Source organism: Pithys albifrons, chromosome 8 (genome assembly GCF_047495875.1).
Source record: "Pithys albifrons albifrons isolate INPA30051 chromosome 8, PitAlb_v1, whole genome shotgun sequence".
NCBI classification, from domain to species: Eukaryota; Metazoa; Chordata; class Aves; order Passeriformes; family Thamnophilidae; genus Pithys; species Pithys albifrons.
In genome coordinates this window covers 7,029,386-7,156,125 of record NC_092465.1, presented here as the reverse complement: position 1 = coordinate 7,156,125, position 126,740 = coordinate 7,029,386, and the positions used below count along the sequence as shown (strand labels likewise).

The following is a 126,740-nucleotide window of genomic DNA, read 5'->3' as shown; positions in this document are numbered from 1 at the left end:
AAAATCCCAAAATAAAAAAAAAAAAACAAACAAAAACAAATGAAGACCAGCTCTTTATCTGTTTAAATGTTCATTTGTAGCATAATTGCCATAGACTTTAAAAAATATATATACTGGAGAGAAGCAACTGCTCACTTATTTCCAGCATTACCTTTTTTCAAGTTTGTTCTATGCTGTGGTTTTTTTTTAATGTGGCCACACATAACTGAATCAGAAGAGTATAGAAGTCAGGAACCATCAGCTTGAGATCCTTTGTATTGTCCCTGTCCAATTAATGACACACACACTTGTAAGCAATAGCAAAAATAAAAATGTCAAACTGAAATGCTTGCAGGCTGGGAGAAAGTTTCTGACTTGGGTCTGGATATCCTGTTGTCCAGTCTATTCACTGGCCAGAATTAGGGAGTTTAGTGCATTGTGGCTACTGATGGTGGTTTTCTGCTGTGTGGTGCTACTGCAAGAGCCTTTTATGGCTCTTTCAGTGAGGTGAAGTATGTGAATATCATTCACCAACCGCCCCTTTTTATGGATATTTCCTCAGCATACTTCACCTTGGACGAAATCGGGGGAAAATATTGTTGTTTCTGTGTTGCTATTCAACATACCACAATTCCCAAATGTTTCCTACCGTCAAAATGAGTTAGTGGAGGACACTGCTCATTCAGTCTCTTGTTCTGGTTATTTTTGGAAATGTTTTTCTTCCTGTTTCATTCCCCTAATTACTGTTCAGCTTTGACATTCTAAAGAGACATCTGTAAAATGGTGAGCAACTAGAGTCAGATGTGGGCTGTGTTGCAGTCACATAATGGAAAAAAAATCCATGAAAATTGGAACTTGGAATAAAAAATACACACAGCACGCAGCTGTACTGGAAAGATCATTTAGGGAAGCTTAAATACTGAATACTTCAACTCTCACACACTTAGACTGGGTTTAGTCAAACTCCAGCTGGTAAAGAGTCCACAGATGGAAACGTTTTGCTGGGACTTTGTGCTGCTCTCGAAACACCTCCCTCAGTATGCAAGTGCTGGAGGGCTGAAGCACCCAGTTTGCTGCCTCACACTCTCTTGTATTTGTGTTTATGCTCAGGACTTGCACATTTTATTTTACTCATTATGGAGGTTGCATTTAAGGAAAATCCATGCAGTAAATCTTTGTTGCCAAAAAACCTGTTTGCACCAGACTCCAGCTGTTCAGTCTGACTGTGTGTCGTGCTTTGCTTGTGGGACCTTGGCTCTGGTATCTTTGCTCCTGCAGGACCTCAGAGAATTGTCCAACTGAAGGCATCTCCCTCCTGCACCTTGGTGAGGAGGGAAACTTCAAAGCAAACCAGTGCTGGGCAAAAGTGCTGAAGCAGTAATAACAATCTCTAAAGAAAACCTACCAAGGTGTGAGCCTTTGGTGGCTCAGCAGGTAACAGCTGGTGCTTGCAATGTAAGCGATGGGTTCAGCAGATCTTGGAAGCTGCCAAATCCCTGGAGACCCCTCTTGGCTTTAATTTCCTCCCCACCTCCATAGGAGGGTGGAATGTATGAGATAAGCCCAAGGCTGTGCTGCAGGTTTGCGTTCCACTTCATTGGTCTGCCCAGTAAAAGGAGGTTGGCATTGCTTGTCACTTGGTCATTTTAAAAGAGGTGTTGCCTTCACTCCACTCCTTGCTCTGTGGTGAGGTGACAGGTGACAATAATCCTCTTTAGCCTGTGTCATTAAAAGGCAGGTTCAGAAGGGTTCTGGGTTTGGTGGCAACAGCAGTAGCTGACAAAATGGGATGTTTCCTAGTTACTTGCCAAACTATCTTAGAAGAAAATGCACTTTCAGCCTCCCTGCAGCTGAGTGTGCTGAGTGTTCATGCCAGTGTTAGTCCCTGTTCCCTGTGGGATCTGCACGCTGGGCTTCTCCTCTGTTCCCACAGCTCCTGGTGAGTGGGACATGGCACCGAGGCCACTGGAGCAGCCGTGCTCTCCACTACAGGCAATGGAACCCACTGAGCAGGGGAAATCCAAGAACTGTTCAGTGCTTCCTCCAATACCAATCCTGCGGCTCAAAGGAAAACAGCTCCCTAACGAGGGGGGAACAGGAGAGGGAAATATCCCTGACTTGTCTGTTACTCGCTTCAATCACGCTCTCACATTGCATAACCTGCCCCCCATGCCAAGCCGCAGGAATGTGTTTGTGTGTGCTGCTCCTGTGTAGTTCCCGGTCCTTCCTGGGCAAGCACAGCCAGAGACTGTCACAGATGGGCTGTCACAGCACCTCAGAGGGGCAGCACACCCAGCACAGACTGGCAGGGGTGACAAATGGCAGGTGCTGCGAGCACAGCAGAACACCTTCCTATGTGCAAACCCTAGATGACCTTGAGTATTGTGTTCAGTTCTGGGCCCCTCAGTTCAGAAAAGTTGTTAAGGTGCTGGAGTGGGTCCAGAGAAGAGCAACAAGGCTGGTGAAGGGACTTGACCACAAGTCCTATGAGGAGAGGTTTAGGGAGCTGGGGCTGTTTAGTCTGGAGAGGAAGAGGCTCGGGGGTGACCTCATCACTCTCTACAACTACCTGAAAGGAGATTGTAGCCAGGTGGGCATTGGTCTCTTCTCCCAGGCAACCAACAGTAGAACAAGAGGGCACGGGCTCAAGCTCTGCCAGGGGAGGTTTAGGTTGGATATTAGAAAGCAATTCTTTCCAGAGAGAGTAATCAGGCATTGGAATGTCCTGTCCAGAGAGGTGGGGGATTCACTGTCCCTGGAGGTTTTTGAGATGAGATTGGATGCGGCACTTAGGGCCATGATCTGGTAATCACAGTCGTGTTGGATCAAGGCTTGGACTTGATGATCTCAGAGGTCTCTTCCAACCCAGTTTATTCTGTGATTCTATAATTCTAGATGACCTTGGACTTGACGACCTTTAAAGGTCCCTTCCAACCCAAGCTATTCTATTTATCCTTGTCCAGTGACCCACTGTGCCCATGAGCTGGCCCACAAGAAAGAATGCCAGAAATGCCCACACTTTTACTCAAGCAACTGTGATTCCAGAAACACAAACTGTGTTAATAACAGTGAGCACCTCTGTGGTACAGCCCCAGAGGCAGGTGTACCTAGAGCTGAATTTGCCCAAGTCTGAGAAGCTTCCTGTCTGGAATCTTTGCTTCAGGTTCATTCCTGGAATGTAATCTTCAGTAAGGAGCTTTTTTGGAGGCTCTATTTTTCCACAATAGTTGGATGATGCTTATTTATGGTCTGCCTACTGCTGCTAGAAGTGAAATGGAATAAATCAGCAGCAGATGTTAGTCTGGTGATTTTTTTAATGACAATCAGGGCTCAAGAAATCTGACTTTTAGCTGTAAGTGGAACATTATAATTTCCTCTGCCTACCTGGGGTGTGTGGGTCATGGCTTGGGATTCAAGATCACAGCTGGTGTAATCCTGACAGAGTTTTTGAAAGCTCTGCAGAACAACATGGCCAAATTCAATGCATCTGCTCAGTGTCATAGTGACTTTCAGGGATTAATTTGCAATTCTGGGCTTGGCCAGACTTTAAAAAGTGTCAGTTTGCAGCCACTGCTGTTCCTTGTGAGAACACTGAGGCTCCTTCCTTGTGTCCTGTGCACAAAAAAGAGGCCTTGGCAGTGCTGAGTGGCTGCTGTGATCACCAACCAGGTTATTGTGTTGACCAGTGCCAAGTTTCAGGTGATTAGTCCAAGTGCTTTTGAGCTGTTTCAGCTTTTGAAAAGTTCACCTTCTCTTAGCCTAGCTGGAAGTACACTTGTTATCTCATAGTTGGAAACATCAACTGGCACAGAGATTTAATAGAGAAAAGCTCATATAGAAACTGTTTCCTCTGAGGGTGGCTGGCTAGAGCAGTGTCACAGTAGATGGAAGAGCAGTTATTTTCTCTGCCATTGTCACATACCACCCAAAGTCTCCCCAGTGAGAGCTGGCTTTATCAGCATGTGTGTGCTTTCATTTCTGAGAATCAGTATTTCTTGACCTTTTCCGAGTATCACAACTATTTCAGTCATTTTCTTGTATTTACCTGCTAATCTCAGAAATGCTTTGAAGCACCTGTGGTAACTGAAAAGTTTCTGCAATTAGTTTAGATTTATCTGGTAAGAAAAAGTACTATTAACTTGTTTAACCACATCTTTTCAAAGGCTACACAGCTGGAGTCTGTCCTTACAAATGCCCTCTGAGCATTCTCGAGTTCCAGAAGGAAGTGTAAAACTTCATTTACCCAGTGTTTAGCTTTCCTTCATGCACCAGCATGTCTGTGTGGCTCTGTGCTCTTGTTTACACTCAGCATTTTAGCAGAATTATTCAGTGTTTGACCTGGGTGTTGGTTTGAGTGTCCTACATACTTTCAGTGGTTTGGAACTGTGCTGTGGCAAAGGTTATATCAGGAGCTCAATATCTTGCCACAACCGTGTAACCTCCTGCTCACTTGCCTGTAGAAGCACATGGTGCTGGACAGGCTGCTGGACTGCATGGCCTTGTGGAGCAGCCCTTCCAGCAGCTCCCAAGTGTCAGTCTCACAACCAGCAGTGGGACTGGAGAAGGAATAAAGCCCTCAGAGATGTGGAAAAATGTAAATGGTACAAATCAAACCAGCAAACCAGTGAAATACAGCTAGGCTCAAGCTCTGAGTCTGTGATTCTGAGGCTGAAGATGCCTGACAAAAGCTGTTAATCATTGAGGAAATGTCCTGCTCATTTCATGGAACTATATGAGAGAGAAGAAATATAATGGGAAAATATCAGGACTAAGAAAAAGTATAACAAGTTAGGGTCTGGTGCAGGAAGGGTTTTGGGGTGTCATTTGATATTTTAAAATCTACATGTGATGAGCACAGTGGTCACTCCTGTACCCTCCAGTCCTCCTGAAGTCCTTGCTGAATGTCTTATGGAGTACTTCCTTTGTCATCTTACTGCTGAGTGACATGAGGAGCTCTAACATCACCCTGGGACATCAAGGCACGTGCGGAATGTGCACTGAGACCAGCAGTGTCATAGAGTTTGCAGACAAATACTTAGACAAACTTCATTGACCCAAAATACGTGAACACAAACTAAAGCAGCAGAACAGATTTCATTTTGCCACAAAGAATCCTGTATCAAGGAGTGTCATCTTTTCAATACTGTGCCCCTCATATGGGCACTGCCAGGTCAATGAAAGCACTGGGTGGTCTCTTCCTACATGGATCATGTGGAGTTGGCTTTTATTAGAGATCCTTAAGGATCTGGCTAAGTGACATATGGTGGGAAATACAGTTTTATCAACTTTATCATATCAGTGCAAAAATCAGTGTCTTCACTGTGCATCAATCATTGATCATTCTAATTGTGCACCTACTCTCATTTCTGTAGTCTATTATTTTGTAGTGGAAATGGATATTTCTAGCTACTTGGCTACTCACCATAGTCGTACTGCAAAACCTACAGTGGACTGTCTATTTTTTATTCACCTGTGCAGAAGCGACAGCACTGGTTCTCTGTTGTGAAAACCAACCTGGAATACATAGAAAAATGAGAAAATGGCTATAGCCAGAGAATCCAGTTTAATTGGCTGCTATACAGGAAGACTTTGTTCTATGATACATTCTGGAAATAGTTTTCAAATGTTACTTACAGATACTGTATAAAATAGATACCAGGGTTTTTTATTGATTATACATCAAGATTTTTTGATCATTTAACCCACTATTAAGTCATATATAAGATGTGTGATGGAAGGTGAGTAACACTTTACAGGACAATCTAAACCTAATAAATAGATCTGTATCTCACCACAAGATTGAGCCACTGCTGTGCCATCATCAGACTACAGAGCAACCACAACGTCACACACGCTGGTACAGCTGCATATGGCATAATAGGAGGTGAAAAATCCCATTCCTTGAGCAGCTCCTCTTCCCTGCACAACTTTTTGGCTTTGGTCTGTACAGTAATACTGTGTGTGCTTGTTTGGTCCATGCAAAGCTATGAACAGTGTCTTGTTAAGAAAAAATAGAATTTAAATTGAAGAGGTATAGTTTCAGTTAATTTGGGATTAAAATGCAGTTTTCTCTCTGACCACAGAAAGGGCTGTGCCTGCTCTTTCTGGGTGTCTATTTCAAGGGGAAGGGGGAAGTGTTTTAAGCAACACAGCTCTTGGTGTCCAGACTCTATGTAAGATAGTCTTAGTTGAAGAGGTTAGCAAGGATTGTACTCCTGTTCCAGCATGTGTCTGGGAAAATACAGGCCAGGGATAAAAAAAAAACAAAACCCAAATCTGAAACTGGCACTTCTTTACCCACAGGCTTACCACACCATTAAGAACACTTTCACTCTGGAATATACAACATGGCAGCTGGGTTCAAACTGCAAACTGCATGTTTTCTATTGTCACAGGAATCAATAGCATACTGGAAATAAAAAGACGCTGCTGTTTGGCTGAATCGCAAGCAGTGTGCACATATGCCAGATTTACAGAGAGATTTCCCATTAGAACAAACTTCAACAAAAACAGACCACGGGAAACAAACTGCATGTTCAGTAAAATACCATTGGCACCACTTGCCAAAAGGCAGGAGGCTGGAGTTTGACAGTCCGTCCAGAGCAGAAAGCGCGGCCATCACTCGAACATCTCGTAGTGGCGCGTTTGCCTCACCCGCGGCACCATGTCCATGAGCAGCCTGTGGAGCAAAGAGAGCCGTGAGGCAGCCCCAGCACACCGGGCTGCTCCCCTCACCTACTCATTTATTATAGAATAATAAATCCAACCTGATGCAGTAACAACCAGATGCAGTAAACCAACCCAGATGCAGTAACAGCCTCTACAGTTTTGCAGAACAGCTGGGTTTACAATGGAAACAGTGATTATAGTGACTTATTCAAGAATGGTGTTACCCATTAAAATGTTAGTTTAATTTTCCAAGTTTAAAAAGCCCCACACAGCTTCCAGCCAAGAGCTGACTGTGGCCTGGCCAAGGTCTGCTGCTCAATGGGTGCAATTCCAACTAAGATGCTCCATCTCCCCCTTTCTCTTAGTGGCAGAAAGGGGGGATAAAGCACAAAACTCCTGTTAGATTCCATGCAGTCAAGAGAAATTGTGGCAGTGATGAAGTACATGACAGAGCTTCATTTGATTTATTTTTTTAACTGGTGTCATGAATCAAGAAAGCATCTTCAAATTCAAGAGAAACAACATTTGAAACATGACCAGCAACCTGCAGTTCAAATGTTGCTATAAGGTGTGAGGCTAGGAGAGAAATCAACAGCAAGAAGCTTCTTTAGACTTGAGCATTTGTCCTTTAATCCAGACTTTCTTTGGAAAAGCAATGCTTAGAAATATGCCATAAAAGCAACGGGGGTTGATTTTATCCAAGATTTGTGGTTATTTTTCAAATATTTAAAAACTTGGTTTTCCAATTCAGGTATTTAAAAGACTTTTAAAATTATTCCAATTTCTTTTTAAGTCCTGGCTGCTCTCCAGCTGATGTGAGAACACCATCTTTTATAACCACTTCCACACACTCTGTTTCAGCAGTGGCAGTGAGTAATAAATTCCAGGGCCTGATTTCACTGCATTATATAAGCCTTGCAGAGCTGTGGCTGCCTCCCCCAGACAGCTGTACACCCTACACTACCTGCTCCAGCAGATACTCACTTGATTCCATAGGCAGATATTGTAAGTCCAATTAACACTCCTATACTGCCATCCAGGTACCAGACAGAAGAATTGTGTTTAAACACTTCTGCACTAAGAAGGATGGAAAATCCCATTATTCCACCTACAAGAGAGTTGAAACCTAGAAGGGGAAAGAAAAACTAATTAAAGGAAGAACCCAAGGAGCTTATGGAAAGGGAAATAATTTTTCAAGTTCAAAGACCTCTTTCAATAGACCTCCTCTTGAAGCTTTTTATCCCATTCCATGTATTTATTTATGTGTTTGGCACTATAGCTTAGAGGTGTATATATTGCTGAAAACACACAGGATAATCCTAGTAATATTTTACATTTATGCGTTAGACATTTCACAGAAGCTTCTTTTCTATTATTCACAATTTTTATGAACATTCTTTTAGATTCCTCTTTTTTCAGTCCTTCTCTTTTCATCCAAGACTGTCCCTTGAAATTTCTCCCAGAGCTTCTGCAATAACTATTTTTTTTCACTCAGCTCCTGTTTGATTAGTTATCGATTTGGGGTTTTTTTTAAAGTCCTTCCGTGTGTTCTTTTTTTTTAACACCAAAGTCCCTTCTTCTGATTTTTTTCCCCAATACCCCAAAAGATATCACTGTTGTTCTAAAAAAAAAAAGTCACTGATAATGCATTCATTTGGTAGATCCATACACTATTGAACATGGTTAAGAAGTGAAAAATCAAACTTGAAACATTCTATATTGCTTGGTGAGTCAGCTCTAGTCAGCTGCTGCTTCCAGCACTTACCCAGGTTTGTTCCAACTTCCTGTGAGTGCCAACAGGACACATATGACACTTTTTCTAGACCTCTCACCTCCAGTCCTTGTCTATTTATTAACTTACACTGCTAATGCATGCTGGTGAAATTATATATATATATAATGTATAATATAATATATAATTATATAAAAGCTAACTGCAAAGGAAATTGATTTTGCTTCCTGACTGTCATTCAGTCAAACCTTCCTTTGCTGGTGTGGCAGGAAATCATGTCATGGCTGCAGAATTAATGCAGACACTGCTCTGTGCAGAGGCCAGCACAGGAAAAACAGGTGGCTAAATCTGGGTAGGAAACAGGTATGTAAAACCTACAGGAAGGTTGGCTGACATCACCAACTGTCACGGATCTGTAGTTGTCCTCTAAGATGTTACAAAATTCAAGGCAGGAAATGGCTGTTTTTATTATCCAAGAGGCCATGATCTTTTGCTATAAACAAATTGTACAAATAACCTTTTGCCTCATTAGGATTAATATATCTAGGCTTTAAAGAGATACTGTTGTCAAGCCCTGTGCTAAAATAAAATTATGCTTAAAAATATTTTTAATAGAGTTTGATGACATGTATGAGAGAGAATTTGCTGTTCTGAAAATAAACCTATTTTTCAGGAAGAAAAATGTATGCTTTTGTTCCTCAAAACAGTTTGTTGGTCTAGAGCCAGGGATCACGGGAGGTAAATTAGCAGGAAACAGAAAACATTGAAAAAAGACATGCAAGGGAGTGCTAAATCTGTCTTAGCTGCTGAATCACATTGTCTCCTGATTGTTAATAAATCAAATATATATGTAAATAAGTCTTGAGAAAGAAGATATTTTACCACACAAGGTAAGATCAGCCTCCTACATTTTCTAAAGCAGTTCTAAGGAGAGAAGAGAGATAAAAGCCAGACTGAGGTAATTGTGTACTTTTCCCCTAATTTTTTAATCAAAGAATAAGCAATCTCCAGCTCTGAAGCAATATCATTAACATGAGGATGTAATTATGGGGGAAGCAATTCTGTGTCATACAGGAGAACAATTCAGAGCTGGAGTTATTTACGGTTTTCAGCTAATATTTTGTCTGAATAAACTGCTCTGTTTCAAAACTATTTTTTCTAAAGGGAGGGTTAATAATTTGCCTGCCTAGACACAGCTCTGAGACAGTCGACGTGTCCCACGTACACTCTGAGAGGGAAGGAAGTCAGACTCACTGGGCTGTAGTTCCCAGGATCCCTTCCAGAAACCTTTCTGCAGGCTGGAGATATTTTTGTTTCAAAATGTTTAAGGTGGCAGAGTCCATAGGAAAGAGTAAGATCTCTGAACTGCAGGTCTGTTGGGAGAGAATTCCAAATGCAGGGAGGCAGTAGCTTAGTTGTAACCCCCGCACTGCTGTTCTGATTCCTTTTTTGTTTCTATTTAAAATATAAATAGTCATGAAGAATTTATATAAGTAGGATGATAAAAGTACTCATAATCCATGTTATCACACATCACCAAGAAAAAATATAAGTATGTTTAATGTACTTCAAATAAAGCAATTGTCTGCATCCCCAGAGTAAGATGAAAATTGGATTTCCTTAAAGAGAAATCTTTAGCAGAGTAAAATAACTTATGTGCTATGATCTGTGAAACATCAACACCCTACCAAGTCTTTTTACAGAGTATTTCAAACTGCCCTGTGCTGCCAGATACAAACTGGGAGGGATTCACAGGGTGCTGTGAACCCTCTGCCATCACTGCGGCCTCAGTCGTTTGCAGGGCACATCCCCAGGGCTTTCTCAGGATTCACAAGCTTGAGCCCTGTCAGAAAGAGCCCTGTCATCTGCACTGAGTTTTAAAACATGCCTTTAAGCACACTTTTAAAACCAGAAAGAGAGAGGTGCTGCACACCTGGGCCAACATAGAGGTGGCAGTGAGTTGTTCAGACAGAATGGATGAGATTCACCCTGTGCCAAACCACGGCAGGGCCAGAGGAGGGCAGGGCAGGGAGCTGGCCAGGGCTTTATTTCACACCTGCCATGCTCCACCAGCTCCACTGAGTGGCAGGGAAGGCACCCTGGTGACAAATTACATCTGTGGGAGTATGTCTGAATGATGGTGGTGATTTCTGCTCAAAGCAGGCAGAGCTTCTTTGTTTAAACTTCAGGATTATACAGTTCACCAGGCACGGGCAGTGAGGAGAGAGGTGGCTTAACCAAAGCTCTGCAAACTGGTGTCATATCGCCCTGCTGCAGTCTAACCTCTGACTTAAATACACCCCATGTGTTACCTGCTCTATCTCTGTCTCTCAATTATTAATATTATTAGTATCCACACATTCACTGTTTGGCTCCCACCAGACATACTCATTTCAGCTGAGCTCTTTATCCAAGAGTCTCATGGTACCACAGCCTGTTCTAGTGCTGGGGTTTTTTTTCCATTTCCCAGTGGCTGCCTTATTTCAAAGCTCTTTCACAGCTCTCATTGTGCAGAGGTCACTCATATCCTCTGTGCCTACAACATTCCCTGGAAGACTCTATAAATGCAGCAGGATCAGCGTCACACTCACCATCAGTTATCAGTGCTCTGCTTGTAAGGACCTTTCCCAGCATAAATTTGATTACTGCCAAGACACTGCAAAGGATTCCACTTAAAACAGAGACACTATACAGAAAATCATCCTGAAAAATAAAAAAGAAAATGTCGTACATTAGTATGTTTTCTGGCCATGCCCCAGATATTAAATGATAAATAATACTAGTTACTGTGCAATTAGTTGTGCCACTGGAGTACACAACCTGAGGAAAAGAAATCCTGTGTTATTACTTCCATGACAGATGGTGCTTATTTTGCTTATATTGCCACCTGCAATTGCTTTTGCAACCATAATTAATGACAGTTCCAACCAACAAATTTTGAATTGACCCAAACTCCTCAGAACAGGGAGGTTATGCACCCGAGGGGCTGAACACAGACTGCCAAGTCATCTAATGCCTAATGCCAGCAGTGCTGAAGTGCCCACAGGCAGGGGGAAGGCTTGAGAATAGAATCTCACTTACCAGACCTTTGTTGATTGTTGGTGTAAGAAATAACCATTGATACTTTTACTGATTCTGCACTTGCTTTGGGGTTTTTTTGTTTCCTTCTTCTAATGTCTGGACTGAGCTACATCCAAAATCTTTTGATACTGATGTGCAAAGTAAGGCTTAGCTCTTAGAAAACAAATTTTAAGGTTTAGCTCTTAGGAAACATTTTTTCCCTGGGCTTACATTTCACAGAAATACCCACAGTGCTTAATTTTCATGTGTAACATGGGCTCCCTGAGCTCCCTCAAGAGAGAGCTCCATGTCTATGTAGGGCAAAGAAGGGTAATTAATTATTGTTTAACATACATTCTCTAAAAGTTTGTCTGGAGGCACCTACCCCTTCCTGCTGACTGTTTTGTGTTTGGTTGGGTGGAAGAAAACTCTCCTGGGTGCTGACACACTGCAATAAGGTGCCTAAAGGGAGTCCTTGTGCCTTCTTCCCCCCAAGGTACCTGAGCCCACGGGCTGCAGAAAAACCCAAGTGAGCTCTTTGCCTGCCTGCCGTGTAACCACAGAGCTCTGAAATAGATTCATTTATTACTCCTAACAGAAGATTTAATTTAAGCTGTTGCAACACCAGTGCAAATAAAGGAAATAGCAAGACCATATTTCTTTTGTATCTGCAGGTCTAAGTGGGCCAGTGCCATTGGGACCCTTTTCCTGATTAAAACACTCTGACAAAAATCCCCACTGACAGCAAATATTGTCATGATGATTCACCATCAGCTCCATCCATTTTCATTATTTTAGCAGAAATTCAAAACCCAAAGAAATCAAAAAATGGTTTTGAAAGCTGCTTAGGAAGATACTGGGAATTAGATTACTGGTATAATGTACTCATATCCCTAAATAAATCATTCAATATATTTTTACACAATTTTATATGTCATATAATTCCAAAGTCTACTTCACTCACTCTCAATCATGAGCTCATTCTCTCTAGACCTGGTACAATATTAAGAAAAAATGCACCGAGGGAAGGGAAGTAAAATAGAAGCAGTGAGAACACAGAATTCAAACACAGGGTAAATCTGGGATAAAAAGCATTTCTAAAATTATTTTAACAGAACAACTGGAAAATACCCAGGCATTTTAGAGTGCTAGGGAAGGACTAAGGAAGGACTGGGAATATTTGTTTGCTGTCAGTCTAGTAAGGAAAGTTGGGAGCTTTCAGAAGGTCTGAATTGACAGCAAAGCAGACATTGAAAAGTCTGGACAAGCCTTGAAAAAAAAAACCTCAAAATTTTAAATGTTTATCAAAATCATGCTTCTAAATTTTGTACACCTTTGTTAAAAATGTGTTTTTTCAGTACCTAAAGACTTCATTTTGATAGCCTGGCAAATTCTGATTTGTTCTGAGATTTTAATCTAATCTCATCTAATATTTTACCTAATATTAAATATGCAGCATGTGTATAAGGCTTCAGAATAACATGAAGCAGAATGCCACCCTCCACCACCACAGTCACCTCCATCCCAGCCTGCTGAGCTGGCATCTCAGTGCCATTCCCACACTGCCCTACAGACCAGGAGCTTTGCAATGATGTTGACAAAACCCAATACATGTTACTTTGAAATATTGATACAGATCCTCAAAAGTCCAGTTATTACTTCAAAATCTTGAAAATGTTATGCCTTATTCCCTGCTCTATTGTGCCAGGTTTCATGCTTTCCATGGCACATTATTTTGAGCTGGTTTGTTTTTTCTTTGTTACGGTGTATCAGAAATTTTTGGGGTGAATTCAGTTATTTTTTTCCCTGTGTGTGTCCCTGAATTCACAGTATGCAGAAACGCACCTTGCCATTTGTTCTGCTATACAGTCCTGACCAAAATGAGTTCAGCCACTCTGCTAGAATCCAAGAATGACCTAAACATGATTTCTGAATGAACTCATGAAGTGAATTCCTGAACAGGCTTTTTATAGAGAATATCTAGTCAGGATATAGAAATTCTTCGTGAGTTTACTGTTTTTCTTCGTTGAGCTACACAAAAAAAGCGCATTTTGTTGCTAATATTAATCCAATAACCTTTGATGGAGCAGAAGACCTGACTAAATCGAAGCTCTTTGTTATCACAGTGGACACAGAAAGGGAAGAAGTCAAAAAAATCTTGCTTTGAATGCAAACACCTCAACAGTTTCACACTTCAGACTGTGCCAAACACATTTTCAGAAAACAATAGTCTTTTATTTTTCATTTCTAAACCCTCAAATCTAAGCAGTATGCCAAGTTCCCCTCTCCAGTTGTGCGCAGCTTCCCGCAGGAGCCACAGGGCGGCGGCAGATCCCGCAGGAACCGAGGGCACGGAGCACGCAGACAGAAGGAAAACCCTTTTAAACTCACTTTCCTCTGTGCTTTCTGCATGTGCGGGCGCCAAAGAGCTGGAAAAAGAAGAGTGAGGCTACTTTGCACTAACAAGAAGGTTTTGCAGGTTTAATAGATCAGCCCAAATCAGGGGGCGATGCCCAGGAACATGAACAGCCTGGCAGTGCGTTGCCTGAGCAGATGAGGGGGCAGCAGCAGAGAAACAGCTCCAAATGCTGCTTTGGCACTTCTCTGAGGCAATGGTCAGAAACTGGAACCGGTTTAGAACAGCAGGACGGACAAATGACCTGCGGGAGGGCTGCTGTGGGCTACGCATCTGGGCTGGAGCTGGAGCGGCACCTGCAGAGGTGGCCGGATGGGACGCGATGACAGACCTGCTCAGTGCAGTGCTATGGGTGCTGAAGGGTTAAACACGCCACACCGCGGCTGTGAAATGAGTCCCATTAAACTAACTCATCCTTTGGAGAAATGAAGGAAAGAAAAGCCATAATGGAGATCTAAATTAATAAAATAAGCCCGGCCATCTGGCACCATCTCCCTCCGGATCTTCCCGCAGCCCTGCCCTCTCTGCAGCCCTCGCCGTCCCATCTGACAGTCATTAGGAGCATGAGGCACATCTAGCCAGGCTCACCGTGCGTGTCCTTGGTGCTATTTTAATTAAAGCAGCAGCAAATTGTGACAGATGATAAAAATTTAAATTCTGATCATTTCCACATGATAAAGGCTTCTCAGTGCAGTAAATAAAGCTCTTTCCTGTTCCATTTCTTTTCATCATACTTTCTCATTATTACTACACTGTACATGAGATCTTAATTAAAGGACACATATATTTGATTAGGTGGCTTCATATTTAATCCAGCACTGTACATAAAACAAGGTGCCCCTCCTGGATTGCCTTATCATTACACAGCACTCTAATAGCTACAATGTCCCCACTTCAGATTTATTTTATTCTCTGGTTTTATGCTTTGTTTCCCAAAAGAAAGCTTTTCTACAATTCTCTTTTATCATTCCTAGGAAAGGAATAATAGAAATCAGCAGGCAGCTTTCCTCCAATTCATCCAAACACATTGTCTCCATCAGTGCAGCTGAGAAGAGGAGGTTTCAAAAATGTGATAACAGTTCTGTCTCTGCTTTCAAGGATTTCACCAAAAGCAGCAGTAATCTTATGGCTTAAGGAAAAAAATCGTTGACTATGATGTTGTGACTTTGATCTTTTTCTGAATCTATTGTAGAAACTGGGGAAAAAAAAAGTCATGGGGGATTCTTCAGTGCTTAGTTTATTAGATGGGGATATTTTAATCCAATTCCCAGTCTGGTAACTAACTTTCAGCTGATCTGTGTCCGTAATCTTTTCCTAGAATGCATATTGCTGATTCTGATCCTAAAGCTTTGCCCAGACTTCATATATTATTTCTATCAACTCCTCTCTTCCCACTCTCATTTAGTTACAGTCCTTCCACTTCTGGGATTTAAAAATGTTCTCATTTCACCTGCATCGTACAGTGTTGAGCCAAAAATACTCATCAGTATGTTCAGTGTTCTTCCCCAATGGACACAACACACAAAATATTATTAAAATCTATGACTCTCCTCTCTGTCCTTGCTTGGTAGTCCATCCTAGTGCAATCCCAAAACAAGCTACTTCTCCCGCCTCCAGCAGCTGCAGGTTTCCTTCCACTCCTCTGCCCTCTCTGTAGCTTCCTTTGTGAACCAGCCAAAGGTTTGGTTCCTTCCTACTCCTGCAGGAGTACCACCTTTTTCATACCATTTTTTTCCCTCCCCAGAGAACCTGGTGTCTCACAGTGTGTTATCTCTCCTCTGCTGAGCCTCACTCATCTTGGCTGAGGAAGCAGGGACATGTTTCTGGAATGCTACAGATGCTGTTGGCAGGAGCAAAGTCATGGCTGGCCCAAACTGAGCAGTTTGTGTTGTTAAATATTAATTTTGCCCATCTCTGCAACTCACCATCTGTCTCACTGATCCCAGCAATGACCCTTCCTCAGTCTAGGTGACTGGTCACCGTGCTCCCCAGTTTTCATCAGGTTCTGCTCCCACCCTGCTACCCATCCCTACCTTCACGTGCTTCCCACTGCCTCCCTGTCCTCCAGGTCCCTCAGCAGCTGTCGTATCATCAGGGCACACTGGATGTAGGATCACTAAAACCCGTCTGCAGAATATCTTAGTCAAAGAGAATTGGCTTCCCTCCTCTTCTCATGAAGCTTTCTGTTGCTATACAGACAGTAACAGAGATGTTTCTAATACAAACACATTTTTAGTGGTTTTTTTTTAACAAGGTCCAAATCTCCATCACACTTTCCCCCAAGTAATCAATAGTTTATGCAATCAGTCTAAAGGGAGCTTCTGGGAAGCCAGAGGGTCTCTCTTGCTACAGAACTTCAAAAGGGGTAAGAGTTTTAATTGCACTTCACTGTCAGAAAACAAACCAACAGCCCGGGTTCTGACTCAAGCAGAAGACAGTCTCTTCACATGGAGATACAAAGATCTATTATTAGCACACAAAAAAAAGAAATCTTATGAATGTTTAAACTTGTTTCTTTGGTGTGACAAAGCAATTCCACTGCCCAGAATGCTTTCTCAAGAAACAGATAACAGAGGCAGGGTGTGCTGAGTGCCATGGGGTGGCACTGAGGCAGGAGCAGGGGGGCTGTGAGCCCCAGAGAGCCCTCAGAGGTGACCTCAGGGCTCCTGAAAAAGGGTCTGCTTGAAACTTCAACATCACTCATGCTTCTAGAATTCCTCTGCATTGCTTTAGCAGCAAATGGTTCTAAAACATAATTTAAAATGGTATTTGTTCACTTGGAAGAGTCTCCCTAGTGAGACTGACAGTTTTCTGATGAGGAGGGAGCTGAGACCAGCAGTACCTTCCACATCACCTCCCAAGTGCTAAGCAGTCACCAACACTTCTTTCTTATCACCGTGTGATAAAATCTGAAAACAAGGCTTTCCAAAATTCACCTGAACAAAGAGGGAAGTTGTTACGTTTTCCCTAACCCTGATTCACTCACTAGTTCAAGCATCCACAGCATTCTCCACAACCTGAAAGAAGCACATCTATTTTAGGCCCAGCTCCAAACCATACATAGCAGGTAACAGTTATAAAGCAGGATTCTACTGTATTATTAATACATATGGTCCTTCAATTTGAAATGGCAAGCAATAAATTATATATAAGGGATTAGAAATTCATAGGGAAGCATGTATAAGGATATATATGTATGTAGTCACAAATATGTTATATTGCCATTGACTTATAATTCAACTGTTGACATAAATAAATTTGTACATTGATGATATATTTATTTTAAATTATTAGATTAGTAAATAAATTAGAACTCACAAAGCTACACTGTGCCACCCCTACCTTCCCATTTCAGCTGTCATCAGTAATATATGACAGAACAACATATGGCCTAATTTTTCAACTGATTTCATTTATAAAAGCTTTGGAGGCACCAAGTCCAATGGGCTGCGTGTCTTTTGTACACAAACTGATTACATTTTTGCTTCTTTGTTCTGCAGGAAATGTCACAAATATGGCATGATGCTTGCTTACTCTTGCAAAAAAGTGTCCTTTGCCATACTAATGAGGACAAATGCCAAGCTGCATTGACATTACATGTGTTATACTATTACCCAGGGAAATGCAAGCAGTAACTGAATAGTAAATGGATATTGATTTACAACCCCAGGTGAAAGTAAAACAGCCATTCTCAGTGTGGCTGGGTTGGGCTTTTTGAGCCTTCCTTAAGAACAGAAAAAGGTCTGCAAATTCTTTGTGGCAATAGCCAAAATAAAACACATCATTCACACTTCCATTTTATTTTTACCATCCAAGAATATCTAGTAATTGACATGATAAAGGTAAAGAGGCAAATGATAAAGGAGTAGCAAATGCAAACACAAAACAATGCTCAAAATCTATGCCCAATTTGAGTTTTAGACTCCTTTCTCAATGTATTAACAAAATGTCGAAAAATCACTAAAATTTACAGAGAAATCCAAGTGTGAGATCAGCAGCAGTGTGCAATGTCACTATGCCTCCTTATTTGTAGTGAAATGTGTGCAAAGCAAATCCTCAGGGGCAGCATTGGCTGTGGATGTAGCTCTCAGAAACATCAATAAAGGAATGGTAATTCCTTTTCCTAGTGGGAATTATCTTATTACAGATAACATAGGTTAGAGAAAAAATGCTGTAAGCAACAATGGGGGAAATATTCTGAATGCAGAATAAAGCAAAACTGAGTAAATTATTTGAGTCAATAAGAAGTGGTTCTATTTTAGGTTCAACACTCAACACTGTAGGAAAAAAAATTTAAATTTCATGATCTCAGAAACATTGATTTAGAATTAACTGGAAGGGTAAACAGAAGGAAGGGTTTCTATTCCAATGTCAAATACTGATTATCTTTGCATGTTAGGTGGATTGAACAACAGCTAAAATTATGAGACATTTTAAGTCCAAACACACCAGAAAGAAGAGCAGCTGGCCTACTTATTTTAACACTTAATTCCAGCAAGTGTAAGAGGAACAAAGTTAAAGGTGGGGGGAGGACAAAGATCTGATCAGTGAAAAATATTTCCATGGAAATCAATTATATGAAACAAATTACTTCAGTACACTGAAGCAGACCCCTAAAAAATAAAGATTCCCAGCTATATAAAATAGAACAGAACACAGAAAGGAGTTGAATTTGGAACTGTAAGGTTTCCACACATTAATGGCACACCTTTCCCTCCTGTAATTTTCTTTGGATTTTGTGATCTTCCCACATTTTTCTTTTAGTTTTCCAGGTGTACAATAGCATGTTCACAGCTACTCCTCAGTGCAAGCACATGCACAGTGTACAGCATGTGCATATAAAGTCTGAAACACCATCACTTAAAAATCCTGGGAATGGCTTGGGGGCACTGCATGGGCTCTGTACAGCACATGTACACTGACCTTTTACAGGAAATCTTACCCAAATGCCTCAGCATCCCAGTGATGTGATAGGAATAGGAGGGAAACATGCTCCAAGACAAGAGGAAAATGCCATCACTCTAAATTCACAAAACCAGGAAGCTTTAATTCAAAGCATTTTTAGGTAAGTGAGGAGGGAGGTCAGAGCCTGATAAAATGTCTTGCATGTACCTGTTGATGTGGGGCAGAAACTGCCTCTATAAACACACCCACACACAAATTGCCATCAAAGGAAAATGAAACATATCTACAAATTCAAGGTGAGGTTATGTGACAGCCAAATCCCTTCTGGAAGTGACATGAAAACTTTATTCTCATCATTAACTTCTCTGTCCAAAAATCAGGGACTCATAATACATTTTTGATTCTCACACCAAGTAATGTCCAAATCTTCAAAACTGTTGAATCTTCAATTCTACTTCTCACTGACTATATTCAATATTGGCAGTTTCCAGACTTTCTGGACAAATAGATCCCCTTAGTTGCAATATTTCTCCTACATAGACCTTCTCATCAACACTGCAAATTAATTCATCTAAAACCATTCACGACTCTATGGATCATTGTTGGAGAAAAAATGCTCTGCATCACAAACAGTGAAAACACCAGCACAGGAGGTGTATTTTAAACCCTGAGGATTAATATATATCTCAATTACTTGAAAATGAACTTTTTCCCATGACAATAAGAAATATATAATTAGTACAAATACAGAATTATACACTATGTGTGTAATTAATTCGCTGGCCAACTCTCCTGACACAGAATGTCAGTTTTCAGGGCAGGCTTTTTTTTAATCATAATATAAAGTTCTGTGCACAAGGAAAACCCTAAGTTTACCTAATAATGGCAATTTCTAAACTTGCTGGTAACTGCAGGAGAAGGAATCTACTGTTAAAGATCTCTAAAAATATCAATTCATTGCTCAACAGTAATTTGCAAAAATGAACATACTGCATAAATCCCTGCTGACCCCTACACTTTGAATTCTGGGGACTCTTCAGGCTTCCTCATGTGAAATGGAGATAAAACTGAAAAGAGAGGTATGAAGAAAGTCAGAGAAGACCAGAGATGTGCCTGACACAGTAAGGCCACAGTAGCTGCTGCAGAAACCACACACAATCCCAGGAGTCAAACACTTATCATTAAACTTTCCCAAGTTCTTTTAAACCAAATAATCTGCCTAGTCATTCATATCCTGCCTTATGGGCTATGTCAAAGTTAACTGCAGGACCTACCATACCAAACAAGGGAACCAAAAGTAGAAATATACCATTTCTGTGTTTCCCAAGGTTTTCAAGTGTTCAAATGAATTACAAAAATCATTGCCTGCTCTGAAAGCTTGTGTTGTGACATAACACTTCCTATGGTTTATTTTCACGTAACACACAGAAAGAGGTAAAACAAACAAAGAGCAGACATGAAAGGCAGAAGCAGCACTGAGAAATGAAGAAAGTCAGGAGCTCTAACTGTCCTCTCTCCTCTGCCAGTGCAGATCAGGAGTATTGCCATTCACAGGGTTCAGCAAAATTACATTCAGCATGGGATAAAAAAGAATTCAAATATGTGACTGGAAAATGCCTGACTGAGCTAAACCTGAGCTCCTGTCCTGGAAATTAAGTAGTATCTCTCTGCAGTGTAACAACAATCTGTGGATATTCAAGCCCCTTCCAGGATGAGATAGTCAAGCTGGAAATGCCATTAATGTGTAGCAAACCTGTCATTCTCTTCTTGGTTCTCTGAATCCTGCTGAGGATCACCAGACCTGCAGCTGAAATCATCATGTGAAATGACAACAATACTGAAAACTCCTTTTTCTAAGTGTCTACATAAGTAAAAGAGTGTCTGTCCAAAACCTAAGGAAAAGTATTTCAAATTATTTCTTACTCGTGATTTTTTACATTCTTATTGCTACTATTTTCATGAAAGCAAATCTTCCAAGATCCACTCCAAGGACAACAAAATCTCTACATTAAAGAATTCCTAAATTCTTTCCAAGTATCCTTTTTACTACATGCATATTAAGGACTGACAGATGCAAACCCTGAATATCTCAGACACAAGAAATACAATGAACTTCCTCTAATTACTCAGAAGTGACTGACAAAACTTTTAGGATTTTAATCCTGGTTCCTTCCAATTAGTAAGCAGATACTTAATTGCTCAGTCTGTTTAATTGCTTAAACTTGTCCATATCATACTATTTTCTCCAAAACTAATGTAAAATTAAAATGAACTCAGAGAAATTATGGCAAAGTTGCTGAAGCTTACCACAAATTAAGATGCACAAAGGGTCTTTATAGTTCTGGGAATGATGCAGCCACTCCTGTTGCTCTGCATTGTTATCATTAGGTTACTCTGGACTCCCCCAGAGCAATGCATTCCAAAGCAGCTCCATCTGCAAGGCTGACAGTACAAGCTTTGTCTGCAGCATCTGAACACCATTTTCCAGTTGGGTTTTAGCCACGTTATCTCCCTAAAGGTTGAAGTCACACAGCTAAACTTTCACAAGATGCTTTAAGAAGTACCCACATCTTCAGTGACCTTTGCTTCACGGAGTGCAATAAAGATGGAAACTGCACCAAAAAATCATGCGACTATGACTCACATGGGAAGCCTGTGTTGAAGTAGACATCCTCTTAATCTAGTGCAGAGCTCTTCCCCTAGTTTTATACCACTTTGGGACACCAGTGGAGTCACACTACCTTTCCTTGGTCTTGTCCTGTTCTTGCTCACACCACCAGGATTCTTCCCTGGTCTCAGAATAGCATATTAATATGAAATCCCAGTAACACAGAAATCACCATCAGAAAATATCTCAGGTCACTGTTTGGATGCAGAACTGGTTACTTCACTGCCATACAAAAAAAGCTATTAGCAGAAAAAAACTATTCTATTATTTATCCATATATGTCCATACATTAAAGCCAAATTGCGTGGTAAGATATGACAGAAATTAATATCATTAGCAATTAGCTCATCAGTGGTCCATGAAGTAGAAGACAACACCTTAGATAAAGGAGCAGAGGCAGAAAGGTTTCCCTCTTACTGCTTTATTTTGAGCAGATCTGCACTCTGCTCAGATGCTCATGGTACTGCCTGGGCAGCTGCAGATAAACTGAGAATACACTCCAAACAACTGGGCAGAATGACCATTTCAGCTGAGACACAGAGCAGAGAAGGAACCACAGTGCAACCAGAAAACAGGACACAATTTAGGCACAGTCACGGGAAAGGTTTCTATGAAACAATATCCATTTCCCCCAACTGATTTTAATGTTAGCAACCCTTAGGCCTTCTGCCCCACTGGGCATGACTTGCAGTGATGCTGTTCTCTCAGTTTTCCCATTTTTCAGTGCTATTCTTAGTTTACACAGTAATATTTCACCTGTCACACAACCCCTACTGAAACAGTTTCCCGTGGTGAGATGTACTGAAAGACTTTGAATTTAAAATATTTGCCATGTAATTTAAGAGACATTGCACAATAGTACCATCTCTTTTCATCCTATGCTCCAACCTACTTTCCAGGCAGAATTGCAACATAGGAAAACCCTTTATGTGGCTTTTACCCTGCTCTAGTCATCCACAGTGTCTGCCTTGCCAGATATATCTTTCACACTGTTGATTATACTGGAGTGCCTAAATGAGCAAGAGCAGTCACAGAACAGAATTCTCCACCAGTTTCCTGATACTGTTTCAAATGGAAGCAGTATCCTCCCTAACTTTTACCGATGGATTTAGCTCACCAAACTGAACCCAAGGCAATCTGTGACAAAAGGCATCTGTACAAATTCTTCTTACAGGACACTGAAAATGTAATGAGATGTTCACTTTGGGGTATCTTTCCATAGCTCTGATAGTTTTTTCCCTACTGTAACTGCATTTAATGGAGCCCTCCTCACCTGTAGGCAACATCTGTAATGATGGAAAAGTGAGATATAGATGACACAACTTTTAAACTTTTGTTCCTACTGTTGGAATTCTTAGGGCATTTGCCCACAATGAATTAGACTGAGAATTCCAAATTAATCTGATCTATGCTACCGTAAATTCACCAAATGGGTGTTTCAGTGATCATTCCAGCCTCCCTTTTCCCTTCTGCTTCACGGAGTCAGGACTATATATTACATATCCTCACTTAACAGTATTCAAACTGTAGCCAGATGCACTGTTTGGCTACAGACAGGAAGTTGCCCTTTAGCTGGTCATCACAGGAGGGTCTGCCCTCACCTCACCTGCCTCTCCTTCAGCCTCACTGGCACAATTGCACCCAGACACATTCCCTAACCCAGTTCTGTCAAAATGTTTTGGTTGAGTTTAAGATCTGCTTACTAAAAGTGTTTAAGCTAACCCAGATCATTTTGACAGAAACAGGCTTGTGAACTACATGTGCTGCTGTCCTGGCAAAGCTGAGAAGGCAGTAAATTATGAAAACTGGAAAAGAGGGAGAGCCAAATGCAAAGAGAACATGAATTAGCTGCAGTCAATCGATGCACGTGGCTCCAGTTCAGTAATGTGTAACAGATTTTGCCCAAATTTCACTAAACTACTGAAAATAATTTTCTGTACTTGCCAAGCTTCTTGGAAGTTTCCAGGAGAGTACAGGATCCATTAGGTCATCTGCACTGCTAACAGTGGTAACAAGATGGAATTCCATTTTGGCTTTTTTATTTTTCCAGCTCTGCCTCCACCTCTGGGTTGAAAGGAAGGAGTTCAGGTTTCTGCCTCGTGCTGTGTTGAGAATGGCACTTGGCAGGCTGAACCCCAAATACAAAAACACTGCACACACAACTGGGCCAAACTTCAGGAAGGCTGAATACAAAAGGGGATCTACCATAAGGGTATCTACCGTAACTGAACTGAAGCCTCACTTTTTTTAAGCATACAAGCAAGAATCCTGTAGGAGTTGGAACCATTGCCAGGTGGCTTTCCCATTGAGCAGCTGGTTTGGATGGGTAGAGCTCAGGGAAGTTAATACCCAGTACTGAAAGGAAGCAAACAGGACAGAGGGAGAGCTGTTCTATAAGCCAGGTAAGGACTGGCTTTCACAATCAAAGGAAAGCAGAGAGCAGGAGAAAAGCCCTTTGTAGTGCTCCATGGTGAGCCAGTCAAAACACCAGCTCCTTCACCCAGCGTGCTCCCCTCATCTGTTTCATTCCTGCTACTCATACATGGTTCTGGAATTGGAGGCAAGAGCTGGAAAACAAAAAAATATAATCCAAAAGTACATTTTTTCCACATTGAAAATGAAATACTGAAGTCATTGGAGTAGTAAACCACAGAAACATTCTCCTCATAAAATTCTACCACATTTATAAAGCACAGAGATGCCTCCTCTCTGCAAGTGAACTCCCACAGTCCTGTGTAAAAGCTTTAGTGGTTCCACTGAGAAAGATTTGGGGTCAAGCCTGTAAAAACTCATAAAGACTAGACTCCATCTCATAAGGAAAAAGCACTGCTTGAATCCTAGGACCAATATGTTCAGCCAGGCAGGACACACACCTGCTAGAGCTTCACAGAGGTCAGTGGGGCTGTGGAGAGGAGGTCTGGCATTTCTCACTCTCACTGGCAGGGCAGGGAATAAAGAGAGCATTTGAAAGAACATGAATCACCTTACCACTTCTGGAAGCACCTTCTTCGCCAGATCGTGGATGGCTTTGATCACAATACATATAGATGACAGGAGGAATATGACACCCAAAATAACACAAGCTCTGGGGAAAAATAGACAAAAATAAACAGAAATGTTAAGAAGGTATTTGAAGTTGCCAACTCTCCCACTGCTGAGTGTAACAGACTATTAATAATAAAAAAGTCTTCAGGAGCTAAAGATAGAGATTTAAATTAAAGAACAGAATGAAATGTCCAGTTCCTCTCCAGTTCTTAAAACCTGGATTATGTATCAGAAGACAGAGAATACCAGATGATGTTTCAGGGCATACCAGATGATGTTTCTTTCTCTCTGAGGTTTCAGAAAGAAAGACCTGCCACTTCTGCTCTTGATGATTTATCATAGAGTCCTCTAGAGATCTGCTTATCTTTGTTTGTGTGTTTTGCTATGATCTCCCATTAGAAATAATCAAGGGAACTTCATTCTTTTTGCCGAACCAGGACATATGTTTGGTAAATCTGGTCAGTAGCACAGCAGACCCTGAAACACCTGTTTCCTCCCTCAGTCTCTAAGAAATAATACTTTAAGTGCACATATTAAAAAAAAAAACAGGTGCCTCACTTTGTAGCCTGTCCAAGTGTCTCCCAAAACCTAAATAAGGCTCAGTTTCATCAGATTAGGGGCTGTGCAGAATTAAGAGTTTCTCCTCCTGCTCTGCAGGCTTACAACTCAGTCTTACAAAAAACCCACAAACAAATGCTTAATGAAGAGAGCATAAAGTAACAGAGAATATTTCGCAGAGAATAACAAAGTTCTGTGTAGGTCAGACACAATGAGACTTACAAAGCACATAACACATAACCGAACTTCACAGTAAAAAAGAAAACCCTGGCTTTTGTTCAAACATACAGACCGGTTGTACCCTGAGATGGTGTTCCTTTTGCTGTGAAATACATATAAGGCTTTGGTTTCCTCTACATAAACAATAATAGCCAGTCTATTACAATATTGCTATATCCATAACTGCATGTTACTAGTAGTTCTTAGTATAAAATTTACTACAACAGAGCAATTTTAATATTTAAAGCATGAAATAGTTAAGTGATATCTATATATGCAATTTTTTATTCAAGAGCTGTATTTCCTTTGTTATTCATCTGTTGGTACCTGTCTGTTGGCTCAGACAGCTGATGCTATAATTATTCCAGCACCACAGTGCTATTTTCCCCTGCTCAGCCCTCAGGGCCATCTGGGGGTTGGCACCAGGTGTCCCATTCCCAGCACGCTCCATGCCAGGGCTGCAGTGGCACTGGCATTGCCCTGCCTGGCTCAGCGGATGCACAGAGGAGTAGCTGGTCATTTCACCTCCCAACACAAGTGACACCAAAGCACACTGTGGACAATCCCCACAATCCTACTGACAAGTTCTCAGGTAAGAGGCTGTCCCTCTCCAGAGGATTAGACAACACAGGGGCTCACATCCTTCCCAGGAACAGTGAGGAGAGGGGCTCGTCTCAGGTAGGCAAAACTCTGCTACACCTATTTTAAGATGGATGTTTAACACCTTTGTAGCAACTTGCAACACAGCCCTCAGTCCTGTTAAATATAACCTCTCATAAAAAGTACTCTCCTGACCCCAGAGTCCTTCCCCTGGGCTCAAACACAGAACACAGATCTGGGTTATAATCTGTGACAGGAGAAGAAAGTCACTGAATGGATTCTCTGCAATCCTGCAGTGAGAGGTGATCACTAAGTGTTCACACAGATGGGACAAAAGTTCTTCTCCCAAAAAGAAGGAGTAAAACTGAGCATTAGTGGGATTTCCCTTTTCTATTGCAGCTCCCTGCTCTGCAACAGATTCCTATAAGAGGTTTGCAGTTTCACTCTGCCTGAATGGATCATACACAGAGACCTGTCCGGAGAGTCTTCACCTACTTTTGTTAAATTCAGAACTTTTCAGCATTATCTTCATTTATTTCTCCTGTAATATTTAGCACTGTCATAACAGAAGAAGGTTATATTGCACAATCCTTCACAACAGAATCTGTTGTGACTATGATTTTTTTCTTTTGATGATGTAAAGACACCTATACTAAAAGTTCTGCTCATTTACCTGAGACAAATGCAGGCATGAAGTAACTTGAATACAGACCTGCTCCACAAAAGTTGGCTGACTTACCTAATGCCATTTGCTGAGCCAGGGACAGGTTGACATAAGATACATTTACTTCCTGTAAGAATTTGCTGACATTATTTCTGAAAGCAACTCTGAAAGACAAGGCTTTTTATCACTCCCAGCAGGCTTAAACCAACACAGCCAGCAATCTGTGAGCTGGAAGCTGTGGATTACACCTCCTCGTGGCAGTATGTACCACTGAATGCCAAGGGTGTGGGGAAGAGAAGACAGCAAAGCATCATCACTTTCCCTTAACTTCCCTTCTATTCCCTGTTCACTTCTGAGGAAGACAGGAAAACATTCCCCTTAGGGAATGCCACTGTTTGGATTTGGTTCACATAAATTGGAGAGTTTGGGGTTATCTCTGTAAAGTCTCCAACCATCCAAGCCTAACAGCAAATATTTTGCATCTTTGCCTGTGCCAGCAGATACACAATGACTTCAGCAATCTTGATCTGCTTCTCTTATTCTCCACATCAGTTTTACTGTGGCAAAAGAATTCCCATTTACCTCCTTAACCCGAAATAGTAAAGTGGAAAGAAGAAAAGAAAGATGCTAATAACAGGGACGAGGTTATTAACAGCAGACAGAAATGCAGTTAGGTTTGAATCAGCATTCAGTCATCATATTTAGCAAGCCTTTCTTCCCCTTTGTATGCTGGTTTTTGGAATCCACAGCCATACAACATTCATGAGTAATGGCATAGCACTTTAAGTGCAAAAGTGTGTTTCCTGTCTTCTTGAGTGTTGTCTCAATTTATCTGCATAACCACTTGAACACAACACTGCACAGTGTCTTCTTCTAATCTCATTTGTCAGAAAAAAATCTTTTCTAACTAGATTGCAAATTATACAGAATTCAACTACAAATTTACAGAATAAGAAACCTCCATAAATTAATCTGGATAACTGTAGTGCATAACAAACAAGTTGCAATTGGTTATTGTAAGCTTGCTCTACTTTCACAGCATTAGACCACAAAAATTTTAATACAAGCCTGCTAACTTCCATCTGCTAACAATTACTGCTGTGTAACTAAATAGTGTTTCCAACTGCACACGAAGGGTGTTAGTGCCAAGCTGGTTGGCAAATGCAATTTCATTAATAACATTCAATTAAATTAGATGAGCCAACTGCCATTTCTAAACAAGTTCAAGTCAACTTAGAAGTACCCATAAAAATTAATGAGAGGAGTTGTACAGAAGTGATGTTAGACTGATAATGCAGAGAAGATTTTAAAGATATCCCTGACGTGTAATCGCCATGGTGTAATAAATGCTCCTCAGTCTCCAGGTTCTCCATGAGGGCTGCCAGCAATTCAGACACTCTGGAGGAGTTGATGCTCCACCCAAAGCCCTCACATTCCAGAACATTGGTATGTTCTTGCTGAGACATGAGGGAGGGCACTCCCTGTCCAGCGACACACAAGATGGACAGATCTCCAGGTGTCCTGTGTCACCAGCATCACTTCCACCCCCAGCACCTGCTGAAGATCCTGTAATTATACAGCCATTTTTACCTGAGTTAATGTAAGACCTTCCCACTAAATATTTATGAAATCATTAGAGCTATAACTGATCTATGGAACAAAATAATTGACCACTACATATTTGACAGGCAACAGGAAAGACCCAATGAAGAATGCATGAATCTGAAATCTCCCTCAGTTCCATGTAATATATTGCTTCTAAAAAGAAAGAGGAACAGACACAATTTAGTCAAAACATTTTAAAGCATAATGGAAAAGCATTATTTGATTTTCAGAAACAATAAGCTTTCTGGAACCTTTCAGAATGCAGTATATTTTAAAGAATCATAGACTAATTCAGAAAGGAAAAGGTAAAGGCACTCTGTGATATCCAGGTAACAATCAAGTTCTATGTAAACTAGAACTCAGACTTTCAAAGCTGTATTTTTCTTAGAGCAATGGCAGTTGGAACGCAAGAGTAATTAAAACTACACGATTACATGATCAGTAAAGGAAACTTAATGTTACAGATCTAACAGTGAAGTCACCAAATCTTCTTTAGTTTGCTGTAGGTGTTGGTAGCTGATCACAATCTGCCAAGTTACTTCTTGGTGGGTTTGAAGCAGTATTTCTATCTGAAAATCCAGAAGATATTATGCAGTGCAATTAATTGTATGAAAAATGAATTCATCAATTTTGTCAATTTTTCAGTCCTGCTTTGTCACAGAGGAAGCACATTGTTCAACTGACTGAGCTGCAGCCTCAGGCATTGAGAATGGAATTTAGTCTCTCAAAACTGTCAAAGTCTTTGTATGCAGCTTCTGAGCTTTGGTTACTGCCAGTTCACTCCCAGTGGAATTCAGACATGTGTATAAATCCTAAAATCTAAAGGGTGGTTCTGGGTGTGGCATATCCTGAAAATTTGCAAAAGTCACTCTTCTGAAAGTAGCATTACAACCCACATACAACACATTATATTTATACAACCCAATAAATATCCGTCTTGTATTACATCAGTCTTGGATATTGGCACTCACACCATCAAAACCAGATCAGTAGATCTGTACTACATGATGTAGAGCTGCCAACCTCATCTCTTCCCCAACACATTCCCTTATGGAGCTCCAATAGACACAGTTCTTCACTTTAATAATGTATTCTCACAACTCATAACAACACAAAAAAAGAAATCAACTCCTGTGAGCACCTGACAGTGTTTCCCTTAATCAAAAATTTGTTACTTTGCATAAGTTAATGGCTTTTAAGCAGGTAGCTATGAAAGGTACTGAGATCCAGACAGAGACTTCCACCTCCACAAACTGGCAATTTTCAAGATGCTTTTTGTAAGTTAACATTTTTTCCTCTTTTTATCACGGAATTAATTTCCTAAGGAGAGTATGTTAAATTATTCAATTCATTTTCATCTAGTAGATGCAGCAAAACAGCCTTCTAATTCACAGATTTAGCCTTAATTCTATCTTATATTTTCCAATTATTTGTTATGATTCCCTACAGGTAGTGATAAGACTAAAATTCCATCATATTTCCATCATAGAATTAAAGATTAATCTCAGATTTCTGTGGTGATTAATCTTCAGCGTAATGAAGGAATTTTACCACACTAAACACCCTTCACAGGAGCTGACTCTTTGCAGCCAAAGGGACTGCTCTTCCCTGTAAGACTGAGATTGAGGTTCTCAGTTTTGTAACACTTTATAAAAAATCACTAGCTAATAGCAGTGAAATGACAAATACATGCTGAGTAACAAGCTCTGCTATATATTACCCAAGAGAGATGTGGGGTAAGCCACACAAGGGTGACTGGGGACAGAGTTTTTCACATATAAACCAACTGCTATAAAATATCAGTGCAAGAAGTTTCCCTTCTTAACTATCCTCCTGCTACCTCTGTGGCAAATGGAACACAGTAACACAGCACCAACCAGGGTTTATGATGAAGCTCTTGGCAATTCTTCCTCTCCAGTCAATCTGCTCTCAAGTGCAGCAGAGGGGGCACAACAGAGCTCAGGATTCACAAAAGATTAGTGATGCATGTAAATACAATGTGCAAAAAGGTGTTAACTTTCTCTCAGCAGCTCATGGAGACAGTTGTTTGGAGTGGTAGGGAGGGAAAAGGGTCACAAGCACTTGGTAGTTTGTCTGTCACATTCTGGAACCTATTTTACCACCACACTTCAAGTTCATGGAAATAATCCCTGAAATGTGATGACACCGTGTGGAATAAAACCAGTTTGTCAGTTACAGTCCAGTTACTTCCCACTGTTGCCAACATTTGATACAACTGAAATGCAATATTAAAAGGCTAAACTTCTTGTCAAATACTGCACTGCTCTCCCACCTTTTTCACTAATTGCAGTATCTCAGATTACTTGACCTTTTTATGATTATATCGGTTATTTGGGGTTTTATTACTATTGCAAATACTAACTGGCTCATGGAACAACAGAACAGTCCAGGTTGGAATTGACCTTCAAAAATCAGCTGGTCCAACCACTCATGGGAAAGGGAGCCTGGATGAGATTCCCTAGCACCCTGTCCAACTGCATCCCATGATGAGGACTCTGCCACTTCCCTGGGGAGGTTGTTCCACTGATAGATTTCTCTCAATTTCTTTCCTGCATCAAGATTTCTGACCTTATTCACTGAAAACATTTTAATAATTTCAGCAGAGCTACAGAGATAAACATGGCAAAGAGAACTGTTAAAAAAGCCTTATATAAACCACTGGCATTTGTACTAATATCCTTGAGGTAGAAACTCTAGTTTCACATTTGCAAACCTGCCATCTAAACATGCTTCATGCCTCATCCAATTCTCTGGCACCCACCATACAATAAATAAAAGATAATACTTCTAATTTCTACATATATTCCTGTTACCTCATAAGAGTTGGTTTACTCTGTTTTAATTCTGTATTTCCTTGGTTGTTTAGAATCTACCATGATATATTTTCCTAAGAGAAATGAGGTTTCCACCAAGGGAATAATGGAACAGTTTCCCAGAGCGCTTGTGGAGTCTCCATCCTTGGAAGTTTGCAAGACCTAAGTGGATAAAGTTCTGAGTAACCTCTTCTGATCTCACAGCTGACTGCTCTGAGCAAGAGCCTGCACTAGAGACATCCTGAGGCTCCCTCTAACCTGGATTATCCTGTGATCCCATTAATTTTTATTCACAAAATCTTTAACTCTGCAGGATCTGTCAAGATCTTTAAGCTCTAATGGCTCCTAATAGCCCACAGAAAAAGAAAAGTTAAATTCTCTACAGGCTGTTTTCACCACGGAGTGAAGAGGTTGTGCTGAAAATATTACTTTGCAAGGAACTGGAACTTCACATTAAAATAAGCTGCAGGCCAATAAGAGCAATATGAGCTCTAAGCCCAGGAGTAAAGGGAGCTTTTCGAGCAAAGCTGAGCAAATCAGTTTTATGATGGATGCAGGATTTAATCTCTGAATAAATCCACCAGTGAAACCTCTAGAGTTTAAGAAAAAAAATTTAAATTATAAAAGCAATTATTTTAACAAAACTGTAAAAGTGCTAATTCCTTTTTCCCTATGATTAGAAAGGATTTTAGTCTCAATGAATGACAGAGTGAATATAATGTATGGAATCATTCAGGTGAAGTCATATGGCAATTGCCTGAGAGGTTTGTGCTGTCAGAAGTCAGGCAAACATTTTTGAGCACCCTTCACTTGCTAATTCTGTATTTCTCTGTATCTTTTTCTCATTGTCTTCTGTGGAAACTCTTGCTTCCATTCTTGCTTCTCATACCCCTTTACAAATTACATTCTCTGAAGGATCCTTCATTAGTAACCTGGAGCTTGCAATAAGCTGCACCACATTTCTCCTAGATGAGAGGCTGGCAGCCTGTTTAAACAAAGCTAGGCCTGCTTTCATTTAATATTTGCATGATGGCATCTCTTACAGTCTGTTTACAGTAGCAAAGTATAAAATTCCAGTCACAGCCAGCCCAAGATTTCTCAAGCACAGGCAAAATTGAATGCTGATAACCAAAGGGAGAGAACTTGGGAGAAAAATGCTCAATTTTTGGTCTCCAACAAGTGATTTTCTGGTGGCAAACAAGTGGGATCTTGCTGATTGGAATGAAATGGAGCTTGGTAGAAAAACTGGAAGAGGACTCGGAACTAAGTCAATGGACAAATAAGATAGAAAGGGAAAAAATCTGAGGATGTTTCAGAGAAGTGGCTGAAAGTGTTTGCTCTGGTTTGCAGTCACGGGGTGCCAAGGCACGGCTGGGGATGTTGCAGGGTCTCTGCATACCAGGGTAATGCACAGGGTAAAAAATGCAACCTCAGCCTCAGCCCTGAGATTCCTGCTCATTTATCCTTCTCTGCTGCTGATCTTAAACTTCCTTGTGCCAATTAGACAGTTGTATCTTGTCCTGTAGCTTTCCTATGATCACGTTGAGTTACTGAAGGGGCTTTGGACACCAAACGGTGCAGAATCACAGCTGTTCAGAGTATTTACACCTGCCTGGGGCTGGGTGAAGAGGGAATAGAGTCAATTTAAGAGGCACTTTTAAAGGAACAAAGTGGGCTTGCTGTTCATCACACATGTTCCATAATCCACCCCCAACTGCCAGAATCCAGATCAACATCATTACAGCTACTCCTATTTCTCACACGGGGGAAAAAAAAAGCCCAAACCAGGTTACACAATAAAGAGAATTCAAGTAATAGTCCAAATTACCATTGAAAGTCAATTTCTCTATTATTTTATTTCAAAAAATATACTGTGATATCACAGGGTCTAACCTCTTCTTAAAAAACATGGGCGGGAAATGCTGTTTATATGTGAGATTCAGATCACCTCTGCTAGGGATACATTTCATGTTGAAAATGTTACAGACCTTCTAAAACTTTTATTATCCCTTAGGAGCTCAATTGGTTTACATCCTTTAAAATCATGAAGCTGAACTGAGGCAACAGTTCCATAAATAATTTGATTCTCCAGGTATTAAATATCTGCCAGAAGAAAAAAGCTAACAGACATTTCTACAACTTGGGAGAGTTTGAAAACTCCCATGACCTATTTTCTGGTTCCTGGTCTGCACAGACTGTACAGCTGCACTTGGAGTACACCTGCCTTACAACCCCTCTCCTGGTTGGATCACTGCTCCCAGCCTTGCAGCAGATGATCAGAGATTCTGTCAGTCCCCTGCAGCTGAAATTAAAGCCTTTAGAGAATTTCTGTAATATTCATTTTTATGATGAATATTAAATTTCAGTACAGAAAACATCATATTCCTCATTTTATACACAGACCTATGTGTAAGTACTAGTCAATACACACAAATACTCTTCATCAATTACAAGTGAAGTAAAAGAAGAGATTTTCATAAATTAAACAGATTTTGGATCCAGCTCCAGCCAAATCATTGCCAAGTCTGCAGATGCCACAGTTTTTGAAACAGATTTAAGAATGTATAAATATATACATTTTCTATTTCATATTTAATATAACTTCTATGTGAGAAGATTTTTGGTGTGTGCAGGGATAACCAGAGGCACACGTGCATTTCTGCGTGGATAAGAGCAGTTTATGCATGCTTTACTCCTGCCTGAGTTTGGGATAATGAATTTATGGAGAAAATATAGTGCTTAATAACTCAGCAAATGAAGCACCTCTAAAATTTGCATCTGGATGTAGAATTTTGGCTAAATACTTCAGAAGAAAGAATGGTTTAGAAATTTTCAGTGTGGTTAAAAACTCCTCCCACAAAGCAGATCTCCAAGTACAGGTGAACACTTACTATGAAAACTCTGCACTGGCCTCACTGTGTGGCAGAGACATGCAAGTGGCATGTGAGGGTGAACTCACGGCACTGGGAACTACACCAGAGTTACAGAGACAGGTTCTGAGCTGTTTGAAGTTTGTAGGCCACCTCCATGGACTTGACATTTTCCCACTTCACTTAGGTGTTCCATTCAGCTCCTCACAAAAGAGTTTTTCCTCCAGTCACAGAGGTTTGCCCTGAACTGTGGGTAGGTGTGGATCTTGCCATCTGTGCTCTTTCGTATGTATGGCACAGATAAAATTAGCCCATTTTTTCAATGTGACTGATATGTTGGGTCTGAACTGAGAGGATTATTTTCATTCAACACTGCCTAAATAGACAGTGCTCATTTAGTTGGGCTAACCAGTGCAGCAGAGTCAATCCACACATGAAAATTCAAATACAAACCCTGCAAATTACAGTGGGGGGATTTATTTTAATTCTGTGAACCAGGAGAAAATATAGCCTGCAACCATATAGATCAGTCTGCTTTCTCATTTGGATCAGAGGAGAGAGAAGAGCCAGACCTAACCTTGTAATGTGACAGCCAAAAAAGGTGGTTTCTAATTCTTTGAAGCTCTGAGTGCAAAAGTAGGATACATCACAATTCCCACAGTCCCTGCTTAATTGTGATGCACATCCATCCAGTGTAAATTCCATAAGGCTCCCCGTGGCCAAATGGGCCACTCGTGGTGTCACTGTCACTGAACAGGAGCAAGAGAGAAGGAAGGTTACAACTTTGGAAGGAGAGGCTCACTCCATCTTTGGGTCTCACCTGGCATCCCATTTCCCCAGTAAGAAGGAAGTCTACACAAACTCACAAGCCACCAACTGTCCACACTTGTCCAGCAGCCACAGAAAAGTGTCCACTCCCTTCAGCAGCAGCTGTGGCTCTGGGGAGGTGACAGCAGTGATGGCTTTGTACAGAATCTGCACAGAGCAGCAGTGAAGTACTAAAGGGTGACTCCCACGGTTACCCTCAAAGCAAATATCAGTGGCAGGATGGAGCCTCTGCAGTGCCCTGGACTAGACAAGAAGCAACTGGACAAGAGACTGTAGAGCTAAAGCAGATTTGGAATTCATAGAGATAATGTAGTGCAAAGCTCTAAGATGTAATTTCATGAAGACCTACAGCACTTTGCCCCAGCAACTGAAGGATACCATGGACATATCTCATTTCCCCTGTTCTCCAAAAATGAATTGCACCAGCAAGTGAAGAGCAGGAGAACAAGGCATCACAGGGATATTTATCCATAAGATACCCATGCAGACAAAGGGAACACAGCAAAGGACAGTTAATTCAGATACATTCAGTTAAGTGTTACATACATGGAGATGATTTTATTATTGCTGTTAAGCCTAAGTTCCACAAAGATGGTAACTAAGCAACTGGTAAGGGTTTCTAAGCATTTAAATGGTCTTCTCCAAAGGTCAGATGCCTAAGAAGATGTAAGGTTATAAAAGAAAAACTGTTCAAAGCTGTATGCTTCTGCTTGATAAACATCCACAGATTCCTGGCAGCATTTGAACCACTAACATGCCTTCTTGCTGCAGTGCCCCATTTACCTGAAAAGTCTATGTATCAAAACTGAGCCCAAGGCATCCTCTCTGACAGGATAACTGACAAAAAACACATGACCAGGAGACTAGCAAGCAACCAAGGATGGGGATCAGGACACTGGAAATGTTGTAGTCATTGGATACTATAAAAAATCTATTGACAACATTGGTATGCTTCATACAATGTTTTTAAATATCCTAATTCCCATGTCATACTGTTACCTAGCCAGATATTTCACCCCTAGTGCATGAAGTTCTAGAAAAATGTCAGAATTTATTTCCTTCCTGCCTGCCTTCATTACACATCCCTGTGTAAAGGATAACCCATATATATATGGATATCCACACAGGGTATTCCTCCAGCTGCCTGAACAACGAAAACCCCAGTAAATCACCATGTTCTTCTTTCAACAGACAGAAAAAACTTACAACAAGGATTATAAACCAAAGCTGTATATATATATACATACACACCAATTAGAAATCAGATACAATCCTCTATCACTGAGTTTGTCAAACACAAGGGTAGGGCAGTGAAGGGTGCAGGAGAATCTTAATTGTTGCATCCAGCATTCCAATTATGAGTCAGGTTTCCTATTTACTCTGTCCCTGAGGAGCAGTCAAATATCTTTCCTAGAGATTGCTTTAGCTCAAACTAAATTAGAAATTCTTGGATTAAGCTCTTAGAGTTATGTTCTTCTGAATGTCAAAACAGGTGAGAATACTGGTTCATCCTCCCCATAATTTAAGAACCTGTTAAGAATCAAATCCCCAGGGAAGGCATTTTTCACTTGGCCAACAGGCTCAGCATTCTGACAGGATCAAATCCAGCTGCCATAGCTGAGGTACAATTTATGGAGAGGAAAGTTAAATTACAGACACATAGCACAGGATTTGGGTAATGTCTAATTGCAAAATGACTGTTTTCTTCTGGCAAAAAAGTTTCTCAGAAGCAGGTGGAGGTAAGACAGATCTCTGCCACACTGTAGGCTCTATCTAATTCTTGTCTTTTTAATTTTACTGTCCATGTTTTGGACAGTAGCTTCACCAAGATAAGAAAAAAAGGATATATCTGCATTTGTTGTGCATTATGTCATGGCAACACAGAGCATCACAACTTTGTTCAAAATTATTAGTCCATGATACAATTTAGTTTTCTTATTACAGTAATTAAGGAATGAATAGCCAGAGCCTGAAATATGCAAACAAAACAAAACAACAACAACAAACCACAACATAAAAACCCAACCAACCAGCTAAAAAACCCAAAAAAAACCACAACAGCAAAACCATGAAAGAAATGTGTGCTTTCTGCTCTTGGCATGATCCAGGATGTTCATTATGAGTAAGGTTTCCTATTTACTCTGGCACTGGGTTAAGAAAGACATTGCCAGACGGGTTCCTGGGAAACACAGAATTTAACTTGGTACCATCAACAAAATAATATATAACAAACACCAGCTGCAACTGTCAAGAATCACTGTGTTAAATATGCTGTACAGAGTTAGTTTTTACAATAAAAAACCCAGTAGCCAAAAATCCTAGGAGTGGTGGATCCCACAGGCACAGACAGATACTCAGTCCTGCTCTACTCTATACAGAAAAGCAGGATTTTTCCAACCAACTAGTTTTTCACTAGGCTGTGCATGTATTTGTTATTCTGTTTGCTGGATCCTCCCTTTCTTCATGATATTTCTCACTTTCTCCTCACACACAGTTCCAGCACTCCAATCCAAGTCCTTCATTCCCAAATTTAACTGCAGCAGAACTGCCCTTTGGCTGTATAGCTACTGACTAGTTCAACATCTCATGAGACATTTTTCCAATCTTCCATTAAAAAATTACTTCCACTGCTATTTACTGGGTTTATTTAAGCCCAGGAAAACCCATTGTTACTGCATCAATGTCAATAAATTTCTTCCTTCAATAGAATTTAGATTTGCTTCAGCTACCCCAAAAGCTATTAAGTTGCCAAGGATTTGCTAAAAGCAGAATATTCAAGATATTTGTAAACTGGTTCTGGAGAACAGGAAGGAGGAACCATTCAGCTTTCTCTGCACATCTTGAATGGCTCAGTGCTCAAATCACAAACCAGAAGATTGGATTCAGAGCTGCAACTTGACAACCTGCTCTAATCAGCTCTGCTTTGGGCAGGGGGTTGGATCGATGACCTCCAGAGCTGCCTGCTGGGCTCAGCCTTTTTACAGCACAGCTCTGCACAGAACTCTCCCCACAAAGCCACACCTGGCCTAAGACACACAGTGGTGGGACTCTCATTTATCAGCTACATCAGAGGATGTTCCTTCCTTTTAGTTTCTCCTCCTTATGAAGAAAAATAAGTTATTGCAAAAATTTTGTTTTGGTCATAAATTTTCATCTTCAGTTGAGATCCAAAATTATTTCTCCAGTTCTTCAGCACTCCTTTCTTTAATTTCTTGATCATTGTTTTGTTGATGACTAGTTCAGCACCTTTATGTACCCTCATGTTAACTCGCAACCAAGCAGATCACACTGAGCAAATCAAGTACCCATGAACTATGTAGCCTGACTCTCTTCCCAGATATCCCAGACCTTCCCAACTCTTGCATTGCCTCAAGACCTACAATTCTTTCAATGACTCTTCTATAAAAACATCCAATATTCATCCCACTCCTGTGTACTCTTTCCTTAATGAGCCATTTTGGCAGAGTCAAGCAGTGCCTCATGGCCTGCAGTCTTACAGTGGTTTAATTCCTGGTCTTGGTGAATATTTTACCCACTGTTGTTATTTCATATGGGCACCAAGGATGCAGCCAAGAGCAACTGAGCAGCCTCAAGGGTTACAGAGCCCTGGGAGCAGCAGTAAAGGACTCTGGAGCACAGGTCATTTTTCCGTCAATCCTCCCAGTCAAAGGGGTTTGGAAGGGCCAGCTGAATCTGGAAAATCAATAAATAGTTACAGGACTGGTGCATCTGCCAGGGGTTCACAATCTTTGACTTCCTTTGAGAAACTTGGTCTTCTGGGGGCTGATGGGCTCCTCCTGGCAGAGAAAGGGAAGAGCATCTCCAGTCATAGGCTTGCCAAACTGGTGAAGAGGGGTTCAAAAGGGGTTTAAAGTACAGTTGCTGGGGGAGAGGGCGAGTCCATCTCACCAGTGTGATGCCAGGGCCAGCAAGAGGTGCTGGCCTGGAAAGGAATCACAGGTAAGCAGGAGAGCACCCAAAGGGCAGCACAAAGGAATTTCTTGGGATGGCTCCTGTGACTGGAGTGCTGAAATAGAAGGATGCAGGATGATGGGGCAGGAGGGTGTGTGTGTAGAGGTGTCATCTTCTATGTCAATGACCAGATGGATTGCACAGATTCCACCTGGGTGGGGACGGATGAGGAGCTGATGGAGAGTTTATGGGTCAGGATTAAAGGGAGGGCAGGGACAGGTGACATTATAGTGGAAGTCTGCTACAGGTCACCCAAGCAGGAAGGCCAAGCAGATGAAGCTCTTCACTGACAGATTAGGAGTGGTCTCACATTCACAAGCCCTGGTCCTCATGGGGAACTTCAACCATCCCTGACAACATAACCCTAAAACATACCCCAAAAACACCAAATTATTCCTTATGGAAACTACGGAAAATAAGGAGGTGACTGGCGACACCCAACATGGCTTCACTAAGGGCACACAGTGCCTGACAAACCTGGAGCCTGTCTATGACAGGGTTCCAGCTGTGGAAGACAAGGGAAGAGCAACGTGGACTTGTACAAAGTGGGACACTGTTGCACATGACATTCTTGTCACTAAACTGGAGAGGTGCATTTGATGGATGGATTACTCAGTGGATAAGGAATTGGCTGAATGGCTGCACTCACTCAAAGGGTTGAGGTCAACAGCTCAATGTCCACGTGGAGACCAGTGACTAGTGATGTTCCCCAGGAGCTGGTACTGGGGCCAACACTGTTTGTCTTTGCTGGTGACATGGACAGTGGGATTGAGGGCACCCTCAGCCAGTTTGCTGAGGATACCAAGCTGTGTGGTGTGGTTGACACCCTGGAGGGAAGGATGACACTAAAAGGTTGTACATGGGAAAAGTGCCTTCTCATCTCACCCCAGAAAATGAGAGAAATTAAACAATCTAATAAAAATGAAACCCATTAAACTGAGTTAAACTCAGCAGGACAAATTACCAGGATAGTTTCAGCACTCCAGTTCCCCTGAAGTCAAATGGAAATGTATTGGTTCATTTTAGCAGAACTTGGCACAGCAAGCACTTCTGTACTGTCAGGAGTGCCAGCCCATAAAATGTTGCCTCTCTCTCTGCCATATGGCCAAATCTTAAGTAAAACTACGCAGTTCTTTTACATCGTAGCATTTTATTCTGGGCATTTAATTCATAGCACATAATGAGTCAGTCTGTATTCTCTGCCTCTTTTTATGGGGGTGTGTTTTTCAGTCTATGTTCTCTCTCAATGACGTCCAACCTTTAGGACTGAATGTAGTTCTGCCTTTCCATGGGAGGCTTTCCACTGATTTCAACCGATTTTGGATCAATCTCTTGGTGTCAAGTTCATGAAACCGGAAGTTTTATAAATTTGCAAAACAAGATTAATTGGCACTTCCACTTGGCTTTTGCCAAGGAGCTAAGGAGATTGTCACACATTAGGATACGCAGACAAACGTACTATTTAAATCAATAGAAGGCAGACCTATAAATAAAGAATGAAACTGAACCACTCTGGCACACCTTATTCTGACAAACAGGCTTTTGCACTAAGGCAGAACATGACCAGGCACACAGAAACAGCAACAACACACAGCACAACCGAAGCACCCACACAGATTTGCACCAGGAGCCTGAGAGCAGAGCGCTGCACTGAGGCACTGGCACACAGCAAACCAGCACTGTGCCAGACCAGGTGTGCTAAAGGCACATATGACACAAAGATTATTCATCAGGTGAGCAAGCAGCCAGCAGGCGTCATTGCAACGCTGTCCCAGAGCAGAGGAAGAGTAATTACATGCAGCCTTTCAAGCAAGAGATTGATTAAACACAACAGGAAATTAGAAATGTGCCTCCCTCAAAAATCTGACACAGTAAGAACCGCCTTAAGCAACACAATCATCTCACCATCTCTTTGTTTGTCAGTGCCATGATTCTCCTGTCAGCTCTAGAAACCGAGGGGTAACCACACTGACTGTCCAGTGATTCACATTCCCAGCAGATGGTAACGCTTTTCCACTCAGTACTGAGCTCACCATGTAACCTTAGCTGTCTACAGCTAGTGGGCATGGCAAGTAATTAATAGATTTTCATTTAGCCTTATGTAAAGCAGAGGAATTATATGAAAGCAAATTAAAAACGAGTATAAAGAAAGAAAAAGGAAAATATGTTTACTGCTTTGTTTGTTCACTTTACTGGTTTAGCTATAGAGATATGTTGATTCTTCTTTTGTATTGGGATTTATTTTCTCTGTAAGTACTTTGCAAGGTTCACTTGAAAAAGTTGAACAGAAGGGGATTTCAAAAATATGTTAATTGAATGTTAACAGGAATCTCTGTGGACACCCACAAAAGCAAGATACTCAGTAAATATGTGTTAAGATCTCCAAATCTGTGCAGGAAGATAATTTTAATCACATATTTCTGAATTTATTTTTATGAATCAATGCCACATCAGTCTTTTATGGCCTTTTATTCCAAACTGTTCTGTATGGAGTCCTGCCAGAAAGGAATTCACAGCACTGGCAAGCTGTTGCATGAGCTTGAGTTAATGCTTGTAAAAATACTGCTTATTTTTTTCCTTAGGTTTTGGGAAAAGACTATGAAGACAAGTTATAAATCCTTCTGTCTAGCCTTTTTTCTTTTTTTTGTGATCCTCCTAGTTATGTACAAGTTTAGTTTTATCAGGTTGCCCTTCTTGTATCTCATCACAAAACCCACCTTAGCCCCTTCATTGTAAAATTGCAATCCACTCCAGGGGATAGCTGAACTATTTTCAAACAAGCCAGATGGGATGCTGCTAGCAATGGCAGCACAGAGCAGACCCAATGCAGACAAATGTACTGCAATTCTCTACCTAGATGTACCCAAAATTTGAGTAGGAGGTTAAAATTTCCTCTATGCACTAGACAGAAAAATTTTTGAGTCAATCTCCACCTGGTCCTCTCAGCTACCACAGGTAACCCCCACTAGAAACACTGCACAACGATGCAGAATACAATTCTCACCATGATCAATATTGCAATGCAAATGTAAGGATTTTTTTCCATGGGATATATATAGCATGCCTTAAATATGGGGGGAAAAAATATGCTTGCAAAGTAAGCATAAAGAAGACATGCAAGTACTGCTATACTCACACTTACCAAAAAAAAAAAAAAAAAGGGTGGGTTGTCTCTGTCTCTTGGTACAACAGTTACAATGAATTGTGTCACCCAACAATCATATCACTAATATGGACTCATCTTAGCAGATGTTCTGTAATCTCCACTTCTAATAATATCACTGCAGTTGAAGTGATTTACATCCAAAGAGACGGGATTCATATTTAAGGGAACTACAAATACAATACAAGCCACAATTTAAAATATATACTTTCATAACACAGGAAGATGCAAAATAAAAGATTTACAAATCTATATTAGAGATTGCCAATACAGATTGTTTGATACAGATGCTGGAAGGGAGAAAAAGAATCATAAAGACTTAAAAATTGCTCTCTTGGCTAAAAAGAACCTGAAAATTACAATCTCGGGGAGGTTTGCCTAAGGAAAGGCTGCGTGTTTGGGACCAAAGAATGAGCTGGCAGTAGGAAAGGATGCTTGCTGACATGACAAAATGCTTTTTCTCAAAGCCCTGGAGTCTGTAGCATGACAACAGAAGCTGTGCAGGCCCCTCCCAGCGCAGCAGCCCCCAGGGGTACTCACATGTACTCCCGGTGCGCGGAGTGCACGGCGGCCGCGTTGCTGTATCGCCACAGCACTATGGCCGAGGACAGGACATCCAGCGTGGCATCGAACTGCAAGACAGACAGACAGGGTCAGTTGTGCTGTGGGCACTAAGAGCAGTGCTTTTACTGTCCTGCTGCACAGGCACAAAGCAGCTTTGAGTAAATCACTTTAATGAAGGCAGGATTTGCATTTATTGCATTGATCTGCACATTTTTGCCATGTGTTGTTGCATAATGATACATTTTAGAGTTCAAGAAGTCAACCAAGGGATTCAAAACTTTTTGATTTTTAATCCATCACCTGTAGAGATGTTAAGGGGAAAAAAAGCCACCACAATCTGTGACTGTGGCACCAAAAAAAGTTATAATAATAATATGCTACTCATGCAAAGACTCTATAGAAACAAGTGTTTGAAAATGCTTGTCAAGCATTCTTTTTCTTGCAGTCACTGATTTCCTGCAATAGAAGATTTTGTTTCTAACCAAGAAAATACTTTTTTCAAAATCCCATTGTATCCAGATATATTATATGAATATATTATTCTGTATCACAGCCAAATTGCCATATTTGTATTTGCAGTTAATGAAGACATGATGTAACTCCAAAAATCAGGCTTGTCTCACTGTAAGAACTTCCATTCTTATGTCAAATTTTCTAGAGTCAATCTAACCTTCAAATTTGAAAGCAAAAGACAAATTATTTGATATGAGTCATTGTTTGCAGCTAAGAATTTTTTGCTCTGCTGCTAATCAGAAAAGTCATGGCAAGGACTAGAGAGCAAAGTTGTCATTCTAAAGTCAGTAACAGTCTTACGCAGACTTCAACAGGAACAGGGTCACACAAAGTTCCTAAGGGAACTTTGGAATTGGGCTCAAGACCAACAACAAAACTGATTTAGTTGAGGTGGGCAGTCTGTCAATGCTGAGATATAAGCACCGATATCAACTCCAACATAAGACTGAGTGTGCAGAAACAGAAAAAGTATAATGACATTATCTTTGCCATCCTTTCCAATGTTGGACTTCAACATTTTTTCTAATCCATCCTTGACTTTGCACACCTTGCCATGAACTTACCATAAGAAAAAATACAGTATTTCATCTTCAGAGAAAGCCCATAGAAATAAATAAATAAATAAATAAATAAACAAATGGGTAGAGAATATTTCAATTGTATCTCTACTTACAGCAAATCCAAAGGATGATGCACTGTATCTCATAACGGAGACAGCTGAAGGAAAGAAAATATTGTTTAGAATCACTTTAATTTTTTTTTTATCCTTTCCTCTTCTCTCATTCAGGAGCTACAAAACTTGTTCCAACACATGGGCATAGTTTGACCCAGTTCCAACTAGAACAACTGACCAACACTTCAAAATGTCTACAAGAAAGGCCTTGTGCTACAGGAAATGGTCAGGTCTCTCAAGAGATGCTCTTCTTTCTTGCAGAAATGTAATGGAATTCAGAAAGTCTGTTTATGAAACATGCTGTATTTTACATGCAGATTTGAGTAAAAATCTTTTGAAACCACAATTTCAGACTCTTAGAAAACTTATGTGTCTCAGTGTGCTCCTTGGTCCATCCAGGAGTTTCAGGTCACTTAAACTGGATGACAGAAAAATATGCAGATCCCTTGAGATTTCCTGAGTGCCATTTTTCTGCCAAAAAGCCTAAGGGTAATTCACACAGCCCCAGGAAATGCTTCAAATCCCATCAGATCAGCAATTCCCAATGAAAAAAACATTAGAAGGAAAAATTTTGACCAGGTCTGATTTTGACTGAATATTGCATCTAAACAATAAAGAAGACTCTAAAAATGGCGTAACACCTAGGAAAAAAAATAACATTTTTATAATTTTACTCCATGCATCCTGATTCCATCATCTCACAGTTTCCAGTTCTAGGAGGTTCTGTGTAAGAAAAGTATTTCTGCATCCCAGAGGAACACCAGGGAAGAAGCAGCAGGAGTGGAAAGGCCATCACCTGTTCCCTGCAGAAAACTCACAGCACTGTGTTTCCAGTATTAAAAGAGTTTGAAATAAAGCCTAAAAGGATTGATTTTACTGCTCTTTTATGAATGGATATCAGCTAACCTACTAAGAAAAACACAAGTTTGTTACAAAAAAAAAAAAAAAAAGAACGAAAACAACCAACAGGCTCATAAATGACTTTGTCAATCTTAGGCTGACAAACACAGTATCTGATTTTCAGTATTCCAGCACTCATTAGAACAGCTTGGCAAAACAGAGATGCTGTGGTTTGACTGTTCTTTTCAGTAACAGTGAGCTGCAGTTCTGTGGCTTTTGTCTGGACAAACAGAAATTAAAATCTTGGGAAAAATAACCCCTTTGTTATGGGTGTAAGACCCAGCTGTGGCCACGAGCATGCCACAAATATTTGGACTTCATCATTACAGTTGGCCAAACCACAAAGAAAAGTCATCAAGTTCTTTTTCAGATTTCAATTTTCTCAAAGTTGAAGAGCACTGAAACAGTTAGTGTAGATTTATGTCTCACTCATTTTTAAATCATAATTTCCCACACTTCATCTCCCAGGTAAAAAAAGGGGCTCTATTTCTTGGGCAGACTTGCCAGGCAAGAGCCTGCAGTGATCCATCTGCAAATTTCAACAGTTTCCTCCATAATAATATATTGCCTATCAAATTTTCATTGCCTCCTTAGAGACATAGAGTTTCAAAAACTGCAGAACTTGCATCAAAAAAAAGAAAAAAAAAAGGGGGCATTAACAGGTACATACAAACTTGCAATGTTCCTGTCGTTAGTGCTTTCATATGATGCAGTTCTAAGCAACACATACTCCTACCTCTATTTCTAGCCTGCCCCTGTAGTAGAAGAACTCCTCAGTTTTTACTAAATTGCCACTGCCTTTCCCAGCTCAGATCCTGCCTTCAAATAAACTTTATGGTTCCTTTAAAAATGAGGGTGTGATTTCTCTGGGTGATGAACTGCATACAGTAGCCACACCCTGAGGATGTTTTAGAGGGTGTATTTGTTGCATTTAAAGCACAAGGTCTTTAGCAGAAGAACTGCCTTTATGTATTCTAAGCACTAACACACAATCTGTTTGGCCTGAGCTGTCCAAAACAATAACAAAAACCAAGTATTAACTAACAGTGCCCCTAGTCTGCTCAAACCTTTTTGCTAACCAATGACTACAACTTGGACTGGCACCCTACAACATTAAATTGTAGTGGTAAAAAGACATATTGAAGGTAGCAATGACCACTTAAGCACTGGAAAGATGTATTTTATATTATTTATTTACATATGAGTCTTCTAATGGAATAAACAACCATTTTTCTTTTTCTTTCAGAGTCAAATAACCATGTTGAAGCACCTTCAGCCCTGACTTCAGCACATTAGTACTTTTAGCTGACAAGTACAGTCATAAAGCTCTCCAGTAAATCACCCCAGCTTGGATGGGATGTTTGTCCATGATCCAAGCTCTGTGGCAATGAAAGCAGCTGCAATATTGGCTTAGGAGTTATCAGCCAACACAGGCTGATATCACCACAGCCACTAAGAACAACTGGCTCCCACTGCAGGCAGTGAAGCTGAAGGGACTTTAGGAAAGTATTTTCAGCAGCCAAGGATTTGAGACTCCTGGGCAAAGCAATAATCAGTGGTTCTTATGCCTCCAGAGCCCCTGCTGACCTCCAGGAGCAATGGGCCATACAGCTTTTGCTGATCTCTCCCCTTCTTCTCAATATGTATTTTCAGCTATTCCCAGATGGGCGTCTGATTTTAAAAGAAATGCCAGAGATTCCTGGTCTCCCTACTGAGTCAGTACAATGGTGGGAAACAAGTAATGAGGAAAGAACAGAGCAGGCAGCTTAAAAATCCTGCAAGGCCACTGTATACATTCAGCAGCTCCACTGCCATGCCAGCAGGACCCTGCTCTTAGCTGTTTTATTGGTTAAATTGGACAACATTTTATTACCTCTACAATAAAGCAGATCATCCTAATGCATTTTCCTGACATTTGTAAACAGAACTTGCAAGCAGTCAGAAACTAAAAATAGAGTCAGCACAGTAAGCCACAAATCTCCCACTGCCTCCACCTGCACAGCAAGAGCAATTTGTGAAGTCTGCCAACCAATAGGTCAGATTGTAGTTCCTTCACCCCTTCCAAAGTGATTCCAAATTAAAAAAAATAGTCAATTTCCCATACACTCTACCCTCAACAAAATAATGGTTTTATTCATTTAATGTGCCTTAGAAAAATCATATAACTAGAGCCCTAACCCTACAAAATAGTTCAATTTAACTCTTCAGCCATCTAATTTCCCACCACCATCCTTTGTCAGGTTTAATCCTTCTAAAATGTGTTCCTGGAGAGACAGGATCCTGCAGTGACCCTGTTCCTCTGATACTCCTCTCTGTTCTGGGAGGGCACCCTGGCACCTTTTTGCAGGAGAAAGGAGGCACCAAATAGGACAGAAAATTAACTCTGCCTCCAGTTCTCTCAAATGAAAATTTTTGGGGTGAGTCTGACTACAAATGGGAGATGATACTTACAAACAGCTCTTCTACCTGTCATGAAAATTTCCTCTTACCTACTCAGAAATGGGAAAACTACTTTTAGGAAGCTTCTCTTGATGGGACAATCACTCCATCACTCTGCTTTGAAAGGCACACTTGGATGTCAGCACATAAAATATCATGTCTTCAAGAGCACATGACCTGCACTTAGCAGAAATCAGACAGCAATTTGAACACTGCTGAAAATTCTGTGTTTATCCCTCTGTAGACCACCAGGAATATCTTACAGGTTGTACGGAGTGATGAGCAAGAGGAGCTGAAGTTGTGCTGAATCAGAATTGAAACTGAAATGCAGTCTGTTTTCATTGCCTACTGTTGGTAAAACAACAAAAACAAACATTACAATAAATATTTCAAAATAAATCCATTCCAAGCAGAGAAAACCAAATGAGTAGCACTTTCTAAAAATCCCTCACAACTGAAGGCAAAGAACAGACATGTCTGATACTGTTAATATTTGTAAAAAGTGCTACTGGCCAGAATCAACAAGCCCCAGGTACCTTCTCCCCTCTCCCCAGACTTCTAGTACAGCAAAACTGAAGGATTTCTGCCATCAGCACAGCAGCTACAAATGGCTGCCACACATCCACTACCTCAGACAAGTGTGCCAGATACTTCATCTGCATGGGTAGATCCAGACCAATCCACCAGTGTCATGTTCCTTGATCCGTATTTCTATCCCAAAGTCACTGGCAAAACTGTACCAACTCTACCTATACAGAACCTCCAGCTCACTCTCCCAGTTTATAATCACGTCAACATGATAGACCCTCATTTCTGTGCAGGACCATTACACCATTATGTTTGTATTTACCAAGTGGAAGCCTAAATTTAATGTATATCAAACCTGGATCTTCATCTCATTAGAAATTATGACCAATTAGTAAAGAAGTCCCTAAGAGGGTTTGTTTTTCCACCTGCCTGAGAGGTGCCATAGCAACGCTGTGCAGAAGGAGCTGCAGGAGGGAGCCAGGAGAGCTCCATCCTTGGGGAAGGCTCAGCTGTGGGATCTCAGGGAATGGGACTCCAAAGAGCCACACAGCACATTCTCAGCTCTGCCCCTGCCTGGGGCAGGACTGCTAGCCCAAGAAACCACTCTTCTCCAGCTTTGTGAGGTTTTAACTTCTGAATTTGTTTCCCATACAGAGCAGCACCTGCATCTTCCAGCCTGTCTCTACTGTCCCCCAGACAGGGCAGGGCTGGAGTTTCTGCCTTCTCAATGTGTACACAAACAATAAAGCACAATCTCACCAGAACTATTAAACAGCTTTACTTCTTCCTTCACATTTTTAAAAGTCTGAGATCCTTAACATAAAAGAGTGACTACTATTTAACAGCAATTTACTTGACTTCTTCCATAAAAAATAAAATCCTCAAGGTATCCTAAAAATCTGTGCAGATTCAGTCAGATAACAATTTTTGCTATAGGTAGTTGTAAAGCTTTCTAGGAATATCTTTCTTACTTTGTCTGCTATGCAGTTAATGATTTTGTTTGTTTGTTTTCATCTATTGCAATGGTCAAATCTTTAACAGCTGCAAACTTCCAAAACTTAATTTGCTTCAGTGAACTACAACAGTGTGTATCAGCTGAAAATTTTTCTCATTTCTTATTACAGAATCAATAGAGTTTCAGGACTTTGTGCAAAGGTTTTCCTTTGAGTTTAATTCAAGCTGTTCCTTCCAGTTCACTGACATATTAGCAAAAAAAAATTATTATAATCTCTGACTTCAGGATTTTCTATATTAAGTCATATGTTTCAATTTCAGAATTTTTTAAACCCCAGTGCTTTTGTGGCTCTTGCAAAGAAAAGTCCATTCTCCCTTAATCCCTTTGGTTTACATGGTTTTGTTTGTATTTGGCTTGTGGCTGCATCTGTGCCTCACTGAAAAATAGCAGGAGACTTCCATTTCAGGGCTGAATATCCACAGCATTGGCTTTCACTCAGGCAGTGTGGGTATGGCTTTCTGAAACTCAATATTCATTATACCATGGTGCTCACCAAGAGCAGCAATCTCAAACAACAAAGCAGTCCAGTCCTAAAGATAACTTAGTCTCCAGATTCACTTCTCTTTGATTTGTTTTCATCTTCCCATTTACTGTCAAAAGTGGCCCCTGGCACATCCCACCAATGGGCCTCACTGGGCAAACCAGGAGGATTGCACAGCCTTGAGCTATGAAAAATCCTACTGCTAAAAACAAGGCGTAACTTTTCAAATTATGAAACCACTGCCCATGTGGGGAACACAGTGGAGCAGCTTTCTCTATAATACCCAGTAAACAGTCCCCCAGGAACACATCAGCAATATTAAAAACCTGAGCATAAAACCACTGAATGGCAGAACACACAGACTGATGGTAAATCTGTTCCTGATTGCAGACAAAAAATCATGCCTGGGATCTCTTCTAACAGCTCCTGAAATATTTCTCTGTACAGCAAGCACTCAGTGCCACCCTCCAGCAAGGGGAACACTAATAAATGCTCAGCCAGCTATTCCAAAGCCATCAATTCTGTGTGTCACTCTTTCCTGCACAGGTAAAGATGAACAGAAACCTTTAATTTAGGGAGAGCCAAGGCAGGAATCAGGCAACTCCCATAAGGCAAAATTAACAGCCATTTCCAGGACTGCTCAAAATCCCATGCAGGGGCGAAATTCCAGCATGTGCAAGAGCTGTGCAGGGCTGGGAGAGAGCAGGATCCCTCCTGTCTGGCATCCTACTGATTCACACTCTGCTCTGCTTCCTTTCTCAGGTGCCAACCTTCTGTTTTCAAACAGGAGCATCTCAAAAGAAGAACATAAATAAATCAGAGAAAAGGAGGACTTGGTGTTTTGACTTTCCAGGGGGCAGGAACTAAAAGAAGGCCAATATGTTACATCTCAAATTGAGCTTTATCAGAACACTAAAAGCATACATTGGCATTTAAAAATAGAAATAAAAAAACTTGAAGGGCTGTAAGAAACTTCCAATTTCCCTTCTAGGTCTGTGGTGCAAACTCTCTGCAACAGAATATACAGGTGCATGGTTTAAACTGTTATACTTCAAATGGGGTCACTTGAATCACCCAAAATAACTCACTGCAGTGACATTAAAGCACATTGTCTTTTAATGAAACTATGTATTATTGATGCCCCAACTCTAAATAGAAAAACTTAAATGGCCTAGAATATTGCAAATGCCTACAACTGCACAGTGCCATGGGAAGTTTTTGCACCTTATGCCTACAATCCACAAGCTTTGTCATTTTGAGCCTAAAAAACAGCTTCCAAACCGAAGGAGGCAGTTTGACCCTGAGCAGGGACAAGGAGTGAGTGGTACCTTGACTGGAAAAGCCTCAAATTACCAGAAATGTGGAGTGGTACCTGCCACAGTCAACAGCTGCTTCTAAAGCCCTGTGGCCAAGATTTGTAACTTGCTGTATCCAAACAAAGACCATCCAGATTTAATTACCTGGGAGACTCTCCAAAGCAAAATTTCACCCATTTTTTTTGTATTTTACTGACTGGAGGCAAAAGAAGCATTCGGGTTCTACTCAGCACAAAACTCTTGGGAGTTTGACCAGCTGATTTAAAGCAAAATTAACAGAACAAGCCACAAGACTAAGGTGAAGACCCTTATCTGACCTAAAAGAGGTTTCTGGAAGCTTCATAGAGATTCAATAAACTCATATTTTATACATGTATCCCCAAACCTGGAACAGCTTGGACATGGGCTGAGCATTATTACCAGTCATGGAAGGTTTTGAATTGTTAATAAAAGAGCTGAAATACTGCTGTTGTTCCAGGTTCTGGTAAGTTCCTGTCCTGTGGTCACATTAGAAAGATGGAGAGATCCTTTCAAACGGATAATTAAACCCAGATATTGTACAAAATCTCAGATTTACTAACATAGAGTTTACATACATATGATTAATTTTAACTGCAGCACAACCAACAAGAAATATGTGAATATCACTCGTTGTGCTATGTATTGTGCCATGTATTGGGGTCTGTAAGGAAAAAATGTTGTTAATTAGCTCTTATTTAGAACCACAGCACATTTAAAAGAACATAACCAGTGAGAATCACATCCCCTACCCCTGACAAGGTTATTTGTCTCCATTACTGTGAGGAAGCTCTGAGTGGTTTCATTTTAAAAAGATGATCAACTTGAAGTTTGACAAATTTAGACTAAAAAATCATATCAGAAAAGCCCAAATGCCAAAGCTCCAGATTCAAGGTCTTTTCTTATTTCTTTTTATTCCCTATTTTTTGCCAGTGTTTCAAACTTGACTGTGAGCAAGTTGTGGTATATCAGAAATCAAGAGCACTAAAACAAATCCCCTCAATGCTGATGTTAAAAAAAACCTTAAGTCGCGTTTGAAAGTACTTCTAAGAGACATAAAAAATTGCACAATATCATAAAACCTAATTCTTGGCATGTTGCAAGGATTCAAAGCTCAGGCCTAATGGTGCAAACAGAAAGTAGTCCATTGGTTGGTGTTTCAGGTTCCCAATCCCCAGGGAGCAGACAAATATGAGCCAGCTTTAAATACCTGGAATCACACTCCAGGATAATCTCTGCTTCATGGAAATGGGCTGAAAGTGCAACAGGGAACATGGAGATCCAGAGGGTTTAGTCAGCTTTGTCATGTACCAGGTTTCTTTCCGACTGTCCCATACCTTAAATACAGTTCTTAAGTAAGAAAAAACCCCTCTCTATGGTTTAAGTCTACTCAAGTTCAATTCTTCCCTGAAGCCTTTGAATTTAGAGAAAAGAAACACATTTCACCCATGGTAAGCATTTAAAACCAGTCCCCAAAGGCACTGGCTGAATTCTCACTTTTGCACATTAACAGTCAGAAACCTTTCTTAGTATCAGCTGTCCACAAAACAATGCAGATGACTTTTTGACTTCTAAACTAATAGAAACCTGCCAGATGATAATATTTTTGATGGAGTTTCATGTGAATTTCGATATAGAAACTTTTGATCAAAGGTCTTTTTTTTCCCTAGAATTTCAGTAAATTTTAATCATCTCAATAGATAAAAAAATAATTGCAAAAGTTTGTATTTAACATGAAAAGTTTTTCAGAGAAACTGGAATCTATTTTATTTTATGGATTTTAACCTTTTCATCCAGTTTTTTTGTGGAGAAATTTATTGGGTTTGAGGTCATTATAGACATATAACTGTACTTGCAATTACCTATAAAAACCAAACCAAACGATACATTAGTCTTCCTATTTCACAGGTGGGGAAACAGAACTGGATCAGGGATCAGAGGAGGTATTTGAAGATGGGGGATCCAAAATAAGTTTAAAAGCCAGAAGAACAGGACTCTGAAGAGAGAGTGTAATTGTGTGGAAAGGCAGGTGGGTCCAGGAGGTTGCCAACCCTTAAACATTCCCTTTTCTAGGATTCTTTTCTACAAAATGGGATGAAAGCAATTCCACAGTTCAGGATGTTGTACACTAGGAAAATAATTTTACTGTATGAAAGGATGCAGTAACTCTGCAAAGAGTGACAGCAGGCACCATGAATTCCTCATCTATTTGAACAAACTGTTCAATAGTATGACCTGTCTTTATATTTCACATTCTCAAAGCCCTGCCTTAACTTTTAGAACTGCAAACTTTAACTATGGAAAATGGTAACCCAATTAGAAAGGATCTTTAGGATTTTATGGCATTCCCACAGCTTAACAGTTGTGAGAAACTCAATTTTTATACTATTAGTATTTGAACAGACTTCTGAAAATCAAAGCAGGCTTCCTTTTGTGGAGAATTATAGCAGTTGTTCAGAGGTGTAACAAGTGATGAGAAAAACATTCATATTGAAAATAATTTTGTATTGTCCTCTAAGTTGCATTATTATAGTGTATTTATAGTTGTTGAAACTGATGTGACTGGTGCACCCCCGTTGATGGGCCATTACAAGCTCATTTTTGTCCTGCTGAAAACTCTAGAACACAAATGCAGTGAGAGCCCTGAACACAAAGGTAACTATTCTGAGCATCCTTCATTTCAGATCCCTTTGAAAAACTCTGAATTTGGAACAGAATAAAATACGTCCATACAAAACTGTCAGTTGGACACCAAATAGAGAAGGCACCCAAAATCATTATGAGAAAGTGCTATTAAAAATGACATTGAAACTCAGGCACATGAGACTAGCATAAGACTGGCATAATCATTTATCTGTGTTCTCTCTTTTTTTTATAAAGGCAAAAGAAGGTATTTGCTTGGCACTTTCCTTGATATTTTTGCCTGGTTCCTCCCTTAACTCACAGGTGGTTAAGTCTGGAAATGCTTTTCTTGAGGAGGATAAACAGAAATAGAATAAATTCTCTTCACACATACATTTGGGATTTAGGAATCTAAGACTGCTACCCTGGAGCCTACCCACACCTGAGCCTTGTGCAGCAGATCCTGGAACAAGGAATAGTCTCTGTAACATGGAACCTGGAGGACACAGGGAATGCTCCAACACAGATCTGAGTCTCTCGTCATCAGCCGGAGCAACACAGGAGAGGGCTGGAATAATGCAAACATTGACAGGTTTTCCTTATCATAATAAAAGAGGAAAAAAACCCCAAAACTGGAGGCTTTTATTCATTTCTCTGCACATGGCTCTCCTGATTGTGCAAAGAATGGAACAAGGTGTGTGAACACAAGCCCAGAAGAAATGCACACTCCTGACATTTCACCTCATATGAAATATTTGTTGTCTGAGCGTTTTAATGAACTTGCAAAACCAGGGAAGATTGGAACTGAAAAGCTTTGGTTGTTGAAAGATAATTAGTTTTCCTCACAGCTTTTTCATCATCCCTATCAATTCCAGAGACAAGACACACATCACAGTATCCCCTATTTAATTAGACGGCCACTGAGCTGCTCCAGACCCAAAGCAATCTGCCAGGTACAATTAAGCAGAATATAACACAATAGTAGAGATTTTTCCTTTCACAGAGGGAGATTAGGAATGCTTACCATCCCAGACATCTCAGTGACTTAGTGGAGGATCTTGAAAACCTGGTTTAATCTACACATCTAAAAAACCCAGAATTCCAATACTCCAATTGAAAGCTGCTTTTTGGTGTAAAAATTTTTGGATACTTCAGCTGGCTGTGGGAGAGGACATCTGCTCAGATTCTCCAGCTGCAGACACACAGCCTGTTCAGTGTGCAGGAGCCTGAGGGCCTGTTCTCAGCAGGGAATGTGTTGGGCACCAAGCACATCATGCTGACACCTCTATGTACTACTGGGCGGCTCCTCCACACCCATTAAATCCTTCCATTTGATCCCCAGTTTTAACAAGTAAGAGTTCAATTCCTGCCATTTAATATCTTACACTTGTAAAACTCTCACAGGTTTCCACACTCCAAATCACTTGCAGTCCCTTTAATGGTCAGTCTGTTCAGGAATTCCTGTATGTGGCATATCTGACAAAGCACTAAAATTCAAACCCAGAAGAATTACATTGGAATAAAGTAATATTTTTTTTGGAACTGAGGAAAAATTGGGAAAACTGTCAAAATTTTACACAATAAATTTTACTGGCCTGTTTTGCAAAAAAAACTACAAAATGCCAGAATAATTATGGTAGTCCACAGTCAGTAAGAATGTTCATAATTTAATTTTACCTCAGTACAGCTCTACCAATATTTCTTTACTGCATTGTCAGATAATGTGTGGCAGTTTATCACCTATATTGTTACACTATAAACTCATTTCTATGGTCAAATCACGGGCAAGCAAGAGATGACTGAAAATGTTACCTTGTTTGTTCAGTTGGACAAACGGCAGATTTTGTCACCTATTTCATATCATGGGTTCTGATCAAAGTAACATTTAACTAACATTCCTATCTCTGGTAGGGAAGATTCTGTTATTTTCACAAAGCCGTGAAATTGTCCAGGAATCTGCAAATAAAATCTATTGATTTCAGCTCAACAACTAAAAGATAGCAGGTCCTTGCTTTACTTCTCATGCAGCTGCTGGAATGCAAAGAAAGCTTAAAGTTTGAAGTGGGTTAGTGTGTTCCTTCCATACAAATAACCAAGCAATGAAAATTCACCATTCTTATACAAGTTGAATTAAACAGTCAAGTTCTGAACAGCCAGTTTTTTGAAATAAATCAAAAGTCAGGAAGAAAAATGAAAAAGGAAATCCTCTGTGTTGCCTTTCTCGTCTTTCTATGCTGAAATACAAACAAACCTTCCAGGGACAGAAGCGATGTGTGATGGTTCTCTGCTGAATGTAACACAGGAGGAATTGCAGCCCTTCAGACAAATCTCCTCCTCAGACAAGGTGTTAATCTTAACAATCTATTGCTGAGGGCTGCAGTAAAGAGCTGTCATCAATCCCACCCCAGGGCTGAGATGGAGGTGCTCTGATAGTGAGGATGCCCCAGACACTGCACACACAAACTGCAGTCAGCCTGAGCACACAGCCCAAGAGCAAACCAAATATATTATCTGCAGCCTCTAAGTCATTAGGCAAAAATTAAAATGAAATGTGATTCCTAATAACAGATTTCCTTTGTTCTGTGTTTTTTAATTAAGCTCCATTACTAGCAGTAATTCTGAATAAGCCCTCCTGCAAACATGCAAAGCACATTTTCTAACAAAAACATTTTAAAACTGTTGCAGTTTTCCTCCCATTGCACAGTCTTGACTGCAGGCAGCAATAGGAAATCATATCCAGCAATTCAAAAGGCCAGGAAGAATGTAAAAACTTCCCTGATGGATGCAGAGTTGTAAAACTAAAAGAAAAAGCACTAAATGATTGACATACCACACTGCTTTGCATCTGTCCAATTTTAGAGTAATTGGCTTGACACATCTACTGCTAATTCTGATCAAAGTAAAGAAGACTTACAATCCTTCCTCTACGCAATGAGATTAATTTATTTGGACAGAAAATAGTCCAGATAATATTAGAAAAAAATGTGATAATAAGACAGGGGGATATTACAAAGTTGTACGTTGCTATTTACAACATACAAACAAGTCAATAAAACTCAAACTACACATCAATTATTTTTTCCTGTTCCATGCACAAGCACTCCAAGGAGCAAGCCCTTAAAAAGTCTTACAAGCATATGCCCAGGATAAAACTCTTTATGTCAAGCAGCACACACATCTTCTTTTAACATACAAAGGGTTTCTGCTATTGCTCTTTTTGCTGTTATGCAGGTTTCAAAACTGAGAGGAAAATTTTACATTTCAGTATACAGGGAATGTTTAAAGCAGAGCTGACATGCACTTGACTTGCACTCAAAATGGCTTTTCAGTGGGAGACACTGGGCACTAACAATCCATGGAATCATCTAAAATATCCTGACTGACTTTTCTGAAATAGTGAGCATCGTCTCTGAAAATCCAGTTTCAAGGTTTCTGTGGTAGCCCTTCTGAAAACGGAGCTACCTTTGAAAGGGATGACATCTTCTACAGTCATGACACCAACAGTTTTAAAAACTGTGTTTGACAGCAATGTATTTTTCAAATATTTTTTCAGATTATTGAAAGAAAAAAAAAGCAAACACACATGCACACATGCACACACACAATTTTATGATTCTTAGGTCTTCATCTGCTCTCCTTTTAGAAACCAGCCAGTATCCTGTCATCCCCTGGCTCCATACAAAAGTAATGATAGGGGATGGGGGTTTTTTCAACTGTAAATCACACTGAGAACAGTTACTTGTTTAAAAAAGCAGAAACCAAGAATTACCAACAGCAGAATGTTGGACTTTTAGTTATAAAAACCAGTGGTCTGAATATGTAGTCACCCATCCTGACCCTTGAACCTGAGATTAATTTGCTAGCAGTGGCAGGTTTTGTGATGAGAATTGCAACACTGCTGTAGCATTGCAGACTGACCAAAGATGTCTTGCTCACTATTCCCACTGAGCCAGACTTAGTGTTTTCCTTTCTTGGCAAGGAAAATCTTTAAACTTCCTTGGCCTGGTGCACCAACAGTGATTCCCTCAGTGATGCAAACCCCCCTGCCCCTGGTGATTTCCCCTCCCTGCTGCCTGATGGAGAGAATACGTTCCTTTCACAAAGCTTTCCAAGCCAAACCAGGTATTTCCTATTCAAATACATCTCTAGTTATGCTGACTTATTCACTGCTCCCCATGACCTCCCTCACGGGTGGTTTGCAAGTTACTGGACTGTTGTCCCTGTGTTGCTCTCACTCCTTTTCCCACTGCCTGCTGGGCAGAGCCGTAGGATGATGCTAAGTCTGCTTTGCAACAACACAGAAGAGATTGCAGCAAGTTCATTCAGGCACCTTAAGAGGAAAATCAAGAATAAAATCAGCAGTGTAAAACTAATGTAAATCACCTGAAGTTAATGTGTACAAGTGTACAAATTAGACACATTATAGAAGAGTCTAACAAGTATTTTCCCTCTTCCCCCACGCAAATCAACCCTTGATTCAGTAGATGTTATTGCAACATTAAAAGAAGTAGACTATATTACTACATTAAATAACATCATGTGAGAAAAGTAGCTTAATTTTGGACAGCAGAAAAAACAAGTTACTTCTATATCAACTGTGCAAAGAAAATTACTATGAGTGCTGGAGTACTATAAATTCACCTCACAGTGTATTTCATGGTAACTTGATGGCATACATAGGAGATAAGACTCCAGACTGGGTAAATTTACATCATGTTCCTCAGATATGCTTATTTATTTACACTACTTGTTTATCCAGCCCCCATAAAAGTGACTGTATATGTAACATGCAGCCTAAATTTAAAATTTTCCATTTTGAATAGAGTGTGGTAAAGAAGTCTAAAAATTTCCATGGAAATTATTGAGATAACTTGATCAATGATAGTGCTGGATAAAAGAATACTTACAATTGAAAACAATATTTTGCAAATGTATTTTTGAAATTCTGGAAAGATAATATCCTTTCTTCACATGAGAATTTGTAACAGCTTCTCAAGAATCTAATAACATCCTTTTGCATATTAGCTTTTAAAAATATCCTGCCATGCACTACTTCATTCTGTCAAAGCATAAAATGTATAAAAAGGAGAGAAAAGATTAATTCAGAGCCAGAGCTGAGGCTCCTCTGGGGTAGGAAGTAGGAATGACACAGCTGCTCCAGATGGAAGCCATGAGATTAGTCACAGTTCACACATAAAGTCTTGAAAGGGCTTTAGAACAATTCTGGAACTTCTTATGCAGTAGGGGATGTATCTTGGCACATGAAAGGTGGTGACCATTCTGAACATCCACAGTACAGACCTTTAGCCCTAATAATGCTTGTAAAATGGATTTACAACCTTCTATGTGCCAAAAAGCTCTTATGACACAGAAGCCAATATTTATAGTGTACACATAGTTACAGGCTCACCATTTCAAAGAAAATCATTACTTATTTCTGGCTTCCTTTGTATTTTTTTAAAAATATATGACAAAAAAAAATAGTCATGGTTCAGGATCAGTCAGCAGGTAGACTACCAGCTCTCTTTTTCTGATGCCTTAAATACTGCACCATGTATTGAGTTATCAGCCACGAGACTGCACAAAGCATCCAACAGGGATCTTGGGTTGCAACTCTACCAGCTATTTTATCCATAGCTCTGGCATACAAATTACCTCTTGGAATGACTGTAAACTTTCAACAGACATTCCAAAGAGGTATAATCAAAACCCTGATCATGGTTTGATTGATCTCAGTCACAACAATTCACAGCAGGACATGATCAAAAGCCTAAATGATATTTCAAAGACTCTACTTATTTACTTTTTTTCTCTTGTTTTCTTCACATACATGACCTTCCCAGAAATATGTAATAAAAGCACCCCTCTTTTGTATAGAAGACTTCTTTGGGATATGCTGTTGTCATTGGGCATAACAGAAACAAACTGACAGACTGTTCCCTGGACAGATGCATTAAACCCAATATTGAGTCCTACTGGGTTTCCCTATAGGAGATATGCTTTGTTTTAACTGCAGCAACAGGTTTCCAACCTCGTAGTCATATGAGCGAACTTGTTCACTGGCATGGCTTCTAATATTCTCCTGATTTCCAGACTAGAAGAAATACCTGTGTTCCCTTGTTCCTGTCCATCATTAGCTCAGACACCTCAGCCCCCCATGACTGTGTCCTGCATCCCCACCGCCCAAGGCTGGTCCCTCAGTGGTGGACTGGCCCACATCGCATCTCACAATCAGCACCAGCCCATGGTTGGGATTCCACTGGTTGTTTCTGCACAGAGATTTGATAATGACTGACTCACATGCATTTATGGAACACTTTCATCAACACTAATTTAATCTGAAATATTTTCAACATCAGAGTCTCAATAGATAATGACTTGCTGGGGTGTGCATACTGATAAACCAGGGTCCAAAATAAGTCACTTCATTAAGAACTGGGTAATGATTTCTGACCAAGTATTGCTGTTGTTGCAAACGAGGCGTTTACTTGAGGAGCAAATGCAATCAAGGAGTAAGAGGTGCTTCTCAGGAGTTATTAAGTAAATGCGATGGCAAGAAGCTTACAGAAAATTGTGAGTGATTTTTTGATGCTGTACTCAATGCAAATGATTTTCTCAATTGTTTCTGCTATTATTTTATGTCACAAAACAACATGCAACATTGATTATTTGATCCATATCTTTGATATTCTTTAATAAATGAAAAGTTTGCAGCTTTATACTGATGCAAATGGAATCAGTGAATTCTTAAAGTCTGCTGTGAAAGAAATTGTAAGAACAGGTGTTGGCATTTGGGAACTGCAGTACTGAACACAGAGCAGATGATTAATTTCATGGCAGGTACCACAGAAAGCAATTCCTAAGAAAAGTTCATTGAGACAGCTAGAAGAATATATGCATGGAACAAATCAAAACAATTTTATAAACACTCAGTAAAATTAGACATTTAAAATTAATTCTAACTGGCTATATATGCCAATCCAGTTTCCCTTAATAATTCAGCTTCCACCTCTCTAAAATACACGGGTCTTACCCTTTATTGATACAATTAGCTTGTTAGATTTAGACAGGAGTCTGAATTATCATTCAGCAATACACAGATTTGGATTTTTACACCTCAAGAAAAGGTTAAACATTTACAGTCACTTTGATTATTTGGAAATTTGGATCTGACATTAGTCACACTAGAATAGCTGGGCCTTTAGCACAGTGTGATGTTCAGACAAGCTCTCAGAAAAGCCAGAAAATCTGCTGGTGCTAATTTTTTTTAACTTTCTGTCTGGCAGCTGACCTGAAATGGATGCACAGCATCTGTTTCCTCTCAGCACCACTTTCAATTTATACAGTTACATACCAAGAACATTTTCAATTCCTTATAAAATTAACTTTGTGGCAAAGTTCTGATCCATAGGCAAAATAACTGTCAAAATAAAGCACATCACTAAGGTACTGGTTCACCCCTAAACTTCAAAAGAAATACTAAAGAATCTATGTAAAATTTATTACAGTGAGGATAACAAAATATCCTTTCTTCCCTAAAGAAACTCTAACGTAGGTGAAGAACAATGTGTAACTACTACCTTTTCTTTTACAACTAGACAAAAATGCTGCCTAATAAAAATACCTAGAAACAGCATCAAAGAAAATCCTGTATAATGTCATTACACAGATTTGTACAGATTATTACAAATGTTAAAAGGCAGAGATGTCAGCACAGCAAGGCCTGCAGAGAAGGTGAGTTGATTTCTCAAAGAATTTGGTCAAGTAATTATATATTGATGTTACTTTAAAGATGGAAGTCCTCTCTATTATAGATTTCAGTGTAATGTGTTCTTGTGACACAGAAGTACACTATTAGAACATGAAACACACAATCCTGTATTAGTAATCTTATTTTTCCCTTGTTTTTTGTTGGGTTTTTTTTTGTGCAGAACAAGTACCATCCCCAGAGCTCCTCATGCAACATAAGACACAGCAAAAACAACTGGCCAAACCCACTCCCTCAGCCGCTACAAGTCACTAAGAATTCCAGAAGCTGCAAGGAAGTACCAAGCTCAGTTCACATCAAATCAAATGCCAACTAGTCATTTGTTTACACTTTCCAACCAAAGAAAGGAGCAGGTTGGCTCAGGAAAGTGCTAAGCACACACTTCATGTGTTTCCCCAGGATATGTAGGCACAAACACACGTGCACTGGGAGGAAGGAAAGTAAATCAAACTGGGCTGAAGGATGTGGCAATGTACTACATTTGTAGAAACACAGGATGGAAGAAGTAGAGTTGACCTAAAACATCAGAGACAAGGGAGAACAGTCACACTTGTCAACATCCATCACCAAAGATCCTTTCTCAGGTCCCTGCCTTGAGTCGTCAGCAGAAAATGCTTCAAATGAGGCAAAGCAATGGGAATTGTGTGCAGGCTTGAAAAAACGTCTTCAAACTCACCCACTCAAGGCCAGCTATTCCTTTTCCATCTCCCACAGAATCTGCTGTGAAAGCAGAGCGAGAACAGCAGCATTTGGCTTGTTGGTAAGAGAGTCAAAACAATAGCCAGGGTAGGGGCTCCAGCCTGGGCAAGCCTGAGACTTGTGCTTTATGGCACATCTTCAGCTGTTGCCAAGACAACACTGACATCTCCCTATGCTGCAAAGTGCTCTTAGTTTAAATATTGTATAAATGAACATAAATCTTTTATATATCCCATCCAATCATTGTTTGTGAAATGGGGGCAGTATTCCTCTTAGTTTTATTAGAGGAAGAAATATTACACAGATCAGTCATGCTGCTACTCATGGAACATTGAAAAGTGTCAGCAGCCCAACCCAGAAAAATGTTAATATTTTTTATTGAAGGTAGTATGGTAAGGCATTCTGTGTCTTGAGCAGAGGAAAGGGCAGTTTCAACTAGTTGTCTGTCCTGCAAAAATTCAGGAGCGTTAGAAAACAAGATCTTCCCAATAGCTTATTTTCAACTGAGAAACTTAAGGTAAATCAAGCAAAATTTTTTTCTCAAATGTTTCAAAATTCTAATTGAACATTTTCTGGACACTTCTAATAAAGAGTTTATTATATTTTTAATTCTTTTTGGGTATTACTCATAAACATTGAATATTTTCTTAGGATTATAACATTCTGTTTGTAGCTGAGTTTCAAAGCACAAACATGATGATGCCATGCTTTCTCTCAGGGCATTCTGCACATGAGAATCTTATTGGCATGTACATGTAAACCTGTGACAGTGATTCCATTATTTTTAATTCTACATTCATAAAAATATATGAAATAAACCTAGAAATAAATTAGATCTTCCTAGTTTTCTATCTGATTAAAGATATTTCAGAACGAAATACACAAAGAGAAAAAAAGAACAGTCAGCCCTTTAAAAAAACTGTATTTTCCACTGCAAAGGCCCAGACAGAAACAAGCCTCTTGTGTGAGCCTTTTCTCCAAGCAGAGCGTATGGAGCTTTAACTGATGTCTTATAATAGATATGTGTATTTTTTATTACTTAAATACATATGTCCCAGAAAAAGATGACACAGGGGAGCAGGGTATTTTCGTTGGCAAATACACTGTAATGTTGTAAAAACCTATAAGGAAAAGCATTAATTAAGGTCAGATGCATCTTTAACCACTTCCTGCATTTTATTTATAGTCAGGCAGATAAATGATAGATAGATAGATAGATAGATAGATAGATAGATAGATAGATAGATAGATGATAGATATTTCATCTTCTCGTTTTTCTTTTGGTGGCTGCTGTAGCATTTAAATAGAGTTCATCAGTTCCCTCCAGAGCAAAGGCAAGTACTATAAGAAGAGCTGCCTGGCTCGAGGGATGTTCAGCAAATGTGTTCAATCAACACTTGCTCCTTCTGGGATAAAGAGGATGTGTCTCTGCATCAGATTTTAGCCCTTCTCTACTGTTTGAATAGTGTGGCAGTCTCTGTCTAAGCCATAATGTGATTTGGATTGAGGGGAAAAGGCCAAAGGGGTATTCTAAAACTGCACTGAAACGCCCAGTTTTCATCTAATGAGGATTATCTAATTTACATTTGAAAACCTGTACCCACCACAAGCAACAAAAGAAGGCACGTGCAGGGCTGAGCTGCTGGTGGGAAGGCAGATTTAAATTTACTCTCCCAGGACTCTTCTTGTATATGAGCATGTCAGTTATTATCACTGGAATGAAAATTTTATTAAGCGAATTAATAAAATCTTGAATCATAATATTAACACTTTTTTCTGGTTAAGTTAATTATAACTGAAAATAACAAGCTTATGCTCACAGCATTTGCTGGCACATGAGATGGTGTGTTGCTTTAAAAGGTGAGAGTGAAAAATAAGTCACTGAGTCATAATACACATTAAAGAAAGGACCCTGATGAATGACAATAAATAAATATCAGGTAGTAGTGCTGATTCTGTCACCCCCACAGACACTGGTGATTTCAGCCATGATTAGTATCTCCTTTGAAGTGGCCAAGATTACTCAAATTCTTACAAGTAACACTCTCGGTCATTATTTTAGTAGATTACAGGTTAATTATGAAAATATTTAGAGCCTTCCCAAACTATCCCTTTACATCCCTGAAATCCATTAAGGAAAGAACACAGAGCCATTGTGCCTGCAGACACGCAGGGTCCTTTCATCTCTAAAGCCAAGCTGCACGACTCCAATTTCCTATTACTTAGATAATCTTTCAGAGCATTATTTGCTAATTATCCTCAGTAGTTTTTCAGCATATGAAAAAATACACAGGAAATAAAAAAAAATTAAAAAAAATTAAAAAAAAAAAAAAAACACCACAAAGAGAGTCTTCTCCAAGAAACCTGGAATGCCATGGAGCAGTATGAGATTACCCCACAGATTCTTGGGGATCCTTCAACCATGACATTCCAGGTATAACAACCTAGTTGTGTTAACTGCTCCCTGGCAAGAGAGTACCCAGGGTCTATCAGATTTTGAAATCATCCAACACCAGGCAGGACTTTAAAAAAAGATTATTTTGTTAAAAAGCATGTTTAAGCAACTACTTGACAGATTTGTAAACAGGCACAAAAAATAAGTGTGATATCTGATAGTTTTGTGTCATTTATTAGCTATGGGAATTTCCTTCTTTTCCATCCTGCCAGCAAAACTGAGGACAGACATTGGAGGGAATTTGCATCTGTGGTGACCAAGCACTAATTCTTTGATGGACACAGTTTTCCATGCAGTCTCTTCCTAAACAGAAGTACTTGCTTGGGTGGGAATCCATGTGTAAACTTCCCTACTAAGGACTTACTAATCTGTCAGTTTTTCCTGTAATGTTTAATATTGACACTAAATTCAATCAAGAAATATTTTCAATTTCTTTACGGATGAAATACTATTTGTGGCAGTCTTATGATGCTACATGATGGTGTTTTTGAAACTCCAGCCCTTTCTGCCAGACCTAAAAAGTATTAACTTGGGGTTTATTAATAATGTATCCATGTTGCAAACACAATTCATTCTGCCACAACAGCTTATGTCCTGGTACATTATATGTATTTTGACAACCCCTTTTCACACAACATGGTTAGTGCCAGTAAGAAGTGCACCTCAGCTTTTGCTTATGATAAAAACTATCTGCGATAGATGAATTAAAATTTGAGGATTCTGATCTGTTTGGGCAAGGTTACAACTTCACCAGTATTTACAGTATTTGGAGGATGTGAGTTTCTACACTCTCTCACTGCCTATATGCTTTTAGCAATACTACATAAATAAAGGCATTAAAATGACTCAATATACTGGTCAAATGGGCTGAACAAGAAATGTTGAACTATTGCTTCCATTAGAGCTGAATATGTGGTAATAAAAAAGTGCTATCAGGTGGTGTGTGCTTGAAGAAACCTTTTCTTATGCCTTGCAACTATAACTATCCATTCTTACAGACTCTTTCACTTCTTTTCTTTCCCTCATCAAATTAAACTGCAGTTGCTGGATACTCATGTTACCAGTTGATGTAAATTCTGGGATTTGAATTACTACATGTCCACCACATGCTACAGAGATTGGATCCTTCACCAGGAAACCTCTACTTACTGTAAAAATGAGACATCTGCAACCAGAAAGGATGAAACAGGAAGAGAGAGCTGTGAGACTTATCCCAGCAGCAGCAGAGTTTTGTTCCTTCACCTCCTCCCAGCTAACCAAAACATGGCACAGAGTTCTGGCTGCTGCTGTCCTGGACTGCTCCCACTAGTGGCTGCCATTCCCTCCTCCATTTCCAAGGCACAGCAACGCCAGTTCTGTTCCAGGATCTCCTACTCCCAAAATCTGAGCAGCAACGTGCAATCACATGACTTGAGATAAACAAAGTGATACCTCAGCCAACTCTCCAGCAACCAAGGGAATGATGGATCAATGCTGGCAGCTGCAGACCACAGCCTGGTGTGCTGCTGAGTCAAGCATTTGCAGCACATTTCACAGCAGCAGACACAGCCAAGTGTGTTTAAGTTCCAGCAGTGTGGAAACATCCTGCCAGCAACTCCAGAGCCACAAAAACCCTAACAAAGACATCATCAAAGCTCACTGGCCTCCAAGTACTCACTGGATGTGAACTTTGGTCACTGAATTCAAGAGAACTATGCAGAGAAAGTGAAGCACTGCTTTATGCAGTTGTGGATTTGGTTGCCTTGGTATACACCAGAAATTTGGAAAAAAACCCCAAAATACTGTGTAGATGTCAACACATTGAAAAAGCATCTACCTCTTGTGGTGATTCAAAGGAAAGGTAAAAATCCTTACCTATAATAGATTCATAAATACTTCCTATGCTACATTTCTGGTGTAATGTGCTGATGTTTGGAGTTACTATAGACTGAGTATACTCAAGAAAAAGCATATTACTGTCCTGCAGCACTTACACACAGCATTCTCCTGCTGGGATAACAAGATTTTTCAGATTGACAGAAAGAAAAGAAAAACAGGTACAAACTGCTTGATGAGAGTTGATGGCTTACCAGCAAAAGATGAGTTTCTTACAGACTTTTAGAAACATCTGGATTAAATGCACACCTCACAGCACTGCCTATGCTTCCTTGAGGGAGCACTTCCATAAAGTAATGCACCTAAGTTTTGTAGTTAAAATAATTAAAGATATTCCATTCTACTGTTCTTTTTTATTTTCTCTTTCCAGTTTGTCTGCAATGCAATCTAAGAGGCCTTGTATCAGATCCAATATGCATATCAGGGAAAAAGAAATCTGTTTGATTTCTATTTTTAAAATAACTAGAATAAAGCAATGGGTACAAAGATTCATATGTATAATAAGCGGCTTGGGAACGCATTTTATTTTCCTCAGCAAAATTCCTATTACATATGCAGACCCTGAAACATAAATATTAATGTCAACAACAAAAATAATTTGTATTTATATCTGTTTGTGGGCAAAACAGATCCACTCAATAATACCAGTCATGTCACTGCACTCTGCTGTAATATATAACTCTATAAAATATATTACTCACCTTAGAGGTAGAGTTTTTTTCAAATCCTGGATGTTCTAGTGGTTTTGAAGGTTACAGTACTTTCCCAAAAACAAGAGATAAAACTGTGATTTACAGTAAGACGCTGCTCAAACCAAACCTAAGTTTTAGAGAGTTTAGAATTAAAATTTACACTTATATTATGCCAGCTCTGTTTAACCAATGAAAAAGAGCAACCATGTATGGTCAATCAGACCAGATTCTACTTTACATTAGAAAGAAAAAGCACTCACAAAAGACCAGAGTAAACTTTCTACATGAGTACGACTCTCCTATTGCTGTGGTACAGTGTAGTATCAGTTTTGCTGCTGAAAATCCTTCTGCACACACCAAGTTCCCAGAAACTTACTTTTTTCAACTCTTATTGAGGAGTCACACGCAAATCTTCACACGATATAAAAACTTGCAGTCTAAAATCATCCTGGAGACAGAAGCACAGCCAGGCTGAAAATAAACTCACATTGCAATCAGGAAACCATTTCAATTCAACCTCCAGTAAGTACACTGAGGCAGTCCCATTTATGTCAAATGGTAACCCAATTTTAACAAATTCAAATAAATAACTGTAAATAAATAATGAAATAATATGGATGCTGATTCTGAAGCTTGTATTTTTCTCAGTCTCTCCTCTTTCTCACAGCTTGATATTCTAAGAATATACTCCAGAAAAATCTTGCATTTATCACTGAAGAAAAAACCAACTCCATTTGTATGAATAAGGTCCCCTTTTTTCCCCCCACTATACCTAATTTTCATGACTATAATATGAATCTCATACAATTGGCCTTAAGCCTTTTTCCAGCCTCTCCAGGTCTCTCTGTGGACCTTTTTGCCATCCAGCAGATCAACACACCCAACCGACTTGGTGTTATCTGCAAATTTACTGAGGGTGCACTTAATTCAGATCACCAATAAAGATACTGAGCAGGACTGGCCCCAGTACTGAGCCCTGGGGAACCCAGTGCTGACTGGGCTCAGCTGGGTGTAATCCACTGGAATTTCAATCCCCTAGATAAGGAGGGCCATGGACAGTACAAACACCACCTATTAAAATACAGGAAGTTGAATTTAACACAATAGCCATTTCCTACTCCTCTGCCAAAACAGTATCACAAATCTGAATAAGAGGTGCGAAAAAAAAATTGTCTTGGAACCATTAATCTTCAGTGAAGGACCTTTACTGGTCAAGACTTATGGCAGCTGATGACAGCAGCATCTACTACAAATTAAAGATAAAATCCTAGCTCCAACGTCCTTGCCAAATTCCAACAGTACTTTTGAGCAATTCTTAGCCCTTCTGACTCAGTTTTTGAACTGTCAGTTGAGTGGGAGGTGTGAATTGAGGAAATGTTTTCATGAGTTTCCTCATTTAGCCATTTTTCCATAACATACATTGGCAGAGCTCAGAGATAAAAAAGCCCACTCTGCAGACTGTTCACTGTTTTCTGAGTGAATTACTCAGCTTTTTAGCTAAGCCAATGCTTACGCCTCCCAGGGCTTCCAGAAATGCTGAAGGCTGTAATTCTTACTCCTCTACACAAAGAACCAAAGCCCAGGAACAATTCTCTTTCTACAACAATATATTTGCAGGTCTCTCATCATATAAATATCCACATTGAACCTATTAATCTTCAGGCTTTTACTGAAGGGAAAAAACTGCTTGGAGACTTTAATGCAAATTAGAAACATAGATGTGCATAAAATATCAATTATCATCATAACTTAAGTTCTTATCATATGTAGAACTTCAGAAAAACTTGAGCAGGCTGGAGTTGGTAGGAATTCCAGAGCAATAAGGCTGGGATGTGTCTAGCACTTAGGCCAGGAGTTGGCAGTCTGATCTCTGGAGTCCCATTTCCAGCTCTGCTACTTCTTAATTCTGTCACTTCAGAGAGAATGACACAAAGTGCAAAACAGAACAATCCCTGCAGGGCCCAATAAGCTCAGTAAGCTTGGGCCTGCCTTTATGAATTCATAACAGAGAAAGAATAAGGAACATCCACCCGTCTTTGAAACGTTCACTTGAAAGGGGATGAACCTTCAGCGTTCCTTGGCTGTGAGAACAAAGCTCAGGATCCAAGTCCTCACTGCAGCATGAGCCAAGTTAGAAGACAGAAACAAAGTGCCTGCCCAAAACTGGCTGTGCTAAAGAAGAGGAAATAAGGAGAGTAGGAAGAAAGTCTTGAAACAAAGAGACATGGGCATTTGTAACAACAGCAGGGTGGAAAGAGCAGCAATCCAAGCCAGGCCTGGCATTCCAAGGAGGGCACCCGGCATCCATATGACCTTGCAGGGTACTCAAGGATGTGCCTTAGCAGATCCATAGAGTAAGAACAGCCACATCTCCCACTGGAGGGGTGGCAGCAGCTCCAGCACATGCCTGGAGAACACATAACTCTGTTTCTCCAGTGAAGGGATGGGGTGCACATAGAACCTTGGGGTGATTAGAGTTAGTTACAAAAGAGTATTTAGGAATTCAAGATTGCAAGAGTATATTTTCTGCATGTCCAGTGTTGTGATTTATCCGTTGTGTTGCTGACATTTATCCTTAATGTACAACTTACTGATTGCCAGTCAATTACCTATCATCAATAAATCAATAAACCACTTTGATCCTTGTTTGATTTGATCTGTGTTGACTTGAGCAATTTGTCCCTGCAACCAGTATTCAAATGAGCTGCCACTTCAGGAAGAAACCCAAAAGTCACTATTGCCTAAATAATTACCCCAAATAACTTTGCAGATTAAAAAAATCCTTGGTGGGGCACAATATCCATGGAGAGGTTGAGGACAGAGAGCATTTCCAGTCAGAACAGCAGTGCTTCCCAGGTACACTGTAACTCCTGAGCCCCAGAAATTCAGGCTATCACTGGATTGATGTAAGTTGTTATATATGCAAACCCTTCAAAGGCTTTTCTATTTCTGTGCTCTATCCATAGTGCCCTTTCAATGTTTGGAGGAGAGCCCATACTCTAATAAATAAAAATTAACCTTTGTTGAAGTCACTACTGGAGAAAGTGCTTTTTAAGTACAATGTATCACCAAGAATCCTTGAGATCTTCTCAGTTTGAGACAATATCCCTTTGCATAGCAACAACCATTGTGTGCAGTCTGCAGAAATGTATTTCAATGGATCTGTAAGCCTGTTACAGCTGATTTTATTTAAAAGATAACAAGAATGAAATTATCAGGGAGATAAAAAAATAAATAGGAAAAAATAAAATCCAAATACATTTTAAACCTAATCCTTTTCAGTGGGTCAAAATACTTATCCTTTTCATGCCCACCATTATGAGAGCAGTTTTCTGTTACACTGGTCTACTAATTGCCAGTCTCTCCAAAAAATGTTGACAAAACAAAACCAAAAATAACAAACAGCAGAATACACAACAGTGGCTTCTCAAGGGACCCATATATGTGTTGATGCATGACTGCAACATGAATAATTCAGAATCTTTCCATTTGCAAACAGTTTTTACATAACTAAGGTATAAAACCCCCCACATTCATTAAGAAAGATTAATAGCTACAACTGCAAATTCAGGGATTTCTTGTTGTCATTAGACATGGTGGTTAGAATATGAGTTTTATACAGGCAAGGGACAATTATCTCCTGTTCAGGCTCTGCATTTTCTGAATAAATCACTCAGTAGCTTTCCCTTAAATTGCATTTTAATGATATTGATTGTTCAGGTGTGGCAATTTAAAATACACAATTTAAAACACCATTAGGGTAAACAGCCAAGTAAAAAGCTAAAAGGAAGCTTGCAATAAGCTACAGCATGAAGTCTGTGAGCAAACCAGACCACGACAACGTGCCATTTTGTGTCATACCACCACTGAATGTGAGCACTGGGCTGCACACCTGCATGGTCCTCAGGCACTCACGCTGATCCAAAGGAAAATGCTTCTCAGGAGGGAGGAAAGGCAGGGGATCCTACAACAGCCATCCTCTCTTCTACTGGGGGAACACATTCCCCTTCTCTGCCTTTAGCAGGCATTAGTAGATGGTGCACATTATCAAGTCCTACAGTGGCCTTTGGTTATGCCAGGACACTCACAGTTATCACAAGGATGCTGAAATTGGGATGGGGATGGTGAGGGAAGCAGGAAAGAGAAATGCTCTGGTCTACTGTTTCTGTGGTGTCCAAAGCTCAATTAACCATGTTGAACACAGTTCAAGCAGACATCAGCAAAGCCCTATGATTTTGTCTGCTGTATTCTGTCATTTGAGAGTTGGGAAAGGATGATGTCCAATTATTGGTTAGCTTTAAATGTTTTCTAGCAGAAAATGTGTTTATGCCTCTAAAGAGCAGCCTCTTCCAAGAATAACAGCACCAAACCATAAATTAAATATCCCATAAACTTTCATAAGTGATTCTTTTAATATTAAATAAGGTTAAATGAGCCTCACTGAAATGATTCTATTGCCATAATTATGTTTTGTGTTTGTGGCCTTTGTGTTCCTCTGCAGAGTCCACTAATCACAATAAGGCAATTCAATATACATGCACTACCCAGTACTATCCAATTAGCAAAAAATATCCAGCCCAGCTATGAAAATATCTCTGATAGTTCTGATCCTTAAACTGTACCCCGACAATCTAAGGACTGTCTATGCAATTCCATCCGATTTTTAAGCATTTAAATGCATTAGAAGAGCAAATACTAAAAAGTACTCTGATTCCTCATGCCAGATTGATTGGTATCAGACATCTAAGGCCATAGTCTAGGTTTTAATTCATAATTACTTCAGAAATGGCACAAACACTGATTAACAACTTACAGATGTTTCTTTCTGCAAAGCAGAACATTATCCTGTGAAACACAAGAACTTAGATACTGTCACTTATTAACCTCTGTGTTTTGCTGAAGACATGTATGGAGACCCCGTGTTGTCCTCCTAACAGACCCTTTAAAGTACTGCAAGGCTCCTTAAAGACACAGAAAGAGAGTCAAATGCCTCTTTCCTGTGCATGCACAGTGAGATCTGCACAAGCAGATACAGGTAAAGAGCTGAAATGCATTTGATTGCAAACCTCAATAAAACAGGCTGTCAACTCAACAGATCCACTGAGAAAGTTTCTTTTTCCCAGTGACCCTTCTCCTTTGCATGGTTAGGTGCTCAGGGGGGCTCATGCACAGCCCCCAGCTGAGAGAGGGGCCACTGTTTTAATGAGAGGAGTGAACGGTGAATGTCCAAAGGGACAGAACAATCAGGAAACCAGAGAACTGCCACAAGGCAGCAGAACAGCAAGGAGGCACCTCTGCCTGTGCCATTTGCTGTTTCATTGTCCTCCTCAGTGCTCTTGGTCTGGGGCTGCACAAAGTAAGCCACAGGCCAACTGTATCTGGCAGCCACTAGTACGACTACACTGTATTATGTTATAAATTATATTTCAAGAACACTGAATAATTTATATCAAGTATCACTTGTACTTCCAAATGCTAAGACATCAGAAGGCACTATTCCAGGATAAGAAATAATCACTGCATAAGTTGGAAGGAGCTGCTCCCCTTAGGCAAAATATTAGCTACCAAAAATGTAAGTGAGATTTTCAAGTTGCTCCAAATGTTTTCAGCTTGCAAAATCAGAACCAGAAAAGTTCATGCTATGAAGTCACTGGTGCAGCAAAGCTCACAGTGCAACCATTTCCTTATCAGTATTTAATTGGTCTTTAAAGGCTATATATATGAATATCAGATGACAAAAACTCATCCAAGGAAACAAATATATGAAAAACTTGGGCTAACTTAAAATTATGCAGTAAAAATGTTGCAAATGGAAGGCAAAACAGAATTCATTACACAGGGAAACATTCTCATATTGCAGGAGGGGAAGTAGGGTCTATTCTTGGATATACAGATTTTACACAGTGTCCAACCAGCATCAAGATTACAAACTATTCTACAATAAGGAGAGTTTCCAGTCCTTGCATATTAGATCTCCTAAGTCCAATATTTCTGCTGGAAAGATGTTTCATATACTTTTCTTGGTATGGAACTCCACAGTAGGCTTTTTATTTAGTTAAAAACTCATTTCCTATTAAATGCAACAAGATGTTTCAGAGAATAAAATCTTTAAACAAAATTTCTAGGAGAAAGTCCTGTGCCAGACATTTGAACCACTAATGAGAGCATGACAATTTTAAGTTTAATCCTCTCACAGAGTTTCATGTCACTTTGGAATTTTCTATAAAATTTTTTCAGTGGTCTTTCTTATTCTAGATCCATGAACAAGTTTTGTTGATACACACAATTTTAGGGATCAACAAAGTACAGAGTGCCCTTGAAGAAGTCTCTATTCCCACACAAGATCTTCATTTCCAACATTGCCTTAACCAAACTTTTGCACATGACTGGCTCACTGCATAATTACCATTTAATTATCAGATTAAATACACCAGACACCTCAAAAGCACTTTCTCTGATAGTCTTGCTGGTTTAATAGCAAAGCATCCCCCCCAGCTGACATGTGATGTGTGAGAGCTGATGATGTAGAACTCCACAGTGGTAGCACCTCCAGGTTCTGACACAAACACAGCTTTAATCTATTCATTTATACAGCATAGAGCTTGTTAAAATAGCTTGGTGGTTTGAGTTGGTATAAATATAACTCGTGGTGCCACTTTTAAAATTACAATTTCCCCCAGTAGATTGCTTCAAAGCAGAGCTGTAAATTTATAAGATTTCTTCTGAATCTCTGCACTAATAAAATAAATATTTAGTTGGAGATCCTTTTGCTATTTCTTCCTTTTTTCAAAAATCAATGTACATTCAGGACTATTATTCAGTGAAATCAATTATATTTATTATTAGAAGTACCCATGAGGACTATTATCCTCCTCTTTTTCTGAAAATTATGGTGGTGTTGCACATGGAAGCTCAACACATTCCCAAATCAGGGTGCAGGTCAGATGACAACGATACGTAAGTATCTGTCAGCAATTCATTAATATACTTCTCAGCTACACAACAATTTCTTCATCTTTGATTCTAATGGAATGTGCTACAACCAACCTTGTGTTTCTCAAAGGTATCTGTTGCCTCACAAAGAGTTATTAACCAGTAAAGTCATTAGTGCTCATGGGCTTCCCCCTGAAATTCTGAATAATTACGGAGAACTGACTCAAACTTCAAAACTTCCTTGACTTCAACCCCTGACTTGCTGAATTGCAGAAGCTTCTGCCAACACAGGGCACACCACAACAAACACAGTGTTAAATGTGAAATCCTGAGCTGCTCATCCCCAGCAATGGGCGAGATCATGACAACAGGAAACCCAGCAAAAGACCAGTGCCCTGGCCTATGAGTCTTTCAGAATTAATAAACATAGGTATGATATTGAAAATAATATAGACAAATTCCCCTTAACATGGAGAAGATGTGGAAAAAAGTTGCAATATTTCTGTAACAACTCCTCTTAAACATTTTAAGAAAATATCATGTAATGCAAAACTCTCCACTGGGAGAACATTCAAAGAGGTGACCTGAGATACCATGAGTGAAAATCAGGCCTCTAAAACCAGTATTCAAATTATTCTTCTTCAGTGTAACCTTCCCAGTGTCATGGAGTCATAAATATGATCCAATACACAAGAACCGAGTAGCTTGTGATAAATAATAAAACAAAACCATAAAACACTACAGCATAATACAGATTCAGGATCTGAATATCCAGTTTTGAGGCACAACCAAAACAACAGCAGAGTTAGATCCAGGGAAACCACAGAAACAAAAAGAGCTGGTTAAAATATCCTTGACACCTCACAGCAAAGTTATCACTGTTCATCTTATTTAAAGCAAGACAACAGCATAAGAACAGGTACCACTCCTGAAGTCAATAATCACTGTATATGCAACCTAGACAGTAGGCTCTCACCTAACAATGATGAAAATGAAATTAAAAGTACAGTTTTCAGTGATCAGAATGGTTTGAAATGTGCTCTTTGAGCACTTGAACAAAGTGTAACTTAAAATCAAAAAAAATGGGCACTTGGAAAAAAAACAGAAACAAAACCAAACCAAACCAACAGATATATGGGGGAAAAAGGAAGGAGTGGAAGAAAAGGCAATATGCAGATCTTTTAAATGTTATGATTTCTAAAATAGTATCCTAAATTACTAGGCATGTAATTTAATTCTGATGGAGTTTTTATTCTAAAGACTATTTATTTGGAAGAGAAAGATTTTTCCTTATTTTTCAGAAGATTTATACCCATAGGAAAAAAATTAAAAAAAAAAGCAGAGGGGACAAATAGTCCACTGATTTGTATCCCAACAACACACCATGTCTACCAGACTGACTCTCAATTTGTATTCACCTTCTTTTATGAGTAAGTACCATCTAAACAGAACACTGGAACTTGCACTGTATCCATGTTCTCCTCTCCAGCTGGAAGAGAAGAGCAGGAGCACACCACTTCTTTATTCCTTCAGAGGTTGAAGTACAGGCAAACACAATTCCTGTCTTTCTTAGGACCCTAAATCTCTCTCACACTCCACAAACAGCATTAAGGGTAATGTTCTTTTCCAGAATAAAACTGCTTCTCCTTCTCCAACCTTTCAATTTTAAACCTCAATTACAAAACAATTGCTTTCTCAAGTACTTGTGGAAAACCTAATTTAATTTTGTAAGATGACAAGCTATTCAGTGGGTAAGGACTGAAAACCCTTCAAACATGTCAACTGCTTTGAAGTCCTCCACTTACAAGGCTGACCTCACTCCTGCTAAAGTCAACCAACCACATGAACTACATCAGCGAAACCCTCCTGTGCTATGAGATGTCTCAAATATCACATCACTTCTACAGGGAGCACAGAAGACAGGAAGTTGGCCTAATATTCTTGATCTGTCAGATAAATCATCTCTCTTCCCAATAAAAAAAATGTGCTTAGAAACTTTTCTATTTGAGCAAGGGTTTAATTTGATAGATAATAGTGGAAATGCATAAAGGATTCATGTCTGCAGCTTCTGTTGCTTTCCCTTCTCTCAAAGCTAAATTCTGCCTTTCTATAATCCAAGCTAGTCAGGGGAGAAAGAGAAGAAATTGTCAATTCATCTTTGAGTCGCAAACTTGGTAGTTGTTCAAATCACTACCCCTACTATTTTTACTAATCTCAAACTCAACATGGTCTACGTGCAGTGCTATGAATCACTGTGTTATTTTCTAAAGCAGCTCAGATTTAATCATCATTTCACAAAACAGAAAAGTAACATGATGTTCTGGATACCTCACCAGGATGTGTGGAAGTGGGGGCACCACTGTGTGTGAGCTTTTAATGGGATTCAGGATCATCACTGGAGTGAAACAAAACACAGAGGACAGCAGCCCTTGCCAACGAGAAGGTGAATGAAAAATTGAGGGGATTAGTAACTGGCAGTGACCAAACTGTCACCTTTCCATCTGTCAAACAGACAGGAGTTTGTCTCTGCATGGGAAGGAAATCAGGCTTGCCACGCCTCTGTATTGCTGTTAGCCACTGAAAACAGCATTTTTGGGCTCAGATTTTCAGAAAATGGATCCAGGAAGCACAGAGAATATGTCCAGTATGCTCTTAAGTACTGTTAATAAAACTTGATACTAGTAAATGCTATAACCAAAGCATTGCAGTTCTCTTCACATAAATATTTAAACCGATTGTACTCTGAAGTAGATATTCTCATACAGGAAACAGAATAACCATTATAAAAATGTCTATATCTTGTCAAATTTTCTACTACCACAAAAGAGTAATTAAATCTTTGAAATTTATTAACAAGTACTGAAGAAAAACAGACCTGATGTATTTTAATCAGAATAGGATTAGTTTGACAAAAAGAAGTTAAATTCAAGAATGGCAAACTTCCAGGATGAAGACACCTCTGAAAACACCAGCCTTCACTTTAATTTTTCAGGAGAAGAGAGTTACGTGGTGGAGAAAATTCAGTACCACAGAGTAAGGCACACACAGCAAACAGACCACCTGCTTCCCTCTTGGCACAACCCCCCAGAACAAGCAGCCCCCAGAGAAAGCCAGCATGTCCCAGATGTCACCTGAACAGTGACTGCAGTCCACGCTGTGCTGGGCTCCTCTGCTTTATTTCACATTTCCTGTGCACTGACCCACACCACCTTACACTGCTTGAATCCCAATTTGCCTGAAGGAGTGTAGTAATGGGGGCAGGATATGCCAGTGTTTTACACAGAACTGAAACATGGAGCTTCTTCCCATAGGTTAGTAAGTCAGTCTTACTGTGTACAGGGCAGAAAAAGGGCCTGTCTTCATTATTACCTGTGTAAAAAATTCAAAACTTAATAACTACATTTTGAACAGTGCTGGTTTTCTCATTTTCTCACCAACCCTCATGGCCTCACAGGCAGCATTCCACTCTGTATCATTAGCACTTCCATTAAAAATAATACAGCTTTAAATTTTAGGCATCCCATAAAATCACAGCCCACTATAAACCACAGCAACTCACTATTTTTCTTTTTTTTCATTGATTTTTCGATTTTTAAAGGTCTTTCTTTCAGACACTGTAACACAACAGAATTGCTCCTATAGTGCTGTAGAGTCCTTTGCTTGAACCTTTTGTCCTTCCAGAGAGCAAGGAGAAAAAAAACCCAATGTTTTACTAAACAGCCTTTAAATTTCACCTAAAATGAGAATGAGAACAGAGGAGGCAACACAGACATAAAGCACTGTGGAACATGAAGGGTTTAGGTTTTGTTCTTCCACTTGGTGTTATCCACCACCACTGACTCTGAACACTGCAAGGTTAACAAATAATTCATGAACAGCAAACTACATTCAAGCTGTAGATTCAATCATAGCAACCAAAGGCAGAAAACATCACAGAAAGGTCACAGGAGCCAAGTGGAATGGGTTTTAATTGGGAAATCCAAATACTCCTTGCAATTCTTCATGCTGGTGGCAAATGACATTCTGGATCTACTGAAGAAAGAGGAAAAATCCTACAAAACCATCTCTGAGGCCAGGGGGTTTGTCCTTATCTACTGGAATTCTGAACAATCTTGTTTGGGTTTTTGAACAAAATCACACGCAATTGCATCTGAACCTACTTCAACATCCTAAGGACCTTCTTCTGAATTCTATACTATATTCTATACTGGAGTTCTATACTATATTCCACACTCTATTAACAGTTAGAAAAATACATTTTTCCTAAAAATCTCAAAGCCCAAGATCATAATCCTACTAAGGTTTATGGATACAATGTGAATAACCTCACTGAAAATAAGGCAAATTGTATCGATCATTTAAAGTCCTAATTTCCATTTACCTTTTAACTTTTCATCTTAAATCAGAAGGACTAGAACCAAGTGCAGCCCTCAAAATCTAAGTGCAATGTGGTGACAGAAAAATTAAGTGACCTGCCAGCACCAGAACTACAAACTGAATTCAGATTGTCCTAAAGCCTATTATTTGCCCAAGATAAAGCATTTAGTTTACACTGCAGGAAAAATCTGGACTTTACAAGATAGTAAGTGAAGCACAGGTAGTGAACAAATACAGTCTGTCCTGCTAACTCCATTGCAGGGAAGGTATCTAGAGGCAAAGGGACAGACAAGGCATTTGAAAATAGTTTACTGATAATTTCTCAAGCCACAGTAGCAAGACTTACAGAGCTGGACAGCTAAAGCACGAGTTAGAACTGACTGGAAGTCTCTTCATAATGGAAAATGTCTTTTTTTGAGGCAGACTCATTCTTAGATTCATTTATCTGCTGTTTCCAAACAGCTGCAGTGCTGAGGGTGTAGTGCTTGGTTTACCCTTCATGCTTATTCATTTAATTTTGTTTTGTGGCACCTATAGACAGTGAACTGGAAAATATAACCAAACTACTTCCTTTATAAACTTTTATTCTATGCAAAGTCAGTTCTTCCCAGCTATTGATGTCTCCCTGTGACAAAGGATTTCTATTGATTGCAGTGAAGATAATGAATACCAAGCATCTCCCAAACAGAACCCCTTTATCAACATCTTCTGCTGACCCAGGGCTTTGATATTCCTTATCTTGATCTGGTCAGAATCACAAGACACACACCAGAGCACATGAATGCAGAAATCAAATCTGATTGAAGTTACACAAGTGAAATCAAGGCAGATACATCACTGTGAGCAGAAGACACACCATCATTTATGGGATTCATTGTATTAATTTCCCTGCATCTTACCTAATCTCCCAATGAAATCATTGTGTAACACACACGAAAAGTTAGAATTTAGAAAAGAGACTGCAAATTTTTAGGTCCAAAAAGGTGTTCTTGCATCTTGTAGTAACAAATATTTTTGTTGTTCTATCTGCCTGCAGATGTGAAGCCCAGGCCACCAGAAAAGAATAGCACACCATTTTCACTCCTTCCTAATTGGGCCCCAGAGATGGACACATTCAGATTCAAGATCAAACCTGCTGCTTTTCAGAATGAAGCCACTGTGTAACTGTGAAACTGCCTGCAAAGCACAGGTAGCAATATCACTTCTCAAACTACATTAACTGTGAAATGTCTCACTTGAACAACAGTTCAATAGATTCATCACCAGCAAAGGTCAAGCCCTTATGTCCTTTCTGCTTTTCATGGACAACCTATTTATACCTGTATGAGAAATTCAAACAAACAAACCAGCTGAACGTCAGGAGCTCCAGCAAACTTAATTCTTCACCTTCAAAACTGTATTTTCTCCAAAGATTTCAGAGTGTTTCAAAACCTGACAGTGTGGGACCCTCTTTTTCTGTCATAAGCAACCTTGCTTACTGTGCCAAGCAGCAAGGGAATTGACTGTAGTGCACAGGAGTGCAAGCCTGGTTTTATAACCCCTGTCCCTGAGCTGTCCCAGCTCTCCTCAGAGCTCACTTTGTCAGAAATAGAGAACACATTTTTGAAAACACAACAACCATGCAAAGTAATTGCTTATTACACAGCACTTAGCAAGACACCACAGAGCTCCTGCTCTTGCTTTAAAACAAACACAGTATCTGCCCGCTTATGTTTATACATTTGTACTAGATTTCCAAACCAATTTGTGGGTCCTGCAGCTTCTTTGCAACCCAATCATGCAGTCCGTTTTCCCATGTGCCCTCTGCTGTGTAGGACAGGATGGCTGAATGTCACCTCCCTGTTTATAAAGTGCTATGCTGCCAAGTTTGAAGGGCTTTACCCTGGATGATCCACTTAAGAATCTGTCCCCACTTGTGGACATCACTGACATCACTGGATTCCATTCCCTTCTTTCCAAATGGAGGTATGTCTGCTTTCTTCAACTATGTGAAAGTCATGGAAAATCTTCAGGCCCAACGACATTTTTAAGACTGTCATTAAAAGAAAGGCAGATTGTGCTCACTTCTATACAATATCAGAGTAAAACAAAGAATACACAAAAGGAAAGCAAGAATCAGAAAAACTCCCATCTTTAAAAACACACAAGTCTTCTGCCCAGATGATGATTAGACAAGCCTTTGGCTTTTCCTCATGCCAGGGACACTGAGCTTTGCCAGGGTACATGAGAACAGCAAAGGCACTGGAACTGAAAGTAGACCTGTCAACAAAGTCTGCTCCAAAGACTTGACAAAAGGACTTGTGGTGCATGGGACACTGAAACCTCCTCAGGACAGACCTGCAGACCCAGCAGATTCACTGTTAGCACATAACCTCTATCCCTAAGAAGACCTCTGTATGCCTTCCCGACTTCCATCCACATCCTCAAATGCTGACTATGCCATATGGGGCTGCAACAGATGTAAAGACAAGGCAGGGCAACAATTCTTCTGTAGTTCTTCCTCGAATCATCTACCTGAAGCTTCTCTCCATGCCCAGCACTGAAATAACATGTATAACAGGCTCAGAGAAGAATATATTATGACAGAAACATGTACCTTAAACAAGTGAAATGCATTTCATCACAAAAAATTGCTGTAAGCAGTGATTAGCACTGTCTTAATTTTTAAACAAACTTAACACAGTATTTGGGGTGCTTTTTTGTGTTGTTTAAATCAGTACTATATTTTGCAAACCTTTTCTCCTGTATTACAAAAGTTTGAGTATTATTTTGTTTTGGGGCTTTTTTGCAAAAGCAAAATTTAACAAGGTTTTTTACTGCCAAGCAGAAACCTGCATTGCAGCAGGAAGCCTGTGCAGAAAATGTGCCCAGTGCCCAACCAGAGCAACAAATCACCAACTCACTGATCTCCAGTGTGCCTCACAGTCACTGCAAAACAGCACTGATCTCACAGTGAACTCTAAACACTCCAGCAGGAGATACAAACTCAAACTTTATATGCAGAAAGTTGTTATGGTTCTAAGATAACACAGAAAGACTGACTTCTCCATTCTACAATAGATGAATACAAACCTTCAGCCCCCTAAGAAAACCATCAGGGATACCATTCTGCTTGACAGTATCAGTGTTCATGCTGGCAGATTTCCTTAGCCCTCATAAATGGATTTTTGGTTATTTTTTCAGCTACAAGGACTAGGTAGACATCCCCCAACACTACAGCAATCTTCAAGGATATAGGTGCTGTAGCAAGCCTGACCCATTATACTCTCACATCAGTTCCTCATGTCGTGCCCTGAAAAATATTCACAGCTCCATTAAAAATTATGAGCAGATTCTTACAGAGTAGTAAATGCAGAGACCACTGTCTGTATTCTATGAATACTGTAACTTAGTTTTAGAATGCCACTTGAGCCAGCCAAACCCCAAAGGCCTGTTCAACTCCTAGTAAAATTTAAAAAAATAAAAAAATATTTTAAAAAAAGGGTGAAGAATAAAAGGAAAACATTTGGTAACCTCATGGAATCCAACTGCACTTTTGATGCAACTTTCAAACCTTACTTTTGAACTGTGGACTGCCGAACTTTGTTATAAAAACCTCCTATTATCAAAAACTCATGCTCAGTTTTTCCCCAGAAGAGAAAAGGTACAAGCAATAAAACTATCCTAGTCCTGCAAATTACAACATCAGACTTGTGCTGACATGAAAAGTTACACTGAACATCAGGTCAAACACACAGCCAAAAAATATGGGTTCTTCCTTGAGAGTCAAGGCCTCACTAGTGTGTTCCTGACAACTGTCAGGAGTCAAAACCATCTCACTTGCTGCTCAAAGACACTTGGAAAATTTTTAAACTGCCATCCATCATAAGGGTCTCTTCCTTGATTTCAAAAACTTCATGCACTTACAACTCAAGGCAGGTTATTTCTGAGCATTCTCCTGTCTTTTTTCATTTCTCAATGGTACTCATTTGATAGCAGTTTTGAGCATAAAAGCTCTTTCCAACATCTATCTGACCAATGAAAATGGTTACTCAAAGAGAAAGAAGTTTGTCAGCACTGAAAAGCAAACGTTAATAACCTTTATCTTTGTCTACCACCTTCAAAAGGGAGAAGAAAAAAAAATGCAAGCCCCCAAGTGCTTGATGAACCTTGAGAGGCCCTGCACAATGTGAAGCTATTCCACCCCCATACAAAACTGCACAGCCCTGTCCCCTTCAATGTCCAGCAGGGCCCTTTCTCTGCTCCAGGTATCAGCAAGTGAGCCAAACTGCACCCCCAAAGCACATCAAGAGTAACACCATGTTCCCCAAAACTCACCAACCCCAAACACATCTCTTAGCTGTGATTTATTGCTGCACAGGCAACAAAGACATCTAAACACAAGCACTACAGCATGAAAAATTCTGTGCCCCTGAAATAGCTTTCATAAGTTAGACCACCACAAACTATGGAAATCATCCCACAAATTAGTAGGTCTAATAATGAGATGGAGCAGCCTGCAATCCCTGCCTGTAACTACATACAAAATTCAGAGCTGTTGCCACTGTGGAAGACTTGGCTACACATAAACGTGTCAGCTACTATATAGCAAAACACTCCAATTTTTCAGCAGAAGAATCAGTTACTTTTTCATTCATCAAAACCTGACGTGTGCAGATGGAGAACAAGCTTACAGCAGTAAAGTCATTTTCCCAAAGCCACAAAGCAAGCTTTGGGCTGTGCCCAGGATTAGAACAGTCCCTGGAGCAAATTCTTGGCCCAGTCTCTGTGAATGTAGCAGGATCTGAATTAGTGCTAATTCACCTTTTTTTTCCTCAACATTTGAAAATGCCTGTGAGAGATTAAACAGGCTGCCTCAAGCAAATCTATCTCACAAAAATGAGAGACAAGCTAAAGACCGGGAAAATGCTAAATGGAGATGTGAGTCTGAAAACACCTCATACAGTACAAGTTCATCCCATCATTTGCCATTAACTTCAGGGACCAGTGTTGCCTTTTTTGAACTGAAATAAAGCCATGGAAGTCAACAAATCCGTGTCCCTCAGCTGAAGACCTGTCCCTATAAATTACCTTAAGTGTATTTAGGCGATTTCCAGCCTAAAGAGTCCATAAGCCATTAAACATTACTTGCAACATTATCCCTTATATCAAAGTCTTGTTTTCATCCACCAGATGCTTCTCAGCAGGGAAATGTACACACCATAACCCACTGAGTACCTCTTAGTGGGAGAATAGCAGGAAATCTCCCTTTGAGCAGGGTTTGCTCAAGTGTTCATTAGGACTCAAAAAAATTGAAACCTTTTGCTGCCCACGTCTCATTATTAGATGTTTGGGTCTTTGTTGTTTTTACACATGTACAAGCAGTAACTACAGGTTTTCCACAATCAGAGGTCATATGGTAGAAGGCCATTATGATTTTTACCTCCTTAACTAAAAATCTGTACAAATTAATTTGATCACCTTTTTTTTTTTGTGGCTTGAGTGAGAACTGTTAAGCAATCTCTCCTTTTCTTGTTTCAGGTAATTGCACACAGAAATATCAAGTCATGCTAAATGAAGAGGAGACACAGTTTACTATTAGTTTTTAATGTGACACAAGGATGAGCAAACGAATTGGCTCTTTTGGGCACCATTAGTTCCACACAGTTAGACATTATAGTCTGATATGTGTTAGCCACAGCAGCAAGTCAGAGAATAGTGATGTCTGTCAATATGGGAGGTACACAACAATCCCCCAGGCATCCACAGAGCCTCATTCGCTCTCCTGCACAACAATGAGCTGAGACTGATGTCTCACATCTGTCTTTCTGTGCTCCTGGCAGCAGCACTAACACATGCAAACTGAACATAAACCAGTGCTAGTCCAGGCCATCTGTCTTGTGCTGTTAAGCAGCTCCCTCCCAGCTCCTTAGCTGTGCAGTTAGGAAGTGATCTGCCACCACTGCATCATCATGGTTTGTCACCAGATTCCTTGATGTTAGCCAGGTCTGATGCTGCTTTCCTGGCCCTGCCCTGTGTTTTCCATGGAACTGCTGGCAATGCTTCTCAAGGGTTAACTCAATTCACATTAGAAGTGATTTTAACTTCAACATTTCAGGAATACCTTGACCTGTCTACTGCTTTCTATCAGGCCAACAAGAATGGAAAGGCATGGAGCTGCTTTTATTTTCCCCAGCTGTACATTCCAGCTGACACTGCAGGATGCATTTCCATTCTATTAAATCCCCCACTGAACGATAATAAATCTTCTTTCTAAAATCTGAGGTTTTTCTTTTCAGAGCCTGGGGAAATACTGTCATTCTTTGGCCACTGAAATGTTTCATTAAAGAATGTGATCTGTGGATAATGCACTTAGCTGTGTATTTTCTTCACATTGATATATTGAAAAGATACATTATACTTAACAGTTCCTTGATGTATAATCTTTAATATCAGAAGACAAACAATCCTCATATCTGATGAGAAAGTTTCATTTAGGATTCAGCCAAGGATCCTGTTCTGCAGTTCATCTCACTCATGTTCTCAGCATCACACCTAGCACAAAAATGGCCCAGAGATCTCTCCAGAAAGGAGAGTTGGAGGTGCAAGTGCCAGAAGCCACTTATTCTGCAACAGTTCCTGGAAGGCAGATGCCTCTTGTCTACCTATTTTTATGGCATCAGCCAGACTATCCCACTTTCTCTGCAGTTTTTCTGTCTAGCAAAATACCAGCTGGTTATTTCTGGTCACTCTTCTTTGGCTAAGCACTGACTAATCTGCTTCCACGAACTCTGAAGATAAGCTTATCTGTCCCTTTTCCTGCACATCCAGAGTTAAAAAGAACAGTGACAGGTCTTACACAGAAGTCAGATAAGTAGGAGCTCTTCATGGTTCTTCTGGAAAAGACTGGCTTGCAAATGAAGGTTACTGTCTATCAAAAGTTATCTTGTCTTACCCAATCTCCAGACTTCTGGTTTCAGTCTTTACCAAAGACTATGATAATCCTTACTTGAATAAAACTAATTCAACCAGGTTGTACTATCCTTTTGATACAATGCATCAAAGTTTCCCAATCTTTTAACCCAAAAGATTTGACCAACCAACTCTACAGTTGCTTGACAGGCTATCAAAGTCTATGATGAGAACAACTGTTAAACCTTATCATTCAAGTGCTATCTCCTCAATGAAAAACCAAAACACCAACCACACCAACCAACCCAGCCCCACAGTACATTCACCTATTATTATTTTAGGCTGATATTTATGTAATATTTTCGGTAGGCTACAATAATGGTGATCAAACCACACACACACATCATTTTACTATTTGCCAGAAATGCCCAGAAGTGCAGAGGACAAGCACAGCTGCTTAACACAGCATAACCAGGTTCTGGTACAGTTTATCACCTACAAAGGTAAATAACTTTTTTTTCAAATGAAATAGCAGATCCATTTACCAAACTGAATTTTTCACAGGATCTGTATTAATCTGCCTTTTCTCAAAAAGTCTCAGAGCATGTAACAAGTACAAGCACCCAGCACACAAGGTTTACGCATTTTCAGAACTCAAAGCATCTGTCAGTTCACAGTGGGCTCAGAACGAGCAGTGCCACCTACACATACAACATCAGCCTCCCTTCCAACTGATCTCTGCAGCCACTCTGAATAGCCCCAGTCTCCCTGGTGCTCCCATCTCTCACCCAGCACTGCCATGGCTTCCCCAGGGTTGACACAAGGACGGACATGTGTCTTGCAGCCAACAGCAGGTTCTGCTGCAGGAGGGACGGAGCTGCTGGGGCTGGAGTGCATGGAAGGCAGCAGATATTCCTTATGGGATTATTTTACTGTCACTAAGTTCTCCTGCAGTGCAGTTTGGTTCTCCTACTAAACTGAGATGAGTCATCTGCAAATAAAACTCTGTACTTCAGAAGTATTAAAATCTAACAAATTTTAACTTTCAGCAAAAGAAATTCAAACACTGTATCTGAAAAAACTCACGGAGAATAAGTTCCAAGGAGGAAACACCAAGCACTATCAGCCTCCCCAATAAACAAAGGTTATAAATTTTAATAAAAATTAAATTAGATGCAAGTTTACTTTATTTTATTTACATTTTATTGTCTACTAAGTTAAAAAACATCAATATTTTAAAGTTCTGGAAGAGGAAAACCTAAGTGGAAGAAAGCTGTGCTCTGGGTTTCACTACTTTCACTGCTGCCTGAGAAGTTTGTTTGAATTCAGTAGTGCTTTACAACCTCACAGAATTAAATCAAGTGATACTATCCAATTAACATTAAACATGCATTTCCTTTCATTAGTCTTGATTTCCAGTTTAGATATAAAGAATTCCAAGTTCAACTTTGCTTATAAGCAAAGAAGAGCATATTTAAATTGGGAGAGCAGAGAAAATACCTCATGAACTGTGAAAATCCAATTCTACTGGTGTATGAGAAACCTCTTAACACAATCATGCCTTGCACAAACCTGCAACTGCTGAACTGGTATTGCAGCAATTGATTGAATATACATCTGACTTTTAAGACTGCAGTGATGGCCCTTCAAAGGCAGATGTACACCCACTTACTTATATGATAGAGCAAATACAGCAGGAGCAACATTTAAGACTTGTACTAGATCATTTATATTCAGTTTTATACATAAAAAGTCAAGTAGTTTTTTTATGAACAACAGTTAATACCCATCACATGCAATAAACCTAATATTACTTTTTTTTCCCTCTAACTATTTCTATCTACTTTTAGTCCAGAAACACACCTTCCATCCACTACAACGATGGCTGTAGGACATGTCAGTCCCACCCCATCCAGTTATCACCAGCTGGGGTCCCTCAAACCCTCCCCATTAAGTGTTCAATTCTTTTCCCATATGAAAAATTCACCCTCTAGCTATGTCTGTCCCTAATGGCACAGTATAATTCTCTCAGGGATTTGAGTAGGATCCATGACATCCATCCAATTCCTTAAAAATGCCCAGTTATTTACCTTATTTATTTATGTACTGCACCTTCCTACACAACTGTATTCTCATAGTTGGAATCTCTGACCCATCAAACACAGAGTTTCCTCGAAGAGAATCCTGACAGAGATCAGATGGCAAAACTGAAGACCAAATTTCAAATGTCTAAAACCTCCTGTTATAAAATAAATATAATACATATTAGAATATGCACATTATATGTACTATACAGTATAAATTATGTAGCATAACATAGATGTTAATTCATTTCAAGGATGTCACCATTCTTACTGGTCTAGATATTGCACAGACTTATTTCAGACTCCTGCACACAAAATAAACTTCAACAAAACCTCGGGGAAAAAAATAAAACAACAGAGGAAGGAGCTGTGATTATGACTATTACACTGTATAGCCTAGACTTCCATGTTTCTCATTCTTCTTTTAATGAAGTTATTGTGCTAGTTTTCCTTCAATATCAGCATTCTGTTTTAATTTCAAATCTCTTTGGGATGATCCTCTCGCATGAGAAAGAAAAAAGTGCTTAGTACAAGGAATGATGAAATTGCAACCTTTTAATGCAAAACTACAACAGGCTACTATGTTTTAAAGGCTAGCATTTAAACACAAACTCAACTGTTTTAATAAACTTCCACCACCGCAACAATTTCTTTAATTGTTTACTGTTCAAATGCATTATATCATTATATAGTCTGTTCTAGATTCCACAGACTTCTACCATCATTTTTCCTGCCAACTAAGGAAAAGATTTCATGAAGTGTGAAGCACTGCAGATTTTAGACCTACACTTCTGTTCAACAGCTATCAGTCTTGAACTTGACATCCATATGCTATTTTCTCCTCCCAAGAAAGTCACTTAGACTTTTGTATGCCTGAAAAAAAAATTAGACAGGCCCTTACTGGCCTCTGATTTCATTTTCAGTGAATGAAAATTGCATTTTGCTGTTATTAAGCATAGACTGACCTATGCAAAAGGCTATCCTCTGTCAGTGCTGCCCAGGAAATGGATTTTTTGTCCTTTAGATCTTATGTATAACATGGTTAGAACCAAACTCTATTTTCGACTCTAGTGATGCAGCTCTAACGAGGATGATAGGGAAGCACAAGTGTCACCAATATCAGAACTCTACCTTGGGAATTCAAGCTCCATATTTCATTAATGCTTCTGTGAGACTACAGGCCTGAAGCATCTGTCTTTTTGTAACTGATGTAATTAAATGCCCTGAAAAATATGCAAAGTGAGGGATCTGCATACTATCACACAGCAGTTCTATTCTGTATTTAGTCTTTACTTGGTTTTAAAAGTCTGCATGGTATTGTGACTTGAAATGCAACTTTCTGGATAAATGTAATGTGCTTTACTGGGAGTAAAAAAAACAACCCTCACAGTTCTTTAGGAGTGAGAAATGCAATTCTATGTAACTCCTGGAAGGGAAAACACAAAGACCAAGGCTTTACATGTGGTCAGTGGTCCTGCAGAGTTCTGTTTAGTACCCAGCTGAGACACTCTAAACCTGCCTAAGTGGTGAATGTCCATCATTTGTCTGAAATTCAGTGACCTTTAAAGAATATGGAGTTGAATACCCAAACTAGAAAGCCTCAGAACCAGGGACCTTCCCCCACAGTTTTTATTAGTATTATGACTCACAGCTGTGCCCAGGATATACTAAGTACTGTGCAAACATAAGGAAAAGCCCAGTTACATTTAATTTTTAAAGCAAGAATAGGAATGGGTCACTGAGAAAATTATATATTCATCAATAAATTAATATAGTCACTCCCCATCACAGCTGTGTGAGCAGTGTCTGAGATGAGGAGTGACAGATTACATCAATACATCCCATGTGAGCATCCAGAGGATGACACCTCCCATTGCTCAATATTTGTCCCATATGTCTCCATCTGCATGCACCAGAGTAGCATAACAGTGGAGGAAAACCAGTAGTCAATGTCCTACGGCTAACCCAAATGAGACTTCATGACTCAATGTCATTCCAGCGAAGAAAGTGGACCTGGAGCCACACTTCCTACATTTGTTGGCATTTATATCTGTCTGTTAGAATCTGAATTAGCATGAAGTTTTAATCTGAAAGCAAGACCTACCCTTAAATTTTTAAGTGTGTGAACCATCCATGTCAGACAAAAAGCCTCTCTGATCTCAGTATGTGGAAGTTCACTTTAACAAATACTTTTTTAGCAGTTCATTCTGAAACACAATTGACTTTGTATACAAAATCAGAATGTCAGTGTCCTTGCATTTACCTGTGCATGGGCCAATAGCTAATCCTATAAAATACTCCCACTCACAGAACTGTCCCTACCACGTTTCCACCTGAGATACGGCACAGATTAATACAATTCACCTTATCAAGATGACAGCAGTTATGACTCCAGACCACCAGGATACGACCTCGAATGATGGAGCTGTTGTTGCACTCAAGTTTTCAGTTATTTCCATCCACCTGAACCTTAAAATGCCTGTGGAGATCTAAAAGGATTGTCTCTACAGCAGCCATGAGGACAGATTTGCCAACCTGCTGCCCTTTCCCAGCCCTTTGCCAACATCCCAGTGCCATCTCCCCGTGATGACCAGCACGCAGGGCCTGCCCTGCCCACGCTGCCTGCGAGCCCTTCACAAAGCTCACATTGACAAAGGCACACATTTGAAATCTTCTCTCAATCTCTGACTACAAAGAGAGCTTTTAGTGCAGAATTTGGCCTATATATTGTTTTGATGTATTGATATGACTAGTCCATTCACTGTGGAACAATTTTGGCTAATCAGATCAGGAAGACGAATGAACACACTACTTTCTGTGAATCAAGTCTACATTGGACAAAAAATGCCACATAGAATGAGTTTGTTTTCTGCTTTGGCAACATTATCAGAGATTAGATGCTTAAGTCAAGACTGAACAGCAACAGCAAAAGCTGTATTTGTATATTTGTCAAAATTGCATTTTAGTAACATACTAAGAATAATAGGTTTCAAAACACTGGAGTTCCATTCCACCTGGAATAGTCCCTTGTCCTCAATTATGATTCTGAAACTAGGCTAGTAAGAACCTTTAATACTGCAGCTACTGAAAGAAGTTACAGTTGTTGTTATGACATGACTGCAGCCTTATACTACACAGACATTTGTTGCAAAAACAAAAAAGATGTGTGTATTATTCTATCATTCTTTTCTTATATTATTGTAAACCAGAAACAATTACATCAAAATTATTATTCTGGTACTTGCTTGAAGTGCTAAGGAATAATTAAATATTCATTTTAATTATTTTTATCCTGCCCAGACTCAGTTTATTACTATGTATTTATAACAATATAAATCCACTCCTTATGAGAATTCTACAAGCATGCATTTTTCAGGCAGCATCGAAATGAAGAGCAAAATTAATATATTCACCAGGCATTGATTAACATTTGATCATAAAAGTATTGCACAAGCCAACAATGACAGAATATTTTAAGAGCGCCTAACTTTCAGACACTAAAGGTGATACTATAGGACTCCACTGACCTCAGGGACCCTACAAATTTCAGTCTGTAGAGATTTTATTGAAGCCTTTTGCAAGTATGTGCTGGAGAGCAACACCAACAGCCCCCAAAGCCAGTGAGAACACACTGATTGCCACAGTGCAGGAGCTGTGCCAGAGACAGCACTGAAACTTTCAACTGGTCTGTTACAAGGACAGCATTTCTGTAGTAAAATTAAGTTTATTAGGTACCTGGTAGTAAGAGATTTGTTCATTCAGCTAAAGGGAAAGCTGATTTCACGGCCCATGTAAGTCCTACTTCTCAGTATTAGTGAATGAAAGATGACAATTTCACTGTCCCTTAAGCACTCATTCTGCTCCACACCCAGCCTAGCCTAGTTTAGCTTTCCAGGCCCAGAGAGTTTGGTGTATACATCAGTATTCCAACCCCTGTATTGTGGTATTTCAGGCCATAAAACACCCCACCCCAGAGAGGCTACATACCATGCACCTGTTTTGTAGCAAATATACAACGTGTATATACATCATACACAGGCTCTTTCTAACAAGTCTAACACGGAGTTCAGAGCAATGGGGACACTACCACTCTCTACAACCATCTGGAAAGAGGCTGTAGTGAGGTAGGAGTCACTCTGCTCTCACAGGTAAGAAGCAACACAACCAGTGGAAAAGGCCACAAGTTGCTGCAGAGGAGATTTAGATTGGGTATTAGGAAAAATTTCTTCACTGAAAGGGTGGACAGGGAGGGGAACAGGCTGCCCAGGGAAGTAGTGGAATCATCATCTCTGGAAGTGTCCAAAAAAGGTGTGAATGTGGCCATTAAAGACATGGTTTAGTGAGGACTGTGGCTGGGTTAATGTTGGACTGCATCTTGGAGGTCATTTGCAACCTTAACATTCTATGATTCCATGATCTCAGGCCTTACTTGCCACAGATCATTACCTAACAAGGAAACTACTTTATGTATTCAGATCAATATAAGACACATCAATCTCTTTCAAAATTACCAAGTGAAATATCAGAGTTCATCTGGCGCAGCTTCATAATCCAACCAAAAGAAAACATCTCAAACCAGCCAAGATCAACTATTCCAACGTACTCTAATGATGGAGAAAAAAAACACAAGAAAGGAATGGAAGTTTAGTTACAAACACTTGGTTGGAAAAGCAGGCCCCTGAAACCACTTCCCCACTCTCCACATGGGCATCACTCCTCCCTGGTGTTTTTCTTACCTTTCATATCCTCCACGTCTTCAACTACAGTTATCAAATCACATCAGTTCCCTGACCTAGGTTATTTACCATACCATGTGCTGCAAAAGAGCACCACGAGATACACTTGCAAGACAGAGTTTTGAAACCTATAAGAGGATAAAACAGCAGTTTAGAGGAAGAATTTATAGGGGAGTCAGAAAGAGTAGTGAGAATACAGTCCATGTAGCCCCACAATCAGCAAAGGTCCTCATTTTTCACTGAAATGGAACATCAGGGCTGTACTGCCAACACTTCACCATTACAGGCAAGGGGTAAAACAGGATGCTTTAAATAGCAGGTGTTTGCAAAGAATTGTCAGTATCAGACATCCCAAAGTGACAACTAGTCATTTATATCAAACAGGCAGCAAACTCTGGTCACCTGGCATCTCTCCCAGCCCATGGACTGGCCAGAGGAACCTGCTGAGGGACAGCAGAAGAGGGAGAGAGCAGCCAGTGTGAGACGACACACTGAGCAGAACTTCTGACTTTGAATGGGAGAGCAACTGATCCTGAAAGAGTCACTGTATTTTCCTCAGAGATAAAATTTTTTAACATTACACACATGAAAATCCCTGGCAATGCTTTTATGGCATGTGAGTTAACTGTCAATTACCAATTAGGAGATTCCATAGAGATTTAATATGTGTGCTGATTCCTCTTCTATTCTTCATAATTTTAGCTTCTGCAAACCATGAGGAAAGATGCATTCGGAAAACATATAATTAGTCTACTACTAACAGCTGATTTCAGTAGTTCAATATGCCATTTAGCTCAGTATGAAACCACAGTATATCCAGGCAGGGACTACACTCTTCGCTGTTTTGTTCTGCTTGTTCTCTAAACATTACCAGAGTGATAAAAAAGGGGGTTAGAGGTGGAAAGAAAAGGGAAATAATAGCTTTCAGATAGTGTAACTAATCTTACAAAATGCTTCAAAAGATCCTTTTAAAAGAAACAGAGTACTTTAGTTATCTATATTACACTTATGTCTTGCAACCCTAACACATAAAAAATGTAAAATTAAATTAAGCCATTTCACAATAACCCTAAAACTACAGTATTAATAGGAAACAAAGTTATTTTGTAACACAGCATTTACTTTGTATGTTGCTTCAGTAGCAAAGACAGACTACTGTGCTTCTATGAAACAGAAAATAATGGAAACTTGTTTAGCTCTCTTGTTAACAAATTCTTTACAGTGTCAGATTCTGCTTTTAAGTGTTCCTTCTCTTTTCTCTTATTTTTAAGCAAGTTTTTGTACCTGTGTTTCCATATAAATTGCTTTGAGTAATACATGTTGAGTTTTCAGAGACCATTTGGTCAGATTTTAATAACCTCTCCTGGGAGCTGACACCAACTTCCAGCAGCAGGTCATACAATGCAGATTAGAATAATAAAGGACATGCTGCTGTGACTCCAAAAAAAAAGGAAAAATAATGCAAGTCTCTCTTTATCAAGCTTCAGATTGATGTTTTGAGACTTCTTTGATGTCTCTTAGACAGAGCTTTCCTTTTCTTTACATAAACACATAAATTCAGTCACTTCTGGTTTTTGCTTCTTTCAAAAAGAGAACGTGCCACTGCAAAGATTTTGTTCCAGACTCCATGTTTCCTTTTGCCTTTAATGTGCTGCTTAGTTGACCAAGATAGAAAGCTTGTATTTTACAAATTTGCATTGAACTAAAATATGTATTTACACAATGTTGCACTTTTTCCTGTTTTGAAATAAAATATTTCATTTTCCACATAAAAGTGTTTTGGCTTTTGTTTGGCATTTTTTTCTACTCAAATTCTTTGTATAAAGGCACACAAAAAAATGCCTTGAAACATAGAGAAAAATGCTGGTCTAAAAAGAAATTGGAATTTCTCCTCCAGATTAGTGTCGTCTTAGGGTATCTGTCAGTGTAATACAGATAAATTATGCATTTCTTCCTTACAATTCACTGTTCTTTATTATAGCATTCCCACTACAAATCCCAAGTGGAGTAAGACTTGTCATGTTTGACCCCTTTGGTTAAAAGCAACCCACTGCATAATGATTTTTTCACTATTCTCTCAAATGAACAGTTCCACATGCACAAATGCTAGCAGGAAGCAATGCCTCCCGTTTCTTTCTCTGACCTTCAACAACCCTGCACTCTGCAGAAAAAAGCCAACAGTTTTACTAATTTATAAGCACCATGCAGACACAGGCAGTCTAGAGAGAAACCTCTTTAGCAGTTGCAAAGAAAAAAAAACATGAGAAAGATTCCACAAAGAGAGAAATTCTGAGACCAAAATAAAAACAAAAAGGAAGAGGTGTGAAGATTTAAAATATTCCCAATACTCACTGAAAGCAGCCACTGCAAGAGCCAGTGTGACAATAATGGAGACCCAGGAAACCCACAATGCCTTCTTTCTGTAGCTTTGAGCTTCATGAGGTTTTAGCCTTGTACTGCTTTCTAGTAAACCTGATAAGCAATAAGCAAAGAGGGTATGAACAATACATTGCTCCTTTTAAAAATGCAGCTGTGTTAGTTCAACCCTAAATCATATATTTACATTCTATATTACATATAGAAGCAATACAGAATCAAATCCTGCTCACATTATTATTAAGTGCATGAGACCACCAGAAACTTGTGAGTAAGCAAGAGGAGCACACACACAAGTTGTTTTGATTACACACAGGAAGTCCCACACATCAATCACTAAAAAAAGGCACTGCAATTGTAGGGCAATTATGGAAATTCACACCTCTTACGTTTTCCACCTGTACATCTACACAAGAAATAGCTCAGTCCTCCACTGGTTCAGATCAAAACTTGTTTCAGAACTCCAGGATCCTGAATATAATTAACACAGGGGAAAGACTCGTGCTCACCAGTCTCTGTGGAATAACCTCCCGATGCACAGGGATATGCTGCACATACTGAGCTCCAAAGGAAAAGCAGCCATGCCTTGGAATCAAAGCTACCTCAGCTGAAAAAAACACCTTCAAGTGTATTGTCCTTCATTTGAGGTAAGAACACTTTCCCATCAATAACTAAATGAAGAACCAATTCTGTCCTTACTGCACTCAGTGCAGAAGTCTGTTGATCACAAAGGAATGCAAACATTTCATCTCTTTTTTCATTATTTAAATTTGCAGAAATCTTTTGTCCATTGATCTTAAATCACAGATAGTGCACATTAAAAAAAAATTAACAATATTCATTGGCTTTTGTTCTATCAGTCTGAATCTTAAGCCACTTCTAACAGGCATTCAGACTTACATATATCCCATTCTCATTCTTTTATGCTTAATATATTCATCTAATTTGAAACAAACATTCTTTTTCACCAGCAAGTTCCAGCTCAAATCTGCTTAACTGGAGAGAACATCTGATGGCTTTAAATTTCTTAATGAATTACTCCAGGAGATGTGGGTGGCTCCTCTCAGATGATGAGCACTTTTCAGAGAGATTTGCCTGCACTGAATGCACTGAACTGGGACACTGGTTTAATAGCACAGCTTTCTGTAGCTGGTCTAAGGGTTGAGAACAAGGGCTCTGGCAAACTCAGCAGCAGATCAAAACATAATAGTTGAAGCTGTCACTGTCCTCACCTTCCCCAGTTTTCTCTCTGATGGCTGTTGCCCCTTTCAAGGCAGGGACACCTGATCTGGTTCTCAGGGTACTTCTGAATCCACACCGTGTTTAACCAAGTTTATTAACCTTAACAGAGATTAATTTCAACTGACTTTAATATACTGGCTGGAAAGTGCCATGGTTTTGGAATCACTTCAGAACTGAATCAGACATCTCTGCCTCGGGGGCAGCAATGTGTCAGCAGAGGGGCACACGTCCATGGGTGGGAACAATTTGAGCCATCAGATTTTATTCTGCCACTTGAAGTCTGTTAAAATTGCTGGTTCTAATCCCAGCATAATTGGTGGGATTCACGCTGTCTTGGAAAAATTCTTCATGCTTTTTACACCTGAATTACAATAAAGCAGAGAGTGTTTCTCTAGGGTAGTTCAAAAAACCACACTGAGAATTTCATGCTGGCACTGTGTTTTTAGAAAATTTAAAATACCATCACACTTTTGTGCTACACACTCCCCTCTTTATGAATGGAAGAGAACCTGCAAACTTGTACATACCAGGCCCTATATTGAAATTATGTCTGTTTCTTATTATGTGCATTCTTTGCCTGTTCAATACATGAAAACTGCCAGATGAGAAGCCTAAGAGGTTGGAGTCTATTAGTGGTACCACTGCACAGCTATTTCTCACATGCCCGCTTTCATATGTGTGAAGACATTTTTTTCCCCCAATGTTTGGCCTATCTTCTGCTACTATTTATAACGATGCACAGTTTAATTGCTGTCTGATATGAGGTAATTTAACAACACATCTTGAGATGCAGGAGAGATTTCTGCTAACATAGCCATAGAGAAAACACATCTTCTCACATTTTGTGTCTTCACCCCTCCCCAAACCATGGATTTTAAATAATGGCCTGAAATTTGTTGGAATGGAAAGCAAAGTGCGTTTTCTTAGCCATTTTTGATTCTCAATATTTCAAGCCTCAAATAAACACAGATCAGAATGACAGAAAGCCTCATCTGTTTCTTTCTTTAAAGACATCTTATAATTCATGGCTACAGCTCACTATTACCTGGGAAGTCCAACACATATGGTTGATATTTAAAAATCAAACAATATTCTAATTAAGTTGAAGAGTGAATAATAAGCCTCACAGCTAGTGTAGCACTGCTGATTACTATTCACATGTCAAGCACGTGTCCAATATGACAGAGACTGTGATCTTTATAAAACCAAACCACTTCTGCTCTGTGTGTGTGTGTGTGTGTTTCCCTCTGTCTCTCAAAATGGCTGGCATATTCTGGCTGTCAGGAATGTTATCCCTTCCTCTCTAAAATAATTCAAATTAAATTCTCTCTATTTAAAATTTTCATCCCTGAGGAAGATCTTATAATTCTTACGAGTGTCCTAAGGCTGGCACAGAAAAATACAAACTCATTCACATGACTACCAAGCCCACAGCGTGTTAATTATTTAGAAGCAACAACAACTCATTAATTTACACACAACAACACAATTCACAAGGTAAACCTCCATATTTTTCCACTGATCATAAGAAAGCAAATTTTAAGCATCTACAGAAGGCTGAAAGATGATCTCTCAGTATGACCTGCATTGCTACAAAAATAAAAAGCTAGCATCTACAATAAATTCCTCCACCCTAAAATTAACACACTGAGTAATTTTATTACCCATAATTTATTTAAGATGTGGATATCCTTAAGGCATGGAAAAGATGATGAACTGGTTAAATACACTGGATTTTTACTTTACCTTTCAGCACCTTCATATATTAACAGATTTTCTTCCCATAAAAAAAAAAATCAAAGGAGAAAAAACCTGCCTAACAGTTGCAGAACACAAGCTTGGCATATTTGTGAAGTGATTCTAGGATATTCTTTACCATATGCTGACTTACCAGAAGTACTTTTCTATTTGGCTAAGGGATCATTTTAAAATGTCAAGCTAAAATTTGTGGAAGAGATAAGGCTAATAAAAAAAATATGTTCATCTAAGAATGTTAATTTAGGGACACAATCCACAGAATTATCATTGATTTTGGATCTGGCTCTGGAAGAACAAATATCTCGTTCCAAAATTTAGGGTAAGTCTTTATTTTTAGCAAACATGGAAGCATCATCTCTATAACCGGATCTGCTATGATTCATTGGAAAGGATCGTAAGAAAAAGTACAATCTAAAAGGACAGACTGCTAACAATTTCAACAGGGACAACGTGCAAAAAGCATACCAGATTTTCCTCTACAATGACTGGGAATTATCCTGGTACATGGAATTAGTGACTACAGGAAAGGCTAAAAGAAATCTACTGCAAGGGCCATAGAAAGAGCATGGAGGCAAAGATGGAAATAAAATCAGCAGCTTTAGTCTCATCTCCCTCACAGAAAGAGACAGGTTAGGTACAACAGACACTCTGTCTTTTTATGGAATTACTCTTAATACCAAAAGGGACAGATTTCACCTTTATCTCTGTCATACCGGGCACGAATTAAAAATTTCTGTAATCAAACTTTCATGGTTGAACCATAATCAAAATTCCTCACTCCCATTATTTAAAACAGGAACCGAAGCCTCAAATTGCCCTCAGGCACAAAGTCTGTCCTCTGCCATTGACAGTGACAGTGAGGAGACCCCCTGAATAAGGGCTCTCCCCAGCCCCGGAAGGACTGAAACCTGTCACCCAAGTGGTGATTGCTCTTCCCCCTCACTTCTCTTCTTCATGTCTGGGATTTCTGAGCAGGTACAGGCATTTGGAAAGCTGGGGGAAGAACAGGACATAGAGGGGGTAATGTGCAGAGGGGTTATGGGTGAAGACCGAGAACACAGAAGGGACTCTGGGATGCTGAAAGCAAAATGAAAAATGAGGAAAAGTCAACAGAGAGGCTTAGGGAAGCCTATACGAGAAATAAAAAATGGAGAGAAATGGTGTGGAAGAGGAGCCTGGAGGCGTTGTGGAGGACAGGGCAATGGGGAGGGTTAAAATGGCAGCTGCCTTTGTGGGCGGCAGGTACCTGAGTGCCTCACACACCCCAACAGATGTCCGAGATAGGTGTGTACGGCACTAACGCGTAACACGGTTTGCAAGCAGGCAGCTTTCCATCCCTGGCCAGGTATTTCGGTAAAAAATAAAAAATTAGTTCTGTGGAAGTGCAATGTATGCTGGGGGAAGGGAGACAAGGCATGAGACAAATGCCCCGACTTCAACCCTCAGCCTGGCTGGGGTGGACACCCCCAGAAACGCCCCGATGTGTTCCCGCTCGGGGGGCGGCTGCGACCACCCCGACGGGCAGGAAACCTCAGCGGCCTCCCCCGCCGAAACCTCCGGCCCTGCCTGGCCCTTTCTGGCCCTCCCAGGAGAACCGGGAGCATCGGGAGCCACCCGCACCCCTCCCCGAGCAGTGCCTGAGGAGCCATGTGCCGTCGGCACCCGCTCCACTGCCAGGCAGGCAAGTTTTCGGGCGAGGTGGGAACAGCCACGAATAGAGTTGATAAAAATACTTCAAAGCTGTCGCCGAGCACTCGCATGGGAGCTAAAACGAGGAAAAGCTCCGAGGGCGGCGCGGGGGTGTTAAGTGCGTTCCAGAGCCGTGGGCGGCCAGGGGCGAGAGGGGTTGGAGGGGGCAGTTCGGGGGGCAAGAGCCCGTGTGGGGATGCCAGGGCTGAAGGGGAGGGGGCGGCCAGGGCTGCTGTGGCGGAAAGAGAGTGCGGGTCCGGGACAGCGAGGCGGGAGGGTGATGCAGGCAGGGTGTCGGAGAGCTACGCGGATGGGCATAAGGAGCCTCGGGACGGAGGGGAGGTGACAGCAGCGCGCAGGAAGGCGGAGGATGGACGGAAGGGCGCTCACCTCTGTCCTCCAGCCCCTCGCTGAACTGCCCGCTGTCCCCGATCCGCAGCTGCTCCTGCTGCTGTTGCTGCTCCCGAGGGGGCACGGGCGGGCTGGCCCCGGGGGGCTGCACGATGGCGGGGTCCGGGGTGGTGTCCAGGGGGGCAGCGGACGGCTCCATTTCTTGCGGGGCGGCGGGAAGCGGCCGGCGGTGGTGGCAGCGAAGCGAGGAGCGAGCGGAGCATCCAGCCCGGGTGCGAGCCCGGGTAGAGGAGGAGACTCCGGCTCAGAGCATCAGGGAGACGAGGGCAGGCAGCAAACAAACTCCGGCTGCTCCGCTGCCCGCGGCCGCCTCATCACTGCCCGCGCCGGCGGCGGAGAGGGGCAGGGGGAGCGGTGCCGCCTCCCGGCGCTGCCCGTCCCCTCCCCGCCCCAGGGAGCTCCTCCGGCGGCGGGAGCGGCTCTAGAAGCGGCAGGGTTGTCAGCCTACCCTTGCCATGGCGGGCTCTGCCTCCTTCTCCTCCTCCCGCTGCCCAGCCTTAGGGGGAAGAGCTGTCCAGGCACTGTCCAAACCCGGCGCCTCCCGCCGCTCTCGAGGGCTGCAGGCGCTGGCCCTGCGGAGCGAGGCCCCCATCCGACTCGCCTCCCCTCGCAGGTGAAAACCCAGCTCCTCTTTACTGGGGATCTGCTTATTCTCCCTCCGCCGTAGCCGTTTTTCGGGATCGGAGCGGAATCGCCCCACATTGGCACCTCTCAGAGCCCCCAGCACTGAAGCGCTGTTACACTTACAGTGGGGTTTCCCAGTGTTAGCCTAAAAACTGTCCTAGAACACACAGCCGTCTCATGCTGAACCGTGAGGTTAGAGCTGGAGACTTGCTGGGCTGTTCTTAGTTCACTTACTTGCCTTTCCTAGGGCTACAGAAGAACGTAGGGAAAAACTAAAACCTTAGGTGCACAGAAATGGGTTTACTCAAATATTTTACAGCTAGATCTGTGCCGGAGCCACTTGCTTCTCTGCTGGTTTCTAATGACTAGATGGAGAGGTGCAAATAAACAAAGCATCCTTTGTGCTCGCAGTCTCCCAGTTCACGCTTCCCCACAAGCAGATAAATTGTGAAAGTGCATCGTGGTTTGAGTTGAGTCTAGGAAAACATGGGAAAGCAGTTGGGCATTGCAGCCCTGGTCCATGGGTGGTACGTAAGGATATAATCCCCATTTAAGTTATATTAAGATCAGGTTGCCTTCCTCTTGAGAAATTAGCAGATTTGCGGCATATAGAAAGGCCAGCAGGAAAATAATATTTATGCTAGCACAGGGACATGATTTTGTAAACTGTCAGAACCTTGCTGATGTCAGTCTTAAAAAAGTTTTGTAGCAGTTTAGTAATACCTGCCTGGGAATGGTCAGTGCAACAGTACTACCAAAATGTCTTAATTTTAAAAAATGTCTCTTAAATCTGTATACTGACCTTCAAAACCTTTTCAGCTGTATTTTAAAGCATTAATTATGTGAAAAAGTAAATATAAGTAAATGTTAAGGTAAGTGACATAAAATACCGGTTTTACAAATGGATTGGCATTCTGGCAACCTTGTGGAATGCAGATGGCTGTCGTGGTGTGAGGGATTGGTGTTTGCTTTTTACCCAATCTTATGATTTCTTTGTGTGTATTCTACCATACCTACTATATGAAATGTTTATGAAGTATTCCTGCCTCTTGCCTAAATTTCACCTTCACCTTTAGGTAACCTACCCTGCTTTGTGATCCCAGAGCTCTCAGTCTCCTGGTTGGATCAGCATTAATATGAATATAAGCAATGCCAAAAGTATTTTCTTTTCCCTCATGAAACGGAGAGTAAATTCCAAAGTGCCTGTTTGATGTTAATGTCAAAAGAGGTTCATTCACATGTGCATAAGTTAACACGAGTGAGTTCTTTCGAGGGCAGTGTTGTTAAGGACTTTGGGCTGAGTTGGGAGGGGCTGGAAACTAGTAACTCCATTAAAAAAATGGTGATTTTTTTAATGAGCTGTTTATTAAGCTCTGGTGACCATGAACCTGAAAGATACAAGAACACATGGATGGTGCAAGTGCATTTAAGAGATGAACGAAAAGTGGAAAATACTTACCTTTTGTTACTTACCATAAAAGTAGATTGTCATATGTCTCTATGACTTAAAATGGGTCTGTGAAGGGAGACTCCTTAAATGAGTAGAACTAGTTTTTTAAGCTAGTGAGAGACAAGGAACTGGGGGCCCTTTTCAGGACCTAGCAGGATGCAGAAACCTTTGGTGCATCAGTTTAGGCAGAATCTCCCCATGCAGAATGCAGCCAGTACAAGCCATGGAAAGTCCCTTGAAATTGCTGCAACAGATATAATACTCCCTAAAGCAATTATTGCAGGATCCTTCCTCTTTTAGGGAGATAAATCCATATCTGATCTCCATATCTAATCCATTCCAGTAAGAACTTTCTTATTCCTTGCATAAATGAAAAATCGTCTGGTGACACTCTTTGGACACCACTGCCTTTCTCTAAGTCTCTCTAAGCTATTTTGGAATTCTTACAACTTCCAGAAATCAACCCAAGAGGAAAGTGCCTGGAGATTCCTAATTCCATTTCTTTAAAGGGAGGTCAAAGGGGTAGGTTTGCAAATGACTAAGAGGAAAATAGGAACTAGGAACACCAAAGCACAAGTTTTAAACTTTAATGTGTTTCTTTATATATATATTTTTTTTTAGTTGTCCTCAATTGCTGCTCTTACATAAAACTGTGTCTGGCGGGGACTGCCTCTGTCTCTATTTGTGTCAATATTATAGTGTTCAGGCTGTAGCAAAGAATATGAGGACTGCAAAGAGTCTTACAGTTTCTTTTAAATGAGTCTCTTCAGTGCGTTCAAACAGGGCCTCATGTGAGAAGGGATATACAATGCATTGAGCAACTACAAATTCTAACATTAAGCAGATCCTCAATGAAGGGCCTTTCACATCAGACCATTAGCCATATAAACTAGCTACTAAGAAGCAGAAAGATTGCCATATCATAGCAGCTGAAAGCTGCTTTCCAGCGTTGCCTCTTATTTCTCATTACACCTCTTTCACTTACCCTGTATTCCTCTGGACAAAGATGTAGGGCTAAGTTTTTAAAGACATGCATCCTGTTTTCAAGCCCTGTTGGATTTTTTGTGTAGGAAACCTGTAGGCAGTCAATGAAGATAAAAAGGCTTCACTTTAACAGCTATATTACTATATGATTTTATTTCGTAGCCCCTCAAGCCTCCCTTTGTTGGACATGAATAATAAGAAGCCAAAATCTATTTGAAAAAAAAAAACTAGAAGAGCCCTATTTCTAGATTTTATCTAACTAGATTTGCAATATCCTATATTGCTGCTACAAAAGTAATACACACTTGCAGAACTTTCTTCCTGTCTGGCACTGCCTGTAATTTCCATAATATTTTGAGTTTCAGAGAAAGTTGATACAAATAGGATGGAGGTCTCATACACCACAGCAACAAGCAACAACAAAAAGAATTTATTTTATTTTTCTTCATCTGCATTTGTAGTGGTTCTTTTTCTTTCTCTTGTTCCCTTCCCTTCCCTTCCCTTCCCTTCCCTTCCCTTCCCTTCCCTTCCCTTCCCTTCCCTTCCCTTCCCTTCCCTTCCCTTCCCTTCCCTTCCCTTCCCTTCCCTTCCCTTCCCTTCCCTTCCCTTCCCTTCCCTTCCCTTCCCTTCTTTCCCTTCCCGCACCTTCCCTTCCTTTCCCTTCCCGCACCTTCCCACACTTTCCCACACCTTCCCTTCCCGCACCTTCCCTTCCCTCACCTTCCCTTCCCGCACCTTCCCTTCCCGCACCTTCCCGCACCTTCCTGCACCTTCCCTCACCTTACCTTCCCTTCCTGCACTTTCCCTTCCCTTCCCTTCCCTTCCCTTCCCTTCCCTTCCCTTCCCTTCCCGCACCTTCCCGCACCTTCCCGCACCTTCCCGCACCTTCCCGCACCTTCCCGCACCTTCCCTTCCCGCACCTTCCCGCACCTTCCCGCACCTTCCCTTCCCTTCCCGCACCTTCCCTTCCCTTCCTGCACCTTCCCTTCCCGCACCTTCCTGCACCTTCCCTTCCCGCACCTTCCCTTCCCGCACCTTCCCGCACCTTCCCTTTCTGCACTTTCCCTTCCCACACCTTCCCTTCCCGCACCTTCCCTTCCCTTCCTGCACCTTCCCTTCCCGCACCTTCCTGCACCTTCCTGCACCTTCCCTCACCTTACCTTCCCGCACCTTCCTGCACCTTCCCTTCCCGCACCTTCCCTTCCCGCACCTTCCTGCACCTTCCCTTCCCGCACCTTCCCTTCCTGCACCTTCCCGCACCTTCCCTTCCTGCACTTTCCCTTCCCGCACCTTCCCTTCCCGCACCTTCCTGCACCTTCCTTCACCTTACCTTCCCGCACCTTCCCGCACCTTCCCGCACCTTCCCTTCCCGCACTTTCCCGCACCTTCCCGCACCTTCCCGCACCTTCCCGCACCTTCCCGCACCTTCCCTTGCCTGTATTGAATAAATTAAAAGTATCAATCACATTTGAATTTCTGGTTTTCCTCTTCTTCTTAGCACTACTGACTGGAATGTTTTCACTTGAATTAGCAGAACACAGCGGTGCACTCAAAGGCTCCTGAGAAGGAATTTTGCCTGATTCCATTGACATAAACCAGCCAGTGTTCCATATTGACCATCATCTTAAGTGCAGCACTTATATTAAGAGCACTCTTGCATATTTGGAAAGAGCTGGTCAGCTGACCCGGTATGACATTTTTTAGTTTGTTTAAAGGCATAAGAGCAAGATAATGCCATTCATTTTGGTTAAGTTTCATACACATACTAAACACAAAACTGCCTTTTCTTGGCAACAAAATGCTGTGTTTGTCACTGGCATTGTATTGCAGTAACGGGGAGTGCTAATGTAATCCAGGGTGGATTATTAGTTTGGTCTATCAGATGTTTCATGGCTGACATCCAAAAGAAAATGCTCACTTCTTCCTTCCTCAATATGCCTTTCATGCACCTCCAGCAGCATTCCTGCTCAGTTCTACAGGACACGCTCCCCCAACAAAACCACGGAAGGACCCAGTTCCAAATGGACAGGCAGCCATCAGTCTGGAAAGGTCATCACTGCAAATTGTCTTCCGTGTGACTTCTCCAGGACCAAAATCCAAGGCTGAGTTATCCTGATGTTCCTAAAGGCCATGCCTTCCAGTAACTTCATAGCGCTTAAATGCTCTGCTAGCTTTAACTACAGCTGCCTTTTTGTGTCTGTTTGTGGAGGAGATAATAAGTTACTTCAGACCGTTCTTTGCCATTTAGACTCACTCTCCTCTAATTAATAGATTAAATTTGACTGTTTAGTGATGAAAACCTCTAGATTCTGTATTTCACAGCCTGTTTTCATGAACCTATTTTTTTCTTTGAATACCCTCAACAATCTCATGCAGTGTTGGCTGCCATGGTTTTCTTCTACAAACAAATACAAGTTAGGCTACATGTTGCAGGGTATTTTTTCCCTTTTTGTTTGTTTGTTTGTTCATTTACCCGATGGGACGTAGGCAGAGGCAGATACATATTTTGCTGTTGTTTGTAGCTTACCTGTAGCCCCACAGGCTGTTCAGTAGCCAACAGGAGGAGAACACCAGGTTCTTTCAGCTTGGTCTAGATACTTCTCAGTCTAGTATTAGTCACTTTGTTTTTTTAATTTAAAATAAAAAATAATGTTGATGTTAGTATAACAACACTACATGAATTTTTAAACTGCAGAGCCTGCTTAAATTATTATCCAATGTATGTGGGTCATTTAATCGTTTTCTCTTGCACTGGGTTAAATAGAGTTTAAATTGAAATCATCTCTCTTCTTGGCATTTTTAGACTGAATATTAAGTTGGGTCAAAAATAATCAGAATGTTATTTTGAAAAAAAAAGGATATGATAATTCAGTATCTTTTCCTTCAGGCTATGAAGAAGTGCCTATAATATGATTCCCAGAGAAAGGAGCACGTGGTGACCTTGGTAAGTAATGATGACACCTCACATAAGCACCTACTCTTCCTCTCTACAATGTTGTTGCAGGATCATGTTTGCAAAAAATGCCACAGCCATCAAGAGCTGCAAGTATTGATAATTCACTGTGGCAACAAAGGAGGAATAAAAACACAGAGCGCAAAATACATCATTTAAAAGTGATCGTTTTCCAATTATTTTAATAGCTGCTCTTAATTCAAAATAAAATTGGTATGTAAATATGGGAAACCACAAAAACTAAGCTTACTGTTCCGTTCAGAGAAACATTATGCAGCCATGCAAGGCTACTTGTCTCTTTTCCAGACAATGTTATTTCTTTATATCACTGAAGACATTTTGTTTCCAGGTTTCATGTAACTGAGTAAAACTGACTTATTTGACAGTGGGTTTATTTCATTGTTAATATTCACAAGTATTGAAGAGGAATGGAAGAGAACATTAATTTTAAAGAGGCAGCTACCTGTTACTTAAGTAATAATCTTCCTATTTTTTACTCTTTATTCCTGCTTCCCATGCTACGTGCAGAGATCTTTCTTCTCCAAGTGTGACTCCAACCACAGCCTAATGAATGACATGAATTGAAGCAGCTGAGATTTCATTTGTGCATCAAAGAAAAGGAAAAAATCTAGGAAATTCCTAGGAAGCAAAAATCAATGCAATTTTGTAATAAACTTATCCAATTGCTTATTATATTGCTTATAACAATTACTTTTTAATTCTTATCCAAAGTATCTTAACAATTAGACACTTCCAATGCATTTGCATAAATTCATGTTGCCTCATATGTATTTTCTAAAATTATACACTGTTTTTCATTGAGTTCATATGACTAAACACAAGATAAAGAGAGCTACAGGAATCAAAAAACATTCTTTTTGTCATGTACAGGGTGGGCCACTTCTCCCCTTGCCAAGCCAGTGCCCTTTTCCCCTGATGTACCCACCTGCTGTGGCCTTTTCCCACCAGGTCAGCCCCAGCCTTTGTTAAAAAGGCTGTTTGAAAAGGTAAGAGTACATTTGTTTCCTAGTCAGGTCCAACTCCTGCATTCATGAAATATTTATAGTTTATAAATTTAACCTTATGCATTAAAAAAAAAAAAACCAAGAGTTGTCATCAGTACCTGGAAGGTAAGGTAGGGGTTTAATGAGAAAAGAGACTCTGGTTGCATTTACCTTTGGGATTTGTGTATGTCAGAAAAGAGACACAAGTAGTTTTATGTGGAATAACATCCACCTCATATCTATTTTCCATTCCTGTATTTTAAACTGCAATTTCTGATTATGGTATTGTCTTATTCCTTGCCAGTTAGTGTCATCTGCAAAAGAATATTTCTTTTTCATCTTGCTGTCTTTTTACCTTTATCAAAAAGGGCCTTGTGTAACTATTAGAGGGAATTACTTTTCTACTAATCTATAGCAATAACATTTATATTGCTTCTTCTCTGATGTTCAGTAAGTACTCCACAGCTCACTTCTGCTGGAAGTTGTCTGACAAACTCCATGGTATGGCAACGTTTATGTGTTGTTTTGAACAGCTAATCCACATTGTTTGGTGAATGGACAAAGAGTGTTTTACCCTTTTCTTGTGCCAAATGAATCGTAGCTGGGGGTCCTGCACATTCCCACTTGGGTATTTTGCTGGGATGATTAAAGAAAGTTGTTGGGAAAAGAGTGATAGCCACTGCCAAAATTAATATTTTGTAAAACATGTTCTTCATAACCAGAAAACTATAAACATTTTAATGTGTGTCAGTTTGGGGAGCTTTGTTATATCTTCTCAAGCTGATGTTTGACACTATAAATCAAACTCTCCTGGGGTTTGATGGACATCAGATTTCTAATATGTAGTGGGATCTGTTACTCACAATTTTTTTTGTCTGTTTGATTTTTGTTTCTGCTTATTTTTTGGTTGTTTGTTTGGGTTTTTTTCTGGCAGAAATAGAATTAGTTTCCTGAGCTCTGGCATGCAATTTGCGTTTGAATACTTCATTTTAATGTGAGATGCTGTAGGTGAAATAATTAAATTATTCAGGCACTAAATTTTGGAAGAGGCAAAAATAATGTCAGCAACATATAGAGGAGTTCTAATGGGTTTCTGCATTTTTCATTCTCCTGATTGTTTTTCATCCTCTTAGAGAGTGAATTACATAATTCATGTCATTCTTCTTCTAAGAAATGGAAGTAATTTTTTCATGGAATTCAAAGCCAAAAGTTCCTCCTGTATTGCAGCCAGGCCTTTGTCTGTGTGCAGCAGCAGCAAAAGCAACAGATCTCTGAGAATATTGACATTTGTGTATCCATAGTGAACACTGATCTGGATTTATAGAAGAATGGATAGGATGGTTGGTTAATAACCCCACTAAAACATTAATATTGTATTGATAGAGTTGAGCATGGCTATTTGCACTTCCCAATTTTGCAAGGAAAAGGAGCATCTTCAAGAAATTGAAGAAGAACTTTGTGGAATGAAGAGTGTTAAACCCACTTCACCTATTGATGTCTTTTTAAACAACCAGTAAAATTCAAATTTAAAGGCAATTGAAGTTGATATGTCAGTGAAATTTTGAACCTCTGCTGCAATAAAATTGTCCTGTAACTGAAAAGGAAGATGGAGATGTCAGTCATATAATTTAATCAGACTATGATAAAATTCAATTTCTGCTTCTTTCAAATTCTGTCTAAATCTTTCAATGATGTCTAGAAGTCGTCAGGGGACAGGCAGTCACACAGTAATGCAGGCAGCTCCCTCTCCATCATCAAGACCACGTATTTTCAGTATCAGGGTGCTGGGATGTTTCAATAGCCACCTATATTTCACCTAATTTGCACCTCCTTCTATTGGAAACTATATTTTAAGAGGCTTTATTTTACTGATATTTCACTTGGATTCATTTTAGCTTTATCTCATGACTATCGCAGCTGTCACTGGACTATACAAATTTGGTATATTTATACTTATAAATTTAGGCAAACTGAGACAATATCTGTAAGTAGAAGGAACACGTTTTTATTAAACCAACTGGTTTAATTAATTTGCAATTAATATACTCAGAAAGTGTAGTTATATCCACAGTCTTCACGACTTCAGGAAGGCTTTGTTCTTCACTTGATTCTTTAATTAAAAACTTATCCATAGACTTTGTCTTATCTTTGTACCAAAGTGTCTTCATTTCATATGTCTGGGATTTGTCATGTTTAGGACCTCAGAGCATAATTTTTTAGCAGGGGATGCATCACAAAATTACTTTTCAGGCTGAGTCAACTACGAGCTGTGTTGAGGTCAGACAGAATTTTTGGGTTTTTATCACAAGGAAAATAATATCTTCCTATAATGTTTGAAATTCAGCTAATGGGGAAAAAAAAAGCAAGGACACTCCACTTTGTTTTTTATTTCAGATACCAGAATCACCTCAGTTTCACTGGAAGTCCTACAAATGCAATCCTTCATTTGAGACTCAACTCTTGGAGCAGCCAAGTGCATTTCTTGCATGAGGCAATACTTGTAAGACCTTATTAGTGTTTGGGTGTAGCTGTTATTTAGTTATAAAATAGATCTGGCTTTTTGCTTCTTGTTTCTTCACTTACACTTCTCCAGCTTTGCGCTGGGTACCCCTGTCTTGGCTCTTTTCTTTGAGCTTTGCTTGGAGACTGAGAATTTTAGGACACACAGTTGGTTCATGCACGAGATATCTTTTTTTTCCAATGTTCTGCTGTGCAAAAATCTCTTTTACTGCTGCAGTAGAATTGCTTTTTCTTCTTTCCTTTTCAAAACTGAAGAGGAAAAATAATCAGCATCATAAAAATGAATGGCCTGGGCCAGTGATCACAACGTGTGTCCTGAGAGGTTCAGATGTGACTGAGGAAAATATTCTTCACTCTGATGTCAGTGCAGCACTAGAGGAGGTCACTGAGAGACAGGGTGGAATCTTCCTCCTTGGAGGAGTTCTGAGTTTAACTGCCAAAAAAGCCACAGGTAACCACAGGTGACCTGCTGTAGTGGTCCTTCCAGTCCTTCACTGAATTATCTCCATGGCATCCTTCAGACCTGCACTTATAACATTCAACCAGTCTGGGGCAATGCTGCTGCAAGGTTTTCCTAGGAAATGATAAATTAAGTATTAAAGAAGGCTGACAAAAAATGTTGAGGTGTTTAGAGAAAGTGATAATTCAGACCTAGGAGTAGGTTAATTCAGTCATAAAGGGCAAGTGCTGTGTTTTTATGAAGGTAAAATCCTGATGACTTGGATTGTTCCTTTCCTGTTGACTTTAGAAGAACTGCTAATGGAGTATATTACTTATCTGATGCCAAGAATCTCTCTAGGCCCTTTATTCTACTCTAATCTTTTTATGATAAGCCTATTTCCTTTCCCTTATACAACTTGGATTTTTGGTCACTTTGTTTTCTACTTTATCTACAGATATAGGAAAGTGACTTCATAGTTATGAAGATTAAGATCATTAATTCTGAAACTCTCAGTAATTAACTGCTGTTCTGGCTGATGTATCACTAAAATTCTTTGAATCGACTCTTTTATCCGCCTGAAGTTTGTGTAATTCTGTTGACCAAAAATTAAGTCTCTCAATGAAATATAATTAGGAAAGAAATCAAGAGCATACAAATTGAGTTATATCTCTTTTGCTTCAAACTTAATTCAGTATTAAAACTGTCAAGTGGCTGCAACCCTACTTAGATTTAGATTGCATGGGGTATCCAGACAGACTTGTTGCATCCAGAGTTGTTGATTTTCCCACTAGATGGCAATAACTGCAAAATTAATTTATGAGCTCAACTATAATTGCACGTGCTAAAGATCCAAAAAATAAGAAATTATCTATTGTGCTGCTCTTAGTCTATGCAAGAGTGAAAGAGCTGTGGCTTAAAAATGACTTGGCCTACTTCTACCTAACAGCAACCCAAGCCATCCTTAATGCATCAAATATGGATTTACTCAAAGCAATAAAGGAAGTCAGCCATGGCAACAATATCTGATCATGTGTGCTTTGTGCTGTTTAGAATAAACCTCGCCCAACCTTTTCTGCATTTAGCATTTTAAGAGTGACTTCAATGTTGCAAATTGCTTCCTTTATGGCTACGTGGCTTCAACTGCAGTGACAGGGAGTGTCCTAAGCAAAACTGCAGTGCTGAAAGTTGTTTTTAAATAAGGAACCCCACATGAGAAATTTTTTATTTAGTAGCTAATTCAGGATAGATTATCAGAATATTTTAGCTAATATAGTAACATCTGACTGTGAGAGGGGTGTAGATATGAGCTGGATGAACCAGTCCAGTTAGCCTGGGCCAACAATGGAAAAGCATCCAAGGCCCAGAAATCACAAAAATATTAGCTTGGTATTAAACAGCTCTTTTAAATACTCAAGGTGTTGGAACACATAATAGAAAATTATTTTAAATTGTCCTTAAGGTTGCCTCTGAATTGGGCTTTAGTGAAGAGTACAAGCCAATGCCACTTGTAAAAACTTACCAGAACATTGCCAAAAATTCAGGCTGTTCATGTTTTCTGTTTAAAACTTTATTTTACCTATGCCCCTCTGATCTTTAATAAGCTACAATTTTAATTGCCTCATGCAGTGCATGACTGTAGATAGTACAATATGTGATTTTTTGACATAGAAGTGTTTGTGGTTTGTATTTTCCTTCAATGGTTAATATGATTCAACTCTTTTATAACACTTATGTAAAAATTATGTCATGATACCTGCTTTAAATCACAACACTTTTTGGAAGCCTAGGTCAGTAGGGTGGGCATCAGGAAATTTTGGACACACATCCATCTTTTTCCCTACTTATCTCTCCTCCCTTAATCCCCCTGTGCAGGCTGCAGAGGCCACAATGTGCTCCCAGGTGCACTGTTGTATGATGGAGACTGCAGCACAAGTTACTGCTGGTGGTGATCTCTGTCACTGCTGTCAGATGTGGGACCACTTATTGATTCCAACCAACTCACATCGTGCTGTGCTCTTGTGAGATGTTGCATTTCCTTACTCCATTTGCAAGAGCATTACATTGCTCCTCTCCATTGTTGGCTGTGGCAGAGGAAGGCACCCCCCAGCCAGACAGCCCTCCTGCCTTTGCCTGGAATTGCAGCAGATCCTTCAGGAGTGTCTGGGCTCCTGGTCAGTGCCCAACAGCCAGCCTGTGAAGGGAAGGGCAGGCAGGAGCAAACACCAGCTCAGCAGGGCATCCTGTTTCAATCCTGGCATCACAGGTCTCCACAAACTCATGATTCCACTGGAACTAACTACAGGCGTCCAGACACTGATGTCTGAACATTATTTCTGGTTCCCAAAGGGCAAAAGATACTTGCGGTGTATGTGGGTTTTATGTTAAGGGGGGAAAACTTCAAACACAAACCAAAGCAAACTAATAAAGGAAATAATTTTGAAGTCTCTGTGGGAACATAGCCAGGGGTCCATCTTGCTGTGACTGCCCTCTTTTTGCTACTCCCTGGCCATTTCCCTGGCCATTTCCCTGGCCATATCCCTGGCAAGCACGTGAGTGTCTGAAGCAGGCAGGATACACAAAGTGCAGTAATACAGGTGAGAATGAAACAAATCCTGGGATTTTTGACTAAACTACAGAAAACCTGACTGATTTAGGGAGAAAATTACTATATATCAGTTAAATTGTTGAAGCACCTACAAACTACAAGTAGGGACCAGGATATAGTTCCACTGAATTGGAGCAACTGGTTTCCTTCTGTCACTTGAAATCAAAAGATTGAATGTAGGTTTTAGTTCATTAGTAATACTAGAAATTAGTGGAAATTAATTGTTGTTAATTGCATTATTGGCTAACTTTAATAAGCACACATATTTTATTACTAGCATCCAAAACTTGAGAGCTTTACAAATAGTATGAAATCTTACTACTAATTAACAGATTTTCATACAAAAATGGATAGTGACAAGAATTTCTTCTGTTGTTTGGTAGGTGGTGAACTTTTACTGAAAATCAACATCCAAATCCTAGTATTTGAAGTGTATAGTCTACATTGTGATCCTAATGGTTGTGCTCCAAGTCCCCAGGATATTTTAATTAACTGATTGTTTAAGAACATACAGCAGAGATGAGCAAGTGTGTTAGAAAACCACTGTTTGGAGCACATATTTCCTTTCTGTTCCACAAAAGGCTGTGCTACTGGAGACAAAGGAATTTTAAAATACCCATTCAGCAACCACTGATTTATATCAACGTGTGAAACCTTCATTACAAACCCACACTACTCAGCAGCAGCTCAGCCCAGTTCCACTTTGCCATTGCAGACAGGGCAAGTGCGTCACATCCCGCGGGCAAAATCCTCTGGGATCAATAGGGAATAAGTGCTCAGTGTGTGCATTGCAATCAGTTTGGTGCTCTACTTAATGCACTACAAACTGTGACCTGTGGTGTTCACAGTGAGCTGCACAGACATTATTGGCCAATTCATGGCTCATAGTGCAGATCTCCTTTTAAAGCACAGTCCAAAACTGGCACTCTTGCATTCTGTTACTGAACTCTAGGAAAGGTTTAGCTGTGATTCCTCATTTCTATTGGTCTGGCTTTCCACTGGCTCAAATCTCCTTCTTGAATCACCACTTGGTTTTTGGGTTTTCCGTGTGACTTCTATGGACTTTCCATTGAGTTCAAAATTATTAATTACAATGCAGTTCTTCTAAAACACCTGATTTTTTTTCATATTGTTAAAAATTTTACAAGAAACATTAGATGGAGATGAGGGGCATTGTTCTGTAGGGGAAAACAGATCTTATTTAGGAAGTGGTTTTATTTATGACCTTCACACTCAGAAGTGAATGCAGATGTTTTCAGGTATCTTCAATACAGTCCTGGCTATAGCTGTGAGCAAGAAAGTGCAAATTTCTAAATCTTTTTCAGCAAATAAATCACAGAAATCAAGCAAATTAGTAAGGCATACTTAAAAACAGCCAGGAAGTCATGGGTCTTTTTTTAATACTTGTGAAGATGGTTTTTAATCCTTGGAGGGTGTTGTTAAATTCCAAATGTCAGAATAAAAAAAAAGACAGTACCTGCCTTTTCCTGAGAGGAATGCTAAGTATAGTGGTTGAGAAAAGAATTCAAGTTGCAGTGTTAGTTCTACATACATCAGCAGTTGCTTTGGATTAAGTCTTTTTGCCTGGATTTTGCACGGCACAAAGTGTAAATCAAAGGGCACCTTACAGGCTTCTCAAAGAAAAGAGGCTTGGGGTTTTTTTTAATGGATAGGAGCATGATGGTTTGGCTGTGACCATGGTATAAATTTACTGCTTCATTTTTGAAAACACATACCTTAACTGTAGCTTGATGGAGCTTTTATAGCTGCTAAAACATGTGGAACCAAAATGAGCCCTCAGTGAGTCCCTGAGTTACAGTGTTAAGTCTCAAGCAGTTCTTTCTGTGCCCTCTTTGTGTGCATAGAGTTGTTAGCAGAGACAGTGGATGGAAATTTAAGCAGGACAGAGGTGAACACTCAGGTACAAATGCAGCAATTAGCATTGGCTGAACTTAATGCTACCAATTCCAGTGCTCTTACTGTGTTTCAGAACTAAGCATGAATTAAATATTTATTGGCAAACCTGAATCAAAGCACATGTTTCCAGTTAGAATGGAACCCTCTCCAGGAGCGCCAAACTGAAGGCATCTTACTGGGAAAAGCAGAAACTTTCTTAGAAGCCAAGGTGAAAATGTTTGAGCAGCTTTCTAAAGGGAAGAGCCAAAGCAGCAGGCAATTTTCTTTCCTATTCCCCTTGTGGAAGTCACAGGTTAAAATAAATGGTCAGAGTTGGGTGTCTGAATTCAGTCATAGTGTAAGTCCACCAAATGCCTGGAGTTTTCAATCTAGATGGGTTTGGGTTAATAGTTATTTGTGAGAATAACAAGGATTCAAAAAACTTTTCCTATAGCTGAAACATTATTTCCAGAGGTGTTCTGTTGTTTCTTTGCCTTTTGTTGCTTGGAATGGCTGGTTTAGTAAAGTAATCCCGGTCCTGGCTGCTGTCGTACTTGGACTTGAAATAAATGGGGACCAAGTTATTACTTGTCCTGACCTTTTATTTTTAAGACTTCTAGTGTTAAATATAAATATGTATATATATTTATTTATATATATATTTCAACAGGTGAAAAATGTATATATTTATATAGAGATATATATATAATATATATAATTTTACATATAAATATATATATATTATATATGTGTGTGTATATATATGCACACGCACACACACACATATGTGTGTGTGAGTGTGTACAGATATATAGATATAGATATAGATATAGATATAGATATAGATATAGATATAGATATAGATATGTATTCACCTGTTGAGATTCACCTGATGAGTTGAGAGCTACTTCTATCAAGGACAGAGCAGAACTTTTAGACTGAAGGGCAGTGATAGATGGGATATTAGGAAAAATTTCTTCCCTGAAAGGGTTATCCAGCACTGGTACAGCTGCCCATGGTGGAGTCGCTGTCCCTGGAGGCGTTTAGAAGACATGTAGGTGTGGCACTTGGGGATATGGTTTACTGGTGGTCTTGGCAGTGTTGGGTTAACAGTTGGACTCAATTATCTAACAGATCCTCTCCAACCAAAATAATTCTGTGATTATTTTATAATCCCATTGTATATATTCACATAAAATCTAAGCATTTGTCACTTCAGCTGAAGAGTAAAGAAATTATCAGATAATGTGCGGAGAAAATAGGTACTAATTTTGCTGTCTGGATAACATTTATTAGTCAGAATTTTGTAATCTGGATATTATTTCTCAGTCAAATTAGAAACTCAGTTTAGCTAGTAATATTTACTTTTGTGTTAAACAGTTACATATTAAGTTATCTTAATACAATGAACTACTAATAGGCTGTTCTGTAAACCTTTACTGAATTTGGACTCGATGATCTTAGAGGTTTTTTGCAACCTTTGTGATTTTATGTATAACAGTCCTGAGCCTGTGGAGCACCTGTAGCACATCCTTCTGATTCAACTGCAAATTCACTTGTGGCCAGGCAGCCCAGCTTGGATGGCTCATATGGCTTTTGTAGAAGTAGTGGAATGAGTGAAAACTTCAGTATTTGGATCTTTTTTCATTCCTGTGATAATCTGAACTCTATTCTCACTCTGGTCCATAATTTTAATACCTTATGGATTTCAAAGGAACAGTTCTGAGGTATAAATCTTATAACAGAATTAATGTGGGAAAAATAAGAATCCTGAAACTTAAAGACAGAAAAAATGTTCATAGCTGAACTCAGCAAGTGAAAGCAGGCTCCAGAAGTCGTCTGTGGAGGCACTCCTGTGCCAGGCTCCCTCCTCCAGATGGATGAATAAATGCAGCTGCAGTACTAAACCCTGAGCATTCACACCATAAACAGCTGCATAATTGGGAAGGTCTTTGCTTTGGCACTCACTGTTGTAACCTACAGGTACCACTATTTCTATCCCCCAGAAATTCGGTGAGTGTATCATCAGCCTGAAGTTGTGGCTCATCACTGCCCACCACTCACTGGGAGCCAGGGTGTCATCCTAGTCCCTGGCAGGTCTCTCTGGTAAAAGGGATTCACAGCTGCTTGGAAATGATGGAACAGAAAACTTCAGGCTCCAACAGACCTTAGAAAAAGAGGACCCAGGAAAACGCCATTTTGTTAGCACAGTCCTCACAGTGAAGAGAAGGCATAAACACACTGGTGCAGATTCTGGAGGCAGGTGCAGCAATTTGTTGAAGTAGCTGAACAAATTCAAATACTCTGGGTTTTTCTGTTGGTTCCTTGGCTTCCTTTCTGAAGCAGTAAAGGCTCTGAGAAAACTGTTCTTACCCCCGTAATTCAGATGCCCTCAGAGAGAGGCCTCTTCCACGAGAGGAAATTGGGCATTTGACTATCTAGCACACAGGAAAAAGTTAAGGCATTTGGACCAGCCTTCTAAATAATTGAAAGCATTTCAGATGTTACCATGGGGTATTAACTAGAAAATCAAGACTTTTTGACATCAGTATCTGTAAGCTTCATTCCCATCTGTTCTTTCTGGCCCATGTTTTTGCCCCTGGTATGTGTCTGGTTACTCCCACTGAACAGGAGTGACACTTGGCCTGATAAATGCTTAAATAGAGTAGTTTTTATTTGTTGTGTCTACACATGGGTAAAAGAATTAAAGTTCTATTTTTCTCATACTCATGTGTTAAAATACCTATTTAATTAACATCTTTTATAGAACATTTCTATGGAATATAAATGCTTGGTAGTTGTAAATTACAGAATTGCAATAGTTCTGTATTAAGAAAATAATGATGTTATTTGAAGGATAGCCATGTATTTTTCTTTAGATTTAGAATGCTGGTTGAACTTCAACAATGTAGTATTTTCTAGAAACCTGAAAATAAATGAGGAATTCTTGTGATAGCAGAGAACACAACAATAGTCAGGAATTTGGCAGAGGACACACTGTTTGCTTTCAGCACTGTGTGATTCATCAGAGCCCTTGCTAGGCTGGAGCACAGAGCAGGACAGCACTGCCAAAGGCATCAGGGAGCTTGGACACCCCACACTGTGCATTGGAGTGACACAGCTGGGGAGGTTGTGGCAGGTCTAAGAGAAGGACCACATGGTGAGCATCACCCTGAGCTTGTGCAACCATGAAGCTTCACCATGCAAAGTTAAATAGTCTGGATCTTGGGAGCACCAGAGGGGCATCAGTGCCCTGTCACATCTGAGCTAAACAGCCCAGCTTCTCTCCAAGGCTAAACTGACTCAAGGTACAGAGCAGCATCAGCTCTGATGTTTATCTAAGCAGAGGCTCCCACAGTTGTTTGTTTCTGTAAAGGCTTTTTAATAACAAAATTAATAATTTGCTCCTCTTCAGTATTTAATGAGTACACCTGTACTGCTGCCATCTTGAGCTGACTCTAGGTTGGAGGTGTGCCTCTGTTTTCTATTGCATTGTATAAATGTGTGTGAATGAGACACTGACATTGCAATGGCCACCCACAGCACCAGGAGCTTTGGCTGTCACACTGGGGTGTTTGGTACATGACATTTAAGAACAGGGAGCCATAATGGTACCCACTCCCCGGGATACACCTTTGTTAAGGACTTCACTGGTGTACCTGTGGCTGGACATTCCTCCTGGTGTAGCTCTGCTGGGTGAACTGATGTCTTCCTATCAAAACCAGCATCCACTGCAGGGCATTTGAGAGCTACGTATGGAAAGTGCTACCTGGGAACAGCAAAACCTTATTCCTCGTTTGAAGGAAAACCATAACCATTGTTAGTATTCCCTACAGAACTAAAACCACCCCACTTCCACTGAAGTCTGTGTTCTTTAGAGTCCCAGAAGAGGATTAAGTTTTGTGATCAGGCTAATTTAATAAAGATATTTAATCATTTGATACCACATAAAAAATAGAATTACTGACTTTTGCATCCTTTCCAAATCTGACATTTCCAAGCAGGTCTGTAGTGGCAGTCTCAGAGGACCTGTGCAGTCCCCAGCACAGCCAAAGGATAACCTGTTGCTTAGCAACCAATAGAAGTGTGCTGCTCAACATTTATTTCATTTGGAAAGGAACATATTCTTTAAGTACTTCATCCCAGCTACCAAGCACAAAGAGTCTTCCACTTGTTTTTCTGGAGCTGTGCACCTGTGTGAAACAGCCAGTTTGCACAAACAAAAGTGCAATTCAAAGAACAGGTGCTAGAGAAGAACATGCAAAACAGAAGGTATAAAAGAACTGGCACAAGTATTTTAGTCCTTCCTAACATCAGCGTCCTGAATTTGCCTCTTTATGTCTGTATCCATCCCACTTGAAAATGGGCTGCCTTGGCAGTGTGTGTGTGGCAGAGCTGCCTGCAGAGCTTGCCAGTGATTGTTGACACACCCTCTTTTGAAGATGTCATGGTTTTCCCACTGATTTGAGCACATACTTTCTCCCTGAAAAACAAAAGCCAGAACTGGACCTTGACTTTCCAGCCTGAACACTTCAAATCTCAAATTCTGTACTTGGTTTAGAAAAGCAGGTAAATAGCTTTGGAAAAGAACCCTTAATGCCCTACAACTAAAACCATTTTCACTTTGGTGCTTGTCCCTATAGTGAAGTAAAACCCTATAGAACTGCTAGACTTGTTTCTGTGTCTGAAATCAGCCTTGGCCTGAATAGTCTCTAGCTAAATTGTCCTGAAGGAGTTGTTAATCCTGTTTTGCAGTCTCAAACTGTGCAAATAAGCATTATATAATGCACACACACCCCAGTATGGGAAATTGCCCAAATCCAAGGATGCAGTTTGGTTTCTAATGACCATAATAAATGCAAATTTTAATTCATGTGACCTTGAAGACACATATACCACACAGAAATGTACTGAGCATGGGAGGCATGACAACTTAATGTATGTTCTCATGTATGGTGACTACTTTTGGCTGCAAAGAAATCTTTATACATTTTAATTCTCCTCTCTAGCACATGTAGCAAGTATATTTATTGTCTGATTTTTATTTTTCTTTTCTGAGCAGCTTTGTTGTCTCATCCAAATGCTCTCAATGTAAAGCATTTGTGGGTAGCCCAAGAATGGATACAGCCCATGTCTTACATGAGCCCTCTAATGGTAAAGTACAGCTTTCTGTGGCCTCAGGCATTGCACATGTAAAAGTTTCCCTCTGTTCACAGCCTCCTGCCTGACTTATAGCCCTGTGAATTTAAGCTCAGCTCTGTCTGTACAGAGTCATTTGAAACAGCTGCAAGTTCTCCTGGCTATTGCCAGCAATTCCTGCATCTCTGTCCCACACTCCAGAAATGCACAACCAGGTGGAGACAGACAGCAAGGACCATGCCAAAAGCCATTGTGTTGCTGTAGGACACAATCAGCATGAAGATTGAGAGGCAGAAATCACTCACTGTGATCAGGCAAATGGTCCAAAACATCAGTGAAGGTGTCCTGTTTCCAGACTGTCACACTCAGAGTAGGTTGGGTGCCTGCATGGATGGAGATTGTTTTGTTTGCATCCGCTGAAGCTCTTTCTGCTGCTGATCCAAAGGATCATGTTGGACACAGACAGATGTCTTACCCTCCCTTTGATCAAGCCAAAGGGATACAAATTTTGCCTTCTACTGGTATGGTTTCCAAATGGTGTATTTTGCTAAATGAAATGCAGTGTGGGAGTACTACACTGTTTGCAAGCTGAGCTGTGTCTTGGGAGCAGTAAGTAACAACCAAATCTTATTTTAGAGCTGAGGAAAATTACACACAGTGTTGAAGAAACGTGGCTGAGCTCTGCATGGCACCCTGCAGAGATGGTGACTGAAGAAAGTTGGTGTCTTAGATTCAGATGCACAAACCTCTTCTTTCCCCTGTCCTTCACTAATATCTCTGCTTTTTATGCTTAAACAGGAAATTTTCTTCCAGACATCTCTTTATGAAGGACTCACATGCATGGATTCATGATGCAGAGTCCCCACAGCTGAGTCAATACCTCTTTCTTATGTCAGCTGTAGTGCATGCAGGAGCATTGCTGGCCAACAGGCTGACACTGCAGTGCCACATCACAGGGCAGAGCTCTCACATTTGGGAGCAGGAGAGACAGTTTGCTGCCTAACCTGGCAGAGCCTGGTCATGAAGAGATTGATTTTGATTTCGAGATGGAAATATTTGTTATTTTCAGTCCCAGGGGTTTGATCTGCTCAAGTAAATTTTTGGCTGACTTGTCATATTTAGGAAATGCTCTCCCAAAGTTACTGGTTTCTGTGTCTTTTGACCCCACAGTCCAGCGATCTGCTGCTGCAGAGAAGAGCAGCAACCCAACCAACCCTGCCACAAGAAGCTGACTTGTTGAATAAGAAAGTTAACTGACCAAATCAAAAGCAGACTTGCTTAAGGAGTGAACAAGTAGGGAAATACAACAGTTCATTTTTTGTATCAAGCCCAAACAAAATAGTGAAGTAAGAAAAAAGATGAAACAAAAGGGGCCACTTGTTTTTCAGGTTGCTTGGTTTGAAGTTGCAAGATTCACAACAGCATTTAGTTTTGGAAAAAAAATCAGCATTTTTCACAAAAAAAAATTCAACAAAAAATGGTTATCTAGCTTTCACAAGAAGTCACTGTGTGAGTAGAACACATTGAAATAAAACTCTAGAAATAAATTACAGAGAAAAACAGCACAAATAGAGAGCAAGGGTATCTTGAGGAAAGAAGTGTAATTCTAAATTAGGTAAAGGGCAAAAGAAGAAATGTAATTTCACAGAAAATCTGAGATAGCTCCTGTTAAGCTTAACTTAGGACACAGAAGCTGCTGCTATATATATATGTATTGCTATATATTGAGCCAGCTTGAAAGCCTAGAGGCAATGTTATGCAGTACCTTGTGTAAGTACCCTAAAAGAACCAATAATGGGAAGGGGGAAATAAAGTGCAGAGCATAGATTTGTCTACAGTTCAATATATCTGTGAAGTTTTTTATATAGCTTTAAAGAAAATGTTAAGGGAGAAAAACAGAGTAGATGAAGAGGTGTGACTGTCTACCAAGAGTATATTATTTGTTCTCTATAATTTCAGAACCTAAGAAGGAGAAAGGAGGAAATTCAATTCAGCATGTTTAATACATTTATTATAATTTGATTTTATTGAGTGATTCTCAACTACAAACACACTTCCATTTTTGATTCTGCATAAAATAAGTCCCTTCACAGTGCCAATATAAACAGGTATTTTCCCTTTGCCCTCAGTCAGCTGTAGTTTATGCATTAACAGGGACTTTCTGCCAGAAGTCTGTTCTCTTGGAGAGCCACTCCTCTGGCATTCCGGGCTCCTGGTTGGCCCCTGTGCCAGCCTGGCTGATAAGGCAGCAGGTGGATGGGAGCAGCAGCCAGAGGGAATAACCTGGGAGCAGGGACAGCACTGACACGGGAAACAGTCACTGGAGGAGAATTCCTCCTGTGGCACTTCAAAAATGAAAATTGATATTCACAGCCACATCCTCCCCAAGGAATGGCCTGACCTGAGAAAGGTAATAAGGGTTTGGATATTCAATGCCTTATGTGATCAGCAACCATTTCTACCTGTGTGATTTTTGAAAGAAAAAGGAATTAAGGGTTCTGTGGCAATATCTCTATGTTTTTGTTCGATTTAATTTTTTTCAGTTGTAAAATATGTTTATTTCATTACTTTGCAAAGCGAGAGTCCCAGTAAGAAAGGGATGTCAACCTGGGCTCTGTTCCCCACTTTTTATTTAGTCTGAAGCAATTCTAACAGTTTTCCTTGGGTTTTTTGAAGTAAAATTGTCAATTGATGAGGTGTAAACTTCACTTGCTGGATAAAAATAGAGCTGTTCTGTTCCCAAATAGTACTTGTATTTGTTTTAAATGAAATAACTAACAGGTGTAAGACAAGATTAATGTTAACTAAGACAAAAGTCATTCACATCTTATACCCATAGGTATGAAAGTCATTGGCTTCAAAAGGAGTGGGGTCACTCTAAGTACAGTTAATTGATGATGATAATGTTACTAATATCTGTTCTTCTCCAGTTATTGTTATTACTATTGTTGTTGATGACGTTGTTATTGTTTTATTTTATTTTTGTTATTTGCATTGTTGTTGTTATACATAAATTTTTCTTGTCATTCATATTTTCATGAGCCTGGGAAATGTATTTGAGAATGGAAAGTGTCATTTAGTGTAACAAATCTGAAAGGGTTTCATATCTATTAGCTCTGTGTTTCTGCTGTTTTAAACATGATGGTCCAATATCAGCCAATAGTAGACAGAGAGTAGCTGGAAAATGTAAACATCATTTTAGAAAAAAAAAAAGTCCTGAGAAAATCTGGCATTAAAAACTTACACAGGATTATTACTTCATTAGTACAGAAAAATCACATCATTATGCATAAAACCTCCTGGAAAGGAATGTTTGTTTCCTTGTTTATCTAGGAAGGTCTTTATAAACATCTCTTTGAACCTCCTGTTTGTAATAATAAGAGCTCCTGGTGTAAAACACATGTTCAGTCAGTAATGCAGGTGAGAGGACAGATGCTCTAGAACAATTATGTCTGTTTTAAATGGACAGGAGTTTAAATATACAGACCACAAAGACAGGTCAATCTCACTTGTTTCAGATTCTGTTTTCTTTGTGCAGTAACTTTATAAAAACAGCTATAAAATTCCTTTATTCTGACTTTATGTGATTTTACAAGATTTTTTAATTTTTTTTTTCTGTACAGAATTTAAAAGGGACAGTAAATTCACTGAGATAAAATTACCCCAAGAATCCCTTGATCTTCAAAGATATACACAAAGACTGAACTCACTACTGTAAGACACTGTAGGCCAGTGTTGCATTTCTTAAAACACAGATAAAGAGGCAACTACCAAATATTTAAAATTTCATTTCCACCTGCTGGTTTGTGTTCCCCTGTTCTGAGCAACTCAATGGTTTATTAATGGGCCCAGAGCAGAAAACTCCCAGCAATCCCTGGAGCCCCCTGACAATTCAGGCCATTAACACAGATCTCCCCATCTCGTTCATGGGGCCACCCTGACATGCACACATTTATTTGGTGCTAAACTTCTCTCTCTTCTTTCCGGCTTTATAAAAACTGAGCCTTCAACCCAGAAAATTCCCTTGTCAGGATACATATTTAACCACTTAAGAACCTAACAAAAGTGCAAAAATTCATATAAAAATGAAATAAGGACTTTCAGTGCATCCAACTAGAACCTTCAGGGTAGAAAGAAGAAAATAAGTTCAAAACCAGAGCAGTGAGTTTCTCTATTGCTCATGTGCTGCTTCAGCACCTTCAAGGGTCTTATTCTCCACACAGCTTAAAATTGCAATTAGCACGGGGCTAGTTGGAAGTTCTCATTGGTTGTCAGTCATTAAATTTCCCCAAATTTCAGTATTTTTATATATTAATTCCTCCCCAGGCTTAGTCAGCAGCACCTCTGTCTGGCTGAAGTCGGGCCTGGCTCTGCACACCTGCACCAGGGAAGCTCATGCTGGCATTCAGGGATGATTTGACACCACAGGAAATTCAGGGTTGCATCCAAATTGTCTACACTTCACTGAAAGAAATGCCTGCTTTTACTGAGTTTCCTTTTAACTTTTTTTTTATGGAAAAAGTGGGAGCTCTGAGCATTGTTTTCAATCTGGTATTTGAAGATTTTATTTCTTTCTCATCTGATAATTTATTATAGTAAAAGGAAATCAGCATCTTAGGTAGGTTTTGCTTTTTTGCATGAACAATTTTGAATCTCTCTGGAAGAATCAATGAGCATCTAAGCTTCTCCTTTTCAGCTTCTCCTGACTGTTTAAATATTAATAGTCCAGAGGCTGACCTTCAGTCCTGTGCTGAATCATGGAAGCTGAAAAGTGAAATCGATGAATCTCTGTGCTAATGATTAACTCATCACAGATTGGAAAGTTGTCAGCTCAATTTTCACACTGGCAAAGGCTTAATTTAATTTTTTCTGTGTTAAAATAATTCTAGTTAGAACCTCAAGAGAGTAAGCAACTTCAAGCATGTTTGAAATCTGTTGTTTAAAAATGTTGTTGAACTGGGAGTTAAAATTTCGGGCACAAACAACATTAGTCCAGTCCAGTTAAACTGAGCATATGTGTAAGTCTTTCTCCTGAATGGGGTACTGCTGGATTGAAAGAATTGCAATATTATTGTTGTTGTTGTTGTTATTATTATTATTGCAGAGTGCTAACTAGCACTGTCTTTTTCTTCTTTCTTCCACAGAGATATGGATATGGTGGATGGGTCCAGCTGGATCATCACTGCAAGGTTTGGGCTGTTTGGTGCTCTAAGCTCATCTTGTGTTGTCCTCAGGAATACAAACTCACAATAAATCTATTAAGAAATGAAAGAGCAGTAATATTGGCTCTGTTCCTGATACAGGTTTCTCTAGAGCTCTGTCTTCTGTGGAGTAGTATCAGTCCAAGTCCTAATAGACCTCAGTAGAACTTCTGGCTTGAGAGATTAAATCACAATCTCCTGTATGAACCAGTATCCATCTTTCATAATCACCTCATTGTAACACTTGGAATGCATAGCTCTGAAAAACTGTTTTCAATAGGTCAGCCTAAAGCAGGTTACATGTCAATTTATTTATAGTTAAATGCAGTCACTGATGTGAGAATCAGAACCAAAAGGAATTGGTATTTTAATAAAAGTTTAAAAACTCAGATGTGAAAGTGTGTTTGCTTCTGAGAGAAGGAGGAAGAGTAATTTCTGTAACCTCATGAGAAGGAGAACAAATAGAACAGTAAGAACAACCCATGGATTTGGAGACTGTTCCACACAAAAGTGGGAGCGTGAGGTTTATTGGCAAGTAAGGGGCAGGCTGGGCCCGATTTCCCTTCACCTTTTCCCCAGTATTCACTCTAACTAACTTTGCAAAGCCTCATCTGAGCTGCATTACTGCAATGGGAACAAACGTCTGCAACCAAGAACTGGAGCAAACAAATACTCTGCTGAGATTTCAGGCCTGGGTGCAGCAGGCACAGGAGGGCACAAGGCACCAAAGTGAGGATGAACAATCCACAGATCCTGAGTCTGGTGTAGCTGCAGGAAGGACAGAAGGCTTGGGCACATTTTTAGCAGCTTAGCTGTTTGTTACAGGTCTGCTGCTGAAATTCTGTGCTAAAAATAGTTTGCAGAGGAACTTCATGGCAAGTCAATAATAGCCTGATACCCTCTGCAGAGAATTGTCTATCCTATTTCTGCCTGAATATTCTGCATGAAAACCAGGGCATGGCAAAATCCTGTTCAGATATGTGAAGCTGGAGATAATTTAACAATTTTCATTAATTCTTAAGATTAAAACAAAAGCAAAGGCTTCTCATATTCTATGAAGAATCACCAGAGTCAAACTGGAAGAAAAGAATTGCATTCATGTTTAAAGAAAGGCAATTTGGGATGTGACTGAGTAGTTTGGTGACAGGATAATTTTAAATGTAGTTTGCTGAACCAAATCAGCCTGTTGGACTTAATTATTAAATCTCTCTCCTAATTTCCAAATAAATTAATTAAAACATTAATTATCAGATAATGTCTAGAATGAGATAGTGTAGAATAGAATAGGATTGTAAAGTCCATGCAATCTATTCATCTGTGATGCAATGCTCAGTTCTACTATTTTTCTCACACCCCAAATATTTTTGTTTATTAGACAACCTGCAGCAATGCACTAAACTTTTTTTAATGTATTGGAGTGTGTAGCTGGAGGAAACCTTTCGGATAGGTTGGAAAACCAATTTTACAAGAACCTGAAGTGCTTTACTGGAGAATCAGGACTATGCAGTTGTCATATTTCAAGTGCTTTTCACAGCCTGTGGTACAGCCAAGAAGTAACTGGACAGTCTGTGAAGGCAGCACAGTTAGATTAGTTGAGAAGAGCTTTGAACTACTCATTAGAGCAGTATATTTGTGAATGATGTGTGAAGTTAATAACAAATTCAAGGTTAAGAACAGTCTGACTTCTCAGAAGAAGGGAACAGACTCTGGCTGAGTGTTCTACTATCAAATATTCTGACTTAACAGGCGTTTTTCTTTAGAAAAATAGGCAGGATCCTAAATAAGGCTGATTTTGTGAGGAAAAATAAAACGGTCTTTGGAGAGAGAGAATTGCCTTCCTCGAACTTATCCCTGCCAGCAGATCCTCAGGGCTTGCAAGTATTGATGAGTTGTGTCCCATTGATTTGTGGGAGCCAAAGAAATCCTGATGTGTCTGTCTGTACATGTCCATAGCATGAAGTTTAAAGTGAAGTTTAAAACGTTTCCATGTGCCTACAGGAACTGCATTAAATTTCATGACTGTGATAATATTTCGAACTTTGCACATTTGGCAATTGGCGGCATGTGGGAAAGTTACACTAATTCAGGTCGTGGTTTTATGCTGTGATAAAGTTTTGTTTGGGATTTTTTTCCTGAGTACAAATTCTTGAATAATTCTTTTTTTTTCGCCCGAGGAGAAACATAATCTGAAGACAACATAATAGCTCTCCTTTTGTCTCATTATCATTGGAGATATGAAACAACTGGACTGAAAGTAGCTGAGTTGCAGAGTTATTTCTGTAGTTTCTGGAATCATTGTGATACTATTGACTTTAAAAGAACACATACACACCCAAAGGGAAAATCTAGCACAGATTTAATTAGAGCATTATTCTGAGGTCAAAATTTGGTTTGAGGATAAACTTGGATTAAGATACCTGGTATCTTTTCCACATAAATGGTGTCTTTTCCACGTAAATATAGAGTGATATAGGGCAGTTAAATGCCTCCCTGACATCCGATCCCGTCAGATCTCGGAAGCTAAACAGGGTCAGACCCGGATTAGTACTTGGATGGGAGACCTCCCAGGAAATGCCAGGTGCTGTAGGTTCTAGTCCTGAGGACTTCACTGGCACTGTCCAAGCTCGCTCAGCCGTGGCAGATGAACCTCAGGACTGAAACGGTGGGGCCAGTTCTGCGCACGCTGAGCCTCACCTAAAATCCACTGCGCAGGCTGGAAGGGCACACCCACGTGGGGACAGCCCTGCCCAAATCTTTGTTCGCGAAGCCAAGCCACACACACACACACACACACATAGAGTGATATACATTGCAAAAATAAGGGGATTTTTTTAATTATGAAGAATTAAATCTGACTATAAATGCCTGTTTTATTAATGTCTATTTTTAAAATAGTATTTGTTTAAAAATACCTACTGCATAAAAATAAAAGAACAACATTCTGTCCCTGAATTTCTGTAGGGAGCACAATATACTCAAGCAACTATAAATTAGCACAAACTACTTTGTCACATTTATAATGGATGGAAATGTCATTTCACAGGGACAGGCAAAGATGATGAAGGATGGAAAGGTGTTTA

The 126,740-nt window shown here is 40.0% G+C and overlaps 2 protein-coding genes across 2 annotated transcripts in view; one reads left to right on the top strand and one right to left on the bottom strand.

Annotated features, from left to right (window-relative positions):
- Positions 1–5,534: 5,534 nt before the first annotated feature.
- TMEM163 (transmembrane protein 163) lies at positions 5,535–99,190 on the bottom strand. Its single transcript, XM_071562231.1, has 8 exons — positions 98,822–99,190; positions 93,719–93,838; positions 43,538–43,581; positions 42,328–42,419; positions 24,418–24,514; positions 10,972–11,083; positions 7,633–7,774; positions 5,535–6,658 (listed from the first exon to the last, which is right to left on the bottom strand). The coding sequence occupies exons 1-8, from the start codon at positions 98,979–98,981 to the stop codon at positions 6,598–6,600; spliced, it is 828 nt and encodes a 275-aa protein (XP_071418332.1). The 5' UTR covers positions 98,982–99,190; the 3' UTR covers positions 5,535–6,597.
- A 21,470-nt stretch (positions 99,191–120,660) lies between these two features.
- Positions 120,661–126,740, top strand: part of ACMSD (aminocarboxymuconate semialdehyde decarboxylase) — a 21,254-nt gene continuing 15,174 nt past the window's right edge. The window contains exons 1-3 of the mRNA XM_071562230.1: positions 120,661–120,869; positions 123,604–123,648; positions 126,704–126,740. The exon at positions 126,704–126,740 is cut by the window's right edge and continues 60 nt beyond it. Of these exons, the coding sequence (XP_071418331.1) occupies positions 120,813–120,869; positions 123,604–123,648; positions 126,704–126,740 (139 nt within the window). The 5' untranslated portion in view covers positions 120,661–120,812. The remainder of the gene's footprint in view (positions 120,870–123,603; positions 123,649–126,703) is intronic.

Bases quoted from the DNA above. Each gene is read 5' to 3' on its own strand.
- TMEM163 (XM_071562231.1), bottom strand. From the start codon at position 98,981: ATGGAGCCGTCCGCTGCCCCCCTGGACACCACCCCGGACCCCGCCATC. The intron at 93,839-98,821 runs GTGAGCGCCCTT...ATTGCTTATCAG, and splicing joins CGAGGGGCTGGAGGACAGAG to GTTTACTAGAAAGCAGTACA. The intron at 42,420-43,537 runs GTAAGTAGAGAT...TCTGTCTTGCAG, and splicing joins CATCATCCTTTGGATTTGCT to TTCGATGCCACGCTGGATGT.